A 130632-nucleotide genomic window follows, 5' to 3' on the forward strand; every position below is an offset into this window, starting at 1 on the left:
GGTGGAAACCTGACGTCATGCGTTTGTCAAAACCCAAGCACTGAACAGCACAAAGAGAGGGCCCTGATGTAAACTGTGAGCTTTCATTCATAACATTATTAATATTTGTCAGTCAATTGTAACAGATGTACCACACCCACACAAGATGTTAATAACAGGAGAAACTGCATGTGAAACAGAGGTGGTATATGGAACTCTCTGAAACATAAACTCCATTAATGTGAAAAAGAGAAGAGAAAAGAAACACTGTTCAAACCGGAAAGTGTTTGCCACCAGCAGACTTGTGCTACAAGAAAGACTGAAGAAGGTGCTTTGGATGGGAGGAAAGTGATACAAGATGGAAATCTGGATCTATACCAAAAAATCAAGAGCACCAGAAATGGTGACTACCTGGGAAAACCTAGGATGCTTTTCTTACTTAAATCTTTAAAGAGAGCTAACTATACTTGAAAATGGGGCATATAACACACAGAAGTAAGATGCCTGGCCCAGGTCTGGCAGAGAAAGGAAGGCTGTGCTCCGTGGTCACATGGGGTCTCGTCACCTGAAGGCGGGTTGTAGTGACAGGAAGACACATACTGGAAACCCTAGAGCAACCCCTAAAACAATAAAACAAAGAGTTACAGCTAATGAGCCAACAAAGGAGACATATTGAAGCCATGAAAATATTCAATTGATCTAGAAGAAAGAAGAAAAAGAGATAAAATGGAACAGGGGGAATTTAGCAAACAATTAGAAAGATGATAAACTTAAACCTACCCATATCAATAATCATATCGAATGTAAATGGTATGAAAGCCCCAATTAAAAGGGATTGGCAGCCAGATTGGATAAAGGAGCAAGGCCCCTCCCTCAGCTCTAGGTCCTACAAGAGCCACTCTTGGAGCAGATGTGGCTCAAGCAGTTGAGCTCCCACCTCCCACATGGGAGGTCCTGGGTTTGGTTCCTGGTGTCTCCTAAAGAAAACAGACAACGAGCAGACAACTGGCAAAACAAAACACAAGCAGACAACAAGCAAAAACAACGAGCAAACAATGAGCAAACAATGACCAAACAGTCGAGGGAGCCAACTGGGGTGAGGAGGGAAGCTACTCTTTAAATATAAAGACACAAATAGATTAAAAGTAAAAAGATGAAAAGATATATCATGCCAACACTAGCCAAAAGAAAATTGAAGTCTCTATAAATACTGGATGAAGTTGATGTGAAGAGTGAAGAGTATTACAGAAATAGAGAATATTATTTCATATTGACAAAGGAGTTGATTTATCAAGAGGACATAGCAACTACACATGTTTAAACACTGAAAAAGAGATTAAAATGCATAAAGGAAAAACTGGTAGAACCATAGGATCAACAGACAAATTCACAGCTGCATTTGAAGATTTCAGTAAGCCTCTCTCAGTAAGTGATAGAACCAGCAGGCAGAAATCCAGTGAGCACGGCCATGACAGTTTGAGATTATTTTATGAATCCCAAAAAGATAAAGATTCTGTCTGTGAACTGCTCTATTGCTCTGGGTGTGACACCCTCTGATAGCATTAAATTCAGCTGAGGGTGCTTTAGTCAAATGATCTGTTAAGATCAGGGCTTTTTACATTGAGCCACATCGGTAGGTGGGACTCAGGTTGAGCCGCCTCCCCTTGGTGGGTCTGGTATAAACAGACACACAGACAGACAGACACAATCAGACACAGGGAAGAGAGAGCGAGCCCTGTCATTGGCCCCTGGGCTGGGGAGAGACCAGCCACTTGGCTGGTGGTTCACACCTGACCTTGGGAAGCGGCAGAAGAGCTGACACTGATGGAGAGGGCCGGGAGGGAGGACTGGAGGACTGGAGGCAGAGGAGGGGCCAGGTGGAGACCGGGGACAGCTGGCATCAGCAGGTGGCCACTGCCTGGTGGGAAAGCAACATTGAGGTGGGCTTTCCACAGCCTCGGGACTGTAAGCTTCTACCCCAGATAAATACCTGTTATAAAAGCCAACCGATTTCTGGCCCTTTGCATCGGCAGCCCTTTAGCGGCTGATACAATGGCCTCAGCCTTGGCCTTGGGGACATGCACCGCCCACTCCACCCAACACTGAAAGAGCACACATTCTTCTCAAGGGCACACAGGACACCCACCAAGAGAGAACATCGTGGGCCTAAAACAAGTCTCAAAAAATTTAAAAGGATTCAAGTCATACAAACTATGTTCTCTTACTACAATGGAAGTAAATTAAAAATCAGTTCAGAAACATCCCTGGAAAATTTTCAAATATTTGGAAACTAAGTAACGCTTCAAAATAACCCCTGGGTCAAAGACCAAAAGGGAAATTAGACAGTATTTTGAACTGAATGAATGTGAAAACACAACATATCAGAGTTCACAGGATGCTGCTAAATCTGTACTCAGGGGCAAATTTATACACTAAAAATGCTACATTAGAAAAGGAGAAAGATTTATGACTCAGCTTCCACTCTAAGAAACCAGAAGAAAAGAACAGCAAATAAAGCACAAAGTAAGTAGAAAGAGAAAACAATAAATATCAGAGAACTCGATGAAATGAAAAATGGGAAAACAATAAAGTCAATGAAGCTGGAAGCTGACTGCTTGAGATCGATAGTATTGATGCACTGCTGTACTGCCCACACGGTGAGTGGGGGTCTTGCCACATTCTCTCCTGGTCGCCGATCACTCTCGTGGGCAACCCCTACTGCTCTGCAGGGACCTGTGGTCCATGACCCCGAAGCACGGGGACCCTTCTAGGGTCTTAGGGCTGAGGAGAGCCGAATCTGGCATGGCAGGTGGACCCTCAGTGGAAGAGAAGGGGGCGGGGACGAGCAGGGCAGAAGGGGAGGGGCGGGGAGGGGAAAGAAGAAAGGGGGGGGGGGTAGAGAAGGAAGAGAAGAGGCAGAGGGAGGGAGAAATAAAGAGGGCAGAAGAAAAAGAGGGAGGGAGGGAGGGGAGGAGGCACAGCAGGGCATGGGGCTGTGCAGAACCAGAAGCGAGCCCAGGCTCTTGGCACTCACCCCGTCCCTGCCCCCACCTCCATCCCCCGAAGCCCGCTCTCCTGGCCCCATCCTCAGGGGACCAAGCCCTGCCCACTCCAGCCTCCTGCCACCCACAGCGACCTCCTCAGGCTCGGGCATTCGGGCTCGAGGCGTCTGCAGGGGGCGAGTCCTCCCGTGCTGAGGACACTGGCTGAGGACCTGGCCAGCCTGCCAAAGCCAGGACAGGCCCTGTCACGACCCCGACCCCCGGTGAGGAGCAGCCTTAATTGCCCTTTGCTACTGTAACCTAACACCTCTGCGTCCGCCAAGGCCACGCCTGGGGGTCCTCAGGACTGGGGGGAGTGGCGTGCTCCTGTCGTTCCGCCAGGGGAGCTGCTCCCAGGCACCGTCCCCCTGACTTCCTACTTGTCAGCCCTGGGGGTAGAGGAAGGGGCCGAGACGGGAGGCAAGAAGGCGAGAAGTAGCCAGGAGGGGCCCTGAAGGCTCGGGGGCTGCAGCAAAGCTCCCTGCGCCTCCCACCAGGCCCTGCACCCTCAGGTGGACCCCGAAGTCCGGCCTCCCCTCCCATCTCATAGCCTCCTCTGGGCATGGGCAGGGCATGGAGCCCTGGGCAGGGCTCCTTTGTGTCGGGGCACGTTTCCAGCCCGTTGAGGAGGAGACGTCAAAGGTTCGACAAACACCTCCAGGGTGGACGGGGTTCTGGCCAGTGGGTGGTCTGGGCCGGGCCCTCAGCAGTGGTGGAAGAAGACGGGGCAGAGATGGAGGGTTTCTGCCCTTCTTCGGAGAGGACACTGGCTGGCATCTGACAAGAGCGGCGGCAGCTCCACGGTGAGCAACCTGCTGACGACCACCGGCGGCCACAGTCTGATGGACTCTTCCCCATCAAGGGCTGGACAGGAGGCACCAATATTCTAAAGGGGACATGCCACCTGCGTCGCTAAAGGGGGTCACCCGTCAACCCCACAGTGCTGTCCAAAGCGGACGCTGGTTTCTGAAAGGTGAAGATTCATTCCTTCTCTACAAAGCGGCTCCAAAAGGAGCTACGGAAACAGCAGGGGGAGGACACTGGGCCTTTGCTCAACTTGGCTCCTCTTGCAGCTCCAGGGGCTCCCTGGCCGGCAGGCGGGAAGTTCCCGGAGGCCCCGGGCCTTGAGGGGGAACGTTGCCCCTCAGACGGAGAGTCTCTGCTGATGTGTGGGCTGAGCGTGTCAGTCTCGGGGAATTCGCATCATTTGGGGGCACAGCTAGGACTCAGGGGAGGGCCACCGGTAGGAAAGGAACACTCCTTTGCTCGCCTGCAGAAGACCTGCTGAGGCCACGCCGGCCTCCCTGTCCAGGGGGGTCCAAAACGCCCGCCTGGCCGGCCTGTGGTGAGCTGACCGGCTCCCTCGGCCTGGGAACCAAGAAGCTTCTGTCCCCAGAGTCCCCACCCCTCTCCATGCCAGCAGGCTCCTGCCGGGGGCCCTCTGCCAGGCCCAGGGGGCGCTGGGAGACGCTGCGCCGGACGTCTGTTTGCCGCGTCCTGCCGGGCCTTCCTCTCCCCTCCCGCTCCATGCCTGCGTTAGGGCATCACCTCTTCTCCTGGCTCCTGGCTGCTGGGGAGGGGCAGCTCCGGCTGAACAGGGCAAGGCCCTGGGCGTGGGACCCGGCGGGGAGGGGCGCAGCTGCGGACACCGCGGGAAGGCAAGGACTGGCAAGATTGGCAGAGGCCCCTGGCCCTGTGCCGGCGCCAGCGAGGCCACCTCCACCGGGGCCGCCCCGTCTCACCTCCCTTGTGTCCTCTTTATTAAAGTTCTTCTTAAAACACTCCAAGAAACCCAGAAGAGAAGCCTTCCAAGAAGGAATTTCACGGACAACCCCATCCATTCAGTACACCTGTGCTCCCCCTTATTAGAAAAGGGAGGGGAAGCCGACTGGGCTCAAGGGGAAGTGGACTTGGCTCAATGGATAGGGCGTCCACCTACCACATGGGAGGTCCAGGGTTCAAACCCCGGGCCTCCTGACCCATGTGATGAGCTGGCCCACACGCAGTGCTGATGTGCACAAGCAGTGCTGTGCCACACAGGGGTGTCCCCTGCGTAGGGGAGGCCCACATGCAAGGAGTGCGCCCCGTAAGGAGAACTGCCCCACGTGAAAAAAGTGCAGCCTGCCCAGGAGTGGCACCACACACGGAGAGCTGACGCAGCAAGAAGACGCAGCAAAGAGAGATACAGGTTCCTGGTGCTGCTGACAAGAATAGAAGCAGACACAGAAGAGCACACAGCGAATGGATGCAGAGAGCAGACAACTGGGGATGGGGGGGAGAAATAAGTAAAAATAAATCTTTAAAAAAAAGAAAAAGAAAAGGAAAAGGGAGATTTGTCTCAGGACATGCAAAGAACCGCTGGGCAGGGGGCGGAGCCTGGGAGCCGCTTAGGGCCCCTTGCAGTGAAATCTAAATTTACATGGAGAAAAAACGCATCCGGCCTGGCCACGGGTAAACTGTCCCGAAAGCTGGATTTTAGTGAGGAGGCATTTGCTTACCAAAACCGAGTTCGATTTAGACGGCTGTTCTGTGCTCTAAGATACTAATCAGACGTGAAGTCCCTACCCAAAACCAACCTTACTTTTATTCCTAAAACCCAGCCGCATTCTTTCCTTTCTGGAGAAACCGCTGAGAGGTAGAAACCCAAGCCCCGCCGCAGGCCCAGCGCTGAACCTCGGGAGAAGGCTTTTCAACCAGAATTGCGGGGCAGTCCTCTCCAGCGCCAGCCTCTGTCGGCTCGGGTCCTCCTTGTCCGAGGCCGCGGAAGGAGACCCGCCTGCGCCCGGGTTCGGCAGCGGCCCGGGTCCGTCCTCTCCGCGGGGTCTTGCCGGAGTACGCAGCGCGAGAGGCTGAAGGCGACCCCGACACCCCGCAACAGGAGCGCCCCGCGGGCTGCGAGCTCCCGGCCAGGAGCGGCCCGCCGCCTGTCCTGCTGCTGCGGGCCCGGACCCCGCCCGAGGGGCGCTCAGCTGCGCGAGGAGCCCGCCAAGCCCCCCAGGACGCAGGATGCCGCGGCCCGGCTGCAAGGGATGGAGGCGCGGTCGCCAGCCGGGGCGCGTGGGCCCGGTGCGGGAAATCCTCAGGTGCGCGGACAGCGCCCGGCGAGGCAGGCTCGCGCCCGGGGCTTGAGGCCCGGGGCTGGGGCGCAGCGGGAAGCTGAGCCGCAGGCGACAGTGCGGAGCCACTGCGGGAGGGGCCGGCGCCGTTCGCCCCGGAACGCGCCTTGGGTGGCGCCGAGCTCTTCTGGCGCGGGATCCGCGCGGTCCAGGGCCGTTGCCAGCCGTCGGAGCCTGAGGTCCTCGGGCGGGCAGGCGGGAGCCGGCTCCGCGCGCCTGGGCAGGGCGAGCGCGGCACCCAGGCCCGGGCCGAACCCGCAGTCTCCGGGAAGGGACGGCGGTCGCGCCGCGAGCCGGCAGGGGCGCGGCCAGGAGGATGGTCCCTCGGGGTCACCCGGCGGCCCGCCCACCCCTCGGCCCACAGCCTACACAGGCCGGGGCTCGCGTGTCACCAGCCGCGGCGACTGGGCAGCGGCGCGTAAAAGCGGCTCCGCCTTTCTCCAGGGCGCGGAGGGCGGGGCGGTCGCCTAGACCTGCGGGGTCGCTGCGCGCCGCCTCCGTGCCCGCCAGTCCGGCCAGCCCCACGCGTGGCCCCAGCGTCGCGGGGCACGAACCTCGCTGGGCTCAGGGCGCGCGGCGGCCACGGAGTGGGGTCCGGCCCGCTGCCCCTCAGTGTCGAGTCGCTGCTGTAGGCGGAGCGCGGGCGAGCGTGGATCCCACGGAGCCTGCGGAGGAGGAGAGGCCGTGGCCGCTGCGGAGCCGGGGCCTGGCTCCCGCCGGCCGCCCGCGCGCCCCCTGCACGGTCCCTGCCCGGGCTCGGGGACCAGGCGGGAAGGGCGCTATCGCTGGAAACTCCGGAAAGTCACTAAGTGGCCATTAACGCGCCCGGATCGTGCGGAGATGCCACCCAGCTGAACGCCCACCTGTGCTGTCCAGGCCCAGCCAGGCTCTCCAGCCCGGCCTGCGAGGTGGCAGCTCACGGGGAGGCCTCTCCGGCCCAGAACCCCCTGCCCACCTGGCCTCTAGGGGGTTCATCTCCGCTCCACCCAGCGCTCACCCCCTTCCCATCTCCAGGGCTGGGGCTGCTAAGGTCCTTGCAGCGGTCCCAGTGCAGCCCCGGCCCCAGCTTCTCGCTTCTCCCAAGCTGGTGGTGTTAGAAAGAAATCTTCTGGAGGAAAATAAGGCTTACTCGATTGTGGAGAAGAAAAAAATTTATTCTCAATCTTGCAAGAAGGGGCGCACAACCAGAAAACGTGGCTGGTGCCCCGAACAAAGAAAAATGACACAATTTATACCCCTGAGCCTAGCACGCAAGCCCTTGCTCTGTTTCTCCATAGACTGGAGACTTCAGAAGTTACAGCCTATCCCAGAAGGTCTAACTTCCCGCGCAAAAGTTTGTGATGAACCGCTTCCCCCATCACATTCCAATCACATTAGCTTTTACCTGCTCCCCTTCACCAAATAAGGAATGGAATTTAGTGCTGAATTGGTATTGGCTTAGCTCTTTCTTGGGCATCTTTTTATTGCCTATAGGACTGGCTTAAGCTGGTTTCCTTTGTTCCTGCTTAAGCCGGGAGTGGGAGACTGAGGTGGAAGACTGACAGGTTACATTAATCAATATTTTCTTCTTTTATGTGAAAACTAAACTGATCTTCGTTTCTTACAGCGGGATCCCCTGCTCCTCCCTGAGGATGTGGGGCCCCCGCTTCGGGGGACAGAATCCCCACGGCGGCCCGCACCCAGCCGTCTCCCACCGGGTGCTTTACTTCTCTTACCCCACCCGGTGGCTTTGGGGGCTTCCTTGTCTCAGGGAGCCACAGTAGCAGAGCGAGGACCTGCAGTTAGACTGGCATGGTGGAGCTCCGGGGTCGGGGGCAGGCACGCACACTGCCGGCGTCTGGGCGCCCACTTTCTGTCTTTCCTTCCTCCCAGGCGCCCCTAGCCTCCAGCCTGCACCCTCCGAAAACACAGGAAAACTGCAAGCCGCGGACGCCTTTCCCTGCTGCGCAGCCACTGGCGCTGGAGAGCAAGTCCCACAGGCAGCTGTACCTGTCGGCCGAGCGTGCCGGGGTCTTGGGCAGCCCGAGCCTCGCGGAGACGCGGGTTCCAGAACCGAGCTGGAAGGGCTGAAGCTGGCGGCCAAGCTGCGGCTGCCCTCCTGCTCCCTGCCCGTCCCGCTGGCCGCCCCGCTGCGGGCTCCCCGGCCGTGCTGGACCGCGTGACGGGCGCTGTGCCGCGGGTGCCTGGGGCCTTGGCAGCGCCGCTCGCCGCCCACCGCACGTACTACTTGTCCTAGGCCCAGTGCCCGTTGAGGCAGGCCCGCGGGCGCAGGGTCCCCCGCCGTGGAGGTGCTGGCCTCTGCCCCGAGGCCGTGCAGGCTCTTGGCGCACCCTAATTGCCCGGAACCGCTGCTCCTGGTGCCCTCCAGGCGTTTAGATGATTTGTTTTTATTTTTGCTGTTGTTAATACGATGGTTTAACAGATGCTCGAGGCCTATCTGTAGGTGTCTCACAGGTATTTAAACGTGTTTTTAAAAATCACTTTTTTACCAAAGTGTTTACCGAAAGGCAGTTGCATAGTTTCGTACAGTGTCCTTGGAATGGGCCAAAATAAAGCTTCCTTTTTTGTACAAAGCAGCCGATGAAGTATTTTTAAGGTTTACCCTGGGGCTTCTGGCTGCAAAGCCTGAGTTTCTCATTCGGAACCACGTTGAAGTGAAAGAATTTACTAGACTGTTTTGGACTGCAGCAAGTGACTAATTTCAAACAAAGAAATTTAAATAGTTCAAAATCTCAGTTATGTTCACTTTAAGTTTGTTACCATCATGACCGAATGGAAACTTTAGCACTTATTTTAGGGAATTTTCCCCTTACTACTATTATTGTTATTTTCAGTAGAGAACTTTCAGGGAGCCAGAGGTGGAAATCCTGTCCTGCTGTGAGTGTAGAGGATCCGACGTGTCGCCAGGTCCCGAGGGACCTGGCCGTGCAGCACAGGTGAGCTCGGTGATGCGGACCGCGTGGAGCACGTGGTGACGGCCCGTTTGGGGCGCCTGCTTGGGGCTGTCGGGCTCGGGGCGTCCAGGGGCCACACCAAGCCCACGCCCTTGCCGGGGAGCTGCGGGCCGGCGAAGGGGAGGAACTGGCCAGGCCCCTGCTCTGCGCCTCGGACGACACCCGACAGTCAGGGTCGATAACCTCCGCTCTGGAGCTTCAGTTCTGTCCAGGGTGGCAGGGACCCGTCCGCCACCATCAGTTTCCTCTTGTCAATTTCTCGTCTTTCTGAGGACGAGAGCAGGGTGGCTGTCCTTTCCCAGCACTGAGGGAAGTGAGGGGTCCCACCGTCTACCAGGGCCCGCCCTGCGTGGCCTGAGTCTGGACCAGCCACCCACGGGGGTCCCTGGCAGCCGGGGGGGGGGGGGAGGGTGGGGGGGGAGCCCACGGCCGTTTCCTGCGGCAGCTACACTGGAAGTGTAAGCCTGTGCGTGCTGTGAGCACGCAGAACCGTCCCCTGGGAGGTGCCCGGTGAGCCTGACAGCCCCCGACTCCCCCCGCAGGTGGAGAGGGCCAGTGGCTGCAGGCAGCACGCGCACTACACCTCCGAACCTAACTGGAGAGGCGTGCGTGGCTTTTGAAATAGTAATCCAAAGCTCCCGTTTCCCCGAGGGCGGATGTGAGGTCCACGCGTGAGGAAAATGACCGTGGGTGCCGCTGCCCAGCAGGCCCCGTGCTCCCCGGCCTGTGCTCTCCCCGTGCAGCCGGCTGCGTGGCCCTCAGCGCGCGCCCCGACTGGATCCCATGGCGCGGCAGGGGGCCCAGGGCAGCCAGGGGCCCCCACCCGCTGCCCGAATGTGAGTGAGGGGTGAGCGAGCCTCCGTTTTCCTGGTTCGCCTCCTGACGCACCTTCCCAGGGCGGGCTCTGCCAGGGGTCCCACTGGGCTGGTCTGCAGAGGTCTGCCCGGGGCAGAGTGCTGGCTCAGCCTCCTCACGCCAGCTGGGTGCCCCTGAGCTGCAGTGGGCTTGCCAGGGCGCAGGCGTCTGCTGTTCCCAGGCGGGGGCTCCTGCCTGGGCAGCGTCTCCCTGGGGCCCCTGCCCGGGACCATGCATTCAGGCAGCCGGTGGGGGTCCATGGGCTGCACCAGGCCCGGGGCTGGGGTGGACTTGCTGGTCACCTCCTGTGGCCTCTCCAGAGCCAGAAAATGGTGAGCGGCGGTGAAATCCCACCCCCTGCGCAGATGCCCCGGGTTGCGGATGGACACACACTGCCGCCTGCCCACTGTTTGCGGGGGTCCTGGGCCCAGCACTGCCCTTGGTTTACCAGCCAGCCCCAAGAGCCCTGTCGTGGCGGTGGCCAGCAGCTAAAGCCAGCCTGTCCCGGAGGGAGGACGGTCAGCCTGGCCAGATCACAAGGCGTGGACCGAGGGGTGGAATGCAGAGGGCAGGGAGGAGGTCAGACGGCTTCTGTGGAGGGGTCCTGCCAGCAGACTGCTGTATCTTTTTTTTTTTTTTAAGATTTATTTATTTAATTCCCCCCCACCCACCGGTTGTCTGTTCTCTGTGTCTTTATTCGCTTTGTAGGCTGCACGGGAAGTATGGGCGGCGCCATTCCTGGGCAGGCTGCACTTTCTTTCGCGCTGGGTGGCACTCCTTATGGGGTGCACTCCTTGCATGTGGGGCTCCCCTACGCAGGGGACAACCCTGCGTGGCAGGGCACTCCTTGTGCGCATCAGCACTGCGGCAGGGCACTCCTTGTGCGCATCAGCACTGCGCATGGGCCAGCTCCACCCCGGTCAAGGAGCCCCGGGGTTTGAACCGCGGACCTCCCATGTGGTAGACGGACACCCTATCCACTGGGCCAAAGTCCGTTTCCCAGACTGTTGTATCTTAATGATTGTAAGAGGTAGTGGTCTGCAGGGGAGAAGGCCTGCCTAGGGGAGCTAAACAATGCTCTCTTGTGTTTCTTAATGGGGGTGGGATTAGGGTGTTCACTTGCAAATTCTACACACGCTCTCGTCTCTCGTCTCTCGTCGCTGCTCTCGTCTCTTGGCGCTCTCGTCTGAGAGGTATTTCAGGAGAACACCGGCGCGGCCAGGGCTGCCGTCCCATCTGCAGAAGAGTGCGCATTCTGCCGGGACTGAAATGCAGGGCTCCGCGCTTGGACCCAGGGCACAAAGCCCGCAGCCCGGGCAGGGCGGCTCTCGGCCCTCGGGCTGCCCACCCCAGCCCTGACCTCGGGGCCCCAGGAAGTGTTTCTGAATAAATGCGTAGGAAGGCCTAAGGCTCCGTACTTGGTTTTGGCTTTTTCACTTTTGTCTCATTTCCCTACCTAGCACAGGTTGTGCTATTTCTTTTTTTGAGTTTAAATGCATTTTTATTTTTAGACAACCTACATGACATGTTTTTCTTAAAAACAATGCCTCTGCTCCAAATAAATCAGGATCAAAATAAAGAATGAGTTCAAGATGGCATCAGTCCCTCTAAGTCCTGTTGTGGTGTGGATGAAAAGCAGCAGCCAGTTATGAAGACGGGTGATAGGTCCAAAGCAATTACCGAATTTGTTAACATTTCTCCATTTCTACACCATCCTTAAAGAAAATCATATATGGGGTCACACCATCCTCACGGCAGTCCAGGAGAGCAACCATACCATCTAGATTCAGTGTTTTCACCAGTAAAGAACTGACAGTTGTTGAAATTAGCAAGGATGTGCTTGATTTTTTCTGCAGCCCCTGTCATAAAAGATTTTACTCTTTCTGGTCTCTGCTCTTCAAGTTTGCCTTTGATTGATTTCATGTAATCTTTGATGTACTTGTAAGCTTTTGTGGAGCTGGTTTCCTGCAAGTGATGGTTCATGACGATATCTACACCAGCGATGACTGCTTTCGGTACCTTCGCCCTGGGGCCTTCAGCGGAGGCATTTCCACCAGTGAGTGAGTCATCAATGCTCCCCTCTGTCCCACTGACCATCTTCCCTTCCACCTCCAGGCACAGCCCGTCCGCGATCTCCCGAATCTTGTAAATGTCACAGATCATCTCATCATGGCTGATGAGGTCCCGGTAGAGGGTCATGATGGTGGATGGAGGGAGGTGGAGGTGGTGGCGGCGTGGCAGGAGCCTGGAGCGTGGAGCGAGCGCAGAGCAGCTGGAGCGGCGCTGGGGGGAGGGGGAGCGGGTGGAAAAGCTTGCTATTTCTGATGCGCTGTATTATACACTGTGTTTCTTCCAACCCTAAGATCCAGGGATTGTATGGTTCAGGAAGAAAACATGTTGCAAAGTAACCTGACTTGGTCAATTAAGATGCTAAATTCCAATGATGTGAACTGGGGGGAAAACTGAGCTGGCATGCGTGGGCCTGGTACAACTCCTAGCTCCTGTGTGCAGCTACGTTGTTCCTTTAGGCACTCAGGAGGCGTTATTTCCCAGGTTGTACTTTGGAAATTGGTCAGCATGAGAAAGGACGGCAGACCGTGGGCGCAGACCTCCACCCCCCCCCCACCCCCGCGGAGCCCTGGTTTTTACGGTGTGGCCGCGAAGCCTGCCCTAGAGGCGCAGAAATCCCCTGTGGACCCCGAGAGGCGCCCCGACCCCGTGACCAAGCAAGCGCTTGGGCTGTTTAATGGTCTTTGCTCCCTTTCCCTTTTAGGGCGCGGCTACTAGTACCGGGAGCTGGCCTCTATCTTACTTTTCATTTTATTTTTTTTAACAGGGCAAAATTCACAAAACACAAAATTAACCATTTTAGCGTGCACAGGTCAGTGGCACTTCAGTACGTCCACAGTGAGGTGCAGCCACCCTGTCTAGTTTCAAAACTTTCCATCACCCTGAAGGAAGCCCTGGGCCCACTAAGCAGTGGCTCCTCGTCGCGCCTGCCGCCTGCCACTGCTTTCTGTCTCTACAGATCTACCCATTCGGAGTATCTCGGGTGAGTGAAATCCTGTCATCTGTGGCCTTCGGTGTTTGGCTTCTTTGACTTAGCATCATGTTTTCGTGGCAATTATCTGGCCTTCATTCCTTCCTATGGATGAGTAACATTTCCTTGTATGGATAGACCACGTTTTCTTATCCTTTCATCCGCTGACGGATGGACTTTTGGGTGCCTTCTAGCTTTGGGACATTATGAACAATGCTTCAGTAACATTGGTGTCCAAGTTTTTGTCTGAGTACCTCTTTCAATTCTTTAGGGCATATACCTGGGAATACAGCTTGAGGGGTCATATGTAATGCTACATGTAACATTTTAGGAGCTACCAAACTTTTCCACAGTGGCTGCACTGTTTCCTGTTCCCACTAGCATGTGTGAAAATCCCTATGTCTTCACATCCTTGCCAACACCGATTTTCCTTTTTAAAAAAAGAACTGTATGCCCGCCTCAGCAGGTGCAGGGCGGCAGCTCGCTGAGGTTTTTGTGGTTTTTAGACTTATTTATCCCCTGCCCACCCCCTTATTTGCCCTCGCTGTCTGCTCTCTGTGTGCTCATCGTTTGCTCTGTCAGCTTGTCTTTTTAGGAGGCACCGGAACTGAACCCAGGACATCCCATGTGGGACAAAGGCGCCTGATCACTTGAGCCACCTCTACTTCCTGCTTGAGTCATCCTGTTGCATCACCTCGCAAAGCCAGTTCACTGTTCTGCTCATCTTCCTTAGGAGGCACCAGGAGCCAAACATGGGACCTCCCGTGTGGTAGGCAGGTGCCCAACTGCTTGAGCCACATCTGCTTCTCTCAATAAGGTTTTTCTTTCTTTTTTAAAATATTTATTTCTCCCCACCCCCTTGTTTTTCACTTGCTGTGTCTAGTCATCCTCCTTGTTTCTTTAGGAGGCACCAGAAGCCGAACCCAGGACCTCTGATGTGTAAGGAAGGTGCCTAATCACTTGAGCTACCTCCGCTCCCTGCGTTGTTGTGTCTCTCATTATGTTTTTTCCTCCCATGTCTCTTGTTGTGTCAGCTTGCCACACCTGCCTGTTGCATCAGCTCACAGTCTTCTTTAGGAGGCACTGGGAACATTTGCTCCTGGCTTTTTTCTCATTATTTTTTTTCTTCTTGTGTCTCTTGTTGTGTCAGCTTGCTACACCTGCCCATCACACCAGCTCACTGTCTTCTTTGGGAGGCACCAGGATCCAAACCAGGACCTCCCATGTGGGAGGCAGGAGCCCAGTTGCCTGAGCTACATCTGCTTCCCTCTCAATGATGCTTTGGTTTGCATTGCCCTAGTGGCTAATCATATTGAACATCTTTTCATGTGCTTATTGGGCATTTGTGTATCTTCTTTGGAGAAATGTATATTCGAGTCTTTTGCCATTTTTAAATTGAGTCATTTGTCTTTTTGTTGTTGAGTTATAGGATTTGATATATTCTGGATATTAAACCCTTATCAGACCTGTGTGGTTTCTCCATTTTGTTGGTTGTCTTGATAATGTACTTTGACACAAAGTTTTCAATTTTGATGAACTCTCACTAATCTATTTTAAAAATCTCATTTATCTATTTTATTTTTGTTGCTCATGCTTTCAATGAAAAGTCTAAGAATCCATTGCCTTATACAAGGTCCAGAAGGTATTTCCCTTTAAGAATTTTATAGTTTTAGTGCCTATGTTTAGATCTTTCATCTATTTCAAGTCAATTTTTGTATACGGTGTGAGGTAGGGGCCCACTTTCCTTTGTTTGCATGTGAATATCATTTTCCTAGGACTGTGTATTGAAGAGACTCTTTCTCCACTGAGTGGAACTGGCACCTTTGTTAAAAATCAACCGGCCTTATCCCCATTGGCCCCTTGAAAGCTAACAGGTGGGGCAACCAATCAGAACAGCAAACAGCTGGGGCCCCTCCCCAACCTGAGGAGAGGGGAGGAGAGAAGGTCTTAGAAAGCCTAGCCTGGGGCCCCACGTGTGCATCTCACCCTGCAGCTCACCCGCAACCATGTCTGGAGTTGTGTACTGTTTGTCTTTTCTTCCTTGTTAATAAACTCTTTACTCCTGTGCCTAAAAATAAAAAATGATTTTAAATAAAAAAATCAACTGCTCTTAGATGCAAGTCTACTTCTGAACCTCAATTCTATTCCACTGGTCTATATGCCCATCCTTGTGCCAGTACCACACTGTTCTGATGCCTGTAGCTCTGTAACAACTTTAAAAATCCAGCTTTGTTCTTCTTCGGGGTCTTCTGGGGCCCCTTGTTTTTCGGTCAACTGAATGGTTGCTCTCCCCTCCTGGGAGGAAGGCTGTTGGGATTTTGATAGGGACTGCATCGACTGTACATCACTGTAGATAGTTTTGGTATGTTGGGTTTTCATTTTTGTTCAAGGTATTTCCTATTTTCCCTTGTGATTTCTCCTTTGTCCCTTTGGGTGAAAGAATTTGCAGATTTTCCAGCTTTCCTTTTGTTATTGATTTCTAACTTTATTCCACGTGTTCCAAAGAGATACTTTTTATGATTAATACCTTCACACTTATTAAGATTCCATGTGTGACCTAACAGGGTCCATCCTGAAACATGTCCCCGTGCACTGGAAAGGGTGTGTCCTGCTGCTGTTGGGTGGAGGGGTCTATGCACGTCAACCAGGTCCAGGTGGTCAACCGTGCTCCTCAAGTCCTCTCCTTCCTGACTGACCTGTTCAGATGTTCCCGTAATTATTGGAAGTGGTGTATTGAAGTCTCCAAATTAATTTAGAACAGTCTCTCCCTCAATTCTGCCAATTTTTGCTTCATTATTTTTGGGTTCTGTTGTGAGATCTTTATATGTTTATGTTATTTTTGCTGGGTTGCATCCTTTATAAATATATAATATCCTTCTTAGTCTCTTGTAATCTTTTTTGACTTAAAGTCTATTTTGTCTGATTATAATGTTCCTACTCTAGCTCTCTATTGCTTTGTTTGCATGGAATATTTTTTTCCACTCTTTTCCATTCAACCTCTTTCTGTCTTTGTACCTCAAGAGAGTCTCTTGTAGACAGAATATGGATGGATCAAGCTTTTTCATCCAATCTGCTAATCTCTCTTTTGATAGGGGCATTTAACTCATTGACATTTCAGGGAACAGTTGAGAAAGATTAGGTTCTGTCATTTAGCTCCTTGTTTCCTTGTATTGTGGTTTTTGTTCCTCAATTACTCCATTACTGCTTTTTAAAATTTAGTTGTTTTTCTGTAGTGAATCATTTTGATTCCTTCTTTCCTTTTCTCTATATTTTTAAGTTATTTTCTTAGTGGCTATCTTTGTAATTACAGTGAACATCTTAACCTAATAACAACCTACTTTGACTAGTTTCAGCTTAGTTTCAGTAGTATCAGCCTCAGTTAAATTTATTCCTAGATTTATATATTTTTTAGTTGCTATTGAGAATGGAATTTAGGGCTTGGTTTCTTTTTCATATTGCTCATTGCTAATGAATAGAAACACCGCTGATTTTTTAAAGTTGTTCTTATACCTTGCAACTTTGTTGAATTCACTTAATAGCTGTAGTAGCTTTGTTGTGGATTATACAGGATTTTCTATATATATGATCATGTCATCTGCAAATATAGTTTTACTTCTTCCTTTCCAATTTGGATGCCTTTTATTCCTCTTGCCAAATACCTCTGGCTAGAACTTCCAGTGCAATGCTGAATAATAGTGAGGACAGGCGGCACCCTCGTCTCGTTCCTGATCTTAGGAGAATGCTTTCTTTCACCAATGTGTAGGTTGTAAGCTGTGGGTTTATTTTCATAAATGCTCTTTATCGATTCCTAGTTTCTGAGTGTTTTTCTCAAAAAAGTGTGTTGGATTTTGCCAAATGCTTTTATGTGTGTTAACTGAAATGACCTTGAGGTTTTTTTCCTTTGTTCTATTACTGTGGTATATTGCATTCATTTTCATGTTGAACCATCCTTGCATACCTGGGATAAATCCCACTTGGTCATGGTTTATAATCTTCTTTATATCCTGTTAGATTTGGTTGCCAATATTTTGTTGAAAATGTTTCCACCTGTATGCACATGGGATATTGATTTGTACTTTTTCTTTTTTTAGATACCGGGAGCAGGGGATTGAACCCAGGACCTCATGTGTGGGAAGCCAGTGCTCAACCACTGAGCCACATTGGCTCCCATTTTATTCTGTCTTTATCTGGCTTTGATATCAGGGTAATGCTAGGCCGATAGAATGAGTTAGGAAGGGATTCCTCTGCTTCTATTTTTTTAAGAGATTGAAGCTTGGTGTTTATTATTTCTTTAAGTGTTTGGTTGAATTCACCAGTGAAATCATTTGATCCTGAACTTTTCTTTGTTGAGAGGTTTTTGTTTTTTGTTTTATCACATTTTAAAAAATTAAAGTTAATAGATCACACAAAACGTTACATTTAAAAAACATAAGAGGTTCCCATATAACCCCCACCCCCCACCCCCATCATTTTTGTAAATTGCATTTTTTCGAAGATACATACATCACAAAAAATGTTACTTTAAAAAAATATAAGAGGTTCTCGTATACCGCCCACCCCCTCACCTCACTGCTCCCACACCAACAACCTCCCCCATCACTGTGGCACACTTATCGCACTCAGTAAACACATTTTGGGGCACTGTTCACCACTTGGATAATAGTTTACCCTGTAGTTCACACTCCCACCCAGTACATTCAGTGAGTTATGGCAGGATATATAAAGTCCAGCATCTGACCCTGCAGTATCATTTAGGACAACTCCAACTCCCCAAAATGCCCCACATCACATCTCTTCTTCCCTTTCCCTGCCTTCAGCAACTACTGTGGCCACTTTCTCCACATTAATGCTACGATTTCTTCCATTATTAGTCACAATGGTTTGATGGGAGAATATCTGTAAGTCCACTCTAATCCATATTTTATTTCTCCATTCTGTGGACCTTGGAATGGTGATGTCCACTCCACCTCTAGATCAAGAGGGGGCTTAGATTCCACATGGATGATGGATGCAATTCTTCTGCTTGCAGTTGTAGGCACTCTTGGTTCCCTAGTGTGGTGACTGACCATCTTTACCTCCCTGTTAGCTGACCTGGGTAAGTCCAACGAACCAGAGAGAAGTTGCAATTCTGCTGAGGCTCAGAGCCCAGCTGGCACATGGGCAGTCCAGAGATTCAAGTCTCCTGAGTATACACCAACCCTAGTGCCAATCACAGGTTCAGTAAAAGTGACAGAAGAGGCATGTGTAGAAAGGTCGCATCTGAGTCCAGCTCCATCACTCTCAGGAGCACAAATTACAAAGTGGGGCCCACTGACATGGCACAGAACTCCAAATCCATCTGCCATGACCATATACCTTGTGGGTCTCTGTAGGAGAACCAATACCTAGAGTTGTATCTACTTTGGCTGTCTCTGGGGTCCTGCTGAGGATTGCGTAAGCATGACCCCTCTGATGACCTCCTGACTCTTTTTTGAAGACTCTTAGCCATATAAACTCATTTGTCTTTGCCATTTCCCCTTTTATTCAAGGTCAAAAAGTCATTTTTCAATACATGATCATACACATAGACCGAGATATTCTGCTGGTCTGAGTTGATCCTTTTATTCAAGGTCTGTTGAAAGGTTTTTGATAACTGATTTACCTCTCTACTTTGTTATAGGTTTGTTCAGGTTTTCTATTTCTACTTGAGTCAGTTTTGGTATTTTGTGTTTCAAGCAATTTTCTTAATTTAATCTAGGTTACCTGTACAGTTGTTCATAATATTCTTGATTTTTAAAGGAAAGGTTTTTAACATTTCATCATTAAACTGATACTCAGTGGGTTTTCCAAGGTTACTAAGGTTTCCTTCTAAGATTAGCTGCTAAATTTCATCATGAATGAATATTTATCGAATGCTTTTTCTGATTATACTGAGATGATCAGATGATTTCTCTCTTTAACCTGTTAATGTGGTGAAGCACAGGCATAGATTCTCCAGTGCTAAGCCAACCTTGAATTCCTAGAATAAACCCAGCTTGGGGTGGGAGTAGGCGTGGTTTCTAAACACAGGAAAGCAAAGAAACAGAAAAGGAAATGGGTACTGGATTTCACTAGCCCACTGTTCAAAACTTAGGTACAATGAAGCACTAACGAGCTTAGGTGTTTGGTGTCCACGGCTTCTGCTGACCCACCCCATGCCCTGTGACCTCTCCTACCCCCCATCCTCTCCTGCCGTGTGACCTCTCCTACCCGACCCCCGCCCCCACCCCACCCCGACTCCTGCTGCTGGAGCCTCTGCTCACAGGATGCCTGCAGCATCTTCTTGCAGCCACCCCCTGCAGCTCCTGTGCCAGGAGGGCCGTGCTCACACCTGGATGTGCGGGGGACTCCCAGGGCCCCGGGGGTCTCAAGCAGGCACCTGAGACACACCTGAGGGGCTCCCCATGGGGCCCCTGGTGGATTGGGCCTCAAGGGCCCACAGGCGCCACCGCAGGAAGGCCCTGGGCAGACAGTCCCTCTCCCCAGCTAGGCGGTGCGCTCGGCCCCCAGGTCGCGGCAGGGCCGCTTTGCGGGCTGGGGGCCGAGCCTGAGCAAGAGCAACCCAGCATGCAGGGCGCGCTCTTCTGGCGTGGGCAGCCGCTGACCCCAGTCTGGTTATCCTGACGACAGTTCTTGCAGGAAGGCAGGATTCCTTCTTGATTTTTCCTCCATATACCAGTTTTCAAAATGATGAGTTGGTTCCTGGTATCCTCCCAAAAGGCGACTGGTGGGGTGTTTATTTTAAAAGACTAACGCGAGCAGGTGTGTGGAGACCAGCTTGACGTGTTTTGCCAACTACAGTCACTGTTCCGGTGGGTGCTGACGTCCCTCGCGGCGGCGGGGCCTGCCTACGCTGGCTCCGAGCCCAGCCCTAGCATGCTTCAAGCTTCTGTGTTTTCTGAAAGAAAGAGAAAATCCAGGCTTCCCGGTAGACAGGGCTGTCGGTTTAACAAATAAGCAATGCACAGAAAAAGTTTGTAGTGAGTTATTCAGGATACTTCATTTATCCTAATGCTGTAACTTCTTTCTCTCATGTCAAAACTTTCATTCTTAACACTACTTGGGTCATTTGGGTCTTGGTACATTTATGTTTTTAGTCTTTTGCTATTGAAATTTATACAGCAGAAGAGCAGATGCAGCTCAAGTGGCTGAGCACCTGCTTCCCATGAACAAGGCCCCAGGTTTGATACACAGTACCTCCAAAAACAAAACAAAGAAATGATAAAACCAACTCTCATTAGGGAGTGGTTGTAACTCAGTACTGAGCACCTACTTTCCATGTACGAGGTCCTGGGGTCAATCTCAGGTACCTCCCACCCCCCCCACCCCCCAAAAAAAAGGAACCAGAGAGAAAACAAATCTCCTTCTAAAGAACAACAAGCCTGACAACTGAGTTCTCAACAGCAGCCACAAAAGCCAGCAGGAGGGGAAAAATGCCAACCGAGAATGATTCCCAGCAAAAATAGCTTTTAAGAAAAAGAACACCGACTTTCCAGAAGAACAAAAAGTGAGGATTCCAAAAAATTCCAAAAATTCCAAAAATGCTCTTCGGGCAGGGAAGTGTCCCAGGAGGGTCCTGAGGCCAAGAGCAGGGCTGAGCCAAGGCGGGGCCATGGCTGAGTCACAGCTCTGAGCCCCGCAGCGGAGGCCAGCGCTAAACTGCAAGGGAAGGAGGATGCGGAGACGGCAGACTCTAAGTGCCTGGGCCCCTGATCGTTCAGAGGAGAGAGGTGAGTTCATCTTAGCCCTGAGCGGTGAAGTGTTTAGGTTAAAATGTTTAGGCTGCCTCATGCTCAGCGGCCGAGGGCACCGGGCACGTCACGCCCCACCAGGCAGCCAGGTCAGCGGACGCTGACCGCGTCACGTAAACGGGAGTAGGATGACCCTGTTTTCTCACCATGACCTGAGGGATGCAAACCTGGCAACCCCTGAATGGCGCTTTGTGCTCGTGCACCAGCTCTCAAGGCAGTCCCTCCTTTCCTGGGAAGTGCATCCCACTCCACATGCTGCTGCTGCAGCAGAACACGAGCACCTGCCCAGAGGCCCGTGACGCCCGTGTCAAGTGAGTTACGAGGCCGGTCTTGGCTGGTCATTTATTTTGGCACCAGCAGCTTCTCCACACAGAAGTCTCACATTCCACCTTTTTGCAGAAGTGAAAACAAACTCAGAATAAAGTCTCTAGGCGGGAAGGAAGCTCGGCTTGGAACCCGGTGTGGCGGCTCACACCGTAGACGGGCGAACGCGCTGGGCTCCTGGTAGAGGGAGGACGCGCAGGCTTGGGGAGGACGGGGCTGCAGGCGAGGCCACTGGGCGCGGGGGGCATAGAACAGTCCTCCCGCAGGCCGGCACTTCCCCGCTGGGTTTTCTCAGAGCCAGAGAAAGACAGGACCCGGCAGGCCTGCCGGGACGGCCGCGGAGGAGCCAGGACGCCTTCCGCCACGGACGCGCGCGCCCAGCCTCCTCTCACAGGACCTGGACTTCAGGTTCTAGTTCATGGCGCGCACTCGATGCCGAATGCTCTCTGCGTCCAGGTGGCCGTGCCCCGCTGCCTGCCGTCCCCGGACCCAGGGCTCTGAGCCTGGCATCTGGAGCCAAGAGACAACCTGCTGCTTCTGGCCAAACCCTGGGCTGAGAGTGAGCGAGAGCGAGGTGGGGCGGGGAGAGCGATCAGGCGCTAAGAAGGTGGGATGGGGAGGAGGCCGCAGACCTCCGGGGCGTGCTGCTTGGTGGGGATAGGGTGTCCGGGGTGGGGGACACTGCAGGGGGTCACCATGCTGCCCGGTCTGGCCCTGGGAGCCCTGGCTTGACCAGAGCTGAGCTGATGGCGGTGTCTCCCGAGACACTGCCTCAGCGTCTTCAGGATCCGGGGGAGGGCGGGCAGGTCCTGCCGGCCGCAGCTCCCCCCCCACCCCCCGCTGCCTTTTCCTGCTGCGGGCCCTGCACCCCTCTGTGAGCCCCACACCCCTCTGCACGCATGTTTTTTCTGGAGCCATCGCTGAGGCACCTACGCCCGCCTGCGCTCTGGGCTCGGGCAGGCCGACCCTGACCCTAACCCGCCCGCCCCTCCTGCCTGCAGGCTCAGCCCAGGCACCCCTTCCTCAGGCAGCCCCCCATCACCATCCCCTCCCCACACCGCCGCCACCTGCCAGCACGCCTGTGTCTGCCTGACGTCGGCTTTGCTCACGGTTGCACCCCCAGTGCCAAGGCCCTGGCAAACGGCCTCTGCGGAGCAGGTGGGGCGCAAACAACACCTTCAAAGCAAAGCCGGGCACTCATGACGGACGCGCGCCCTGCGCAGCCCCCACCTCCGGGAGGCTCTGACGCTTGGTGATTCTTTCTGAGAACAGAACACTAATGGCAGTGACTGCTCGCATCTCTGTCTAGTTCAGAAACACAGAAAAGGCAACAGACCGCTAACAAAAAACATCCACTTTACACGTCTGTACACCGAGCGCCCATGCAGGCCCGGGGGGGCAGCACAGGGCCCGCGGGGCGTCCGGCTGGCCTCCAGCCCGGGTTCTGGGAACTGCTGCTGACGCCCTCGCCGAGCGATGGCCAGGCCCGGCACTCCAGGGCTGCGTGCAGCGCATTTCGGCAGGCGGGAGAGAGCCCTCTCGTGGAACCGTGCCCGAACACAGCCAGTCTGCTAGGAGGCCTCTGGCGCTCACCTGCCTCCAAATCCTTAGGGGTGCTGGTTCCTTTTCCTGGTGCTTTTAAATCCCCGTGACGCGCCTTGACCAAAACATATGGTGGAAGGTATCCTGGAAGGGAAAGAAGTTCACATGAAGCGACCGTGTCTCCATGGCCGACAAACAGCCCCGTAGCGGGGCCTGGAGCTCGTTTCCTTCCTGTTCCAGAACTGCTCCCATGCTCACTGCCTCTGCTAAGTGCTCACCCCTCAGGCCGCGAACAGCGGACAGCTGCCCCCCTGCCTCCAGCTGCCACCCAGGCCCTGGGGCAGCGCCTTCCCAGGCTGTCTGCCGACCCCCTTCCTGGGGAGACCCCCAGACTCCCAGGCACGCTCGCTCTGGAGAACTCAGCCGGGATGGCAGGCTCTGGGCCGAGCACCCAGGGCTCGCATCGTTACCCAGAACGCGATAGGCGCACACTGCCCTCGGCGCCAGATTCCAGGCGACTGCAGCAAGGCAGCCGACGGACACCTAAGTTCCACTTCCATTTCCATCAGTTTGGATTATTTGGTGATTTTTTTCCATTTATTCAGCATTTCCCCCCCCCAATTGAATTTAAATCAATTTTAGCCCAATAAAAGCGCAGTTCAAACTAGCCAGGCAGCCTCATAGGCTATAAATCAAGCCGTAAGATCCAGTTTCTTTATACTTGAGCCTGGGCAGTGATGAAAGGTGGAGGCTTTGCATCTTCAGGGCTTCCAAAAATGGAGAACGCAAGAGAAATTGACCTATTCAAGAGGAACTGGACTCTGGAGCTCTCACCCCAGGAGAGCATCCCACTGGCCCCGGGCACTGGCGTCTTTTGGTAAGAGCTCTGGCTCACAGCCAGACCCAGGATCCTGCCAGGAAGCCAGAAGCCTCACATGCAGGGCATGTCACACAACAGGGAGCCCACTGACCTGTGGCTGTACGCCCGCCTCTCTGTGGGTGCCGGCACGGCCTGGCTCTCACTCAGGGCGCCTGGAGGGGTGGCCCCGAGCTCCTCAGCACAGACTTCCATGGCGTCCCCTTCTGACTGCTCGCCATCGCCCCCCAGGGCTTCAGCCGACACAAGCGCGCGGGGCCCCGGATCCGCTAGGCTGAAGCGGAGACAGCTGTGAGGGCGGCTTCACGCGGGCGTCTGCCCCTCAGCCCCCAGCCTCCCAGAAGTGAACTCGTGAGGAAGAGACTATTTCCAAAAGTATTTTCTTACTATGTTGACACAGTCTAGTTTTATAGTGTTAAGTTTCAGGTTAGCAGGAAAGAAGAACAATTAGAACAAGGTCATAAGTAAATGTTTACACAGTAAACATGATGTTTCATGGACACAGATATAAAGAATAATAATGTCTTAAAAAGTTGCATTTTCAGGTACCATGTGGTAAATACCTACCAAGCCAAGTATCTTTTCATGACAATTGTAAGAAACTTACTAAAAACAACAGCAGGCTATAAAGTATTTGGAGTACACCCCTTCCACACTGTCCAGAAATGCCTCCCGTGGCAGTGTAGAATTTTTTCCCTTGAATTACACCCAGAGAGGAGTTACGTTACGCACAAGTCTTACAAAGTCCCGTAGTTACTTTATCGAGAATAGCAAGGTACTCTTTAGGGAAAACGTGTTACTCTGAAGAAACTCAAATCAACGTAATTTTTAGGTGATTATTAAGGTTCACCTTAAGATCAGTTAATAAAAAAAGGAGGCACAAAAATGTAACAGTTACTAACTATTCCTGCAAGAATTGCCCCACATCATGTGCCAGATGTCTTGTGCACAAGCCTTCAACACTGCACTCTGCAAGACCACGTGGCGAGTAAATGCTTCCCTGTGAACTTGCACTGACAGGAAAATGAAAGACCAGAGGGCCCCAGGGGAGGGGAAGGGGCTCAGAGGCTGGGGACCACTCAGGCCCAGCTCCAGAGGCTGATCTCCAGTGTCAGTGACCGTATGGTGTGGGTGGGAAAAGCAGCGACGCACCGAGGTCCTGGGCCAGCGTCAGACACAGAAGGAAATCACGCCCAGCACCCCCTCCTCTCCTGCCTCACAAGGTGGAGCCTGAGCAGCCAGGGGCCCACCTGCCTGCCCTCCCGTCAGCCGCGGGGCCTCATGCCTGTCCAACCCCTTTGGGCTAACAGCCCCCGTTCAATGGCATGCCGCTATAGCCAAGGCCTCTACGTCCTCAAAGTCGCTGTACTGAAGGCGGTAAAAGGCTTTTCTTGGAACGAGTGACCATGCCCTGAAGGGCAGTCGTGCAGCACACGCGCCTGGCACTGCACGCACCCTCTGCTCTTTTTCGGCTTGTCGAACCGGAAGTCTGCGGGGTACAGGTGGAGCCGCACCATGTGGTCCTTCCGGGCAGCGCTGCTCTTGAACTTCTCTGTGCAACCTTCCACCAGGCACTGGTACTGAAACAGAAAGGGCACCCCACCACCGCGGCGCTGCCAGCTCCTTCATGCACCCAGTGTGCCTGGCTCTGCAGGGATATGTGGCCCAGGTACCCAGGTGGAAAGGGTCCCCTCTTGCCTTGTCCCCAATGGCCTGTGGGCTGGGGAGGACGCTGACCTCCACGGGTCTCAGACCCACCGGCTACACCAAGCAGCACGGGTGCCAGCGCTTAGCACGGCCGGAGCTGACCTCTCAGCGGGCACAGGGAGCCACTCACCATGTCCTGCCTCTCGGACAGGATTTGGAAGAGCGCGTCGTGCCACTCCAGGATGTGGCTGTCCAGCAGGTGAGCAGAGGGGAATGCGCGTTTGCAGAAGGAGCAGGCGTGTCTGTGCCGCGTGTGGTAGTGGTGCTCATAACCCTCCAAGGTATCAAACACCTGGCAGCAGCCGGCGACCTGGCAGGTAAACTCAGGCACCCTAGGTGAGGGAAACAGGCCTCACAGGGACGTCACTCCGCCCCTGGCAAAGAGTCTGAACTAGCCTCTCTGGCAGCGAGTCACTAAGTAGTCCAATGAAGCTTTGCTTGTTCCTTTTGCAATCTCAAGCCTTAGCTTTTTAGGAATAAAGTCGGCTTGGGCTGGACAGTGGAGAAGCCGGCCGGATCGAAGCTGGAGGGGGGTGGTCGGGGCAGCTGCACGGCAGGTGCCAGGAGGGTTAGGAAGCTCGGGGGGGCGCGGCCCGGCTGGGTCAGGGTCATGCGGGGGGCTCTGGACAGGGACTGCTCTGCTGGGGGCGGCGGGGGCTCAGGGCTGCCGCGCGGGGCCAGGAGAGGGCCCTGGCGGCAGGGGGGAGGCCGCGGGGGCGGGGCGCTCACCTGGGCCTCTCGGGCGCCTCGGCCACCTGCGTGAGCACGTCCTGGAGGTAGAGGTGCCGCTGCACGTCCCCGTCCTGCCCGAGACACGCGCCGTGGGCGGGGTCCGCGCCTCGCCGCGCCCGCCGACCCGCGGACACACGCACACCCGCACCCACACGCACTCGTGCCGCGCACCTCGAAGAACTCGTGCTCCCGCGGGAAGCGCACCCGGCGCGCCGCGAAGCGGAAGGGCGGCGTCCCTGCCGCGGGGTCCCTCACGACGGGCAGCGGCTCGGCCGCCCCGGGGGCCCCGGCCAGGCGGGCGCGCAGCCCCGGCGGCAGCTGCATCGCTCTGGGCTCCCGCCGCCCACCTGCCGGCCACCGTAGGGAGCCGGGCGGGGCGGGCCCGGCCTTGCGCGCATCACTTCCGGTGTCGGCGCGCCTGCGCGCTGGGGCTGCGGCGGGCGCGGGCGGGCGCGGCGCGGGCCCTGTGGTGAGTCAGCGGGCGTAGACCCCCGCCCCGGGCCCGGGCCTGCACGAACCCCTGGCGCGGGCGCGGCGAGGCCCTTCCTGCGCGGTCCTGCGTCGCGCGGCGGCTCCTCCGCCGCCCCCGGCTCTGGGCCGGCGCCCCTCGCCCCGGGGCCCCCGCGCCCCGCCGGGCGGACGGAAGCCGTGCTGCGGAGCCCGAGCCGACCTCCGAGTGGCCCCGCGACGTCGGCCGCCGGCTCAGGTGCCGAAGCCCGGCTCCGGGACCCCGGCTTCCCCCTCCCACGCCCGGGCCCGGGCGGCGCCCGTGGCGCTGGGTCTCCGCGGAAGGCCTCCCCCGGGGTCCGCGGCGGCCCCTGGAACGTTTTTGTTCTCTCCAGACCACCGACCGTGCTGAGCCAGACGGCTTTGGGAGGTTCGCGTTTATCGCAGCTCTTTGCTTAAAGGCCGTAAGAGATTTCCCGTTATCGTGGCCGTTGGACCCTGCATCTCAGCCTGCCTCTCCGGGCTCCCCCGTCCGCTCCGTCCCCGGCACGGGCTGGTTGCCGTGCCAGTTGCTCAAGGTACCTGGTGAAAAAGTCAGACGTGGTCTCCACCTCCCTGGAGCTTACAGCCTAGCGGGAGAGAGATTTTTAACTGACTGAACAGTTATCTGATTAAAATGGTGATACCTGATGTCTAAAAGAAGCACAGGGTGCCAAGACCGACACAGTGACTTGAATTCCCTACCCCCAAAATGTTTCATCCTTGAGCAGGACTTATACATGCAATAATAAGGAAAGGAAGTGCTGTTTCTTTAAGAGATTTTTCAAGAAATTAATACAAAAATGTAATTGGCTAGTAAAAATGGCATAACTTAGTTAAAATACAATTAAAACCTTATTTGTCACTTCAATCTGAAATTCAGGGTTTGTTCCAAATCCCCAACAGGTCATTTTTGGGCCTAAGGAAAGCTTCTGTTACAGACCCAGGCTTGGCCTCTCATCCCCTGGTCTCTCTCACGCTGAGGACCCTTTTATTCTGTTTGTAGAAGCATTAGAGCTCTTGAAATTTTTCACAAGTTGTAAAATAACGCTTTTCAAGCCTGTTGGTGCAGTTAGTGTTGCATTCGCAACAAAGACTCTTTCGTGTCCCAGTGCTGTAGTGGAATGTTCTCTAGGAGTGTGTGCCCAGCTCCACGGCGAAATGTGAAATTGCATTCTCCACACTCGCATTTTTCACACTCAGTGTTTGGAGGAGATGAGTAATGCTAAGTCATGAAAGTCTGTATTTCTTCATTTGTTGTGAGTAATAAAGCTAAGAATTCAAGAGCATGAAAAGGTCAAGTAGACTGTTATAATTAGTCTTTAAAGTAGTGTTTTTCACTGGAGAAGCTAATGGTATTTTTGATGAGAAAGTTGTGATTTTTAGCTGGTCTCTTGGCCACTAATTACCAAGAGCACCCTTTCACTGCTGACCAAAAGTAAAGGCTGCCCCTTGGCACTCCCAGGGTGGTGCTGGCTGTATTTGAGAACCGCCTTCTGTTGGAAATCCTTCTGGTGAAAATCTGTTCCCCAAATCCAGGTAGCACAGCAGGCTCCTTGTAGTGTTACTGTTTGTAACGTAGGATGTCTGTGTTTGTATTCCTACCACAAAGGCAAAGTTTCCTGAAGGTAACTTTTTAGTGAACAGTCACTTGGAAGATCTTTTTCAGAAGTAACACTCTTTGCCTGCTTACTTTGTTTCAGTGGCAAGCAGCTGTACTTGCCATCTTGCATTATAACCTGGAGTCCTTGAGAAGCCTTGAAGAATGTGGATAAAATTGGTGGCCCTGAGTCTAAAGATGGTGTCAATAGAAAGGTTTTCTGTCTTGCATGTAGTGTGCAGTGCCTTGTGCAGAACTCTTGTGATCAGTAATAAGGGAATTAGGATGTTGTCAGTAAGTCATTCAGATCGAGTTTTCCTTTTTTGAAACCAGTTGTTTTCTCAATAACGGAATGAACATTCCCAGGTGGTCGGCTCTATGTAGAAGCAGCAGCAGCATTTTTTCCTACTTTGCTGACAGTGATAGCTCCAGAACTTACTGTGCGGACGCTTGGTGCTTCATAAGAATTATCTTATTTAATCTTCACAACTCTGGGTAGGCTCTGTCACTCCCCCCTTTCACACGAGGCCCTGAGGTTGAGAGGCTGAGAAAGGACACGCGCCTCGTCCAGGGTCCATCCGACAGCTGGGAAGTGGCCTCGTCAGTGTTCAGCCTCTTGCGTACCATGCTTTCCTTTTAAAAAGAAAGCGCTCCCTGATTCACCGTGCGCTGGGAACTTACCAGCTCTTGTTTATTTTTCCACTTTGATTTTTGGAGATGCTCTGCCCCAACCAGTATTGGGTATTTATGTCCTGAGGAAGCGCTTTCCATCAGACAAAGGAGAGTCTCAAGGTAGAGTTCTAAGTTAGTAGTCGTTTGTAAATTTGCACATCACTGGAGCGTGTACTGTTTTCTGCTCCGGATGTGTTGTTAACAGTGGCTTGTCTTTCCTGGCGTGTCAGCACTTGTGGTTCTCAGCCTTTTTGGGTCCCAGGACCTTGGAGAATCTGTTAAGAGGCCCTCAAAATTCAGGCAGATGATGCTGCATTTGATTTCTGAGGGTGATTGTGTTAGTGATTCCAAGTTAAGAACCCTTGTATTGGTAAATTGGAATGTGAAACTTGTGCATTTTGCCTATGTTTATGCTTGGGGTCTAAGGCTAGTTGCCTGTGTTTGTCCTAATACCCTTTTCTCAGCACTCGTGACAGGAACAGCTAATTAGCCTAGCCATCGAGGGAGAGTGGAAGTGCTGAAGCAGTTGCTACTCTCCACTTGGTAGGGTAGTATTTAGGCTTTTGACCCCAGAAGACTCTATTTCTAATGGTCAGACCCAGTCAACAGAGCAGACTGAGCTGAGGTGGGCCCCTCCCAGCTCCAGGGCTTAGGAAATGTAGGAAAAGCTAATTCAGTGCCTCCGTGCACAGTCAAGCTCGAAAGCAAGCAAAGGGGACATCCCGGGTATCAGAGTGGACGGCTCATGTGTGGGTGGAGCTGCAGAGACCAGCTGGGGTTCAGAGCCAGGAGTTTGCGCAGAGGCTGGGTGGGGACAGGAGCAGTGGCTTAGGCTTATACAGTCATCCAGGGGCCCCTTAGGGCCAGCCCTTGGGTCCCCACAGCAGGGACTAGGAAGCTCAGTCTGCTGGCCCAGGGGCACACCAGAGCTGCCCACCGCTGGCCCAGGCCACGGGCAGTGGAGTCACCAGAAGAACGAGACCCCAGGCTGGAGCCAGGGAGGCTTGTCTGGATTCCCAGAAAGCACCCCACTGAGGATAAACTCACAGTCAAAAACTCAAACCACATGCGATGAGTGAGGGAGGGGCGGCGGGTGGAACAGTTCCACCTGGGAACGAGGCCCACTGGGTGGAGTGGTCAGAAGGTAGCTGCTCTGTCGGCGTCTGCATAGGGCAGGCGTGTGCAGGGCTGGGCCAGGCCAGGTGACGATTTGGGCAAAAGCCTGACCTTGGCCTAATCAGATCCGTTTTCAGCCTACTCACGGGTTTTCACTTTGCGAATGGCTTACCTTTAGGAGAACAGGCGGTGATGCTGGAGTCTCGGAGCTGAAACCATGAGTGAGTTCCGGATCCACCACGATGTCAACGAGCTGCTCAGCCTGTTGCGTGTGCACGGCGGGGATGGGGCCGAGGTCTACATCGACCTGCTGCAGAAGAACAAGACCCCCTACGTGACGACCACCGTCTCTGCGCACAGCGCCAAGGTGAGCACCGACTGGGGCCGCCCTGCTTTTAGAACGCGCCTTCTGGCCAGGCGGCCCTGACAGAGCCGGGGATGAGGCAGGCAGCACCCACCGAGCGCTGTGACAGGCCATGTACCTCTCTAAGCTGCCGAGTCCTCGCAGGAATCAGCAGGTCATTGGGTCTTAGCAGCTCCCATCACTCACCCCATTTTACAGATGGGTAATTGTAGGCTCAGAGAGAGCTGGGCGTTGTGCCTGCTCCGTGTGACATCAGAACCCTCACTCTTAGCCCCCACCTTCCCCAGGTCCCAAGAGGAGGGAGACTTTGGGGCATATTCACTCCCATGGGTAAAAGGAGCTCTTGGCATGAACCATGTCGGAATTCCATTAATGTATCAGTTATTTATCCAAAGAGCATATAATCGTAAATTACAGATCTTTAGAAAAAATCTGACTTTCAATTTGAAATCCATCTTCAGTCATTTTAAATGGCTTATACTGGCATGAAGGCAATTAGATTGAACAGAATGGGGAGTTTGGGGACCCCCTGGTGTACATCTATTTTATACAAGGGGAGCTTGAGAAACGAGTGAGTAGAACTGGACTCCTGAGGCTGAGCATCACAGGAGACCCCAGGGGGACAGAGTCCAGGGTTTGAAGTGAGGGCACCGACCACTGGGAAGGTAGGAGAGGCGCTGTGAAGGGGTGAGGGGCTGAGTGAGGGGTGGAATTAGTCTTTGAGCGCCTGTTAAGTGCTAAATTAGCGTCCTTAACTCCCTCGTGTTTGTGCCTTTGAGGTTAAAATAGCAGAATTTTCTCGTACTCCGGAAGATTTTCTGAAGAAGTACGATGAGCTGAAGTCTAAAAACACCAGGAGCCTGGACCCGCTGGTGTACCTGCTGGCAAAGCTCACAGAGGACAAGGAGGTATGTCTTGGCGCTGGCCTTGGCAGCCACCTGCTGCTTGTAGAGAACAGTGCTGATAAAGAACTTTGTCTTGGAAAGTGTTCCTAATAGAGCTTATGTTGTTGAGGTTTATTCTAATTATTTTTTTTTCCATTTTAAAAAAAGTTTGATTGGAATGTATCATTCATACACGAACATACGTAAACAATAAGTGTATGGTAAAAGTTGTGAACTTATACAGTAGACATGCCCACTGTCATTCAGGGCTCCCATGTGTCACTTCCACAATACCCTGCATTGTTGGGAACGTTTGTAACAAACTGTGTAAGTGTAGCCTAAGTATTACTACTGACTATAGTCTGTATCTTTCATTTCGTGTATTGTTTCCCCAACCCGCCCTATGTTGTTGTTGTGGTTGTTCATAAATCATACAGTTTATCTAAAGTGTACAATCAGTGGCATTGGATATAAAAAGAAAGCCGTGCGTTCATCATGTCCGTATTAGAGCATTTTTATTACTCCAACAACAACAACACCACTAGCAGAGCAGGTGTTAGCTCAGTGGTTGAGCACACATTTCACATGTACAAGGTCCTGGGTTCAGTCTCCCGTACCTCCTTAAAAAATGCAAACCAACCAGCCACTAGCGTGTCCATATGTTAGTGCTACTAAGTATAAATTCATTGATGTGCCTTCACCATTTCTATTCACTTACAAACATTTAAAAACAAATTTTACCACTTTTGCACAGATTAAACCTCAGCTTTCCATTCTCTAACCACATTCTGTTCTCTGGTGACATATTCTAGCTTAACTCCATGAATTTACTAAGTTTATTTAGTTCATAATTGTGAGATCATACAATATTTGTTCTTATGTGCCTGGCTTACTTCACTTAGCAGAATGTCCTCCAGGTTCATCCGTGTTGTCATATGCTTCACGACTTCATTTCTTCTTAGAGCTGCGTTTTACTCCATTGTATGTATAGACTCCAGGTTGTTTGTTCATTCATCAGTTGATGAACACCTGAGTTGTTTCCATCTTTTGGCAATTGTGAATAATGCCACTGTGAACATCAGTGTGCAGATGTCTGTCTGTCTCTCCGCTCTCAGATCTTCTGAGTGTAGTAGGGGTGTTGCCGGGTCACAAGGTAGATCTTTATCTGTCTTCCCTGAGAATCACCAAACAGACCTCCACAGCAGCGATCCAGTCTACATTCCCACCAGCAGTGAGTGAGCATTCCTCTCTCTCCACGTCTCTTCCAATACTTGAAGTTTTCTGACTTTTTAATAGTGGCCATTCTTATAGGTGTGAAATGATACTTTGGTTTGCATTTCCCTAATAGTCAGTAATATTGAACATTTTATCATGTTTTTTTGCCATTTGTATTTCTTCATTAGAAAAATGTGTATTCAAGTTTTTTAATTGGGTCATTTGTCTTTATTGTTGAGTTGTAGCATCTTTTTATATATCATGGATTTTAGATCCTTATTGGATGTGTGCTTTCCAAATATTTTCTTCCATTAGGTAGACTACCTTTTTACCCTCTTCACAAAGTCCTTTGAGGTGCAGAAGTGTTTAATTTCGATGACTTCTCATTTACCTATTTTTTCTTTTGTTGCTCATGCTTTGGGTATAAGGTTTAAGAGACCTCACCTACTACAAAGCTTGTAGATGTTTCCCTACATTATCTTCTAGAAGTTTGATAGTCCTGGCTTTTATGTTTAGTCTTTTTTTTTTTAAGAATTATTATTTTTCCTTTCTTTCCCCTCCTCCCCGTTGTCTGCTCTCTGTGTCCATTCGCTGTGTGTTCTTCTGTGTCTGCTTGCCCCTTGGCAGCACTGGGAAACTGCATCTCTTTTTTGTTGCCTCATCTTGCTGCGTCAGCTTTCCATGTATGCGGTGCAACTCCTGGGCAGGCTGCGCTTTTTTCATGCAGGGTGGCACTCCTTGCAGGGCATACTCCTTTGGGACACCTCCACGCGGGGGCAGCCCTGCATGGCACGGCACTCCTTGCGCGCGGCAGCTCTGTGTGTGGGCCAGCTCACCACACGGGTCAGGAGGCTCTGGGGATTGAACCCTGGGCCCTCCATATGGTAGACGGATGCACTATCAGTTGAGCCATGTCTGCTCCCTACGTTTAGGTCTTTGATCCATTTTGAGTTGATTCTTGTATAGGGAGTGAGATAGGGGTCCTCGTTCATTCTTTTAGTTATAGACATCCAATTCTCTGAGCACCATTTATTGAAGAGACTGTTCTGTCCCAGAAAAGTAGATTTAGTAGGCTTATCAAAAATCAGTTGGTCCTTGAGGGGAGGGTCTATTTCTGAACTCTCAGTTCAGTTCCATTAATCAATGTGTTTGTTTATTTTTTTAAGGAGGTACCAAGTATTGAACCCAAGGATCTTGTAAATGAGAAGCAGGCACTCAACCATTTGAGCTATATCCGCTTCCCCAGTATGTCTGTCTGTATGCCAACACCATGCTGTTCTGACCACTGTGGCTTTATAATACACTTCATGGTCAGGGACCACATGAGTCCTCCGACTTCACTCTTTTTTTTTTGATGATGTTTTTGGCTATTTGGGACCCCTTTCCCTTGCAAATAAATTTGGTAACGGACTTCTTTTTCTGTAAGTAGGCTTTTGGAATTTTGGATGGTATTGCATTGAATCAATAAATTTTTGTCTTCACCATGTTTAGCCTTTCAATCCATGAACACAAAATGTCATTCCATTTGTTTAGATCTTCTTTCATTTCTTTTAGCAGTTTTCTGAATGCAGATCCTTTACATTCCTGGTTAATTTAACTCCTAGATATTTGACTCTTTTTGTTACTATTGTAAATGACACTATTTTCCTTGATTTCCCTCTCAGCTTGATCATTACTGGTGTATGTAGAATTACTACTGATTTTTGCATGGTGATCTAGTATCCTGCCACTTTGCTGAACTCATTTATTAGCTGTAATGGCTTCCTTGATCTATCAAACTTTTCTAAATATGGGATCATATCCTCTGTGACTAGTGAGAGTTTTACTTGCTCTTTTCCAATTTGGATGCCTTTTATTTCTTTTTTCTTGCCTAATTGCTCTGACTAGAGCTTCTAACGCAATATTGCGTAATAGTGGTGACAGTAGGCATCCTTGCCTTGTTCCTGATCTTAGAGGGAAACTCTTTCAACCTCTCCCTGTTGCTGACTGTGGGATTATCATATATGCCCTTTTTAAGTTGAGGAACTTTCCTCCTGCACCTGTCTTTTGAATTGTTCTTATCAAGAAAGGATGCTGAATTCTGTTAGATGCATTTGCTGTGTCAATTGAGATGATCTTTTTGAGATGTATTTTTTCCCTTCCATTTGTTAATGTGGTGTATTAATTGATTTTCTTATCTTGAACCACCTTGCACACCAGGAATAAAACCCACTTGATTGTGGTATGTTGTTCTTTAATATGCTCTTGGATTTGATTTGCAAGTATTTCGTTAAGAATTTTTTACATCTGTTTATTAGAGAGACTGGTTTGTAGTTTTCTTTTCTTGCAGTTTCTTTATCTGGCTTTGGTATTAGGGTGATGTTGGCTTTGTAAAATGTGTTGGGTAATTTTCCCTCCTTTTCCTTTTTTTTGGAAAAGTTCAAACAGGATTGGTATTATTATTCTTGAAATGTTTAGTAGATTTCAGTTGTGAAGTCATCTGGTTTTTACTTTGTTGGAAGATTTTTTGTTGAAGATTTCATTTATTCCCCCCCACCGCCGGCCCCGTACCCCTGGTTGTCTGCTGTCTGTGTCCATTCACTCTGTGTTCTTCTGTGTCTCCTTGTATTCATACAATTTCTCATAATGCCCTCTTATGATCCTTTTTATTTCTGTGCTGTCAGTTGTAATGCCTCCCTCTTCATTCCTGAGTTTGCACATTTGCATCTTCTTCTTTGTTAGTCTAGCTAAGGGTTTGTTCATTTTATTGATTGTCTCAAAGAATCAGCTTTTGACATTTATGGCTATAAATTTCCCTCTCGGCATTGCCTTCACCGTATGTCATAAGTTTTGATAAGTTGTGTTCCCGTTTTCATTTGACTCAAGATATCTGCCAATTCCTCTTTTGTTTTTTGACCCACTGATTGTTGAGGAGTATGTTTAGCCTCCACACATTTGTGAATTTTCCTTTGTCCTACCTCTTAATTATTTCTAGCTTTGTTCCATTATGATCAGAGAAGGTGCTTTATATAATTTCAGTCTTCTTAAATTTATTGAGAGCTGCATTGTGCCCTCACATGGTCTGTCCTGGAGAAGGATCCATGGCCACTTGAGAAGAATGTAGAACCTGTTGAGTTTGGTTGCAATGTTCTGTATATGTCTGTTAGGTCTGTCTCGTTTATGATATTGTTCAAGTTCTCTGTTTCCTTGTTGATCTTCTGTCTAGTTGTTCTATCAAATGATGTGAGTGGGGTATTTTGTGTTTCCTCCAGAGCTGGATTCTTGTTTGCAAACTCTTGTAACTCATCATATTTGAAGGACAGTTTTCTTGCATAAAGAATTTTTGGCTGGCAGTTTTTCTCTTTCAGTACCTTAATTATATCCTCCATTGCCTTCCTGCCTCCATGATTTCAGAACAGAAATCTGCACACACTAAGTCTTATTGGATATTCCTTGTATGTGATGTTTCACTTTCCATAAGTTACTTCTCTCACCAAAGTCTATTTTCATGTGTTGGAGCAAGGTGGCTACTGACGTCTGTGAGGGTTCGGGCTTCCTGGGTTCCTCCCTTACAGGGTCTTGCTTCTCTCTGTGTTCAGGGTTCCTCTCTTCCTGGGGCTCCAGCTTAAGGCTTCAACATCAAACTCCAACATCAAAATCCCTTAACTCTGGCCTTTGCCATGCCTTTTATCTTTGGGGACTCAACACCCTACTGGCACAAGAGGGTTACATAATTACTTAGTCAAATAAACCTATGAATCCAATATAATCTAATATGCCCAGAGGAAAAAAAGATCAGTTTACAAACATAATCCGTTATTTCTTTTGGAATTCATCAGTAATACCAAACTGCAACAGTGTCTTTTATGAGAGTTGGGAAGCCTTTGGCCATTACTTTCTAAGTCCTCTTTCTGCCCCCTTTCCCTTCTCTTCTCCTTCTGGGACTCTCGTGACAAGTGTGTCGCTGCGCTTCATGTTGTCCTTCAACTCCCTGAGCCCTGCTCTACTTTTTCCATTCTTTTCTCTCTTCAGTTTCAGCTGTTCTGTCCTCTGTGTTACTGATTCTTTTGTGATTTCAAACCTGCCATGTCTCTATTGTATTTTTTTTAAGACTTATTTTCTTTATGTCTCCCCACCCCCTCCTTGTTTTGCATTTGCTGTGTCTGTTGTGTTTTCGTCTTTTTTTTTTTTTTAAAGATTTATTTATTTATTTAACCAACACCCCCCCTGTCTGTTCTCTGTGTCTATTTGCTGCGTCTTGTTTCTTTGTCCGCTTCTGTTGTCCTCAGCGCACGGGAAGTGTGGGCGGCGCCATTCCTGGGCAGGCTGCACTTTCTTTCACACTGGGCAGCTCTCCTTACGCGTGGGGCTCCCCTACGTGGGGACACCCCTGCGTGGCAGGGTTCTCCTTGCGCGCATCAGCACTGCACATGGGCCAGCTCCACACGGGTCAAGGAGGCCCGGGGTTTGAACCGCAGACCTCCCATGTGGTAGATGGACGCTCTAACCACTGGGCCAAGTCCGTTTCCCTTTTCGTCTTCTTTTGAGGAGGCACCTCTGCCTCCTCAGCAACCAGCTGGGGCAGTAGGAAGGTTGGAGGAGGCAAGTTATCCTTCCCTCCCTGCAGGTCCTTGGGGCAAACAGTGTCACAGCCCTGCCTGGCCTCGAAGTGTGTGAGCCCTCCAAGCAGCAGGCCAAGGACACTGGCCAAAATCTGGATTTGTTCTAGGCTGTGTCCTGTCCTCTCCCTTTCTGGCGCCCCCTGTGAGGGCCAGAAGACCCAGTGCTGCTTGCTCCGAAGGTGGGGGGTAGGTGCCATCAGCAGCTGCTGCAGCTCTGTCCTCAGGACTTTTCCAGCCAGCAGAGACTCCTCTCCTCACTCCTCTCTCCTCTGGGTGGTGTCTGTCTGTTCCTTGGGGTCCGAAGTTTTCCAGATAGTCTCCCCCTATCCTCTAGCTTTTTTTTCTGGGAGAGAAGTGAGTTCTCTACCTCTCTAATCCTTCATCTTCCCAGATGTCTTCTAATTAGGTTCTCCCTCAGGTGACTTCCCATCTGTCTGCTCGTTGTCTGTTCTGTCTGCTCTGTGTCTGTTCATCGTCTGCTTGTTGTCTCTGTGGCACCAGGAACTGAACCCGGGACCTCCCATGTGGGAGATTGGGCACTCAACTGCTTGAGCCACATCTGCCCCCCTAATTAGGTTTTTAAGTATGTTACACTTGCTCAACTATGTCAATACCTGTACCTCAAGAGTATGTCCCTGCTGATGGTAACATTTCCCAGCTGTTTCATCCTGTGGCACTTCACTCAATTCTTTCTCTGAGACATACCAGTAAAACTTAGAGGTAATACAGGAATATATCCATGGCAATTCAGGATAAAAAGTTAATGAAGATGGGAGTAAGCCTCAGAAAGAGTAACAGTAGCTGCCTCCAGGGCATGGGAAGGAGGAAGACTTTTATTTCTTTAGTTCAGACTTTTATTTTAAATTGAAAAAAAAAAAAAAGAAAAAGGCAGCTCAACAAGTCATGGAATCATTACTCCTAAAAAGTTCTGTCCAGGCACTTTTATCTCCTCAAATTCCAACAACCAACTCGGCTGTTCCTGTGGTGTGCTTAGAAAGGCTCACGATGGACAGCAGGACTTGAGGCCCGTTCTTCATTGTAGTCATGATGTGGGTTTTGACCTGTAGTGGACATTATGTTACTTCACATTAAGGACAAAATGCATCCAGGCAGAAAGCACTCTGCACTTGAGAGAGTCCAGTGATGCAGGAGGCAGTGGCTGCCAGGGGCCGCTTGGAGCCCCCCTGGCAGCATGGTGGCCCCAGTGGAGGGTGGCAGGAGAAGAGGTGCCCTCGCAGCTGGAGGAAGGGGCCCGACCGGGAGGCGGCTGCGCTGGGGCAGCCGAGGGGGAGCGTCGGGGCCGCGGGAGCGCTTCCAGGGGTCCGAGGCCACCACGGGGTGCTCGAGAAGCCCTTCGCCTCGCTTCCCACTGGTGACTTTTGAGTTAGGGAAGCAGTGAAAGGGGGTTGCTTTGGCCTGCAGATGACGCGAGCGTGCCGGCCCAGTGTCACGAGTGGTTTTGCTTGTTTAGACCCTTCAGTACTTACAGCAGAATGCAAAGGACAGAGCTGAGCTCGCCACCAGCGCTGCCACCAGCTCCGCCGCCCACTTCAGCATCCCGGCTACGGCCTCCAAGCTCTCCATGCAGGAGCTCGAGGAGCTGAGGAAGCAGCTTGGCAGCGTGGCCACAGGCTCTGCTCTGCAGCAGGTACCATGTCCCCCGGGGCGCGCCTTCCTGTGGGCACACCTGTCCCCGGCCCTGCTCCTCCCTGCCCTTCAACTCGGGGTCAGGGCCTGCCTTTAAAGCAAGAACTGAGGGCCGTAAGAGTGCATCAGCAGTGGTGGTGGAGTTTCCTCACCTGCCAGGGTCATAAGAATCTCCTGGTGCAGAGTTGTGGGCGTCGCAGATCAGAGCATGAGCCCTAATTTCCCCATCAATTAAAAAAGGTTGTAGCAGTTGTAGGTTTATAGAAAGGTCACGCAGAAAGTAGAGCTCCCATTTACCCCCACATCTAGTTTTCCCCATTTGTTAACATTTGTGTTAGTGTGGTACCTTGTTACAAATGATGAGCGTTTTTATTATACTGCCCTCCATGTCCAGAGTTTGCATTTGGGGGTCACTTCGTGTTGTAGAGCTTTTTTTGGCAACATATATATATATCCTGAAATTAACCATTTTAGCCACATTCAAGTTTTTAAACAACTTATTTTTCCAGAGTATACTGTCTAGGTAATTTTCCCAGATTATTTCTTTTCTCCATAGTTACTACTTTTTCTTGCTTTGATTTCATGCACTACCCTGATCCCTGGAGGTAACTCAGCTCCAGGTCTCTGTTTTCATGGCTGCCAGGCAACTGTCTTTATGTGCTTCAAAGCTCACACACTATGGATTTTACTCTTTGGCCCATGGACCTGCAGAGAGCCGTAGCCACGACTCATAGCGGTGGCTCTGTAGACTGTCACAGCCGCACTTGCCGACGGTTCCCGCCTACCAGGTGTGTGCTGAGTGCCTGACACGCAGCACCTCTTGTCATCCTCACCTGGACAGTGGGGCCCCTACGACCTCTGGCCTCATTTGATAAGTGGGGAAACTGAGGCTCCTTGCTAGACACTAGACAGGTCAGAGGCAGCGCCCTGCGCCCTTACCCTGACTCCCTGGGTCGGTGCCGCTGAAGCTGGCCCCGCCCGAGTGGGTCGGGCAGCCGGTCCCGCACTAGAACACGGGCTTCTGTGTAGCTGTCCTTGGTGTTGCCTTCTGGATGGTTCCGCAGCCCCTGGAGGGCCTGGCTGGCAGCGGGAGGGTGCACACCTGTGGCCAGGCCTGGCCTTGGCGGGGGTGGCCGACGTGCCTGGACTTGATTGCTGCCTGTGAAAAGTGATGGGGATTTTTCATAGCACGTTTCTGACCTTGTGGTGTGCGTGGCTTCTTCACCTGCAGCGCTGGCCCTGCCTCTGCCCCAGGCCGGCTGGTCGTCCGGTTTCCCATGGCCCAGAGCCCCCTTGCCTGGTGACCAGCACTGTGACACTCGACTCAGTGTCTGTGTGTTTTTGTGAAACCCTCTTCTGTGCTGCATGATCGACTCTATGCCATAGGGGTGCATGTTGTTAGTGTTTGTGCTAAAAGCATACCTTCTTGTTTTTGTCTTGGAAATCGTCCTCACTAGTCTCTGGAACTTACAAGAAAGATGCTTCGAGACAAGCAGAACAGGAACCACCTGGGCCAGCCCCTCCCCGTCTTCCCGGCGTGGGTGTACGAGAGGCCTACCCTGATCGGGGACTTCCTGGCCTGCCCCAGCTCAGGCTCGGACACGGCCCTGCCCATAGGTGGGTGCGCACTTGCGCCTGACTGCTGCGCGTTGGTACCTCGGCAGGAGGGAGGTGCTCTGCCCACTTTCTCAGACAAGGGTTGAGCCCAGAGACGTGGAGTGATGTGGGTGGGTCGCGAGCCCGTGCCTGTAGCTCTGCGATGCCCGGCACTGTCTGGCCTGAGGCCCGTTACTGGCCAGCAGTGACTCACCCCGACCTTGAGGCAGTTCTCTGGCTGCTTGTGCCTGAGACTTCCGCAAGAGCAGCTCGCACAGCAGAGTCCTGGGGACGCTTCTTCAGTAGCGGCTCGCCCTGTGCATGTCACTCAGCCGTGGGAACCACACCTCGTGAACTGGCTGCGGGCGAGGCCTCCAGGGCGAGAGCTGGTGGGGGGTTTGGGAGCTTGGGCCTCTTGATCCCAGACTTCACGCTCCGTTAATGCTTTCTTAGATTGAAAGTTACGATAATTCTACATAAGCAGCAGATAGTTTGCTGTATCTTCCCCTCATCTGCAATAGTACCGATCTAGAAGGAAACATAGCAATGAGGTTTAATGTAAAGAGAGCTGACTTCGTTTGATGTAAGGTGCAAATAGGCCAATCCTTGCCTTTACCAGAATCCTTGGACAATGTACTTCTACCCTGAAGTGAAGTGGGACAGATGTTTTCTTTCCCTAAGCAAGCAAAACCCTGTGGCAAGTTAATGAAAGGGGATAAGGAAAAAAAAACGTTGCATAGGATTTTTTATTTTTTTCTTTTGAGATACAGAGATGGGCGTTGAACCCAGGACTTCATCTGTGGGAAGCTGGCACTGGTCCCTGAGCCACGTCAGCTCCCGAGTTGTTTTTTAGGAGGCACCTGGGGCCAAACCCAGGACCTCCCGTGTGAGAAGCAGGCACTCAACTGCTTGAGCCACATCTGTTTCTCCGTAGTATTTTTTTTCTTAAAGATTTATTTATTTCTCCCCCCACTCCCCGTTGTTTGCACTCACTTTCTGCTCTCTGTGTCTGCTCATTGTGTGCTCTCTGTATATCCTTGTCTTTTTAGGAAGCACTGGCAACCAAACACAGGACCTCCCATGTGGGAGGCACCCAATCGCTTGTGCTACATCCATTCCCTGCTTGTTGTATCTCTCATTTTGTCTTCTTGTTGCATCTCCTCGTTGTGTCCTTTTGTGTCAGCACACCACACCAGCCTGTCATATCAGCTCACTGTCTTGCTCGTCTTCTTTAGGAGGCACCGGGAACCAAACTGGGACCTCCCGTTGGTAGGCAGGAGCTCAACTGCTTGAGCCCCATCTGCCACACATAGCATATCTTTAAAGTCCCTGTGGAAGTGAAAACCACGTTTAACCCACGTGCAGCTGCTGCTGCATGGAAGGACTGAGAAGAGACGCGGGGGAGGGCCCTGGGAGTCGTGGTGCCTTGTCCTGGGTGTGAGTGCCTCTTTGGGGCCTCCTGGCGGTGTAGCAGGTGCAGCAGGGGAGTGAGATACTGCGCGTTTGGCAGCACCTGGAGGGCTGCTGGAGCTCCGCTCCTGCCACGTGGGAGCAGCCTGTGGTGGTGCCATGGCCAGAGACTTGCGTTAAGTGGGGCAGGCAATGAGGAAGTGGGCTCTGGGCCCAGCCCTGCCAGCTCCACCCCCGGGAGCCGGGGCAGGCCTCGGGGTCACTCCCTGGCGAGCTGCCGAGACGCACACGTGGGCTGTAGCCTAGCCTCGCGCTGGGGCCCGGGGCCACTGCTCTGCTGAGGGAGAGTTCATGAAGGAAACTTCAGTTTTTCCTCATTTAGGGACGGGCTTGTAGGGAGAGACGCGTTACCAAGTTCACGCAGCGACCCCAGCGGAGCAGCTACTGACCCTCAGCCCGGGCCGCGCCCCAGCAGGCCCCTCCGTTCCTTCCCGTGCTGGCTGTGCGTCAGGGTCTCGCGCATCATGGCGCTTCCTGCCTTTTGGGATCCCTGACAGCCCGCACCTGCGTGGCTCCCGCCCGAGCGCCTGCAGAGCCGCTGTGGGCACGCATTCTGCTGCTTGCCTGGGGACCTGCTCTGCGCAGCCTCCTGTGGCCTGTGCCCGCTGTGTGGAGCACCAGACTCAGGCTTTACTTCCTTTCTGGTCGTTTCTTTCCACCGCGTTCTCCCCTCCTCCCTCTGTGGCGCCTTCAGCAGTGGGCCCTCAGGGTTTGGCCCGCGCCTCCTTGCCCTGCGTCCTCCCCAAGTCACACCTGTTTGGAAGGCCAGAGGCCCTCCCGGGTCACGTCTGGCTCATCTGTCGCCAACCCGTTCCCCTGGGACGCCTGTTCCCTGCGGGCCTGCCCGCCTCCCTCAAGGGGGGCAGCGTCACCCTCTGGACCCTTGAGGAAGACTGGGCCTTCGCCCACTTCCTCCCTGCAGCGCCTCTCTGGTCTGCCCCCTGGCCCCGGCCCTTGCCCAGTCCAGATGCCCTCAGCCTCCCCAGCCCTGCAAAGGCCTCCCGCAAAGCTTTCTGCCGGGAAGAGAAGGTTCTGGATGACACCTTCCAGTGTGGTGCCACCAGTCCACCTGGCTGGTGTGCGAGGGCCTGGCGGTTTAGTTTTGGTTCACCTGATGGCAGCGCGTGGCACTGTGCCGGGCACGGAGCTGTCGGGGTCTCCTGCCCCAGGCCCACCTGGCGCTCTTCCTTCTTGCAGCCCGAGCCCTGGGGCCTGCGTGCACCTCTCCACTGACAACCCCGCCCTCCCTCAAGGCCGGGTGAGTGGGCAGGGAGGTGCTCCATCAGGCCTGCTGCCCCTTGCCCATCACGGGAGACCAGTGGCTTCAGGTTCTCCAGACAAGCCATCCCTTCCCCTGGGCACTGGACGCGTGCTCCCTCTTCCTGGAACATTCCATAACTCGCGAGCTCCGTCAGAGCCCAGCATGAGGCAGGCCCATGCTTTTTCCCCTGGCACTTTCTGGTGTGTAACTGCTCTTCTCTGTCTCTGCTTCACTGGGCTGGGAGCGGCCGGAAGCAGGGACCACATCTGCCTCACGCGCACTTGGCCCCAACCCCGAGGGAGCGTGTGGCGGCGGTGCTGCTGTGTGGGGTGAGGATGTGAGGCCGGGAAGGTGGAGGGACCGCCCGAGGTCCCCATGTGGGCAGGACAGTGGACAGGGCCAGGCTGACCCTGCACTCCTGCCAACACTTGATGCTTCTCCCAGAACACGAGCAGCCAGCAGCTCCACTGGCACAGGCAGCACAGGTGATGTCACAAACCGAACACCGTCGGCGTCGAGGCAGGCGCAGCGTCTGCAGAGGTGGCCCCAGCGTTAATGCTTGTCGTTCCCAGGAGCCTGCAGAGTGGGGGAGAAAATGGAAGCAGAGGTTCACAGGCGGGATCTAAATTGGGATCCGAGCATTTACCAAATGTCCATGCCCTGGCACCAGTCACAGCCGCGTGAGCCACACTCCCGGGCAGCGCTGACACCAGCCACGCGCCTTTGGACCTACCCGTGTCTGTGGCTCTGTTCCCCAGCTGCCCGGAACAGCCCCTCGGGGCCAGGCAGTGGGCAGTGTCGCAGCTGCCACCTCTTGGTGAGGAGTTGTGCAGAGCTCTGTGGTGGTGCCCCACGGAGGAAAGGGACTGCCCCAGGGATGGAGGGCAGCTGGGCGTCCCCGGGGGCGCCGTCCTGGAGTTTGCTCTGGTGTACAGGAGGCCACAGCCGGTGCCTGCTGCAGGGTGGGTGGAGACGGCTGAGCCTCAGGCTCTGAAGTGAGAGCTGTTCAGAGGGAACTCCCTTTTCCCCCCAGAGTCGACCAAACTGGTCAAGTTGCGATTTTAAGTGGTGTAAGGGCATTTATAAATGCACCAGTGGTACGTCTTAAATTCGTGGTTTTATCCTCTGAAGCACCCAGTGTTTGTGTTTCACTGGGAAGCCCATGTGGCGTGACCCAGTCAGGCGAGCCTCAGCGCCCTGATGGGCCTGTGTTCCAACTGGACTGCTTGCCGTCGCGCGGCGGTGGCTCTGCGCCCAGTACGCCCTCCCAGGGCGGGCGTGGCGTGAGCTCTGGGCGCAGGGGCCGTGTGGCCCGTCAGAGCCTGTGGTACCCGCTTCAGTCCCTAAGGTCAGCATTGACGGCACGTCAGGAGGAGCGGGGAAGGCGCGTGGGCTCAGGCGCTCACAGCCGTGCCCTCCCCCCAGGCTCGCTGCCCCTGGCCTCGCAGGAGGCGGCCGTCGTGGAGGACCTGCTGTATGTGCTGGTGGGCGTGGACGGCAGGTACATCACCGCCCAGCCCCTCGCCGGGCGGCAGAGCCGGACCTTCCTCGTCGACCCCAACCTGGACCTGTCCGTCAGGGAGCTGGTGACCAGGATCCTCCCGGTGGCCGCCAGCTACTCCACCGTGACCAGGTAGACCCCCCCACGCCAAGCCAGGCCCTCCTAGATGTGCGCAGCTGCTGCTGAGGCCTGCGCTGGTGAGGGGGGGCTGCCCTCACTTCCCTTCTCAAGAAAGCCCCCGGCTGCGGTTACGCTCGGCTTGGATCCGGGCGCGGTGCTGGAGGGCTGTCCCGGCTCTGTGGGTGGTGGGCTCCCCCAGGAGAGGCGTGTGTCACAGGCTCCGTGTTCTGGAACAGAATTCGGAACGTTTCTGGTGTTTTACGTTAAAATGTGGCTGCCCCCTTTTCAAGGGAGGTGTGGCGTTTCCTCTGGTAGGTTCATCGAGGAAAAGGCTTCCTTTGAGTACGGGCAGGTCAACCACGCCCTGGCGGCCGCGATGCGGACCCTGGTGAAGGAGTACCTGATCCTCGTCACGCAGCTGGAGCAGCTGCAGCGGCAAGGCCTGCTGTCCCTGCAGAAGCTGTGGTTCTACGTCCAGCCCACCATGCGCACCTTGGACATCCTGGCCTCTGTCGGTAAGCCGGGCCATGGGCGGGGTGGCGGGGCTTTGGATGCACTGCTTGGGAGGACAGAGCCGGCGCATAGGGTTCCTGCCAGCTCCAGCCTCAGGGTGGAGCACGCTGGCCGGTGGCGCCTGCCGCACACCGTGTCCCAGCAGGAGGTCAGGCGTGCTCTTAGAGCTGGGGTGAGCGCGTCATCCTTCCTGCTTCCCTGCAGCCACGTCAGTGGATAAAGGAGAGTGCCTGGGGGGGTCGACCCTCAGCCTCCTCCACGACAGGAGCTTCAACTACACGGGAGACAGCCAGGCGCAGGAGCTGTGCTTGTACTTGACCCAGGCGGCCAGCGTGCCCTACTTCGAGATCCTGGAGCGGTGGATCTACCGAGGGCTGATCGACGACCCCTACAGGTGGGTGCCGGGAAGGCTGGCGCGGGAGTGGCCGCTGCGGCTTCTGGCAGCCGCGTTCTCCTGGGAAGGACGCTGAGAGCGCGTCCAGTTTGGGGCTCTTGAACCCCAGGACTATAAAATAAAGCCATCAGGTCGCCAGTTCTTCCTTTATCAAGGTGTGCTTGTCAAGAAAATCCTTGTGAAGGCAGATTTGCGATTCAGAGAACGTTTACTAGCGAGTCAAGTGACAGCCCAGGCTGGCGGCTCAGGGGCACGGCCTCTCACTCCTGTGACGGGGCGAGCCTTGGAGCGTTTTTAAGAACTGAAACGTGGAAACGCCTGCTTCCATTGCGGCAGGGTCGCTGGATCCGCTGAGCGTGGTTTGTTGCCTACACTCACTGGGGGATGGATGAAAGTAGAGATGAGGTGCTTCCTGTCCAGCCTCATGGTCCAGTGCTCCCTGAGACCCCAGGTTAATTCCATGCTCTGGAGTCGTCAACAGCTGGCAGTTGACCCCATCGCGGCTGGGCCCGGCTTTCGTGGCCTGGCGTGAGAACCCGCTTCCTCTGCTCTTAGTTCTGAGGCTTGGGCAGCGGGTCCCTCCTTGCTCCCACCCCTGCCCCTCCCAGCCCCGTCAGTCCCGGGAGGCGCGTCACCTGGCAGGAGGACTGACGCGCAACTCTGACCGTGCAGTGAGTTCATGGTGGAGGAGCACGAGCTGCGGAAGGAGAAGATCCAGGAGGACTACAACGACAAGTACTGGGACCAGCGGTACACGGTCGTGCAGCAGCACATCCCGGCCTTCCTGCAGAAGATGGCGGGCAAGATCCTCAGCACAGGTAGCACGCTGCAGCTCAGCGGTCAGGCCGCCACTCCCGCGTACCTTGGGGTCGGCCTCAGGCAGAAAGAGGTTCTCTGATTCTGTAGCCCCGGGGGCTCTTTTATTTTGACCATCGGGATATCTAGGAGACAAAAGTCCAGGAGGGTCGAGGGGATGGGCTGGCACCTGGCGCTAGTGCGAGCAAGGGTGCCGGCGTGGTGCGTCGATGGCGGCCACAGGGCCAGCAACCTTGTCACCTGGCCGAGGACGGTCTTGTCCTCTGGCCACTTTGGCTCCCTGGCCCGCCTTACCAGCATGTGAGCCCTTCCTCTCCCTGCCTTGTGGCCGCCTTGCCTGGCACGTGTCGCCTCGCAGAGGGCCTTGGGGCCGGAAAGTGTCGGACTGGGCCTTAGCAGCCACAGGTGCAGCCACAGCCTGAGTCCTCGCTCGTGAAGGTGCCTTCCGTGGGGCTCCTTGGGTGCCTGGGAGCTCCAGCTAACCTTGACTTGTTCCTGACTCTGGGAGCTGGTCATGCTGGCGCCTGCCCATCTCCCCTCCTCTTCCTCTTCCCTCCCTCCCTCCCTCCCCTCCTAAAAGTCTGTTACCACTAAAGGGAAAAATGTCAAGGACACGTGCCTTCCTGGACTGACAGTGCTTTTGTTTGTCATCACATGGGTGAGGAACCTGATTTAGAGCCACACACAGGCCTGGTGCGTCCCCAGGTCTCTGTCGACAGGGACGTGCACTTGGGCCTGGGGAGCTGCTCTGTCTTGGGAAGGGCTGGGCGATGGTTTGGCAGTCTGGTTCTGTCAGGATGTTTTGAAATGATGTCTGTGCTCTCGATAGAGTGCCGGAAGTGAAGTAGTACGATAGTCGTGGCGCTTGGTGCCTCACGGCCTTCACTCACTCCTGCAGCTGTTCTTGTCTCGTCTGCTCTGCTGCTCACAGAGCGTTGGCTAGTTGTGGACTAAGACACGTGGGGTTTCAGGTTTGTGGCTTATTTTACAAATAACACAATTTCCCACCTGCTTTTCCATCTCGCTTTAGGAAAGTACCTAAATGTGGTGCGGGAGTGTGGCCGCGACGTCACCTGTCCGGTGGCCAAGGAGGTCACCTACACCCTGAAGGAGAGGGCCTACGTGGAGCAGATCGAGCAGGCGTTCAGCTATGCCAGCAAGGTCCTGCTGGACTTCCTGATGGAGGAGAAGGAGCTGGTGGCTCACTTGAGGTGGGGTCTTCTTGAGGAGGTCGCGGTTCTGTTCTCCCACCTGGAAACGAGCTTCTCTCAATCTGGGAGTGTCTCAAGGTTGAAAGTGGCCTTGAGGAGCCCTGCTTTGTCTTTGACCACGGGGACGCTGCCAGACCGCGGCAAGGCCTGGACGCGCGGCCCCACTGCCCTCCGCTGGGCGGCATTACTGGATCTGCTGTGGAGTGCTGCCTGCTGGCCAGGGTGCCCCGGGTGCCCCCCAGCCCTGCCCCCTGCCCGAAGCCAAACCCTCTTTACCCCCTTCTGCAGTGCCCCTTCCCCTCTGCGTCTCCTCCCATCACAGACCCCCCTCCCCCAGAGAGCCATTTATTTGCAGCTCTTTTAAGGGAGCTGCTAGTCCTTCTTCCTGACTTTCTCTCCAAGTGTCCTGCTCTTCACCCCACCCCTCAGCACGCAGACAGCTTTGGCAGGAAGCCTGTGCGGGCGGCGGCACAGCGCCGGGCAGCGTGGGGCGGGCAGCGTGGGGCACCTTGCTCAGCTCGACCCCTCACCTGCCCGCCCGGCCAGGTCCATCAAGCGCTACTTCCTGATGGACCAGGGCGACTTCTTCGTGCACTTCATGGACCTCACCGACGGGGAGCTGCGGAAGCCGGTGGACGACATCACGCCCACCCGCCTCGAGGCCCTGCTGGAGCTGGCCCTGCGGATGAGCACTGCCAACACGGACCCCTTCAAGGACGACCTCAAGGTGGGCGTGGGTGCGGGCGCGCGGGAGGCTTGCACCCCAGCAAGAATGAGCCGGCGCGCCCGGCCGGAGCCAGCAGCTGTAGGCGCAGAGCGTGGGCTTCCAGGAGCAGCTGCCCTGAGGTTTCGTGGCAGCTGAGGCCACAGCTGTGGCCAGGGCCCTGGGGGTCTCGCACTCTGGACCCTTGGGTGCCTGAGCGGGGGGCATGTCTGCTCGAGTGCCTCTGTGGTGTGTACTCCTCGGGGGAGGCTGGCGGCCCGTGGCCATCTGTGCTGACCTGCTCAGCGGCAGCACCAGTCTCCACCCCAGCAGTGGAGGGGCGTTCCTGTTATCCTCGGCCTTGCAGGTGGTGCAAGGGTGCTCCGGGCACCCTTCTGCTCTTCTGTTCTGGTAACAATAGTTCCAGAGCAGGGGTTCTCAACAAGGGGTCCATGAGCTTGAATGTAAATCCAGAAAACCTTGCGGGGCTGTGTGGCTGTGGGCATGACACATGCGGTAGTGTGGGCTTAGTAAGGGGTCCATGGAACAAAAAAGGTGAAGAGCCCCTGTCCTAGAGTGTGTGAAATGGTAGCTCTCTGGCTTTGATTTGCATTTTCCTGGTGGCTGGTGATGTTGAGTGTCTTTTCATGGGATTTTGGTCATTTGTATGTCTTCGGGTAAATGTTTATTCAAGCCTTTTGCCCACTTTTTAATAGGGTTGTTAGTTTTTATGTTGTCGAGTTGTAGGATTTCTTTATATATTCTAGATGTTAAGCCCTTATCAGATATTTGGATTCCAAATATTTTCTCCCATTCTGTAGGTTGTCTTTTTACTGTCACAATGAAGTCCATTGATGCACAATAATTTTTAATTTTGATGAAGTCCCATTTATCTATTTTTTCCTTTTGTTCCTGGTACTTTTGATGAAATTTAAGAAACCTTCCCTAACACAAGGTCATGAAGATTCTTCTACATTTTCTTCTAGGAGTTTATTGTTTTGGTTCTTACGTTTATGTCTTTGATCCATTTTGTGACAGTTTTTACGTATGGTGTGAAGCAGGGTCCATCTTCACTCTTTTGCATGTTGGTCTTCAGTTTCCCCACCACTGTCTGTTGAGGAGACTGTTGTGTCCCCATTGAGTGGTGTGGCTGCCTTGTCAAAGATGAGTTGCTGTAGATAAGAGGCTGATTTCTGAACTCTGCTTTGGATTCCATTGGTCTATATGTCTGTCCTTGTGCCATTACCATGCTGTTTTGATTACTGTGGCTTTGCAGTAAATTTTAAGATTGGGTAATGTGAGTCCTCCAACTTCATTCTTTTTTTTTTCAAGATGACTTTGGCTCTTCTGGGTCTCTTACCCATCCACATAAATTTGGTGATTGACTTTTCCATTTCTGCAAAGAAGGTTGTTGGAATTTTCATTGGAATTCCAATAATTCTACCTTGTGTAGAATTGACATCTTAATATTTGATCTTCCAATCTGTGAATCTTGAATGTCTTCCATTTATTTAGGTCTTTGATTACTCTCAGCAATGTTTTGTAGTTTTTCATGTATAAGCCCTTTACATCCCTGATTAAATTTATTCTTAGATACTTGATTCTTGTAGTTGCTATTATAAATGAAACTTTTTCTTGATTATTTCCTTCAGAATTTTCATTACTAGAGTGTAAAAACACTACTGATTTTTTTTATTCCCCGCTCCCTTGTGGCTTACTTGCTGTCTGCTCTCTGTGCCCATTCGCTGTGTGCTCTTCTGTGTTTTCACTTATCTCCCTTTTTGTGGTGTCCCCTTGCTGAGTTGGCCCTCTGTGGTGCTTGCGGGCCAGGTGGCACTCCACAGCATGCGGGCAAGCCTGCCTTTATAAGGAGACCCTGGGATGCATACCCAGGGCCTCCCCTATGGTAGACGGGAGCCCAACTGATTGAGCCACAGCCGCTTCCCAACACTACTGATTTTTGTGTGGTGCTCTTGTACCTGCCACTTTACTGAATTTGTTAATTAGCTCTAGTAGCTTTTTTGTAGATTTTTGGGGCTTTTCCAAATATAAGATCATATCATCTTCAAACAGGGAAAATTTTACTTCTTTTCCATTTTGGATGTATTTTATTTAACTTGCCTATTTGCTCTGGCTAAAACTTCTAGTGCAAAGTTGAATAACATTGGTGACAGTGGGCATCCTTGTCTTGTTCCTGGTCTTAGACAGAAAGCTTTCAGCCTCTCCCCATTGAGTATGATGTTGGCTGTGGGATTTTCATTTATACCCTTTTTTATTTTGAGGAACTTGCCTTCTATATCTATCTTTCAAAGTGTTCTTTATTAAGAAACGATGCTGGATTTTTTCAGATGCCTTTTCTGCGTCAACTGAGATGATTCTGTGGTCTTTTGCCTTTCATTCTTTTAATGTGGTATATAACAATTGGTTTTCTTCTCTTTTTTTTTTTTTTAAGATTTATTTATTTAATCCCCCCTCTCCCCCCCGGTTGTCTGTTCTCTGTGTCTATTTGCTGCGTCTTGTTTCTTTGTCGGCTCTGTTGTTGTCAGCGGCACGGGAAGTGTGGGCGGCGCCACTCCTGGGCAGGCTGCACCCTCTTTCGCACTGGGCGGCTCTCCTTACGGGGCGCACTCCTTGCGCGTGGGGCTCCCCTACACGGGGGACACCCCTGCATGGCAGGGCACTCCTTGCACGCATCAGCACTGCGCATGGACCAGCTCCACACGGGTCAAGGAGGCCCAGGGCTCGAACCGCGGACCTCCCATTTGGCAGACGGACGCCCTAACCACTGGGCCAAGTCCGTTTCCCTAATTGGTTTTCTTATGTGGAACTACCCTTGCCTACCTGGTATCAGTCCCAGTTGATCATGGTGTATACTTTTTTAATGTGCTGTTGGATTCAGTTTTCTTATATTTTGTGGAGGATTTTCCCCTTTTTTGCATCTGTAATTTTCTTTTCCTGGTACCTTTATCTGGCTTTGGTATAAGGGTTGTGTTGGCCTCATCCTCCCTCCTTGTCAGTTTTCTGGAGTTGAGCAGGATTGATGTTAATACTTGTTGGAATGTTTGGTGGAATTCATCTGTGAAGCTATCTGGTATTGGGCTTTTCTTTGTTGGGAGGTTTTTGGTTTTTTTTTTAAGATTTATTTATTTATTTTTAATCCCCACCCACCCCCACCCCCACACCGGGTTGTCTGTTCTCTGTGTCTATTTGCTGCATCTTGTTTCTTTGTCTGCTTCTGTTGTCATCAGCGGCACGGGAAGTGTGGGCCGTGCCATTCCTGGGCAGGCTGCACTTTCCTTTGCGCTGGGAAGCTCTCCTTGCGCGCATCAGCACTGCGCATGGGCCAGCTCCACACGGGTCAAGGAGGCCCGGGGTTTGAACCACGGACCTCCCATGTGGTAGACGGACGCCCTAACCACTGGACCAAGTCCGTTTCCCATGTTGGGAGGTTTTTGATGACTGATTTAATCTCTTTACTGGTTATTGTTTTGTTGAGATTTTTATTTCTTCATGAGTCACTTTAGGTGGTTTGTGTGTTTCCACGAAGTTGTCAGTATCATCTATGTTATCTAATTGTTGGATATCCAATACAGTTTCATAATATCCTCTTATTGTCCTGTTTATTTCTGAGTCAGTAGTAATGCCCTCCCCTTTCATTTCTGATTTTAGTTATTTGCATCCTTTCTCTCTTGTTCCTTTATCAGTCTAGTTAAAAGTTTGTTGATTTTATTGTTTTCAAAGAACCAACTTTTGGATTTCTTGATTCTCTTTGTTGGATTTTTATTCCCTACTTCCTTTATCTCCGCACTAATCTTTATTATTTCTTTCCTTTTGCTTACTTTGGGTTTATTTTGCTTTTCTTTTTCTAGATTTTCCAATTGTGAGGTTAGGGCTCTGATGTCAGGTCTTCCTTTTCCCTTTTTTTTTTTTGAGGTAACAGGGCCAGGGATTGAACCCTGGACCTTGTATATGGGAAGCTGGCAGCCAAATCCTGAGCTACATCGGCTCCCCTGAGTTTATTTTTTCGTTTGTTTGCTTGTTCTTTGTGCGTTTTTTGTTTGTTTGTTTTTAAGAGGTACTGGGATGAATCCAGTTCCTCCCATGTGGAAACAGGCACTCAACACTTGAGCCACCTCTGCTCCCTCTTCTATTTTTAATGTAAGCTTTTAGAGCTGTAAATTCCTCTTTCAGCACTCTTTGCTGCATTCCATAAGTTCTGTTATTTTTTTTATATGTATTAATTTGCCTCAAGATATTTTCTGATTTCTCTTTTGATTTCTTTTTTAACCCATTGGTTGGTTAAGAGTATGTTGCTTAGTGGAGCAGATGTGGCTCAAGCAGTTGAGCGCCTGCTTCCCACAGGAGGTCCTGGAGTCAATTCCTGGTGCCTTCTTGAAAAAAATACAAAAAAACAAAAACTACAAGCAAACAAACAAAACCAACTCAGGGGAGCCAGTGTGGCTCAGTGGTTGTTGAGCATTGGCTTCCCACAAAAGAGGTCCCGGGTTCAATCCCCGGCCCCAGTACCTCAATAAAAAGAATATGTTGTTTAATTTCCACATTTTTGTGAATTTTCCAGTACTTCCTGTTAGTGATTTCCAGCTTCATTCCATGTGGTCAAGAGATGGTACATTGTATGATTTCGATATTTTTTAATTTATTGAGATGTGTTTTGTGACCTAATCTGTGGTCTCTCTGCGTGCACTCAGCTGCTTTTGGGTGAAGTGCTCTGTATATGTCTGTTCGTTCTAGTTAGTTGATAGTATCGTTCAGGTCTTCTGTTTATGTACTGAACTTCCATGTAGGTGCTCTATCCTTATTCAAAGTGTTATGTTGAAATCTACTGCCATTAATATAGAACTGTTTATTTCGCCCTTCACATTTGTCAATATTTGCTTCTTACATTTTGGAACTTATAATTGTTATGTCTTTTTGTTGAGTTGACCCCTTGATCAGTATATAATGATTTTCTTTGGCCCTTGAAACAGTTTTTTAAAGTCTGTTTTATCTGATGTTGGTATAGCTACCTCAGCTCTCTTTTGGCTACTCTTTGCATGGTATATTTTTTCCATCCTTTCACTTTTAACCTACTCGTGTCTTTCAATTTAAGGTGAATCTCTTGTAAGCAGTATGTAGTTGGGTTCTGATTTTTTATCCATTCTGGCAATCTTTGCCTTTTGACTGGAGAATTTAATCCATTTACATTTAAAGTAACTACTGAGAGAAGCAGATGTAGCTCAAGTGATAGGGCCTCAGCCTACCATATGGGAGGACCCAGGTTCGATCCCTGGGGCCTCCTGGTGAAAAAGAGAAAGTGTGCCTGCGCGGTGAGCCAGTTCCAGTGTGCCAAGTGCCCATGCAGTGAACCAGGTACCTGTGTGGTGAGCTGAGTGCCCACACGAGTGCCTTCATGGCGAGCCAGTGCCCGTGCAAGTGAGACACGCAGCAAGATGATGATGCAACAAAGAGAGACCAAGGGGAGGGTCAACATAAAGTGCAGCAGAGACCGGGAACCAAGGTGGTGCAATTGACAGGGAACCTCTCTCCCTACCAGAGGTCCCAAGGATCGAATCCCAGTGAATCCTAGAGGGGAAAGATGAGAAGAGAGGACAAAAAAGAGAAATAGACACAGAAGCTCACACAGTGAATGGACACAGACAGCAAAAACAGCAGGGTGGGGGATGGAGGAGAAAATAAAGTAACTACTGATAATGCAGGACTTTTTTCTGCCATTTTGTTCTTTAGTCTTTCTAAGTCTGTACCTTTTTTCTCCTCAATTTTTCCATTAATATCTCCTTTCATATTTATTAGAGTTTTTGTATTGTACCATTTCTGGCCCCTTCTCATTTCCTTCTGCATGTATTTTTCAGATATTTTCATTTTAGTTACCATGGGGCTTAAATTGAACCTCGTAAATCTATAAGAATCATGTTTGATTTCATACCAACTCAACTTCAATAGAATACATATACACTTGTTTCTATACTCCACTGTTCCCTAGACCTTTTGTAGCACTTCTTACAAATTGTAACTTTGTAAATTATATTCACAATCATATAGTTATCATTACTTTTCATGAATTTGCATTTTAGTACTGTAAGAAGGAGAGTTACATATCAAAAGACTACAATACAGTAGCACTGGCATTTATAATTTGTCCACATGACTACGTTTTCCACGGGTTTTTATTTCTTTATGCTACTTTTATCCACTGTCTCGTTTCTTTTCCTTTCACCCTGAAGAGCTCCCTTTAGTTTTGCTTGTAGGGTAGGTCTTATGGTGACAAATCCCTCAGCTTTTGTTTATCTGGGAATATCTTAACGTCTCCCTTATTTTTGAAGTCTCATCAGATATAAAATTCTTGGTCATCAGTTTTTTTTGGTTTTTTAAAATTTTTTTTTAATTTTTATTTTTTTATTTCTCCCCCCCACTCCCGCCCCAGTTGTCTGTTCTCTGTGTCTATTTGCCGTGTGTTCTTCTTTGTCCGTTTCTGTTGTTGTCAGTGGCACGGGAATCTGTGTTTCTTTTTGTTGCATCATCTTGCTATGTCAGCTCTCCCTGTGTGCAGCACCATTCTTGGGCAGGCTGCACTTTCTTTCGTGCTGGGCAGCTCTCCTTACGGGGTGCACTCCTTGTGCGTGGGGCTCCCCTACGCAGGGGACACCCCTGCGTGGCATGGCACTCCTTGCGCGCATCAGCACTGTGCGTGGGCCAGCTGCACACGGGTCATGGAGGCCCGGGGTTTGAACCATGGACCTCCCATGTGGTAGACGGATGCCCTAACCACTGGGCCAAGTCCACTTCCCTCGTAAGTTGTTTTGTTTCAGCATTTTAAATATTTCATCCCACTGCCTTCTTGCCTCCATGGTTTCTGATGATAAGTCAGCACTTACTCTGTATTGCACCACCCTTGTATATAACTCCTTGCTTTTCTCTTACAGCTTTCAGAATGTTCTCCTTGTCCTTGGCATTGGACAGTTTGATTACTGTGTGCCTGGGTGCGGTTTTCTTTGAATTTATCCTGTTTCAGTTCATTGGGATTCTTATTGTACATAGTCATATCTTTCATTAAATATGGGAACTTTTCTGCCATTCTTCCTTTGGCTGTTGCTTCTGCTCCTTTCCTTAGGTCTTCTCCTTCTGGTACTCCCGTGATGTGTATAGTGGTGCACCTGATGGTGTCCCACAGATGTCTCAGGCTCTGTGTGCTTTTTTTTTTAACAAATCAGTTTTACTGATAGATATTAATAAAATATACCGGCCATCCAAAGTGTACAATCAGTGGTATTTGGTATAATCACATAGTTGTGCATTCATCACTTCAAACATTATTAGAGCATTTCATTATTTCAGAAATAAAAAAAAATGAAAAATCATCAAACAAGAAAATTCTTCACCTCTCAATCTCTTTATGCTTCCCCTGCTGTACATAGTTGCTATTTCTGGCTATTCTTGCACATTTACTTATTTTATTTTTAAGCTACAGTTTAGTTTAGTTTTGTTTTATTTATTTTAGCAGGTACTGGTTTTTGTTTTTTTTTTAAGATTTATTTATTTATTTATTTATTTAATTCTCTCCCCTTTCCCCCCACCCCAGTTGTCTGTTTTTTGTGTCTATTTTCTGCATCCGTCTTCTTTGTCTGCTTCTGTTGTCAGCGGCTCGGGAATCTATATTTCTTTTGTTGCGTCATCTTGTTGTGTCAGCTCTCCGTGTGGACGGTGCCATTCTTAGGCAAGCTGCACTTTCTTTCCGGCACTGGGCTGTTCTCCTTAGGAGGACGTCAGCCAAACTAGCATGCACTGCTGAGCCTCTACCCCGCCCTGAGGCTCTGCTTTCCAACCCCTGCCTGAAGAGATTAATCCTGTCTCAGCTGATGAAAGTCAAAGGAATGCCCTGAGGTCAGTAGCTTGTAAGGCATTTCTAGTTCTTCTCCTTACCTACCCCTCTTCACTTGAGACCTATTACTAGACTAAAATCACAAAGCCCCCAAAGGTGAAGTCCAGAGTGTGGCCCATGAGGAAGCAGGCTATACACTGAAAGAGCTGCATGAGTTTTCCAACTTACATAGACAGAAATCAGGGCACTAGGTGTGGGAACGGATGTTAAGAGAATGAGATAATGGTGGAAGGACTATAAAGTTGGATCAGGCTAAATTTATTTATTTTTATTTTTTAAAATGATTATTTATTTATTACCCCCCCCACCCCGGTTGTCGTTCTCTGTGTCTATTTGCTGCGTCGTTTTTATCCGCTTCTGTTGTCAGCGGCACGGGAATCTCTGTTTCTTTTTGTTGCGTCATCTTGTTGTGTAAGCTCTCCATGTGCGCGGTGCCATTCCTGGGCAGGCTGAACTTTCTTTAGCACTGGGCGGCTCTCCTTACAGCGCGTGGGGCTCCCCTACACAGGGGACACTCCTGCGTGGCAGGGCACTCCTTGTGCGCATCAGCACTGTGCATGGGCCAGCTGCACACGGGTCAAGGAGGCCCGGGGTTTGAACCACGGACCTCCCATGTGGTAGGTGGATGCCCTAACCACTGGGCCAAGTCTGCTTCCAGGCTGAATTTATTGATATAGGCCCACTAAGCAGAAATTCTGGACTCAAGGCTGTAGCTCCAGGGGTTAGAAAGGGCTCTAACAGTTTGTTTGGGTAGCTGACTGAAACATGGGCCAAAAGAGGGCCTAGCATGTCTGAGGTTGAGATGCCCGATTTGCCCTGGTACACAGTAGAAGAGGGAATTCAAAGGCTTAGGGAGGTTGGAATGCTAGAATGGATTTACCATTTAGAGCTGGCCACCCACCCCAGGAATGTCCTGAGGACACACCTTTAACCAGGACTGTGAGGAATAAATTTGTGAGACTAACTCCATCTTCCTGAAGAGCTCTGTTTGTTGCTCTTCTCTGTGGGTCATATATTACTGTAGGAGCTGCTGTAATGGAACTAGAATCCTTAAAATATTTGGGGGACGATTGGGTCTTGGGCCACTAAAAGTCAAATATCAGCAGTTAATCACCAAAGACAAGGTGGATGTGGCTACTGCAATGAAAGGCAGATTCAGAGCAGCAATCAAGAGTCTGAGTGGCCTAGATTTATGGCATTGGTTAATACATTGAGGGGTACCTAGAATGAAATAGATGGGCAGTCTACTGAATTCCTACTTGAGCAATACAAACAGAGTTGTAGTTGGAGTGACTAAACCCTAACTTAAATGACAGATGCAGAATATCTTGGCCCCTTATCAATTCCCAGCCCTGAGGCAGTTTACAGACCCAGAGCCCCTTGAATGAGGAGGAGGCCAGGTCCCTTTGGGGAAGGATCCTGTTACACTACCAATTTATACTGCTAATCTTCCAGCCTTTCCCAAGGGGATATATATGTCTTTTACCAGAGTGTGCATTGGGGAAAAGGATGTAATTAGACATTTCCAGGATTATTAGACACTGACTCAGAAGTGACGTTGACTCCAGGACACCCAAAATGTCACCATGGTCCACCAGAGTAGGGGCTTATGGAGGTAGGTGGTTGATGAAGGTTTAATTCAGGTCCATCTCACAGTTGGTCCAGTGGGTCCCGGGACCCTTTCTGTGGTTATTTCCCCAGTTCCGGAATGCATGATTGGAATAGGCAGACTCAGTAACTGGCAGAATCCCCACACTGGATCCCAGACTTGTGGAGTGATCCTTGACTTATGGTAGGAAAGGCCAAGTGGAAGCCACTAGAACTGCCCCTACCCAGCAAAATAGTCAATCAGAAGCAATGCTGGATTCTTGGAGGTATTGCAGAGATTAGTGCCACCATCAAGGATTTGAAGGATACAGATTGGTGATTCCCACCACATCCCCATTCAAATCTCCTATTTGGCCTGTGCAGAAAAAGATGGCTTTTGGAGGATGACAGGAGATTATCGTAAATGTAATGAGGTCGTGACTCCAATTGCAGCTGTTGTCCCAGATGTGGTATCATTGCTTGAGCAAATCACCATGTCCCCTAGTACCTGGTATGACGCTCTTGATTTGGCAAGTATTTTTTCTCAATTGCTATTGGTAAGGACCACCAGAAACAGTTTGCTTTGAGCTGGCAAGGCCAGCAGTATACCTTCACTGTCCTGCCTCAGGGGTGTATCAACTCTCCAACCCTATATCATAATACTGTCCACAGGGACCTTGATCATCTCTCTGCCCCACAAGACATCACACTGGTCCATTATATTGATGATATGTTGATAGGACCTAGTGAGCCAAAAGTAGCAACTACTTAGATTTTTTTTTTTTTTAAGATTTAATCATTTCTCCCCCCGATCCCCCCATTGTCTGCTCTCTCTGTCCATTCACCGTGTGTTTTTCTGTGTCTGTCTGTATTCTTGTTAGGCGGCTCCAGGAACTAACTGATCCTGGGACCTTCCGGAGTGGGAGAGAGGCGATTACTCTCTTGAGCCACCTCAACTCCCTATTCTGCTATGTCTTCTTATTTTCTCTCCTCTGTGACTCTTTTTGTATCATCTTGCTGTGCCAGCTCTCTGCATCGGCTGGCACTCCTGCACAGGGCAGCCTTCCACGCTGGATGGCATACCTATGCTGCGCGGCACTCCTGTGTGGGCCGGCACTCTGCCTCAGCCAGCTCACCACATGGGCCAGCTTGCTCTCACCAGGAGGCCCTGGGCATCGAACTCTGGACCTCCTATGTGGTAAACAGGAACCCAATTGGTTGGGCTACATCTGCTTCTCTACTTAGATTTATTAGTAAGGCATTTGTATAAGAGAGGATGGGAGAGAAATCCAACTAAAATATAAGGTCCTTCTACCTCAGTGAAATTTCTAGGTGTCCAGTGGTGTAGGGCATGTCAAGATATCCCTTCTGAAGTGAAAGATAAGGTGTTGCATCTGGCCACTTATACAACCAAAAAATAGGCACAACAGGGAAGCGGACTTGGCCCAGTGGTTAGGGCGTCCGTCTACCACATGGGAGGTCCGCGGTTCAAACCCTGGACCTCCTTGTCCTGTGCAGAACTGGCCCACACACAGTGCTGATGCGTGCAAGGAGTGCGCCCCGTAAGGAGAGCCGCCTAGTGCAACAGAAAGTGCAGCCTGCCCAGGAATGGCACCACACACACGGAGAACTGACACAACAAGATGATACAACAAAAAGAAACACAGATTCCCGTGCCACTGACAACAACAGAAGCAGATAAAGAAGAACATGCAACAAATAGACACGGAGAACAGACAGCGGGGGGGGGGGGGGGGGGGGGCGGAGGCGGGGCGGGGGGTGAAAGGGGTGAGAAATAAAAAAAATAAAAATAAAAAATCTAAAAAAAATAGGCACAACACTTACTTGGGATTTTGGAGACAACACATTCCTCTTTGGGGTATGATACTCCAGCCCATTTACCAAGTGACCCGAAAAGCTGCTAGTTTTGATTGGGTACTGGAACAAGAAGAGTCTTCTGCATTAGGTCCAAGCTGCTGTACAAACTGCACTGCCACTTGGGCCATAAAATCCAACAAATCCAATGGTGCTCAAAGTTTCAGTGGCAAACAGAGATGCTGTGTGGAGCCTTTGGCCGTGCCCTATAGGAGACTCACAACACAGACCCTTAGGATTTTGGAGCAAAGCCCTGCCATCCTCTGCAGATAACTACTCCCCTTTTGAGAAACAGCTTTTGGCCTGCTACCGGGCCTTAGTAGAGACTGAACGCTTAACCATGGGCCATCAAGTTACCATGAGACCTGAGTTGCCTGTCATGAGCTGGGTACTGTCTGACCCACTAAACCATAAGGTTGGGTGTGCACAGCAGCACTTCATAATAAAGTGGAAGTGGTGTATACGAGATAGGGCTCGAGTGGGTCCTGAAGGCACAAGTAAGTTACATGGGGAAACGGCCCAAATGCTCATGGCCACCACCCCTGCCATGTTACCTTCTCTGTCCCAGTGCACAGCTTTGGCCTCTTGGGGAGACCCTTAAAATCAGTTGACTGAGGAAGAGAAAACTTAGGTGTGGTTTACAGATGGTTCTGCACAATACGCAGATATGTGAAAGTGGAGAGCTGCAGCACTGCAGCCCCTTTCTGGGACATCCCTGAAGAACGGTGGTGAGGGCAAGTCCTCCGGTAGGTGGAACTTGGTGCAGTGCATCTGGCTGTTCATTTTGCTTAGAAGAAAAATTGCTGGAGGTGCATTTGTACACTGATTCAGGAAGGAACATGATTGAAAACTTGGTGACAAAGAGGTCTAAGGAAGATGTGTGTGGATATTTCTTTCTGAGTGGGCAAAAAGCATGAAAATATTTGTGTCCCATGTGAATGCTCGCCAGAGGGTGACTTCAGCAGAGGAAGATTTTAATAATCAAGTGGATGAGATGACCTGCTCTGTGTCTAATGCTCAGCCTCTTGTCCCAGCCACTCCTGTCATTGCCCAGTGGGCTCATGAACAAAGTGGCCATGGAGGCAGGGATGGAGGTTATGCCTGGGCTCAGCAACACGGACTCCCCCTCACTAAGGCTGACTTGGCTATAGCCACTGCTGAGTGCCCAATCTGCCAGCAGCAGAGACCCACCCACACTTGGCCCTCGATATTGCACCATTCCCTGAGGTGACCAGCCTGCTGCCTGGTGGCAGGTTGATTACAATGGACCACTTCCTTCATGGAAGGGCAGCAATTTGTTTTAACTTGAATAGATACATACTCTGGATAAGGGTTTGCCTTCCCTGCACACAATGCTTCTTCCAAAACTACCATCCGTGGACTTACCAAATGTCTTATTGACCGCCATGGCATTCCACACAGCATTGCTTCTGATCAAGGAACCCACTTCACAGCAAAGAAGTGTGGGAGTGGGCACTTGCCCATGGAATTCACTGGTCCTACCATGTTTCCCATCACCCTGAAGCAGCTGGATTGATAGACAGTGGAATGGCCTTGTTTTTTAAGGTACCAGAGGCCAGGGATTGAACCCGGGACCTGTATGTGGGAAGCCAGCATGCAACCACTGAGCCACACCAGCTTCCCTGAGGTGTTTTTTTTTTTTTTTTTTTTCATTTGTTTTGCTTGTTTTTTTTCCCCAGGAGGCTCTGGGAACAGAACCCTGAACCTCCTGTGTGGGAGGCGGGCGCTCAACTGCTTGAACCACATCCTCTCCCTGGAATGGCCTTTTTTTTTTTTTTTAAGATTTATTTCTCTCCCCTCCCCCCCCCATTGTCTGCTCTCTGTGTCCATTCACTGTGTGTTCTATGACCACTTCTGTTCTTAGCGGCACCAGGAATCTGTGTTTCTTTCTGTTGCGTCATCTTGCCACGTCAGCTCTACGTCTGTGTGGCGCCATTCCTGGGCGGGCTGAACTTTCTTTCACGCTGGGCGGCTCTCCTAACGGGGCGCACTCCTTGAGCATGGGGCTCCCCTACGCAGGGGACACCCCTGCGTGACAGGGCACTCCTTGCGTGCATCAGCACTGCGCATGGGCCAGCTCCACACGGGTCAAGGAGGCCCGGGGTTTGAACCGCGAACCTCCAGTGTGGTAGGCGGATGCCCTAACCACTGGGCCAAGTCCACTTCCCTGGAATGGCCTTTTGAAGACTCAGTTATGGCATCAACTAGGTGGCAATACCTTGAGGGCTGGACAGTGTTCTCCAGGAGGCTGTGTATGCTCTAAATCAGCATCCGCTGTGGTGCTGTTTCTCCCACAGCCAGGATTCATGGATCCAGGAATCAAGGGGTGGAAATGGGAGTGGCACCACTCACTAATACCCCTAGTGACCCACTAGGAAAATTTTTGCTTCCTGTCCCTGCTGCCTTGAGCTCTGCTGGTCTCTAGGTCTTAGTTCCAAAAGGAGTGCTGCCACCAGGGAACACAGCAATGATTCCATTGACCTGGGATTTAAACCTGCCACCTGGCCACTTTGGGCTCCTCTTACCTCTGAATCAACAGGCAAAGAAGGGAATTACTGTACTGGGTGATTGATCCTGACTATCAAGGGGAAATAGGACTGCATCTACTTAATGGGGGTAAGAAAGAGTTTGCCTGGAATACAGGAGATCCTCTAGGGCATCTCTTAGTACTACCATGCCCTGTGATTAAAGTCAATGGAAAATTGCAACAACCCAGTCCAAACAGGACTAACAATGGCCCAGAATCTTCAGGAATGGAAGTTTGGGTCACCCCACCAGGCAAAGAACCCTGGCAAGCTGAAGTGCTTGCTCAGATAATGGAAACATGAAATGGGTAGTGATGAATATGAACTTTGACCTCATGAGCAGTTACGGAAATGAAGACTGTAATGGTCATGAATATTTCTTTTTTGTTTTGTCCTAAGTATAATTGTATATGTGCATAGAATGAGTATCTTAGTTTTCTTCCCTAACTTTTTCCCTTTTCACATGACATAATTTGTATCGGTTCATGTCACAGTATTTGAGGATGTCAAATTTAAGAGTAAATATAGGGAAGCGAACTTGGCCCAGTGGTTAGGGTGACTGTCTACCACATGGGAGGTACGCAGTTCAAACCCCAGGACCCGTGTGGAGCTGGCCCATGCACAGTGCTGATGTGCGCAAGGAGTGCCCTGCCACGCAGGGGTGTCCCCCGCGTAGGGGAGCCCCATGCGCAAGGAGTGCACCCCGTAAGGAGAGCCACCCAACGTGAAAGAAAGTTCAGCCTGCCCAGGAATGGTGCCGCACACGGAGAGCTGACGCGGCAAGATGACGCAACAAAAAGAGACACAGATTCCCATTCCGCTGACAACAACGGAAGTGGACAAAAGAAGAACACGCAGCAAATGGACACAGAGAACAGACAACTGGGGCGGGGGGGTGGGGGATGGGGAGAGAAATAAATAGAAAATAAATCTTAAAAAAAAAAAAAGTGAGTATAACCCAAGGACTTGCACCCTATTCTGTAGCGAATTAGTGCATTTCCAGTTGTACACAGGACAGTTGAATATTGCTAGGCGGAAATATATATGTGTTTGTCTATTATTGTTTCTGTTTAGAGACTAAGTATGGCTTAAGGCAATGTGTATGGCTGCCAGCTTGACAAGGTGTGGACTGTGATGGTTAGGCTGATGTGTCACCTCGGCCATGTAATTGTGCCCAGTTGTTCGGTCAGACAAGCACTGGGCTAGTTATAATACAAGGACATTTATGGACTTTAGTCATCAGTGAATTGATTGCATGCATGGATGGCTGATATATCTACAGTCAACGAAGGAGGTTGCAGTCAGCAATGAAAGACATTTTATCATATCATTTGAATGCATTAAAAAGGGGAAGTGATTTCAGCATTCAGAGAGAATTTTCCAGCTCAACTTCGACAGCCAAAGTCTCCTGGGAACTCATCAAGGACCTTTATCAGAGCCCCTGATCTGCAGCCTGCCTGTGAAATTTAGACTTATGCACCCCCACGGTCACAGGAGAGAATTTTATAAAATCTCATACTATTTACAGATATCTCCTGTCAATTCTGTTTCCCTAGAAAACCGTAATACAAATATGTTTCAATGTCAGGCAGTGAAATTCCTCCCAACGTCGTTGTTCTTTTTTAGAATGCTTTTGGCTACCCGGGGGCACTTTCCTGTCCAAACGAATGTGGTAATTGCTTTTTCTAGTTCTGTAAAGTAGGCTGTTGGAATTTTAATTGGTATTGCATTGAATCTATAAATTATTTTGGGTAGGATTGACATTTTCATGATATTTAGTCTTCCAGTCTGAACACGGTATGTCTATCCATTAGTTTAGGTTTTCATTGATTTCTTTTAGCATCATTTTGTAGTTTTCTGCATATGGGTCCTCTACTTTTTTGGTTAAATTGATTCCTATGCATTTGAATCTTTTTGTTGATATTGTAAATGTAATTTTTTCTCCTGATTTCCTCCTCAGATTGTTCAATACTAGTGTACAGGAACATTACTGATTTTTGCCTTTTGATCTTGTATTCTGCACATTGCTGAACTCGTTTATTAATTCAAGTAGCTTTCTTGTAGACATTTCAAAATCTTCTAAATATAGGATCATGTCATCTGCAAATAGTTAAGAGTTTTACTTCATCTTTTCCTCTTTAGATGCCTTTAATTTTTTTTCCCCCTTAATCTAATTACCTTAGTTAGAATTTCTACTACAATGTTTGAATAGCAGTGGTGACAGTAGGCACCCTTGTCTCTTCCCAGTCTTAGTGGGAAAGCTTCAGCCCTTCCCCATTGAGTACACTGTTGGATGTGGGGTTTTCAGCTATGCCTTTATCATATCGAGGAACTTTCTTTCTATTCCTATCTTTCAAGGTGTTTTTAATCTAGAAAGGATACTGGATTTTGCCGAATGCCTTTCTGCATTGATCGAGATGATCATGTGTTGTTTTTTTTTCTTTCAATTTGTTAGTGTGGTGCTCTTTTTTATTGTTTTGTTTGTTTGTTTCGTAAGGAAGTACCAGAAATTGAACCCGGGGCCTCATACATGGGAAACGGGTGCTCAAACACTGAGCTACACCCACTCTTTTCTATGTTTGTTTTTTTTTTTTTTTAAGATTTATTTATTTATTTATATCCCCCCCTTCCTCTCCTCCCACCCTGCTGTTTTTCCTGTCTGTGTGTCTTCTCTTCTCATTTCCTCTCCTATAGGATTTACTGGGATTTGATCCTGGAGACCTCTGATGGGGAGAGAAGTTCCCTGTCAATTGCGCGGTACCTCAGTTCCTGGTTTCTGCTGCGCTTCAACATGACTCTCCTCTTGTCTCTCTTTTTTTTTTTTTAAGATTTATTTATTTCTCTCCCCTTCCCCTACCCCCACTCTGGTTGTCTGTTCTCTGTGTCTATTTGCTGTGTCTTCTTTGTCCGCTTCTGTTGTCGTCAGCAGCACAGGAATCTGTGTTTCTTTTTGTTGCGTCATCTTGTGCATCAGTTCTCCATGTGGACGGCACCATTCCTGGGCAGGCTGCACTTTCTTTCATGCTGGGCGGCTCTCCTTACAGGGCGCACTCCTTGCGCGTGGGGCTCCCCTATGTGGGGGACACCCCTGCATGACATGGCACTCCTTGTGCACATCAGCACTGCACATGGGCCAGCTCCAAACGGGTCAAGGAGGCCCGGGGTTTGAACCGTGGACCTCCCATGTGGTAGATGGACGCCCTAACCACTGGGCCAAGTCTGCCGCCCCCTTGTCTCTCTTTTGATGCATCATCATCTTACTGCGTGACTCACTTGCGTGGGGCACTGGCTCACCACGCAGACACCCACATGGGTACTCATGTGGGCGCTGGCTCACCATGCGGCACAGGCTTGCCGCGCGGGCACAGTTTCTCTTTTTCACCAGGAGACCCCAGGGATGGAACCCAAGTCCTTCCATATGGTAGGCGGAAGCTCTTGTCAGGTGATCCACATCCGCTTCCCTCTGTTTGCTTTTTAAAATTCTTTTTCCTTTGTGTTCCTAAGCTTGAATCATTTCAGTTGTCTTGTATTTGAGTTTACAGATTCTTTATTCTGTCAGCTCCAATCTGCTATTTTAACCCTCTAGGAAGGCTTTCATGTCTGTCTCTTTATTCAGATTCCCACATTGTTCATTCATTGTTTTCCTCCTCTCCTTTAGCTGTTTCTCTGAGTTTTCCTTTATCTATTTGAGCATTTTGAGCATTGTTTTTATGGTTGTCTTCCTTAATGGCATCTGGATTTTTATCTTGTTCCTTTGGATGGGTCGTCATTTCCTGTTTCTTTATCTTGCAGTCTTTTTTTTTTTTTAAGATTTATTTTATTTATTTATCACCCCCTACCACCACCATTGTTTGTGTTGTTGTCTGCTCTCTGTGTCTGCCAGTCTCCTCTTTAGGAGGCACCAGCTACCGAACCTGGGACCACCTCCCATGTGGAAGAGAGGCACCAGTCACCTGAGCCACCTCACCTTCCTGGTTTGTCGTGTCTCCATTGTCTTTCCTCTTTGCATCTCTTCAGATGCATCATCTTGTTGCGTCAGCTTGCCACGCCTGCCCACCATACCTGCTCGCCTTCTGCAGGAGGCATTGGGAACTGAACCCAGGACCTTCCATGTGGTAGGCGGAAGCCCAGTCACTTGAGGCACATCCACTTCCCATCTTACAGTCTTTTGTTGCACACTACATTTTAATATTTCAAAGTGTTAACTGTGGGATTTAGTCTCTAAACTGCCTTTTCCTTAAGTTTCTGTCCCACTAGTGATATGACAGATATTTCCTGTTTGCCAGGAGCTAACAAAAATGAACAAACCATGGGGAAAAAAAATTTTTATGGTCTTTGGAAATTAGCTGTTGTTTCTTCTTCAGAGATATGCAGTCATACTGAGAAGATCTGCCTAAGGCAAATGCTAAGTGCAGGGTCCTCTCTGCTTTTTCTGAGCCGGTGTCTTGTCCTGGGTTTGTACTTGATCATGGCCTGTTTCAGAAGTTCGAATGCCCTCTCTACTCCTTATAAAGTAGGCCTTTACCCCTCCTGGGTGCCCTGTTCTTTGAATTAATGCAGTGCTCCTTAGTCCAGGCCACTTTGGCTTAACTCTGGTACGCCGCTGCTTCTGCAAGCTGCTTGTGCCTGCAGGGCAAGTTCTGGGAGGCAGGTGGAGTTTCCTGGTCAGGCCTTCAGGCTGCTCAGTAGATTGGCACCGACCTGCAGGCGCCCCTGTGCTCATGGGTTACTCTGGTCCCTCGACAGGCCAAGCACCCTCGACAGGAGTGCCGGCTGGCTCCAGACCACGTCGCAGGGGGCTGGCGAGGCACCGGCCAGGGTGCCACAGACCCCTGCTGCCATTTTACAGTGCGCTGTTCTTGATCCGGTACCTGCTCAGTTCCCACAACACTAACTTGGCATTTTTGCTTGCTGTTCAAAGGTGAAGGGGGCGGCACCCTGAAGGTCTCAGGCTGCCGTCCTGTTTGACTGAAAGCCGAGGCACTGCAGGAGACTTTTTCTTTGTGGTTTCCGGTTTATGTTGCTCTTTAAAATGACTTTACAACAGCAAGATTTTTAAAGAATTCATCCCTATTTTTCTTTCTCTCCTCGAATGCAAAGTGGCTTAATTATTGTTGGGGTTTGTCAGTAAATGGGTGGTTCTTTAAGCCAGACTCCAATATTCAGAATTCAGTGTTTAGAGGCACTTAGGTCAGACTGTCCCTTTTTCCACCTGATGAACCCAGGTTGGGGGTGGGGTGGAGTCCTGGCTTTTTGACCTTTTCCCTTCAAAACTGGCTGCTTTATTTCATCCCACCCAGATTGACCTAATGCCCCACGACCTGATCACGCAGCTGCTGCGCGTCCTGGCCATCGAGACCAAGCAGGAGAAGGCCATGGTCCATGCGGACCCTACGGAGCTCACACTCAGCGGCCTGGAGGCCTTCTCTTTCGACTACGTGGTCAAGTGGCCCCTGTCGCTCATCATCAACAGGTGCGGGGCCGCACAGTGGCTCTGGGAGTGTTTCTGTGGGTCTGCCGGTGCGGAAGGTGCCGTCTGTGCCTCATTATGCAGGGTTTGAGGATGCTCTGTCTCTCCAGACCACTGGGTAGAGAGCGGAGCGCTGGTGACCACTGCACAGCAGGGCTTGCCGCTGACGGCACATGCTCAGGCCTGCCAGAGCCCGAGGTCACCCTTGCGCTCGCTCCTCTCCAGGAAAGCCCTGACGCGCTACCAGATGCTCTTCAGACACATGTTCTACTGTAAGCACGTGGAGCGGCAGCTGTGCAGCGTCTGGGTTAGCAACAAAACGGCCAAGCAGTACTCGCTGCACTCCGCCAAGTGGTACGTGGGAGGGTCTCTTCTGCACCCGCCGGGGGTGGTCTGCTGAGGGGCGTTGGCCCTGACCCTTCAGCTCCTCAGTCCAGGCCTGGCCTGAGCGCAGTGGCTGCAGCAGCTCCCGGCCAGCGCCCAGGGCGAGGCTCTGCCCTGTGCCCCTGGCAGCTCTGTGGGGAGAGGGCACATGCCCCAGTCTGCAGGGGCAAGCCCTGCCTGGTGTTCGGGAGGTGCCGGCTCTCCCTGTGGGAGCTGGGTGGGCATGGTGCTCGCGCCGTGATCGCGTGGAGCCTGCCCAGTGCGCCGCGGGACCCTCAAGAGTTCCTTGCATGTTGGTCGGTGGCGCCAAGTGTCGTTTGAAGACAACATCGACCCTGAAACTTTTCGCGTTCGTTGGAAGGCGGCGTCCTGGGTCCCCTGGTGCTGGCTCTCGGCGCCTGCCCCAGGATCATCCTTTGTGCTCCCCAAGGTTTGCCGGTGCGTTCACTCTGCGGCAGCGGATGCTGAATTTTGTCCAGAATATTCAGTACTACATGATGTTTGAGGTGATGGAACCAACCTGGCACATCCTTGAGAAAAACCTGAAATCCGTGAGTCATAGCTTCCTGTCTTTCAAAACGTAAAAGGCTCCGTACTGCCAGGCCACGGTTGACAGTGGGGGTCTCGAGAGAGCCGAGTGCAGTTAGGTGTGGGGGATTCAAGCGTGGGAATACCACCCTGAGGCTCTGCTCTGCCCTCCTGTTGGAGAAAAGCAGAGACCACCAGGCCGGAACCAGAGACGTGTGCAGAGGGGGCTTCTTCTCTCCAGAGCCTGCAGAGCCCAGTATATGTGTGTGCAAGAGAAAGCATGGTCCCACCGTGTGTGTGTGTGAGAGAAAGTGAGATCCCAGCGTGTGTGTGCAAGAGAAAGTGAGCAAGTGAGACTTCTCCCACATCATGTCAGCCACAGTCTCCTCTGCGTGGCAGCCTTCAGGGTGTCCTCCCTGTAGTGGGCCCGGAACCCTGGGCTGCTGACACCCCCCCTCACGCCCCTGCAGCGCGGTCTCGGTCCATCTGGCCCCGTCCGCCCCGTCTCTGTCACCACATCCTGGAGGACGTGCTCCTGCTCCTTCTCAGTAAGAACCACACGCTCAGTGCTTGTGCGGAGTCTGCAGTGTTCCTTAGTGGTGTTTTGAAGTTTCCCCCACAAAGACCACAGGAGTCTTTAGACATCGCAGCCAGACAGAAGTGTGGAAGGCAGAGCTGGAGGCACAGGCAGGCCGCCCTCAGCGCCTTGCTGACCCCTGCCCGTGCACCCTGCAGGCCTCCACCATCGACGACGTCCTGGCCCACCACACGAGCTTCCTGGACAGCTGCCTCAAGGACTGCATGCTCACCAACCCCGAGCTGCTGCGCGTCTTCTCCAAGCTCATGTCCGTGTGCGTCATGTTCACCAACTGCATGCAGGTGCGGGCGCGGGGGGCTTCGACAGGGGCTCCTTCCCTCCTTGGCCACCCGCCCAGCAGCCACCCCACAGGGATTCGGTGGTGGCGCTGGTCTATTGTCGGGGTACAGTCCATTTTCTGAGTGTCCTGGTTCCCATTTCATGAGGACTTGAATTAATCAGTTCAGTAAAGGACGTGGTATCTGTCATAAGCAGTTGCCCGAAAACGGTGGAACAGAAAAGTCACATCACGGATGGCCAGAAAGAGGGGCGCTTGGGGTCAGCTGGGGTTTGTGGAGCGGCATTGGGAGTAGGGGCGCCTGGAAGCCGGAGGCGGGAGTGGGAGTGACGGGTGGGGGTACAGAGGCGGGGGGAGTGGAGCAGGTTCCAGGTATTTGGCGCTGGATTAGGTTCCCTGAGGCCGTGGAGGACATGCGCTCAGAAGCCTCCAGCCATGGAGGCTGGGCTGAGATGCCGCTCGGCCCGGCCCCTGGCCCCAACAGCCCCTCACGCACCCCTGCACCCCCGTGTGTACCCTTGTGCCAGTCACCAAGGCAGTGCCACGTGGGCCCTGGGACGCGCCTCATCTCTGGGGCCAGAGTGCCGTGGCCCGTGGACAGTGCCTTTATGTCCCCACACGCACCCAGAGGTTTACCCAGAGCATGAAATTGGACAGCGAGCTGGGCCGCCTGACGCTGGAGCACGGGACGATGCTGGGGCCGCCCACGGAGGCCGAGCGGGCCGAGGAGAGCACCAAGAAGAGGCTTGCCCAGAAGGTGGGTGCGGGCTTGCGTCTGCCCTCCATGTCCTTGCCTGAGCCCTGAGCAGGGACGTCCTTAAAGTCGGCTCCAACACGAACCGTGGAGAGTGCCCCGTCCTGACCCAGCTCCACCCCTCCTGGGCGGCTGCGGCCACCTGGCGGCCACAGGCCTGTCACATCGCGCCGGCCTTGGGCTAGGATGGCCGGTGGCTCTCCAGCCCTGACCAGCCGAGGGCCGGCTCACCTGAGGACAGGCTCTGGGGTCCCTGGAGCCGGCCAAGGGGCAGCGAGAGCTTGGAGGCGAGGGGCGGGCTGCAGGCGCATCCTGGCTTGTGCAGAGGAGCCCGGGAAGCACGCTGTGAAGTGACGGGACCGAGGCGCGGCCACCGCCGGCTTCTGGCCCTTTTTCCTAAAGTGGGACCTGGAGAAACCTCCGTCACCGTGTGTGGACAAGAGGGTCCCCGTTTGTAAAGTGTCTGAGTCTCAGGCATTTTTTAATGATACTCTAATTTTTTACTTTTTATCATGTGAAAACTTCCAGGGATCCATTTTTCAAATCAGAATTTTTAAAAAAGATGAGAAAGGGGACAAACTTGCACAGAACAGTGTGCAGAGGCTGGGCCAGGGGCTCGGCCGGGCGGGGTCTGCAGGGCTGGCGGCTTTCCTTGCAGTGCCTGGCCGAGCACGTGGACACCCCGCAGCTGACCGCAGGCTTCGAGGCCACCATCGGCAAGTTCGACAAGAACTTCTCGGCCCACCTGCTTGACCTCCTGGCCCGACTGAGCGTGTACAGCACGAGCGACTGCGAGCACGCCGTGGCCAGCGTCATCTCCAGGTAGCCGGCTTCTGCCCCGAGCCCCTGGTAGCCCCTGGGTCCGGCCTGCCCCTGTGGCTTGGCCCTCGACGCATCCCCGCCTCCCTCCCGGGCTGCGCTCCCCCCTCTCCTCCCTCCTGCATCCCACCAGCTCTTGGGAAGCCCTTTGGGAGTTGTCCCTACCTCGGGGTGGGATGGTCCTGGGAGGGCCCCGATAACAGGCCCAGCTGGTCCCCAGTGAGCACAGGCGGGGGCCATCCAGGGCGTGGGGTGTGAGGGGAAGGGCAGGGCCGGCGGGGAGGACGCAGCGAGGGCGGAGCGTGGCGGTGCCCCTCGGGGCGGAAGGGCTTCCTGTGTGCTCCACACTGTGGAAGGGCCCTGCCCATCCGAGAGCAGTGGGGGCAGGAAGGGGGTGCCTGCACGGTGGGCCCCAGCCCCGACTGGGGCTTCAGGGGTTGGGGGTAGTCAGGGTAGGGGTTTGGACATGCAGAGGGGGTTGGGAACCACGTGGGGCCGCCACAGCCGAGAGGCTGGGCCAAGGCGCATCCACACCTGCAGCTGTGCCTGGGGACCCCGGCTCACGGCTCGGTGGGAGAGCAGGCAGGGCCGGAGGTGGTGGCCCTGCCCGAATGGGAGCATCCACTTCCCACGGGCAGTGCCTTGGCGAGTTGGGGGTCCCAGGGCTGTCTGCTGGCGTGGCATCGGTGCTGATCAGCGGGCCCCCTGCAGCCCCCACCCCCGGCTCAGCTCAGGAGGCTGCGGTGCCGACCCGAACACCGCAGGCTCTGGGACGCGTCTGTGTAACAGATGGTTTTGCGTCTGTTCCCACTGATGTTTCAACCTCAGAGTTGCTCAAGAGCAGCCGCTGAGCGCTCCCGAGACGGGAGCCCATGTGGAGAGGACGCTCCACCTCAGCTGCCTCGGCTGCCACTGCCTGGCGCCCCTCAGGGTGGGAGAGGGCTGCCTCCGGCCCCCGCCGCTCTGCTCCCACGGCCGCAGGCTGGTGCGAAGGGCCACGGCGGCTCTTCTGCGCCTCCAGGAAGCTCAACCCGTGCCTCTGCTTGCTCCCAGGCTGGACTTCAACGGCTTTTACACAGAGCGCCTGGAGCGCCTGTCAGCAGAGAGGAGCCAGAGGGCCAGCCCTGGCCCCGGCCCGCGTGGGCCTCCGGCACCAGCGCCCAGAGTCGCCGTCCCTGCACAGTGAGCCGGCAGCCGAGACGGGGCTCCCCAGGGGCCAGCAGCCTCCAGGACAGACGCGCTCAGGCGCTCTCACCAGCTCAGAAGCGGCCGCTCTCATTAAACAGAGTCCCAGCTGCCGACCCTGCCCATCTCTCTTTTCCCTGACCTGCGGGTTTTGGCCGGTGGTGTCTCCGTGCACTCACCCGGGTGCTTTTAAGAACTGGCTTAGTTTGGCATTTCGTGCTCAAGCCAAGAAAACGTGCAAACACGTGACAATTGGGAAACCCGCAAGAGAACAAGAAGGGCCCTGCTTGGGGCCAGGGGCCTGGACTCATCTTGGTCCCTGCCCTGGGAAGCTGGGGCTGAGCTCTGGAAGGGGCCGTCGGCTGATCCGGAAAATGATCTGCGCCCGACAGCCTGGGGCAGCAGCGTTCCTCCTGGAGGGCTCGCCAAGGCCAGGTTCCTCATTGCAGTGCAGAGGCAGAGGTCAGTGGCCTGGGGCAGGAGTCCCTCCCCTCCCTTCCGTGAACAGGGCCCTCCGCTGCAGGGAGACTGGCTGGACGCTGCCCCTTGGCATCCTGGGGTCCCCAGCGGCACCCATCACACGGCGCTCACGCGGCAGAGGGTGGCTGGTGGCGGCTGTGCTGTTTCCTGCACATGCCAGTCTGTGGACTCTGCCCCCTCGTGTGCTCCTGGTACCAAGCTGTGTTAGTCAGGGTTCTGTAGGGAAACAGGATCAACAAGAGATACCTATCAGTAGTATGCAATTCTATGAGTCTCTCACCTGACTGTGGGGACGCACAAGTCTGCAGGCTGCAACGGGCTCCAGTGAAAGTCCAGTGAAGGTCCTTGACGAGCTCTGGGAGATGTTGGCTATTAAAGACAACTGGGAAATTCTCACTCAAAGCTGGAATTATTTCCCCTTTTAAGGGATTCAGCTGATTGACCTAAGGGTCACTCGTTGCTGATGGCAGTCTCCCTGATTGATGTAATGATAACCACCTGTCTGATTTACCACTGCAGTCAAGTCAGTGGTGCCTGAAGTCTTTAAGAGCCCTCGTATTACATTAGCCCAGTGCTTCCTTGACCAAACAACTGGGCACAACCACCTGGCCGCGGTGACACAAGAGCCTGACCATCACAGTCCACCCCTTGTCAACTCAGCAGCCATACACAGTACCTCAAACCTTACTTAGTCTCTAAGTAAAAACAATAATAGACACGCATATATGTATAGATTTCCACCTAACAATGTTCAACTCTGTGGCGTACAACCAGAAATGCATTCATTCCATACAGAATAGGGTGAAAGTTCTTGGGTATTATTCCTCTCAGACTTGACATCCTCAAATATTATGACATGAAACAGATATAACTTGTGTGATAAGGGGAAAGTTTGGGGAAAAAAACATTCGTTTTGTGTACATATACAATCATAATGAAAGGAGATTCTTGAGCATTACAGTCCTCGTCTCTGTAGCTGTTCATGTGGTCAGAGTTCACATTTGTCACTACATTCTTCCACTGCCCATTCCATGGTTCCGTAACCTCAGCAAGCACTTCGGCTGGCCGTGGTTCTTTGCCTGGTGGGGTGACCCAAACTTCCATTCCTGAAGATTCTGGGCCATGGTTAGTCCTGCTTGGACTGGGTTGTTGCAGTTTCCCGTGGACTCCAGTCAGGACGTGGCAGCACTAGGAGATGCCCGAGGGGCCCTCTGCTCCAGGCACTCTTCACCCCGTCCTGTGGGTTCAGTCCTACCTCCCGCTGCCCAGGCCGCTGCCACCTAACTGCTCGCGCAGCTCAACGTGAGTGAACACAGCAAGCCCCTGTGCCTGGAGGAGGGCACCTGCCGGCCAGCCCCCGGCTCGGGGTCCTCAGCTCTGCTTGGAGGCCCTGCACAGTGGGGAGCCTCTGCGCAGCCGAGGGAGTGGAGTCAGGTGCTCGGCGTGGGGCTGCCAGCTCCCTCTGGGCTTCCCTCAGCGCTGTGTGCGCAGGGCCTGTGTGCTCCACTTAAGTAACGTGGGCTCGACCAAGAAAGGAACAGTTACCAGGAGGGCTTTTGGTTTGCATGGCGTCAATTTCGAACGCAGCCACACTCCTAAAGTCACGGGCAGCCTGCCGCTGCCCCATCCCAGCTCCTACGCTGCTCACAGCCGGCAGGGGGTGCTCCTCGGGGGCTGTGGCAGAGGGGGTTCTCGGAGAGGACTCCCCAGTGCCCTGCAGCCTTTCGTCTGCCTCCTTGAAGGCCACGTGGGGGTGCCCCTCACCCCAGCTCAACCGCTGCGGCACCTCCTCCCAGCCTTTCGCTTGAGTTTTGACCTTTGGCCTGGGGACCACCGGCAGCCCCGATGCCCCGCCCTCCACCTCCCTGCCAGGAGCCGTCCTCCGTGGAGGCAGCTGCTCTGGACTTGGGTCCAGGTCCTCTCTCTCTGCACCAGGAGGTGCACCAGGGTGGACCACTGCCCCCCTGCGCCTGGTGTAGGCTGGGGAGGTGCGGGTCAGCCGCTCCACCGCACTGGTTGAGCAGCAAACCGCACAGGGGCCACCGCCTGGAAGCTCTAGGGGGGCGCTGCTGCCTGCAGCCACGGAAGATGTCCTGGCGGGGAGCCTGGGTGGGGCGCCATCCCCTCCGTGGGAAGGGACAACAGGCAGTCCACCAGCGCGGGAGGTGCAGGCCTGGCCACGGGGCAGGCGGCCTCCCCAGCCCTTGGGCAGCACCGCCCGGGGGTCACTTGGCCCGTGAGCAGCTCTGCCCCCACCTCCAGAACCTGCCGGATGGAGTCTTACCAGGTACTTTCCCGGGCCGCGTCTTCCCCTTCTCAGGGGTCCCCTCCGTCACCTGCCAGGCCCCTCACTTCCTGCCAGCCCATGCCGGGTTCCTGCGCCCCTGCCCCGACTGTGCACGGAGACGGGGTGCCGCCTGCCTGCGGCTGGCCCCACCCACCTCCCCTCACCAACCTTAGTCCAAAACCCCCAGCCCTGCGTGGGCCACACCAGACCCCGGCCTTGCCCACCAGTGGCTTTCTGCCCGCGGCCCGGGCGGCCCTGAGTTTGGACGCGGGGAAGGCTCTGACCTCTGACCTGGCTCAACGTGCCCCCCGGCCCAGGGCAGGCCCCTCCACTGCCTGGACCTGGAGTGAGAAGGGGTGCCCAGGAGGGCGATGAGGGAAGTAGGCTTGGCCCAGTGGATAGGGCTTCCATCTACCACATGGGAGGTCTGCGGTTCAAACCCCGGGCCTCCTTGACCCGTGTGGAGCTGGCCCATGCGCAGTGCTGATGCGTGCAAGGAGTGCCGTGCCACACAGGGGTGTCCCCCGCATAGGGGAGCCCCAAGTGCAATAAGTGCGCCCCATAAGGAGAGCCACCCGGTGCAAAAGAAAGTGCAGCCTGCCCAGGAATGGCGCTGCCCACACGGAGAGCTGATGCAGTAAGATGACGCAACAAAAAGAAACAGATTCCTGTGCTGCTGACAACAGAATCGGACAAAAGACGATGCAGCAAATAGACACAGAACAGACAACTGGGGGGGGGGGGGGGGGAAGAAATATATAAATAAATCTTTTAAAAAAGTAAAAAACAGGAGGGCAATGAGGGCTGTGCTCGGCCAGTGCCGGAGGAAAGGCGAGGCCCCGGGGGTGGGCAGGGGTCCAGGGGCAGCCCCTTAGCTCAGGGCCGGTGGGGAGGACACTACCCGGCACCAATGGAGTAAAGGCCTTCATCAGCTCGGCCTGCGCTGATGCTGCTCCAGTCACCAACCGGGACTGACTCCGCAGGGGCTGCAGCCCCGCGGGCGACCCGCCTTCCCGCAAGAGCCCCTTCCCCAGGAAGCACTTCGGGGAGGGGCTGCGGGCGGAGGCCCGCTGGAGAGCAGGTCAGCTCTCGGGGAAGCCCCCGCAGCCGCGGGCGAAGGAGGGGCGGGGAGGGGCGAGGAGGGGTGCCGCCCCGCCGCCGCTCGTGGGGCCGATTGGCTGCGGGGCGGGCGCGGGGCGGGCGCGGGGCGGGCGCGGCTTTGCTGCCGGGCGGGCGGCGCAGGGCCAGACGGCGTCCCGCTTCCAGCCGCGGCCCCGCAAGCCTCGTTCCCGGCGCGCGGCCCCGCCCGGCCGTCCGCGGCTCCGCGGGCCATGCGGGCCCTCGCGCTCTGGCTGCCCGGCGCGCTCTGGCTGCAAGGTGAGTGCCCGGCTCCGCGAGCCGCCGTCCTGGGGCGCGCGGGGCAGGGCTGGGCTCGCCGGGGCCGCGCCCCGGTCCCGGCCCGGGCGCTAATTCCGCGGAGGCCGGGGCTGGGACCCCCGGGAGGGAGCCAGGAGGGAAGTTTTGCTCCCGGTCTTGGCCGGCCAGGGCGGCTCCACGCGCTCTCCCTCCTGGGGTCCGTCCGTGCTCTTGGGGGGTTGCCCACTCTCGGGGACCTTCTGGGCGGGCTGGCAAGTGGGGACGAGGAGCTGGGGGTGCCTAGGTGCGCCCCCCTCACCCTTCTGGGGACGCCCCGGCCCTCCCTGCCGCCTCTCCTCCTCTGGTTTCCTGAGGCTTGAAACATCTCGGGGGTGCAAAAACGTCATTCACCTTTTAAAAGAGGAAGAGAAAGCACTTCCCTGGGCCTGGGGCCCCCCCAGTCGGCAGGCTCAAAAGCATCGAAACTGGAAACTCGAGATTCAAACTCAAAAACTCGAGACTCGGGTGTGACTGGTCCCCTGAGGCAGCGCTCCCTCAGCAGTCGCCCGCGGGAGGCCGTTAGCCCCCACCCAAGCCACTAGATGCAGTTATGTCACCCCGTTAGGTCAGGGCACCTCTGGGTGCCGGGCGTGCCGACCCGCAGGGCCCATGGGACTCAGTTCCAGACCCCAGGGGAGGGACCCAGGAAGAGCGGGGCCGAGGGACCTGTGGTCTTCACTACGGGACCCCCACTTGGGCTGGGGTCCAGCTCTGTCTCGTGTCATCAGAGCCATGGCAGGGGGCTTTGGGACAGGTGTGGGCGGGTGGGCGCTCTGTCCTAGCTGGGTCGTGGGGGCGGGGAGTGCCGGGTAGACGGGCAGGCCCGCCCCCCTGGCTGACCCCTCCCACAGTGATGGCCTCTGCGCCCCCCCTCGCCCACGTGGAGCGGTACACCGTGGTTCAGCCCCAGCGCCTGCGAGGACCCCGGGAGCGCAGGGCGCTGCCCCTGGGCTCGGTAAGTCCGGCCTCTCTGGGTGCTGCTGGCCCTGTGTCCCGGCCGATGTCCGGGGCTGGCTTTTGGGTCTGAGGTGGGCTGTCCATGGTTGTGGGAGAGGCTGCATTCAACAGATCCCTGGGGGGCTTTGCCCCGGGTGCGCCCGCCTCTGTCCTGGGTGGGGCTCCGGGTGCTGCCAGTTGCCTCACCTGCTTCCTTCCTCCTGCCCTGCCCTGTGGACAGACACTGGGCACCAGGGAGGTGGGGGCCGCGAGGGAGGGCCTGGAACCAGGCGGCCTGTCCGGACCCCTGCCAGCCCAGGCTGGGGCCAAGGGGGAGGGGAGCAGTGCAGGCCCCGCCGCTCCCCACTTCCTCTTGGCCTGAGGTTCCTCTTTGTCACCGGCTGGCTCACTGCGTGTGGCATGCCGGCATGTGTCCACGGACGTGACACACCTCCCTCGGGGCACCTGGGCGGGGCCGGGATTCCCCGGGAACTGAGAGGGACCTGGTGGGCTGCCCCACAGAGGCTCGTGCTGGGCGTGGCCTCAGGCAGGACCCTGACCTGGGCCCCGACCCCATCACTTGCCCAGGCCCTGTACCCGGAAAGCTTGCGCTACCTGCTCCAGGTGGAGGGGTCCAACTTCACTCTGCACCTGCGGAAGAACAGGTGAGCCGGGGCCTGGGGTCCCACCTGCCCGAGCCCCCAGCACAAGCCCACCTCCACCCGCACCAGAGCAGCACCCCTGCAGCCTGCCCAGCCTCCCCTCCCTGCCGAGGGACCGGACAGCAAGCATGCTTTCTTCTAGGGACCTGCTGGGCCCACGGTATGCGGAGACCTACACAGCGGACAACGGCTCCGAGGTCACGGAGCAGCCACAGGAGCAGGTATGGGTGCGCTGGGTGCAGGGAGAGGCGCAGGAAGGGCCTGCGCAGCCCCTCACCCCCCTCTCCCGCAGGACCACTGCCTCTACCAGGGCCACGTGGAGGGCCACCAGCACTCGGCCGCCAGCGTCAGCACCTGCGATGGCCTCAGGTGGGTGTGCACTCCCGGGACCTGCCTGGGAGTGCAGGGCCTCCAGCACTCTCCCTCGCCCTGCGGAGAAGCAGCCAGGCAGATGGGGCGGGCGCGTGGGGGTCCTGCAGGGCTGGGCAGGCCCTCCCAGCTGGGAGGCAGGCCCCTCCGTCTGTGCCCACGGGGCGCTGGGGGTCTCCAGCCTACAGTGCAGAGTGGGCTTCTGCCCGGCAGGGGGAGTGCCCTGAAAGCCACTGTGCACCTGGCCCCCCTTTGGCAGGGGCTTTTTCCAGGTTGGCTCTGCCGTCCACCTGCTCGAGCCCTTGGGTGGGGGTGGCGAGGAGGGGCCACACGCCCTCTACCAGGAGAAGGACCTGCAGCCGAAAGCCAGGACCTGCGGGGTCAGCGACGAGAGCCTGGAGGACACCCTGGGGCCTCGCACCTTGGCAACCTTCAAGTCCCGGGTGAGGGGCCGTCCCCATGTCCAGCCTGTCCCCTGCTGTCCCCGTGCCTTGGGGGCTCGCCCAGGAGCTGCAGGAAAGGCTCCTTAGCCCGTGCAGGAGGCTGGGTGCTCAGCAGGGGCCCCTCGGTGGCCTGGGCCTTCCCGACCTCCCTGGATGGTCAGTGGGTGGTGGCCGGGCCCGAGGCCAATCAGCCTGGGGCTCACAGCCGCTCATTGCCTGCTCCGAGCCAGCCGCCGTCCCGAGAGACCCGCTATGTGGAGATCTACGTGGTCACGGATAGTGCAGAGGTGAGGGGTCAGGGTGGGGGCTGGGGGGCAGGGGCAGCCCCGGGCTCCAGGCCTGAGGGTCCGCCTCCTGCAGTTCCAGAAGGCAGGCAGCCGAGACGCCGTGCGCCGCCGCGTGATGGAGGTGGTGAACCACGTGGACAAGGTGAGGGGCTGCGTCCTGCCGCGCCGGAGGCCCGCTGGAGGGAGGGGCGGCTGGCGCCCACTCGGGCCAGGCACCGTCCGGCCGGGTAGAAACCCTGGGAGCAGCTGCAGCCACCTGGGGAGAAGGGAGAGGCCCACCAGGTGGGGGCTTCCCGAGCCCGCCCGAGCCCGCCCGAGCCCGCGGTCTGGCCAAGTCAGCTGCGCGCCCGCCCCGGCCTCGCCCCCCGCAGGGCGCAGTGCCTGGAGAGGGTCCTGTGCTCCGCAGCTCTACCAGGGCCTGAACTTCCGCGTGGTGCTGGTGGGCTTGGAGATCTGGAGCGGCAGGGACAAGTTCACAGTCAGCAGCCGGAGCGAGGACACGCTCAGCGCCTTCCTGGACTGGCGGGCCAGGGAGCTGGCCCTGCACCAGCACGACAACGTGCAGCTCATCACGTGAGGGCGGGCTCCGCCCTCCCCAGCCCCGGGGGCGGACGCCAGGGACAGCAGGGAGAGGGGCCAGCGCCAGGGAGGCCCCCTGTGCCCCCAGGGTCTCCACCACGGGCTGCTTCTCCAGGGGCATCGATTTTGTCGGCACCACTGTGGGACTGGCCAAAGTGTCCTCCATGTGCACCCTCAACTCCGGGGCTGTGAACCAGGTGCGGGGAGCCCCGGGGGGTCTGCGGGCGGGCGGGGCGAGGGGTGCCTGGATGCGCTGGCGTTTCGGGAAACAGCCTGGCTGGGGGCGGGGAGGGTGGCAGCCGCGCTTGAGCCCTGTCCCTCGGCAGGACCACAGCGACAACCCCGTGGGCGTGGCGTCCACCATGGCCCACGAGCTGGGCCACAACCTGGGCATGGACCACGACGAGAACATCCCAGGCTGCTACTGCGCCGTGCCCGGGCGCCAGGGCGGCTGCATCATGGCCAGCAGCCTCAGGTGAGGCGGTGGGCGCCTTGGCCCTGCGCGACTCCCGCCCCCGCCTGCCTGGGGGTCACCCACAGGACCCCTCCCCCAGGCTAGGCCGAGTGTCCAGTCCTGACCTGGCAGCCGGGGGGAGGGCAGGTGACAGCTCATGGCCACAGACCCCGAGGGGCCCGCGCGCCTTGCGGCTGGAGCTCTGGGTCGCTGCAGAGCTGGGGGCGGCGCCCGGCACACCCTCCCCCAGATGCCCCCGCGGTGCGCACCCTCCCGGGACCCGCCTGCTGACGGGGCGCCCCGCGGGCAGCTCCGTGTTTCCCAGGACGTTCAGCCACTGCAGCGTGGGGGATCTGGAGGCGTTCGCGGGAAAGCCGCAGGCGGGCTGCCTGGAGAACCCCCCGGACCCTGAGCGGCTGGTCGGCGGCCCTGTGTGCGGGAACGGGTTTCTGGAGCGCGGGGAGCAGTGTGACTGCGGCCGGCCCGAGGTGCGCCCCATGGCAGCGCAGAGGAGCGGGGTGCAGCAAGGGGCGGGGCCCTCCACGCCCAGGCCGCGCTCCTGCGCCTGCGCGCTGCGGGCTTCCCCCTTGCACCAGCCTTTCTCGGCCCAGTGTGGGCGGGGTGGCAGGGTACACTACCGCACGTGTGCTGCCCCCAGCCCAGCGGCCTGGGGGCTAGAGGCCCTTGGGGGGCTGCGGCGCAGCCATGAAGAAGTCGGGCCTCAGTTTACCTGCTGCCCCCTCCTAGAGCTGCTGGGGGATCCTTGCCGCCCCTACCCAGCAGGGGGCCCTCACTAGAGCTGGGCAGGCCACTGAGGTGGGGTCCTGGCAGTGTGGCCCCCGCGGACCTGACCACCCCACCCGCAGGCATGCGACAACCCCTGCTGCAACGCCACCTCCTGCCGCTTGGCCGAGGGGGCCGAGTGCGCCCACGGCGCCTGCTGCCAAGGGTGCAAGGTGAGCCAGGGCTTAGCTGGACCCCAAGACCAGGGCTGGGGGACCCCGAGGCGAGGAGCGGCCCTGGATGTGCCGAGGCCGCTGTTCCTGCTGAGCCCACTTGTTCCCGGGGGCAGGTGAAGCCGGCTGGTGAGTTGTGCCGGCCCCCCAAGGACGCCTGCGACCTCGAGGAGTTCTGCGACGGCCAGCGGCCGGGGTGCCCGGAGGACGCCTTCCAGGAGAACGGCTCGCCCTGCCCCGGGGGCTACTGCTACGACGGGCGCTGCCCCACGCTGGAGCAGCAGTGCCAGAAGCTGTGGGGGCCCGGTAAGGCAGCCGGGGGTTCACCCTCTGGGCCGGCCGGCCCCTCTGGCCGCAGCCTCGTTGGCACGCTCACCTGCGCCCCATCCCCACCCCAGGTGCATGGAGAGCCCCGGAGACCTGCTTCGCCTACCACCTCCCGCTGGCCTGCAGTAGCCGTATCCTCACCAGAGGCCCGTGAGCACCCCGGCCGCAGGCGTCCCCACAATCCTCGTGGGAGGGGTGGGAGGCTGCCCGCATGGCCGGGGCCCCTGCAGCCCTGGTCGGCGTCCCCCCAGAGCCAGCTCCACGGCTGCCCTCTATCCACAGGATCAACAAATGTGGCATCCTGTTCTGCATGGGGGGCCAGAAGCCACCGGAGCGGGGGTCTTGCCACGTTGATCACTGCAACGCACTCCTCACGGAAAGCCAGACCGCCTACGAGGCGGTGCCAGATGGCACCCGGTGCGGGGAGCGCAAGGTGAGTGCCCGCCCACCTGCGTGTCGCTGGCGTGGCAGCACCGGCTGTGCAGGCGTGCCTGCCCCAGGTGAGGGGGTCCGGGGCAGGGCCAGGCTGCCGGGGCACACTTCGGAGAGCACGGTGCCGAGGCCGCCTCCCAGCAGTGGGTACCTGAGGACCCCCCGCCCCCCAGGTCTGCTGGAGAGGACGCTGCGAGGACCTCCAGGTGTACCGAGCCCAAAATTGCTCCGCCAAGTGCAGCAGCCATGGGGTACGTTGGGCCCCCGGACGGCGCCCCCGCCCGCCTGGTGTGGGATTCTCAGGACACGCGGGGCAGGCAGGGCGCCAGGGGTCTGGGGTCTGCTCGGTGGGCCAGCGGCTGGAGCCGGCAGGGACCTTGGCTCCATGTGGGAGCCGTCAGTCGGGACCCCTGGCACTGCCCGCCGCAGCACCCGCTCCCCAGCTGCTTGCGCTTGTTAGAGGCTTGCACAGATACACACACCCCTCACACGTGCACGCACACACCCAGCTTCATACGCGTGCCCTTGCACACACACACGCAATCCCTCATACACGCGTGCTCTCACGGACACGCACACGCCCCACGTCCCCCACGGGTGCAGGAGGCCCCGAGCAGCCCTGTTTGGAACGTGCCCAGCATTGTGATTCTATAGGCGAGTCTGCTCCAGCCTCGTGCAGAGGCCGAGGCTGTATCGCAGGAGGGGCCTGACCGCAGCCCCCGGGCAGCCCGCCATGGAGGTGCCTCGCCGGCCGCTGGCCTCAGGTCCTCGGCAGTGGCGTTGGCTGCCCGGACGCTGCGCCGGCCCTGCGTGCCCCCCCCGCCCAGCGGCCGACCGTGGCCCCCTCTGCCTGGGTCCCTGCCCACAGTCCAACGTTGGCCGCCCCTGCTGCGGACGGCATGTCGAGGGCAGCCCTGACGCTCACCTGTCTGGGGGCGTCACAGTGACGGGCCCAGGTGCAGCGAGCAGGTGCGGCCTGCCGTGCCCTGCCCTGATGGCTGTCCCCGCAGGTGTGCAACCACAAGACCCAGTGCCACTGCCACCAGGGCTGGGCCCCACCCTACTGTGCAGTGCTGCTGGCCGACGTGCAGGCAGGTAGGAGCCCCTGCGCAGGCGCCCTGTGGGGTCTCAGCCGCCTGGGGGGTCCTGCATCTTTGTGGGGTCTGGGCAAGTGCCTGTGCTCCCCACTCTGTGAAAACGATGGTTTGGGGGAGCTGAAGCTCCCAGGGTCCCCCGCTTCAGCCCGGGGGAGGAGGTTGAGGCTCCCGGGGTCCCCTGCTCCAGCCCAGGGGTCCCTCACTCCAGCCCGGGGGAGGGTTCCGAGTCTCTGGGGTCCCCCGCTCCAGCCCCGTGTCTGCCCTGGCCCCCAGCCTCCGCTGAGGGCTGCGCCGTGTGTCCCCACAGCGTCCGGGAGCCTGCCGGTGGGCGTGCTGGTGGCCCTGGCGCTCCTGATAGGTGCCGTGCTGCTCGGCATCGGCATCGTCGTGGTCCGTCGCAGGGCCCAGGGCGGCGTCCAGAAGCGGTGAGATGCGCCTGAGGGCACAGCAAAGAGCCCCCAGCCAGGGCTCCCGCACCGCGTGCACCGTGGGGCACGAGGACGCAGGAATTGCCCTGGGTTTGGGGGACCGCGCCTCTGGTCTACCCCCCCCGCTCTCGCCCGGCTGTGATCCTGCACCGTGCAGCTGGCCGCAGGGGTGCAGGAGCTGGGAGGGGCCCTGCCCCAGCTGGGGGGGCATGCGGGAGGACCCCGTGTCCAGAGCCGCCAAGCCTCGACCTGAAGACAGCTCGCCGCACCTGTGGCTTTCTCCCCCAGGAACATGGCTCCCAAGGCCCACCTGGGGCTCTCCAACCCCCTGTTCCACCAGGGGGGTGGCAGCGTGCCAGCGCCCACCACAGGCCCCCCGCAGCCGGCCAGCGCCACCTCCCGCAGCCGGCCCCCTGGGCCCCCGGCCTCCACAAGGACCCCTGCGCGGCCCCCCCCTGCGGTGAGCACCACCGGCACTGCGGCCCTGGGGTCGCCGTCCGCTTGAGGAGGGCCTACCGGTCCAGGGGTCCCGCCACCCGGGCTGGGGGCCCCGCCGGCCTGTGGGCTGGAGCAGGAACCCCCCACCCACCCCCCTGACCCCACACCAGGGCTGCTTTGCCTTCCTTGGTGGAAGGTGCAGAGGCCTCAGATCCTAGACTTGGGGGGCGCTGGGAGGTGGGGGCAGCCTCGAGGTCAGGCCTTCCCTGGAGGCAGCCTGCCCATGGGGCGCAGGCTCACCCGCGCTCTCCTGCAGCCCCCGGCCAGCATGTCCACCCCTCCCCCCCTGGTGCCCATCTACTCCCAGCAGCAGCCGAAGCAGGTGAGGGAGCTGGGAGCCCGGGGTTGGATGGCTGGTTGGGTGGGCCCAAGTTGGGGACATCGCTCCCAGGACCCCGGGTGACGGGGTCCCAGGAGTTGGGGGTCAGCCCCAAGGAGGGCTCGCGGGGTGGGGGAGGGGCCGGCCAGGGCTGGGGAAGGGGCAAGCCGGGTCCTATCGGCCTCTCCCTCCCTCCATCAGTTTGGATCTGTGACGTCCACTAAGCCTCCCGTGGAGCTGAAGCCCAAGCAGGTGGGTGGGAGCCCCCAGCCCCCATGAGTCAGAGCTGCAGGGCGGTGGGTCAAAGGCCTGGGCCCTCCCTGTGAGCCTGAGACTGGGGACTTTGGAAGGAGCTTTGGAAATGAGAGTGCGGGCCCAACTGCCTGCCCTCCGCGCCCAGCGCGCCCCCAGGGCCTGAGCCCCCCGCCCTTCCCCTTCCCCTGCAGCCCTGGGGTCCTGAGCCCCTCCCCCTCCCCTGCAGCCCTGGGTCCTGAGCCCCTCCCTCTCCCCTGCAGCCCTGGGTCCTGAGCCCCAGCTCTGCCTGGTCTGCTTTTCCTCCTTTCTTACAGATCCCAGCCTTCTTTGTAGGGAAAAATTGAAATGCAAAGAAGTGCACGTTTTAGTAGTTAAGTCTTGGTGTTAGAGCTTCCAATGACCCATATTCTGGCATTTAAGAGCTTTCTTGGGTGATGTGGGAGGGGGTTAGGGGCAGTGAGGGAAAGCGAGCAGGGACAGGGTGGGGAGGGGTCCAAGAGTGGTGGCTCTGCCAAGTGTGGGCTTTATTCTGAGGGAGAAGGGGGCAGCCACAGAGGGTTTTTCAGTAGCAGAGAGCTTAGCAAGGGCAGGAGCTGGGGCAGGCACCTTGGGGGGATCCACCGGAAGGCTCTAGAAGGCAGCTGCAGGAAGGACGAAGAGGTGGGCTGAGGGTCCCAGGGCAGGCTGGGTGGCTCCGTCCTCAGCTGTGCCTGCCCCTCCAGGTCGTCAAGCCCACCTTTGCGCCGCCCATGCCTCCCGTGAAGCCTGGCACTGGAGGGTCTGCACCTGTCCCACCCCAGGTGAGCCCTGGCCCCGGTTCACCCCACTGTCCCCCCACAGGCCCGAGCCACCTGCCCAGGCCAGCTCTGCGAGCCGGCCTCCCCCAGCTGGCTCCCCGCAGCTGCCAGCCGAGGGCCGGGAGTTTTTCTTCTTCAGATAGTTGATTGATAAGCTTTGATCGTTATTTGGAAAAGGTGGAAACTCATTAGCTATAAGATTATTTTAACTTCCACTTTGAAATCTGTCAGTCTCCTGACTATCAACATTGCTGTCTCCTGACTATCAACTACTGGTATAAGTGAGAAAGCCCCTTATTTATATAAAGTGTAAGTGTTAATATTGTGACTCTCTTTGTCATCGTCGTGGACAGGGCCATTGTATTATTGTTGGATGAACTTAGAATCTAAATTTTAAGAAATGCAAAAAGAAACGAGTAGCGTCTGCCCTTTGTAGCAGATGGTTTGTAGACTCGGTTTCTTTTCCTCTTCCACGGCGGTTGGCCCAAAGGTTGCCCTGAAGCCCCCTGTCCTGCGGAGGTGACTGGAGCACCCCCGGCGCGGGTGCGGGGGCTCTGCGTCTGTCTGCAAGCTGCCTGTGTTCACGTGGAAAGAACCAGCACTGGGACACCAGCCTGATGCCCGCTCGGCCCACGGCCAGCGTGGACTCCGCAGCGTTCCCTCCCTGTGAGGCCAAGGCCCGTTTTGAGGGCTGAGAAGTCCCCACCCAGGAGCCACATTCCTTAGGACCCAGGCCCAACTAAGAGGCCCTCATCCCAGGGCGCAGGGCTGGCCTTCCCCTGCAGCTCCGCACCTCAGGAACGTGTTCCCAGGATCCCCGCGGCCAGCCCTCCTCAGCAACGTTGCCACGTCCTGCCCAGCACCTGTGGTCTCCAGGGGTGACCGTCGTGTTTGGGCTGTGTGCACAGATGACCAGGGGACTGCCTCTGCTCTGCTCTTGCCTCCTGGCTGCGCCACATCCCTTCTGCTTCCAGGCATGTGTTTACATTGCACGTCATAAATGGCCTCGCTGGCTGGGGCTCCCCCCGCCTCACCATCCAGTTTGCCCTTGGTGTTTTCCTTTCCTAAGAGGATATCAGTGAATGGACTGTATCTACATCCTGACTCCAAGTGCCTCAGTTTTCAGACCCTATTTTCTCTTGAGATTGATTATTTAATAATGAAATAACTGTATTTTATGGTTAAATTGACCAAGTTCTAAATGATGGCAGTCTTTTTTTAAATCAATGGAAAGGATGCATAATAAATGATGTGTAGTTCAGTTACTTTTATAAGATTAAAGACCCAGCATATATTAAAAAGAAACGTATACTGTGAATTTGTAACATAAAACTACTCCTTTCTCCTTGGGTTTTCATCACAAGCTCTCCTCCTTAGCCACGGAGGTGAAGGGGGCTTAGTAAGATCCGAAGAGCCACGACGGGTGCATATAAAATGCTCGAAAGGCCTGCGCCCTGGAGGGGGCTGGCTGGAGCGAGGTCAGCAGCTGAGCCTGCGGGGAGGGGCTACCACCCCTCTTTGCCTTTGGGCCCCGCGGGAAAACTGGGCAGGGGGCCTGAGACTCAGTCAAGGATCCAGTCAGAACCCTCTAGACTACTCTGCCCGTAAGGCCTGTGCCCCGGGCCCTGCAGCGGGCTGGGAGGAGCTGGGGCACCTGCGGAACCGAGGCCTCCCGGCCCAGAGCCCAGGCGAAGCGCCGCCCTCCAGCCATCCCCGTCTCCCGGCAACAGCACGCCAAGCAGCCTGGGCCCCGCCCCTTCCGGCTCTGTCTCCCGGCAACGACTCAACAAGCAGCCTTGGGGTCCCGCCCCTTCCGCTCCCGTTGCCCGGCAACGACCCACCCACCAGCCGGGCGCACCGCCCCTTCCGGTCGCGTTGCCCAGCCGGGAGCCCACCCCGCCATGCTGGGCGCCGCGGGGCCGAGCGCCCCGGGCCTCCCGCCGCCCTCGCCGGGCGCGCTGCGCGGCCTCTACGCCTGGCTGGACGCGCTCCCGCTCAGCCGCCCCAAGCGCCACCTGGCTCGGGACTTCAGCGACGGCGGTGAGGCGTGGGGGCGGGCGAACGGACGGGGTCTCGAGGGACCCCGCGTGGGGACGTCGAGGCCGGCCGGGCCGCTCGACAGCCCGGCCCCCTCCGCTCGAGGGGAAGCCGCGGGCGGGCCCGGCGGCGAGCGCCCCGAGGCCCGGGCGGCCGGACGCTGGCCAGTAGGGGCGGGTGTCAGGACAGGGCTGCCCGGCCCCGCAGGGCGCTGGCGACCCCAGCGCAGGAGCACGGGGTGCGCGCGGGAGGGGCGCCCCGGGCGGTGTCGCGGGGTCACGCGCGGGGAGCAGTCGGCTCCTCAGGTCCCCGCGAGCGTGGGAAGAGGTGTGGGGGACAGTCCACCTGAGGGCTGGTGGGAAGCAGCCCAGGGCCCCGGCCCGTCCCGCAGCAGCTCCTCGCGCCTGAGGCCACGTGTTAGCACTTGCAGTGACCTCATTTTCCAGGCCTTTCCTCCTGATGAATAAGACAGCAGGGCGGCGAGGTGGCTGGAGAATTCTCCAGCCTCATTCCAGCGCTGCGGGAAGAGCCCTGCAGGTGCCCCTCAGCATCCTCCCCTAGCGGGCCTGGGGCTCCGGGCTCGGACTCGCGGCCCCCTCCAGCAGCTCCCGGGGCCTCCAAGGGTGGGTGCCCTTCATGGCCTGGGGACATGGCTGGCCCCTTTCCTAACTGGGCCACGGGCCGTCCCTCAGCCTGCCCCCAAGCTCACCCTGCCCTGTCCCCTGTGCTGCGGCCACAGTGATGCTGGCCGAGGTCGTGAAGCACTTCCAGCCCCGGCTCGTGGACCTGCACAACTACGTCCCCTCGAGCAACACCGACCAGAAGCTGAGCAACTGGAGCACCCTCAACAGGCAGGCGCGCTGCCCTGCGCCGGCCGGAGGTGGCTCCCGCCCGGGGCTCCAGATAGCAATGGGGTGCCAGGCTCTGCTCCAGGCAGACGTGGCGTGAGCAGGTCCCGGCTTCCAAGCTGAGTCCAGCGGGGAAACCGGAGTAACGACAAGTCGAGTGAGAACCCGGGGGTGCGCATGCCCTGATGAGCACCCAGGCAGAGCTGGGGCAGGCCCCTGAGGTGGGGGCGGTCGGCAGAGCCCAAAAGAGGTGGGGACCCCACTGAACTCTGAGAGCTGGGGGGGGGGGCAGCAGGTGGGGCCACCCAGGGTGCAAGGGTCCCAGGGAAGGAGCCAATCCAGAAGGGGGGCCAGCCTGGCGCGAGGAGGCCATGCAGGACCTGCTGTGTCCTTGTAGGGCTAGAAGCACTGCAGGGCTGCGGCCTGGGTGGGCTCGCACGGGATTTGCACCTTAGAGGGCTGCGGGGGGGAGGGGACCCTGGGGCAGAGGAGGCAGGGGTGGGGGAGAACACCTGCCCCAGCCACGGCCCAGGAGGCTGCAGGAAGGGCTGGGAGTCCAGGAATCTGAGGTGCGCTAGCCGAGCGCAGGGAGAAGGGGAGCCAGGCGAGGGCACGCCTTCCACAGCTCGGAGGTACCCTGCCCGCCAGGCTGCCGGGTCTCCATGGGGGCAGGGGCAGCACCGCTCCAGTGGCCTGGGGCAGGAAGGGCCCCGTCCAGCCTCCCAGGAAAGCCGGGCACCATCCTGGGAGTCGGGGCATCCGAGGGGAGTCCTCCCGGGCCCTTCTGGTGGCCCCGGATGGCGGCCCCTGCCTAACCAACCCCTGCCCCCCGCTGGCTCCCCACCTGCCCCACCCGCCAGCCCCTTGGGGCATAGAGGCTCCTGCCCTGAGGGTCACCCCGTCCTTTGTAGGAAAGTCCTTCACAAGCTGCGACTCTGTGTCTCCGAGGCAGAAATCCGCCGGGTGGTTTCCGGTGCGCCCGGGGCCGTGGAGCCCATCCTGTGGGCGCTGAGGGAGAAGGTGCAGGAGGGCGCCCTGGGCAGGAGCCCGCCCCCCACGGCCACACGGGTGGGTGCCAATAGGGCCCCCTACAGGCGGTGGTGCCCCGACGTGCACGAGGTGTCGGCCACCCTGCGAGGCGAGTCCTCTTCCCAGCCCGGCCCCAGGCAGCGGTGCGGCGGCCCCTCCCCTGGCCTGCGTCTGGGTGACAGCCTCTCAACCTGCAGGACCCAGGACCCTCCCGAGCCGGTGCTGGCAGGCCAGGGGCGGCCTGCGCCCACCATGCTGTAGTGCCCCAGCCCAGAGGTGGGAGCCCCGCCCACGCAGGTGTCCCTGTGGAGGTGTGGGCGGGGCCACGACGCCTCACCTGGGAGCAGGTGCCCTCCACACCTGGGTGGGTGGTGGGGCGAGGAGGGCCGGGGTGGCAGCTTCCAGGTGGGGCTCCTTGGCCCCACACCCTTGCCGCTGCGGTGCAAGCCCCCTCCCCGTGCTGATGCCGAGCAGGGCCTCTCCCAAGCTGGCTTTATTTGCTTTCCCTGCAGGCCTGCCAAGCCCCCCAGCACCCTGCGGCAGGAGGACTCTTCCGAGTCAGGGGGCCCCCGAGGAGACAGGCAGCTGTGCTGGCGGAGGGTGGGTCTGCTCGCAAGCCCGCCCCGCGTGCCCCTCGCCGGTGGGCAACTGGGGTGAAGGCAGCGTGTCTGCTGTCTGCCTTCCAGCCGGGACCCCGCGGAGCGCCTGGAGCCCGTGGCCCAGCGGCTGCTGCAGGAGCAGGAGCAGGAGCAGGTGCTAGCCGTGCTGCAGGAGACAGTGCGGGTATGGCCGGCCGGGCCCCTTCTCGCCCGGGTACGGGCCGCCGGACTTCGCCCGTATGGCTCAGGCCCGAGGAGCGGCCCTCACTCTCATTGACGCGTCTCCTGGCATCGCCAGTGCCTGCTGGGATCGCCAGCCAGGGTGGGGTGTGGCCATGGGCAGGCAGGTGGGGTCCCTGCCAGGGGTTCCCACATTCAGTATGGTTATTTTAAAAATAATTTAATTACGGAATCTTCCAAGCACCCCCAGAAACAGAAAAGCATGAGGGACCCGCACGCCCCCCAGCGCCCCCCAAGCAGGGCCACGGGCAGGGGGGCTGCTGCTCACCAAGGGAAGTGCAGGGAGCTTTTGGGCTGTGGGGCTCCGGTAGGGGGGCCCGCTGGTCCCCACAGGCACAGGGCCTGGTGCTCCCCGTGAGCCCCCTGGCTCTCTGGGCACTCCGGGGCCTGGCCTCACGCCACCACCCCCCTGGGCCTCAGCCTGTGCCCTCCTGCCGGGGGTTTCCAGGGCACTAGGGCAGCGCAGGCTGTGGCCCCCAGACCCCATGACAGTGGGCAGGGTGGCAGGGGTGCGTGTGGGGGGGGCAGACGTGTGCCAGGGGTCGAGGACCGTGCAGGAATTGGGGTGACCTGGGGACAGCAGAGGAAGCCCGAAGGAGCGGGCTGACGAGTCACACCAGAGGGAGCCCCTGGCCGCTTCAGGTGGCGGCGTGGTGGTCTGTGTGCCCGTGGGAGCTGTCGGTGCCCAGGGAGGGCGGGGGCCGCTGCACCGGCTCGGCGTGTACCCTGAGGGGCCGGGCGGGGGGCGGGTCACTCCGTCGCTTTGGGTCGTGCCCAGCGAGCTGGTGTGGCTCTCACCCTGCGGAACACGCCACTTGGGGCCGGTCGGTGTCCTGGAGGCCCGGCTGCCCGCCCTGCTGGTCAGCGGCAGCGTGGCTGGGTCCACTGTGAAGGGAGAGCCGCCCCCGCGGTGTCCCTTCCAGGGCCAGGGCCGCTGACTGGCCCCGTGCGGCTTCCCGCGGCTGAGCGTCTCGGGCTGCTGACGTGTTCTCTGAAGATTTTGCAGATGAAGGTGGTCAGGCTGGAGCGCCTGGTGAAGCTGAAAGACAGGAGGATCGCGGAGCTGACGAGACGAGGGGCCGCGCCCCAGTGACAGTGTGCAGCCGTGGCGAGGGTCCCTCCCGGGTGACCAGGCCCTGCGCGCTGGCCAGCGCCCGAAGCCCCCAATGGGCTCGTCCCGTGTGGCATCCCTGGGCTCCGGCCGCCGTCCCTCAAGCTTGCGTCCCCGCAGAGACCCATCTGGACCTGAAGGCCCGGCGCCGGCCTCCAGCCCTGCGGCTTCCACCCTCCTGAGCTGGGAACCAATAAAGTCCTGGGCCATCGGGTGCCGGGTCGGCGTCGTGCTGCCCGTGTGGGGCGCGCCTGGGCCCTCACAGAGCTGGGACGCAGGGCGGGTCGGCAGGGACACGCACAAGCCGCAGCTCTGCGGAAGAGGCCGTGGGACTCGCCGGTGGGGATGGGCCTGCCGAGGGACGCAGAGCCAGAGAGCTGGAGAGGCGCAGCTGCGGCCCCGTGCCGGTCACTCCACCCCAGCTGGGCGAGCTTTGGGGCCCACACCAGGCCTGGGGGGCATAGCAGCTCAGCCCCTCTCCCCCACCCCACCCTGCTCCGGGGAGTGGAGGACGGGGCGCAGGCCAGACGCGGCTTCCCTGGGCCTCCCCTGCCCCATGGGGGCCTCGGGGAGCAACGTTGGCGACCACAGGCGGGGCAGCCGCCCAGAGTTGCTCAGCGTAACTTCCCCGTGAGTCAGGGAGCATTTCGGCCCCGGGCCTGGGGCACAGGCAACCCCGCCCCACAGCCCAGGACACTCCTCTGCAGGGACATGGCGGGGGCACCCCAGTACAGCGCCACAGGCCTCCGCAGCCCCTCGCCCAGCTGGGAGCAGCCCTGGTGGAAGGCACGGGGACACTGGCACTGGCGGACGGGCCTTTCGGTGGCGGGGCTGCCGGGCCCTGGGCCCACCGGCGCCTCAGGAAGGGGGGTCTTGAGCCTCCTGGGCTCACTGGTGCCCGCCAGGCCTTGGCGTGTGTTGTGCGCAGCCCTCGCACGCCAGCGCCGGAGCCACCTTCTGGTGGCGCGTTTCTGGCCACAAATGGGCGGTGACCCCTGCCCTGGTGGCCGGGCCTGCGTCTGGGCCCCTCCAGGAAGTGGAGATGGGGTTACTTCCGCAGCCACCCCTAGGCTTGCTCAAGGAGATATCCTGTTTGAGCAACAGTTCTAAGAAACCGCTCCGCCGGAGCCTGAGTCACGACCGCCTGAGCGTGGAAGTGGCGGCTGTGGTTTAGGAGCCAGCCCACAGTGTTTTGGGGTTTGTGTCCACGGAGATGCTGGCGCCCCAGCCCCAGCAGGGATTTCCTGCCTCGAGGACAGCGACCACTGCGCGGGGGTCTGTGGGGCTGGTGGACTGAAGGGGGCAGCGGGGGCACCCACAGCCGAGGGCAGTGAGGGGTCTCGGCTCTGTGCCCTCCTCGGCTGGCCGGGGGCTCCCCGAGGGTGAGGACACGGGGCCCTGTGAGCACATCTGGGTTTGGCTGGAGCCCGGCTTTCCTGGCATCAGCCCCACGGGGGCCTGGGCCGCCCCCCCCACCCCCCCAGCCAACCCGGAGGCCACGATTCGCGGTGTTTGCTGGCTTCACCGTCCTGCTCTTGGGAACTCACCCCACTTAGCCCCGGGGCTGCCCCTGAGCCAGGCCCCCAGGCGCGGCGCCCGGAACAGTTGGTAAAACCAAGCCCCAGGGGTCACTGAGGAAGACGGAAGGCCAGCACCCTACCCCCAGCAAGGCGGGGGCACCACCGCCCCCCAGCCGCCAGGCCCCCGCTCGTGGCTGCAGTGTGGCGTGGGCCCCTGCGCAGGAGCTCGGCGTCACAGGGATGCTCGGCCCGGGGGTCCACTCAGGGCTCACGGTTTTGCGCTTCCCATGGGAATTATTCCAGTGACATACAACCTAAGATTTGTAAATTTTTATTGAAGCAGAAAAGGGTCCTGCCCCAGAGTTCAGGCCCCACGTCTTGATTAGACGATGACGTGGTCAATGCTGCCGTCCCTGACCAAGCGTCCCCTGCGCAGGCGCCTCTGCCCATGCCGAAGGCCAAGCCAGAAACCCTCCGGCTCTTTGACTAAGTTGTTTTCCTACATGATCAAGGACTCTCCCTTCCCCCAGAACAACAAAACCCAGATGTCCTGGCCGGTCCCGGGGCGCTGTCTTCCTCCTGGGGGGGCACCGACCCAGGCTGCTCCCCGCTGCTGGGGCAGCCCCTAACGTCAGGTGCTGAGGCGCTCCCAGCTCTCCTGAGCAGAAAGCTGAGGAAGAGCAGGAAGGAGAGGACGCGCCTGCCTTCCCCCATGCAGACCGGGGGTACCCCCTGCCCGCGCAGACCCGGGCTGAGCCCGCCCCCAACCCCGTGCCCAGTGGCCTGGGGGAGCGGTGACCCCGCCAGCCCCTCGGCGCCGGCAGTCGTGAGGAGGGCATGACCTGTGCCCGTGTTGCGGCACCCACTGCGTGTCTGAGGGCGAGGCCACCCTGGAGCGGGGCGCACGGCAACCCTGACGGCTCCCTCCCGCGCTAGCCGGGGCCCATGACTTCCACGAGGCCGCTCGGAGGCCGGCAGCGCCACGCCTCGAGCCTCCGCCGTCGGGGCCGCCGTTCCCTCCGCTCTGCTCTGGTCAACCGTTCCTGCGTGTCCCCAGCACCCTGCAGGCAAATGCCGGCGCTGCGGTGCTGCGCCCTCCAGTGGACGAGAGCCTGAAGGACAAGCTGCACAGGCCCAGGGCTGCGAAGTGGGGCGCCAGGAAAGCCCGCTGCGAGGGGTCTCCAGCGGAGGCCTGATGGAAGTGGGCTGGCACTTCAGTTCACGGAGCAGCAGGGGCAAAGGCCCTGGGGCAAGAGAAGCAGTCACAGGGGAGTGGACTCCTCCCTCGAGCGGTGGGAGCTGAAGGGGGGGGTACTGAGCACAAGGCGGGGGACACTGTGTCTCAAGGGCATCCCCAGCCACTGGGAGAGGGGACCCCACCGTGGGGCCCTGGTGCATCGGGGGAGCAGCGGTCGGTTCTGGGCACACGTGGAGGGAGAGCCGCTGGCACTGGCCACGAAAGACGTGCTCACGAAGCGTCAGACATGGTAGAATCACCGTTCAGAATTCCAGAAAAGAGGAAAAACGTGAACGGTTTTGTCAAAGGGTTATAAAGCCACCGCTGGGCGGAACGAAACCTGACAAGGTGGCGTGGCCCCGTGGGGAGGGAGGACACAGCCAGCGGCGCCCAGGGCTGCAGGCCTCCGGCCAGCGTGCTGGGTGGTGTTTCTAGCTGGGAACAGGGCGCCAGGGCGCTTGCTCTGTGGCCGGCGTCTTTTAGCATGTGTTAAATAATGTAGTGTTTAAAAAAAGACATTTTCAGGGAGGACCCTGGGATGGACAAAAGAGGTAAAGAAGGTCAACTGGAGATAGTTAGAAACTCACTGCTGAACAGCGTGCTTTCATGTAAGTTACTTTAAAACTTCACCTTAAAAAAGTTGCTTCAAGTCAGAACGTTTTCAATAACTTCAAGCAGCAAGTTAGCAGAGCAGGTAGAAGGAACTGACATCAGAGATTGAAGCGTAAATGCCTAAGTAGGGAAGGAGCCCCCAGGAGGGGCTGGGGGACTTGAGAGGAGCCCCAGGCTCGGGCTGCAGGTCCGCCGGGGGTCCTCGCAGTGCCTCAGGACATCTCCAGGCCAGGGCCTGCCCCGGAGCTCGGGCGAGGCTGAGCCCCTGCTCGTCCGGAGGCCTTGGGGACACCACCGACCCGTCCTCCATCAGGACCACACACTTCATGGAGCCACGAGTGCGTTTGTGCCTCCACGCTGCAGACTCTGAGCGGTGCCCCCTGAGCAGGGAGGGGCCCAAGGTGACCAGGTGACTGCCTGCACGCCCTGGGCGGAGCGTGGCCCGAGGTGACCAGCTGACCGCCTGCACCTCCTGGCCGGAGCGTGGCCCCGAGGTGACACCTGCACTTGCTGTGCAGAACACAACACCTGGCTCTTTGAGGGGTCAGCTGAGAAGAGCCATGGATGCCTCCTGGGGCGTCGGGCGGCCTCTCGGCCCCAGTGTGGACTGCACTGGGGGACACAGACCCTCCAGGCCATGCTCAGAAGGCGCAGGGGGGTGCCCCCCGGGGGCGGGGGGTGGGCGGCTGCACTCTCACTTGCTGCGCAGCCGGCCTGGGCAGGCAGCCTCTTGGGGGACCTCGGGGTCAGGCCTGCTCTCCCCCAGGGCCTATGTTCAAACACGGGCCTTGGGAAGCCGGCGACTCCTCTTGGCCGAGGGTCCTGAGCTGGCCAAGCTGCCCTGGGGGCCGTGGCGCCCCGCAGTGGAAGGGGCTGACGACTATTTCAAGACTGCAAATAGCAAACCCGCTAGGCCAGTGGCGCCCCCAGTCTGTGGGTGCTCTTGGGAACGTACCCCATATATCAGGGGGTGGGGTGTGCCCCAGAAAAGTAAGGGGAGGCAGGACACACAAGTACAGGAGCAGGCAGGCGGCTGGTTTCCTTTCTCTCCCGCAGTTTTCTGTAGTAACAATGTTTCATACCTGGGAAAAATGAACATAATCGTTTACAATTTACCTGTTGGCTGTGTGCAGAGTCCTGTTGCTTTTTCGCCTGTTTCTGGAACCCACTTTCGGTGTGACCCTGAATTCGGCACTGAGGACACGCTGGCGAACCACAGGGCCAAGCCGACAGAAGCTGGCCCCCGGCCCCCCAGGCCTGCCTCACACCCTGTCTAACCGAGGCCCTCTCCAGGGAAAATGGGGGGTTGGCCTCGGGGTGTGCCTTGAGGCCAGTGCCCGGCATCCCGTCCCCCGTCCTCTCCCGACCTTGTCCCAGCCACCTCTCTGGAACTCTACCTGGGCAGGTGTGGGAAGCCTGTGGGCCCCGCCCCCTCCCCTGGTCTCGCCCCCTCCTGGTGTCACTGGCCACTCGGTGGGACCCACCAGCTGTCTCCTGGGGCCGCCACGCAGAGGGCAGGTCTGAAGGCAAGGACGGTGGTCTGGGGACTGTGTGAGGGGGACACCACAGGTCCAGGGTGGGCGGGGGTGGGAGGAGCTGCAGGCCGGGGGTTGTGCAGGGGGAGGACTGCGCACCCTGCATGCTCCGAGGGGCCATCTGGCCTGCACCCAGACCCGCCTGCACCCCATGTCCTGCCCCGTGCCGGTCGGGATGAGAGCTGGTCCTGCTGTAACACCCCATGCCTCCCCCCTGGGGATGTGCCACCCTCTGTCTTATCTCCCTGGCCACCCCCACTCACCAGACATACCCTGAGCCTTTGTCCTCACTGCTGCCCCCGCCCAGTGCCCTTCGCTGGTCCACCCCATCCACCTTCAGGGCCCACCCCAAAGCCCACCGCCTCCATGGGAGCTCTTGTGATGCCCCCCCACCCGCACACCCACCCGCGGGGAGCACAGCCGCCACGTGTGTGCACACCCACGTACGCTCCCAGCCACCTCCACGGCGCCACACAGGGCTGCGCCTTCTTCCCGTGGAGACCCTCCGACCTCCCGGGCCTGGCCCTGCCTGGGAAGCGGGGCGGGGCTCCCAGGGCCTCGCCCCCCGTGCAGCCCCCCGTGCCTCCCTGGTGCCGCTTCAGAACCTCCAGACTCGGCAGAGGTGGCGGCAGCAGGAACGAGGCCGGCCACAGGCCCCTGCAGCTGCGGCCAGCACCCCAGGGCGCGGCCCCCTTGGGCGTCCCAGTGGCACAGAGGCGGGAGCGGTCAGTCAGCAGGAGGTGCTCAGGGTGGGGGTCTCGGCAGGCCCTCGCAGGCCCCTGCCCCCCCTCCCGCATGGGCCCCAGCTGCTCCCAGCTGACCCCTCCAGCCCCCGTGGCCCCTGGGGGTGCTCAGCCCGGCCAGGGGAGGACCCACCCCGACAGGCTGGGGGCCCTGCGGCCGACTCTGGCCACTCCAGTCCCTCTGACCTTGGCTCGCCCCGTCCTGCCTCGGTTTCCTCCTCAGACAGGCTGGGCCGGGCCTGGGGACTGTGCAGGACGCAGGCAAGGCCGGCCCCGTAAACCCTATGTGGCCCCCCACCGCTGAGCGGCCCGGGCACCTGTGGGACCCCGGGAGAGGCCTAGAGGCCAGGACCCCTGCGGGCGGCCGCAGACACCCTGTCCTGAGGGCCCCTCGCCGGCCTGGACGGGAGCAGGGGCAGCGGGCGCCGAGCGGGGCCTGAAGGGGAGGCCCCCTGCAGCCTGGCTGGGCAGGACCCCCGGCCCTCGCTCGTGGATGGTGGTGACCATGCCGGGGCCATAGCGGGGCCCAAGCCCTACGTCCAGACCACAGGGAGTGGCGGGAGGGGCAGGCCGAGTGCGTGTGCATGTGCTCACGCGTGTGCGTGTGTGCGGGGGGCCGAGTCTCGTGAGAGCTGTTTGGGGGTCCCCTCGGGCAGCGGGCAGGGCTGGCGGCCGGGACATGCCAAGGGTGCCCTGGGAAGCGCGTCGCCCGCGGCCTTGGCGAAAGGTTCCCATGGGGCGGGTGGAGGAGGCGGCTGAGGAGAGGGTTATCTCGCAGGGAGCCGGTCCGTAGCCAGCGGCCTTGAGGCTTGACGCAGAGCACGCCAGGCTCGGCTTAACCCTTCTCCTCCCTCCTCTGCCCCGGCCGAGCCTGCCACAGGCCCCCCAGGCTCCGCCCCCCGCAGGCCCCCAGGCTCCTCCCCCTGCAGGCCCCCAGGCTGTGCCCCCCGCAAGCCCCCCAGCCTCCTCCCCCCGCAGGCCCCCAGGCTGCACCCCCCACAGGCCCCCCAGGCCCCCAGGCTGTGCCCCCCGCAAGCCCCCCAGGCTCGGCCCCCACAGGCCTCCCCAGGCTGCACCCCCCCAGGCTCTTCCCCCCACAGGCCTCCCCAGGCTGCACCCCCCCCAGGCCCCCCCAGGCTCTTCCCCCCAGGCTGCGCCCCCCACAGGCCCCCCAGGCTCCTCCCCCTGCAGGTCCCCCAGGCTCCTGCCCCCACAGGCCTCCCCAGGCTGCACCCCCCCCAGGCCCCCAGGCTCCGCCCGCCGCAGGCCCAGGTGCGATCTGGAGCCTTGTGTCACCGGCCCGGGCCGGCCAGTACCGGCTCAGCCTGGCCTGACCCTCAGGGCTTCTGGAAGGGCAGCCGGGGCCAGGGGAGCTGCTGGCCGTGGTGCCCCACAGACCCCAGCTCACGGCAGGGCCATGGGTCCCACGCCCGGCGTCCAGCATCCCGCTCCCTCCCCCCGTAGCAGGCCCAAGGTCCAGTGCGCGAGGCCGCGGGCTCCAGTAGACGTGAAGCTCAGGAAAGCAATACTTTTCCAGAGCAAGTGCATCCCCAACATTTGATGGGACACACTCTCATTCCACGATTCAGATCCGACTGTTGTAGCTTCACCCCTGAATGCATGCCCTGGCCTCGCATTACTTTTGACCGAGTAAAATTTGCAGTCTGCAACGGACCGGCCTTGGGTGTGCAGTTCGCATTTGCCAGGCCCCCGAGGCGAGTGGCTCCCCAGTTTCTTGGGGGCGCAAGGAGAGTTTGCTCTTGACCGTCAGCTAGGCTGACTGTGAGCGCCTGGCCCCTCCGCCCAGCAGTGTCTGCAGGACCCAGCTGTGCGGTGCACTGTGAGGGTCCCGTGGGGTCCGCTCCGCGGTGCCGCCGTTTACGACCGTCTCGTGCAGCCTCCGGGGCTCGTGTGAGGGTCTCGCGGGTTGGGAGAGGAACTGCGGGGCCGGGGCAGGTGCATGTTCAGACTTAGAGGAAACACGGGGCCCACCAGCCTGCCCCTCGGGAGCCCGGGGCTGCTGAGTGCTGGGGACGCTGGCCCAGCGGGTGCTCCGGCCGGGCCTCCCCTCCCCGAGCACCGAGTGTGGGGGGCCCCGTGTCCCACTGGACCTGAGCTGGGGAGGCCTCCTGACCCCCAGAATGGAGGAGCAACCCCCCGCCCCCGAAGGAAGAGGAAGAAGCAGCCAGGGAGTGGAGTCATCCAGTGCCCGAAGGCCACCCCTTATCTCCCTGCGCTTCGGGTCGAGCACGTCCTCCAGCCCACAAGGTCACTTTCTGTCTTGTGGGCAGGGCCCTCAGTCAGCCAGCAGTACCCAGGGCTCAGCCTGTGCCAGCCTCGAGCCCCTGCCCCAAGGGCCTTTCTGAGCTCCTGCTGGGGTGGCCCGACGGTCTTCACCAGCGCTGGCCCAGAGTGCAGGGCCACTGCCCCCAGGGGCTGGGCAGGCCGGGGGCTTCCTGTGCAGGGATACTGGCTGAGGACCCCACCTGGCCCCCGTGTGAACAGGTGTCCCCACCCCGTGCGGCAAGCCCGGCCACGGGGGCCTCGGTGATAGGGAGGGTGGACAGGGGTCCCGGACAGACGGGAGCTGGGTTGAGTGCGGGGGGGGGGGGCCCAGGGACCCTGCCAGGGGTGTCGGGGAGCCCCGGGAGCCCACGCAATGGCCTGTGTCCTGCCATGTCGCCCCTCTCCCCCGGCTCTCACGGGCCAGGCCTGACCTGTCCTTAGCCCTTCCCTCGGGACTCCACGGGAGAGTAGAGACCTCCCAGGGGTCAAGGAATTCTCCGGGGAGCCCAGCTGGACCTGACCATCTGGGATTGAGCCTTCCTCTGATCTCCTCTCTCCCACCAGCCCGGACAGGCCCTGTGGCCCCCCGTGGCCCTGGGGGAAGCCGGCCCCCCACGCCAGCTCTCCAGGCTCCAGCTGGGGGGGCTGCCGGCGGCTGGTGGGGGCCCGTGGTTTAGGAGCGTCGAGGGGGGCCGTTCCCTTGGAGAGCTGCGGGGGGCCGGGGCAGAGGAGCCGAGGCCACGCGTGTCGCTCCGCGGGCCTCAAGAAAAGCCCCAGCAGCCGACGGGGAGTGACGGGGAGCGGGGGGGTTGGGGCGCTGGGGGAGGCCAGGCGCCTGCGGAAGGAGCCTCTGCAGCCGTCCCCCCAGGGCTGGCTTTCACCCCGTCTTCAGAGCGCCGGCAGGTTTCTAAAATGCCGCTCGGTGAGTGGGCGTCAGTGTATAAGCAGAAAGTCTAAATAAACAAGGCCAAGAGCACAGGAGACCCTGTCTGTTGGTCTGTCTATCTCTCGCTCAGTATCCCCTCCCGGCCCCGCCCCTCCAGACAGAGACAGAGGGCAGGTGGAGGGAAGTGTGTGGGGGGGCCAAGGCCACCTGGAGAGGACCGAGGAGCCCCGGGGGGGCTGCGGGGGGGGGGGAGGGGCCAGGTCAGGTGGGGACCCCGGGTGAGCTGAAGGCCGGGGTTGGTGAGCGGGACCCCGAGGGGGTGGCCCCGGAGGATGGCACCCAGACACATGTGCACGGGGGCAGCCCAATGGCGGGGGCCAGGGGAGCCCAGGGCTTCGCCTGCCAGCAGGAGACTGCAGGAGGCTCCCGTCCCGTCCCTGGGCCTCAGTTTCCCCACTGGACTGTGGGCCTGTCGGGGGTGTCATCGCCCCCACCCCACTGTTGCCCACCGCCCTGCCATGGTGCCCACAGCCGAAGGCTGCCCTGGCCATTCCCACCCACAGCAGCCCCTCTGGTCCAGGCTCTGGGTTCTGATCCTGGGGTGCTTGCTCTTTAGGTTTTGGGGGTTGGAAAAGTGGGGCTCTACCTCCACACAGCCCAGGGTGCCGCTGCAGACTGTCCCAGAGCCCACATCCAAGGGTCTCGGACCGTGGGGGACTGGACCAGGCCCCTCCTCTCCCAAGAGGCTGAGGGTCTGAGTCACACCTCCCCACCCCAGAGGAGGGCCCCTCCCAGGCACACCCCCTGCAGAGTGCCAGGGGCCCTGGAATCCACCGCTGGTGTGCTCATCCCGGCACCGGCCCGGTAACTGCATAGCTGCAGATGGCCGCGGGGCCTGTGTGGGTGCGGCAGGCAGGGTCATCGTCCCCGGGCTCCCCCGGGCTCCCGCCGGCTCCCCCGGGTGCCCCCCCGGCTCCCCCGGGCTCCCTCTGGCCTGCAGAGCTTCTCACCCCAGGCGAACAGGAGCACCGTGTCCCCCCAAGGCCAGGTGGTCGCCTCCACCTGGTCTCCCTCCCCCAGATCCCCCTCCACCCACCCAGGTGCCCAGCTGCGAGCCCCTCAGCACCCCCATACACACAGGCGGGGTGAGGGACTCCCCAGGACTGCTGTGAAGGCACAGACCAACAGATGCTACCCCAGCCAGGTGCACGGGGTGTCTCGGGTGGGGCTCTTGGGGGCACAGGGATGCCGTGGGGAGGGGCAGAGCTAGGGAGGGGGTTAGCGGGGGCCAGGGGCTCAGGGCCTGGTGGGGGCACCAGCCAGACTGGAGCCGGTGGCCAGAGGGGGTGATCCTGGGGGACTGGGCTCCCAGCCCACCCCTGCTGGCCCCCGGGCCACGTCCTCCCCGACCCCCTCCCTGCAGGGAGAAGCAGCCCCTCCCCGGGACGCCACTGGGCAGGGGTCTCTGGGCTGTGTCCCCAGGCCCCGGGGAGCTCAGCGGCCCTCCCTGCGGCCCCCCCCCCTGCTGCCCCTCGGCCTGCACTGGCCATGGGGCTCTGTGGTCTCTGTGCGCCGGCCTGCGCCCCTCTGGAGTGGAGGGGGTTGGTCTTTGGCCCCTCCTGCCCCCCAACACCCCAGGGGTTCCGGGAGCAGAGCTGAGCACACACGGGCCCTGGGCCTCAGCGCACCCGCCTCGGCCCACCCAGTCCTCCAGGGCCAGGCAGGGCGCCCCCCGGGTGGGGTGTGGGGGTCCGGGGCTCCCGGGCCAGGGCCGGGGGGGCGGGAAGGGGGCCAGGGATGGATGGCCTCAGCACGAGAGCCTGTCGGCCCGGAGGCGGGGAGCGGCTGAGCGCTGGGCAGGGGGAGCGCCCGCCTGCTCCCGGCCCCCAGGCGCCCTCCCCGCCCCTGACGCAAGCAGAGGCCCCTCGGGAGATAAGCGCCGCGGGGCAGCCGGCCAGGGCCGGGGCTCCGGGCGGGCCGCGCAGGCGGCCCCCGCACCCGGCTCTGAGCAGCCTTTGTGCTCCCGCTCGCAGTGCGGGGGAGGGCCGGGCCTTGGCACCGGCAGAGTCGCGGCCGCCGGGCCCGCAGCTGCGCGGCGCGGCCCCGCCAAGGTCTCCGCCCGGCATAAAGGGGGCGCGCGGGGCCGCAGCAGGCAGAGCCCGGCCGCCCGCACCGAGGCCGCCTCCCGGCCGCTCGCCTCCACCCGGCGCCGCGACCAGCCCAGGCCCACCGGGTCAGCCGCCGCCGCCGCCAGCTCCGCCGCTCGCCCGCGCCCGCCGCCAGCCTCGCCGCCCGCCGGACCGCGGCTCGTCGTTCCCTCTTCCTATGCATATACTTCTTCGAGGGTCTGGCCTGAAGAGGTGTAGGGCATGGGAAAAGGGGGCGGCGAGGGCCCCTCCACGACGCGGGAGCCGTCGCCCTGCCTGCCGCCCTGCCCGGCAGGGGCGCCCTGCGCTGCCGACGGCCTTGGAGCCTGAGCCCTGCGGGTCTGGGGGCTGTGGCACCCAGCCCCACCCTTGACCTTTGCACCTTCGGGGTGGGGTCTGCTGACACCGGGAGGGGGGGTTCTGATTAATTTAACTGGGGGGTGGGGGCTGAGTTTGAGAAGGTGCGAGTTGAGGGACTGAGGCGTCCCAGTCTCAGGTGGGGATGGGGAGAGCCCCAGAGGGCGTCCCCTGTGTGGCCCCAAGGGGCAGGCGGTGGGTGGGGGGTGGGGATGGGTAAGGGGTAGGGGCTGGTGGGGGGTGGCAGCAGTGGGGATGGGTGGGAGCGTGGTGGGGTGGGTGGGGGTGCAGTGGAGTGGGGTGTGGGGGCGCGGTGGGGGTGTAGGTGGTGGGCGCGGTGGGGGGTGGGAGTGGGTAGGGGTGGTGGTGGTGGGGATGGGTGGGGGCGCGGTGGGTGGCCTCCGGCTTCTCTGGACGCTTGCTCTCAGGCCTGGGACCTGAAGGGGTGCTGGGTTTTTCGGAGGCGCTGTGGGTGGGGCCGGGCCCCGCGGCACAGGGGCAGCGGGGCGGGCGAGGCGGGTGCTGCGTCTGAACCTTCACTCCACTTGTGCGGTTACAGCCTGAGCTTGTGATCGGAATGCCAATAAAGCTTGATTGGTTTCAGCCTTTCCAATGTGGTAACAGTCGACGTAACCAGAGCTGACACGCAAGCCCCCGTCCCTCCCGGGGTCCTGCTGCCATTGAGCAGAGGGCCGTGGAGGGGCTTCTCAGGAAGGGGGTAGGCTGGCACCCACCCTGGGACCCAGAAGGCGAGCGGGAGGGGCCCAGGCACTGAGGGGCTCCAACGCTGCGGGTCTGGGGGCCATGGGGAAGGGCATGGGGGCCAGCCGTTCGCCCTGCACACCCAGGTATCCCCTCGGCCCCTGGCACGGCCTCCCGGACGCGGCCCCACCTCTGAGGGCTCAGCCCGGAAGCAGGAAAGTGGGCGGGGTGGGCCCAGCCCCTGGAGGGTTGCAGACCCCGCCCCAGGGCCCCCCTGCAGGGCAGCAGCCTTTGGGGTGGGATCAACGGCCGCTTATCAGGCTGACGCCCGCCTCTCCCAGCCCCACCCCTGCAGCCTTCAAGGCCCCTGGGCCTCCGGGGAGGAGGGCAGGGGGAGGGCTGGGACCCCTGGAAGCCGGAAGCCCGCCCAGGCTGCCTGGCTCGCGTGTGGTCCTGGCAGGCCGTCTCCCACCTGATGGAAAACCACAGACCACGGCCCCCGAGGCCCCTGCGTGGGGGATCGAGGGCAGCCCCGCCTCCTTTGTCATGGTAGCAACTTTTTGAGAGACCTAGCTCAGTGCTGTGTGGAGGCCTCGCTTTTGTGAACCCAAGTCTGGGCGTACAGGTGCAATTCAACCCAAAAACCCTACTGGGCAAGCGTGTTCCTGGGGGAGGCGTGCACACCCCACCTGCCCCGGCAGGAGAGCGGCAGCTTCAGGGCAAGTCTCAGCTGCAGGGAGGAAGGCGGGCACCCAGAGGCTCCCCGGGCAGCCCCGCCCTCACCAGGGTGGTGTCCCTGCTGGCCACAGCAGCTGCTTGGCTGACAGAGAGACAAGGCACCCAAAGCCAGAAGTGAGCTGAGGGGAGTGGATGCGGCTCAAGCAGGTGGCTGCCCACCTCCCACAGGGGAGGTCTGGGGTTCGGTTCCCAGTGCCTCCTAAAGACAGCGAGCAGACACACTAAGTTGACAGATGAGCAGATGCAATGAGCAGGAAGTGGGTATGGCTCAGGCAGTTGGGCACCTGCCTCCGACATGGGATGTCCTGGGTTCGGTTCCCAGTGCCTCCTAAAGAAGACACACAGACAACAGGCAGACAGATGAGAGCCATCTTGGGTGGGGGGAGTGACCTGAGTTGAAGACAAAGGAGGGCTACAAGCTGAGGGCAGGGTAGACACACCAGACACCCAACACACCCACCCAACATACACGACACATCAACACTCATCCAACACACCTCACACACGCAGCACACCCACCCAACACGCACACACGGCTGTGAGTCACCCGGCTTCAGCAACGGCTGGAAAACTGGGACGTAACAGGTGACTGGAGACCTGCTCAAGTACTGGAGGGCCAGAGGAAGAACCCGTCACATTTTTTAACTGAAACCTAAACGGTAAGCATTCAGCCGCGTCTGCCTCCCACAGGCCTGTCGTAACCATCGCGGCGCCCATCTTCTGTGAAGCAGCCCGCGGATGCAAGGGTAGCAAATCCCTTCAGGATTATGTAGCATTTGGCCCCAGATGGAAAGCCTCGCCTCTTCTTCAGCTGCCGTGCTGTCCCCGCCCCCCGGCCCTGCCTAACTGGGTTGTGCCCCCTCTGGCTCAGAGGCGGAGGGAGCTGGAGCCAGGGCGCCCGGTCTCTGGCCGCTCGGCCATCCCTGGCCTCTCAGTCCTGGCGCAAGGCCTGCGCGCTCCCGGGCCTGTGCTGCCGGCTGAGCTGGACAGGACCTCTCCCCACTGGGGGCTAAGGGCACAAGGTTTGGGGGCTTTCTGAGGCCAGGTCCGCCCACCCCAGGGGCCCAGCACAGTTTCCATCGTCAGTGCAGGCCCCCTCCCCACCCGGCGACCCCCGGCCTTCGCCAAATCTTCAAATCCAGTCCATAACCAGGTCCGGACAAGGCACCCAGTTCACCAGCTGTCTCAGAAGGACCCTTCGAGTTCCTGGGTTCCCGGTGACATACCAGCCTGATTAGGGCCCATTCCTGCTGACAGAGAGTTTTATTGTAGAAACACATGCTCGTTATAAACACTTCAAACAGTACAGAAGTGAACAAGGAGCAAGTGGAGGTCTCGGGGAGCCCAAGGCTGTTAGCAGCTTGAAACGTAAGAAGCTCCCTTTCCTTCTTACTGGGACCCACGCAGCCTTCCTGGGGACACGGAGGAGCCCACACACAAGCTCCCGCCGCCGCCCTGCGTGCGGCGTCCCCGCAGCCCGCCCGGTCCCTGCACGCTCACCCCTGCTCCGCAGCCCAGCTCACCCAGGGCCCAGGCAGCCTGCGCCCACCAGCCGTGGGCGAGAACAGGCCAGACGCTCCCGCATGGGCTTCGCCTCCCGGCGCCGTCTCATACGGGCACTGCTGGGTTTTCTGCAGGAGGCCCCTCTGGTTCTGCCCTTTGCCTTGGGTCACGCGGAGCCTGTGGCAAGACCTCTGGGGGTCCTGCGGGTGAGGAAACGCTCGCTCTCGGGGATCCGTCCTGGAGCCCCAGTGTCCCTGGGATGGGCCCCGGGGCAGCGAGAAGGCACCCAGTGCAGTTCCTGCGATGCACGGTAGCAGTAGCCTCCCCGGTTTTCCTTCCTGGTTTCCAGCTGTGGCTTCGAGACCACGAGATTGTAAGATCAAGGCCCGTTTCCTCCTAACGCGCTCCTTGTTTCCCTTCTTACAGACGAAGCTCTTTGGCACATGGTAAGAGAAAGGATCCACCTTTATTTCTCCCAACTGGAAGACCAGATTTTCCCCAAACAGAACAAGTCCATTTCTGGCTTTTGGTTCTGGTCACTGACCCAATTACTCCTTAAACCGATCCTTTCAGTAATTTTCTGGTGTGGCTGGAAAGCTTCTTCAGCTAAAAATTCTCTGGGCAGATCAGGGTCAGAGGTCAGGCCTAAGGGTCGTGACGAGTACCTGTGCTCACCAGGACACACGAACAGCAAGCGCCTCTGCAGCCAGGTGGAGGTATGGATCTGCGCGGCACGTCCACCCGCAGGCTTTCGGGCCGCCACGGTTCCTCAAGGGCACCCCTGGGCTCAGAGAGAGTGCCCAAGCTCCAGTGTGCCCCGCTCAAGGGCGGTCCCAGCCTGTGCAGCTGGCTCCCAGGGTCGGGAAGGCCCCAGAGACGCAGGCTGCAGGAAGCCCAGGTGGAGCCCAGGGAGACAGGTTCCAGGGGGTAGGGGCTGCAGAAGGAGCAGGCAGGCAGCATCAGAGCATGGGGCCCAGGCGGGGACGCCCCAGGGTACAGCAGGTGCAGGCCGCCGCCCAGGGCAGACGGTGGTGGGCAGAGCGCCAGGGCCGAGCAGAGGCGGCCAGAGAACGGGACATGCAGCTGCGAGTCCGGCATTTGGCGCTTGTGTTTCATTCTACGATTCTGAAACCAGGTTTTTATCTGCAGGAAGAGCAAGATCAAAGCAGGGGTGAGCGCAGCCCCCCGCCCAGCTCAGCCGCCCCGCAGGGCTGGCTTACCTGCACCTCGGAGAGCTGCATCTCGATCGCCAGCTTCTTCCGCTCCAGGGGGCCCAGGTACTGGCGGAGCTGGAAGGAGCTCTCCAAGGTGCTGACCTGCGCCGCCGTGAAGGCCCTGCGGATGCGGGGCGCCCGCGCGGGCCCTGGCTCCTTGCACAAGCCTGGAGGGAGGAGGGGGCGAGAGCATGGAACAGACAGCGCCTCCTACCCACTTGGGACATGCTCTGCGGCTGCAGGCAGGCGACACGGTGAGGAAACCGTGACCGGGGGCCTCGAGCGGGAAGAGCAGAGGCTGACAGCCGCCCACCAGGGGCGTGGAGCTGCACCGAATGACAGCCCCTGCTCCCTGCACGCCCCTCCCCTGCTCACGGACAGTCAGGGCGCTCCAGGTCGAGCACTGGAGAAAGGTGACTCTGGGAGGTGGCTGCGGTCGGGGCGGAGCCCTGGGATGCAGAGCCAGCACCCCCCCAGTTCACTCGGCCCCTTAGATGGCAGGGGGGCTTTCCCGGTGGAGCCCCTCCACTCTGTGTAGAGTCCTGGGGGACCCTTTAAGCTGAGGGGGGAGAAGCCCCCATAGGCTCATTTGCACAGGTACCTCGCCTGGGCAGAGCCCGTCACCCACCACCCAGGGCCGGCCAGAGCCCAGGCTGTCACCCCCGGCTGTGACTGGCAAGTCTGCTTTCTAATTCCTAAAAGCAGGAGGTGGGGGGGCGCAGGTCTAGCTCACTGGGAGACGGCCACGCGTGATCCGCGGCGAGCACTCTCCACGTGGCCAACTCTGATCAAAGCAATAGTTGTTTAAGGGGAAGCAGATTTCATGTATATTTTTTGAAAATAATTATTTTTCAATATAAAATACTTGGAAGCATAGTGTGATGTGAAGAATAGTTTTCATTGCCCCACAATTTCAGCACGTATGCAATTTTGAAATTAAACTGGAGGCTGCATGGTTTTATCTGTCACAGAGTTCCAAAGAGAGCGGAGCTCCCTGAGACTGTTCATTGCAACGATTCGCTGGAGCGTAAAGCCAATGAGAAGGGCAGATGCAGCAGGAGCCAGCCTTCGGGAAGGATTTTCTTTGGGGGTTACTAGTTGGGGAGACTACGTTTAAAATTTCACCTTATTTAAGTATGACATTATTTCAGATGGATTATAAGATTTTTTTTTTAGTGAAGTTAGAGATGACATAAATTCTCACTGTTGACCAAGTAAAACTTTAAATCTAAAAGCAATGGATTAAGCCACAAGTGACTAAAAGATAACCTGAGAACAAAAAAAGATACCAAAAAGTTTATGTATGTACTAAATTGTGTTACATTATTTAGAGTGATTCTTTCATGACGAATAAAATTCAAGAAAAAAAAAGACAGCCTGAGAAAAGTCTTGTCAGCAAACGACAAGGGGTCGGATAAACTTGAAGTCGCCATCTAGACCCCCAGGGACGAATGGGCAGGCGCAGGGACCGAACCGCACGGGCCGGCGTCCGCGCAGGCGTCCCAGGCCAGGGCCGCCTTGAGCCAAACCTGCAGAGCTCTTTGAAATTAGCAAGGCTCCAGGTGGGCTGAGTGGCGGAACCGCGGCGGCGCCGCCCTGCCCGGTCAGCGAGGGCCTCTCGGAACCCCGGCTTCAGGAGGTTTAAAACCCACCTTGCACCTGGGACTGGGAGACCCGGCCCCGCCCTCCTCAGACACGCCGGGTGGGGACTCAGGGTAGCAGGTGGACAGCCAGGGTCCGTGGGCAGACAGGTCAGGGCTGGAGACGGGGCGGGGGGGGAGGGGGGCGGAGGGTGTGACCGGACGTGAGAGGGCGGGAGACCAGCGCCGGCCAGGTGGTGAGGAACGGAGCCCACCAGGGGCTGGAGGGGACACGCACCCGGGGCGGCCAGATGGCGAGACCCGAGTCCCCGCGGGAACCGCCCGCTCAGGGCAGCTCCCCAGCCCGTCCTGAGTGGGTGGCGTGCACGTCCCGCCTCATCCGCTGACGCTGCCCACCTCCCGCCCGCTCGGAGGACCCCCTTCCCCGCCCGCCGGGACCTACCGGCCGCAGGCGCCCCGGGCACAGTCAGGCCTGGGGCCTTGGCCCCAGCCACGCTCCAAGTCTGCAGAGGCTCCCCGCTGCTGGGCACGCGGGCTGAGGCGCTGAGGCCCCCCCAGGAGACTCTGGTGGGCCTGGAAGTGTGGGCGGGCCCCTCGCAGCTGCTCTGTGACAGCCAGTCCACTGAGCAGAAGCTGGCGCGGGGCTGGCGGCTCCCGGGCAGGTCGCAGGAGGGCGGCATGGCGGGTGGCGTGGTGGGCGCAGGCTGGCAGGGAGGAGTGGGCCCAGGGCGGCTGGCGCTGGTGAGCACGAGCCGGGACAGGGCCGCCTCCTGGCGGCAGGGCTGCGGCACTTATAAGTGCTGGACAGGGTGGGCGCGCAGGCTTGTTTGGAGGGCAGCAAATCCCCCCAGATAAGTAGCACCTAATTGCCTCGATTCAGAGGCACAAAGGCAGCGGTTCACACCTCCCCAGGCTCCAAGATGTCTGGGGGAGGGTGGGGCAGGGTTAAGAGCCTAGGCTGTTTTGGGACTTGTTACATCCTTTCATACCCTGCCCCCCACCCAGGCTGCGGGGAGGTGGGGCTGCCCCCCCTTGCCCTGAGGGGCGCTGGGGGCCTGCCTCGGGGTCCGCGTCGAGCCGCTGGAGCGCGCTCTGGCTCAGGGTCGGCGACGCCCTGGTGCTCTGCAGGCTGTGCTCCAGCTGTCTTCGGGGAGGGTCCCTGCGCTCCGACTGTCCCTCTCTAGGCTGGACGGTCGCCCCAGCCCTGTCCTGGCCTCTCTCCTGGGGCTGACGGTGCCTAAGGGCTGCCACCGACTCCGGCGACACGCCTACACCCCACAGCGACTGTCTGCCCAGGGCGGGCGGCGGGCCCCCGGCCCCCGGCCCCCGGCCAGCTCCGGGGAGGAACTGGGAGGAGGGACGGCCGCAGAGCCCCACCCCCGGACGCAGCGCCTGTGACCTCTGGTCGGGCCACAAGGCGGCCTCTGGGGCTCGGGTCAGGCTTGCGCGCCCCCGACATGCCCCGAGTGGGCCGCGGGGGGAGCCGAGCCTCTTGGCTGGGCGTTCCACGCCTGGACTTTGCTGCGCCCATGTGCCGGGCCCCGCGCCGCAGATGCCCGCTCCGGCCCGGACACAGATTTGGGGTCCTTCCTGGCAGAGCCTGCCCCTCCCCGGCCTTTCCCCCATCCTTGCCAGGCTGGGGTTGTCGTTCCCCGAAACCGCCCAGGCTCCGGGAAGGACACGTGTTGCGTCCCGGCGCCACGCGCCCGCCTGAGAAGGGGGGGGTCCCCGAGCGGGCGCACGCGCCCTCCCCGCCCCTGCAGACGAGGTAGAGCCGACCAGCCCCTGCTCCCGGGGGCGCCGGCGCCAGCCTCGTGGGGGGGACGGAGTCCTCCGCGCCCTCCTCGCCCCTCCGAGATCAAAGGCGCAGCCGAGGCCCCCGGGGGTAGGGAGCGGGCGGAGGGGGTTGTTCCCACTGGCCTAATCCCTGTCGGCTGGGGAGGGGGAGGGGGAGGGCGCGCGCCAATCCTCGGCAGACCCAGTCTTCTCTCCGGGTCCGGAAAGGGGGCTGGGGACCACGGGCGACCCTCCCCCGTTTGAAGCCGTGAAAGCCTGGCTAAGAGCCCCTCCAGCGGCTCCGGAAGGGGGATTTGGGCCGCTGGGGCCGTGTCCAGAATTGCTCCAGCGAGAACACGGGAGGGGCCCTCGCCCTGGCGTGGCCCCAAGGAGGCCTGCGTGTTGGGGGGCCGCGGCCCTGTGGCCTGCGTGGCTTCAGGGGAGGGTGCAGCGGAGCCCCGTGGGACAAGCTGGCCCAGGTAGGTAAACAGATACCCGCCCCCACATCAGTGAATTTGCACAAAAAAGGCTAAATAGAAGAACACTGTTGCAAATCACTGAATTTTAGGTTTAAAACCGAATTTACGAAATGAAAACAATCAGCACGTGTTGTGCTTTCCAAGTCCAGCTACAGCCCCTCTCCCTCCCTCCTCTGGCTCCTTCACATCTGTGGGGGCCCGGCACCCACCTCCCTCAGCGCTTGCTCCCTGCAGCCTCCCACCCCAGCTCTGCCAGGTGATTCTGGCCCGGCCCCTCCTCTGATCCCTCTCCCAGCTCTCGGGCCCTATTCCCACCCGCTAGCTTCTAAGGGGACCCCGACCACCCCTGGAGGCTGCTTGAGCCAGGGGCAGCTGAGTCACCCCAAGCCCTCGGCCGCGGGCGCTGCACTCATGGCTCCCCGGGGCCTTTGCCGCCCCTCGCCCTGCCCCCGCAGTGCCCCTGGCCCTCACTTCTTGCGTGCTGCCCTCACAGCCGGGCACGGGCAGTGGATTTAGGGCTGGGGGTACCCAAGAGACTGCTCAGCTCACTTCCTGTGCTCCCCAATGGGACACACGCCTTCCTGGGAGGCGCCCAGTCGCGCCCAGCACCTGGACCCCCGCCCCTGCCTCAAGGTAGACACGCCTCCAAGGCTCCGCCCCTGCTTCCCCCATCCAATCACACACCGGCCAGCCCTGTGCCCCAGGCCCTGGGACTGCCGAGCCGCACTGTCCCTGCGGCAGATCCCTGCCTCTCCCTGATGACGGCCCCCTGCGCACCCCACGGCCGCAGACAAGTGGGTTGTGTCCAGCAAGTGGCCGCATCGTCCTCCCTACCTCGTCCTTGGCCCCCCCACAGCCTCCGCCCCAGGCCACGCCCCTGCCCCACCCTTTCCTGGTCCCTGGTCTCCTGGATTCTCCCCTGGTGCGATGAACGAGTCCTCTCTGGAGGGCTGGGCACTGGGGGCCAAGCTCAGGGAGCCCCCGGCCACGGGACCCCAGCAGCTGGCGAGCCCCAGGGGTCAGGCCGGGCTCCGCCCTCTGCGGCGACACCGTCCAGTGGGGTGAGTGGACCACAGGCTCTGCCTAGAGGCTGGCATGAGTGACCTGCAAGCAGGGTTGAGGAAACCCAACAGGCGCCTTTGAAAACGCTAGGAAGGACGACGGCTGGACCAGCCCTTGGCTGCTGGGCTGCCGGGAACTGCCCCCGGGGCCCAGCGCCTCCCATCCCCCGTCCCTCCTTGGCTCAAGGACATCTCACGCTCACCCCTAAGCAGGGAGGGCCCATGCGGAGACGGGCAGATGGACGGTGGACACTGCATAGCCAGGGCTTGGGGTGTGGTTGCACCCCTCGAGGGACCCCCTTCTCCAGCTTCCTGCCGGGAGTTTCCACTGAGTGACCATGGGAGGTCTGGGCGCTTTATGCTGGTCTGTGGCCCCCTGGCCTGTGACCTCACACCGGGGCCGCTTCCCTTCGGTGCGGCTCCCTCTGGACGCTGCGGGCCATTCCTTTGCCCACCTGTCTGTCCGACCACAGCCGCGCCCAGAGCTGGGGGCCTGGCAGCTCCTGGCCACACCCCGGGGACAGTGGGCATCGGGGTAGGTCAGGCGGCTTGCTGTCGGCACCCGCAGGAATGACGGGGTCCCGGCACTGCCGCCCCGCTGCCTTGGCGCGCTGGGGGGTGGCGGCTGGACAGGGCAGTCGGCACCTTGGCGTGTGGCCCAAAAGGATTTGTTTAAAGGCAGTTCAGTTTAAAGGGAGTTCTGAAGCTAAGAGCCTGAAACCAGCCGGAAAGCCTGAAATGAAGTAGATACGTAGGTGAAGACTGAAGACAGCAAACAACCGAAAGCCAGGCTCCTGCGGGAGAAGTAGCCGCACTCCGTTGGTTCCTGGAGAAACAAGCCAGCCGCACCCGACGGAAGCCGCTAGAAGAGGAGGCGGGCGTTGAGCAGTCTGGGCGTGTCGATTCATCCTTCTCAACAGGGGACACAACTGAGGGTGTTTTAGGAAGATGATAAATGTGCGTGGATAGGAGTTTTTAAAGTAATGCATCCACCATTTGTTAAGCTACCTTTTGTCTTTAACTTTATTTTTTGAAGTTGAAATAAAGTTTAACGATTTTAGAAAAAAAGGAACATGATGGCCAAAGGGAGGCTCTGGCTCTGTATGGTCCAGCCTAGGGGCAATTTTAATATAATAACATAGAGTCAAATGAAGTAAGATTTAAAAATTCTGTTCCTCAGTTGCAGCTACACTTCAAGGTGGGGCTCGTGGCTGCTGCATTGGACAGTGCTGATCCGGAACATTCCATCGCTATAGAAAGCTCTATTGGATGGTGTGGCTCTAGAAGAGAGGGATGCGCTGGGTGCCATGAGAAGCAGCAGCGCCCCTCTTCCCCATCGGTATGGGGAGGATGGTATCCCTGGGCGCCCATGGCAGTGGGGACCCTCCTCTGGGAGTGCGCAGTGACAAAGATGCAGAGGCGAGGCGTCCTGGACAGCCGGCCACAGTGACCGGAGACCCCGGTGATGGGCGAGAGACTGGTCCAGCCCAGGGCTGCTCCGTGGTGCCCCTGGAAACCGAGAGGGTTCGGGACACTTGCAAAGCCAGAGCCACGGACGGGAGGCCACTCCACGAGGTGACCAAGTGAGCCGAGGCGGGCGCCCAGAGCCAGGGCCCCCCAGTTTCCCAGGGGCCAGGAGGCCTGGAGCCAATCAGGAGCAGGGAAGGGAGAGCACGTTCTGCTGTCGTCCTTCACGTGGAAACAAGGCAGTCCACCCATCAGACAGACCCCGCCCGAGTGTGATTGCCCGCTGTCCCTGCCGAGCGTGACTGCCCACTGTGGGCACAAGCCCGCGTGGTGCCAGGCCGCCCTGCAGCCATGGAGGCGGGTGGACAGGCCTTACATCGGAGTCGTCGCTGCCTGTGGACGCCTGGCAGGCGCGGCTGAGCCAGCTAGGTTCAACTCCTGGGGTGGCCCCAGCGGAATTCTACACGAGATGGCACCCGAGAGAAAACCAAACTTAGGAGGCCAGGAGAGGGAGGCAAGCGGAGTCGGGGCCTTGCCCACGTGTGCCAGGAGGTGGGCACCCAAGGGCGCCATGAGGCCGCCCGGGCCCCTGGTGTAAGCCTAGCGTGAACGGCAGCTTTCGTGTCTTGGCTTAGCTCAGACGGGGTCTCACCTGTCCCCGGAAACACGGTTACCCCGCCTGAGCGAGAGGGTCTTTGCAAAAACGGAGGCCGAGGGAACAGGCCACTCTGCAGTCACCTGGCCCACATACTGCGTGGTCCAGGGGCGGCTCCGCGGGAGGACAGCCAGCCCACCCCCCGCACCCCAGCTTGCGGGTGTCAGCAGGGATTAGAGTGTGGGACATTCCGAGACACCTGCCGGTGGAGCCAGGAGCGAGCCAAAGACTTCAGACTCGGAGCCGGGCAGTGGCTCGGAGTTCGAGGAAGCTGGCTCCAGGTAAACGTTTAGGAATCTGGACAGAGGGGGCCCGGGCAGCAGAAGCACTGAGGAAAGAGGAGGAACGAGGCCCTAACCAGGGCCCAAAGCCCCCAGCCGACAGGGCCGTGGGACTGTCTGGGGAAAATACACCTACCACGGAGGCATCTGCTTGTGACCAATTTACCAGCTGCCAGCAAAAGCTGGGACTGCGCCGGCCCAGGCCACGGAGATCCCACGATGAGCAGCACAGCGTGACCCTGCGGCCACCGCGGAAGCGCCCTGGGACGTGAGGGGCAGGACGGCTCAGGCCGCTGGCCTCGGGCACTGGACAAGGCCCAGCAGGGGGGGCGACACACACCGGGCCTGGGACGCTGGACCATGAGGCCCGGTGGGGGGCAGCCAGGCCCTGTGTTTCTGATGCTGTGGGATGGGGGGCCCCCTGCCCACTGCTGGTGCCACGGCAGCTCTCCCCCGCCCCCCGAGCTGGCAGGGGCCCCTGCTCCCAGCACAAAGGCCCTGGGGAAACTTCCGGAGGAGAGGGAACAGGTGGGCAAGACAGACCTGCAGGAACCAGCTATGGAAGGTCCCTGCCGTGGGAACCCAGAGCACAGGGGTCGCTGTGGGGGCGCACCGCAGGGGAGAGCGCAGCCGGGCCCTGCGGCACCCCAAACCAAACGGGGAGGCACCGCCCATCAACCTGCAGCACCAGCAGTCACCTGACCACGCGGGGGCGGTACAGGGCAGCTGGGCACGCTCAGCACGCGGTCCAAAGGCATTTCTGCACCTCAGAGCCGTCGCCCGCCGTCGCCCGCCCTCCGGCCCGAGGAGCAGTGCGTGGAGGCCCCGGGGGCAAGGGGGTCGAGGGCTTGGGGACAGCGCTCTGACCACGACTTACTCACCCGGCACGCAGGGCATCCCCATCCCACAGACCCGCAGGCAGGGGCCTGTCCCGGGCTCCCCGCTGCAGGAGCGGCCCCTGCGCTTCCGGGCTGGCAGGTATCAGCGAAATTAAGTAACAGGAAGCGGCTTCCCTGGGCGAGTCCCTGGAGGGCCTGAGGCCGAGACGCGCTCCCACCAGCAGGCTACAAGGGGGTCCCCTCCAGACCACGGGGCTGGGGGCCCAGGCTCGTTACCCCAGGGAAGGGCCCACGAGGACGGCGCCGTGGCCCGTGGCCTCCCCGCGTGGCACGGACAGTGTGGTGTGCCCGCAAACACCTCCAACGCAACAGGAACTAACCTCCCCCGGGCCCGGAAGAGTCCTGTCCAGGGCAGAGGCGCGAGCAGCAGGCAGGTGAGGCCGCCCGGGGCTGCTGACCAGCCACCTGCCCGACCCAGCCCCCCGCTGCCACCCGGGAGGGGCCGCCACCACGGGCTCCCGGGCAGCTGGGGGTTCCCGAGGGCGCTGTCGTGGGGCAAGGGGTGGCACCAAATGAGGTGACCCCTCAGGTCAGTTTCCTTCTGCCCAGGCCCCCCAGTACCTGCTGAGACGCCCTGTCCTCTAGGAGCTGCCACACGGCTGGGGGCGTGTTCGGCTTGCCCTTCCCGGCTCCCGGGCTCCCAGGGGGGCCGTTTCTTCAGCAGGGGGCCCTGGGGAGGGGCTGACCCACCCCCTAGAGATCCCTCAGGGACTGGGCGTTTCCAGCACAGAACTGGGCGGCTCCGGCCTCGGCCCTGGCCTGGGGCTCCCGCGCTCTGAATGGGTCCCCCACTGCGCTAACCAAAGACGCCTGCGCGACCCCGGCGGTATTGTCATGGAGATTCCCTGGCGCTCCTCCTCCTCCACCTCGAGGCTGTTTCCAGAAATCTCCGCCCATTCCAATTCACATGCCGGGCGGAGCCCCCCACCTTTCAGAGCGCGCAGCGGGTGCCTGTGCTAAGACTGGGCCAGCCTCAGCCCAAAGGCTCGGAGACTAGTCCCGCCGGGTCCCAGCGTCTCCCTCAGGCCCACCCAGACCCCCCCCAAAGGGGCTTACCCCGAGGACCCAGGCGGGGCCCCACCAAGTGTGCTTCAGCGCTTCCCGCAGGCGCTCCCGGCCGAGGTCAGCCGAAGTGAAAGCGGCTTCTCCCCAGGTTTTGGGCCGTCCCCACGCAGCCCCCCAAGTTGCTCTGGGCCTCAGCCCCTAGGTGTGACCCGCCCAGGGCCCCCCCCCCCAAGCGAGCGCCCAGCAGGGGCCTGCCCCGCCCTCCCCAGGAGGCGGAAGCACCTCAGCCTGGCCCTGCAGCTGCCCCAGCCCGGGGAGAGCCCCATCTGGGCGGGGGCCTCTCACCAACACACAGGACACGTCAGGGTCGTGGGAAAAGCCAGCTGTTTATTGAGCCTCGTCCTGGGCGGGAAGGGGCTGCGGGGGGTCAGGGCCGGGCCTCAGGGTCGCGGGCCGCCAGGAGGCCTCGCTCGGAGACGGCGCTGCCCACCAGGAAGCCCAGGGCCAGGGTGACCGTCTGGTCGAAGGAGCCGCGCAGCTGCTCGATGTGCTGGTTCAGGGTCACCAGCTGCTCGCGCAGCGGGCCCAGGAGGGCCGTGAGGTCGCCGAGGTGGCCCAGGGCTTCCAGGAGCGAGTCGCTGAGCGCCGGGGGCGCGGCCTGCGGGGGCGCGCGAACCCCAGGGCGGCCGGACAGAGGGTCCGGGCCCCCGCGGGCGGGGCTGGGTGCGGGCGCGGGCGGGGAGTCAGGGGCGCGGGCGGGCGCGGGCTCCCGGGAGCGGCCGGGCAGCGGGTCTGCGTCGCCCCAGGCGGGGGCGAAGGCGGGGACGGCCGTCGAGGCGAGGGCTGGCGGCGGCGGGGAGCCAGGCACGCGGGAGCTGCCCGCAGACGGCGGGGACGGGCTGAACCGGAGCCTCCAGTTGGGGTCGGCGTCGGGGTCGCGGGCGGCGGGCAGCGGCGAGGCGTCTGGGGGCGCAGGCGGGGTGGTCGGCTCGGGGCGCGGCAGGCCGCCCTCCCCCCGGTCCTCCCCGCCCCGCCTACCTGGCTCGCCGGGGGCGGGGGCCGGGGCCGGGGCCGCGGCCGGGCGGCGGCCGCGCTGGGGGCGCCCGAGGCCGGGGGAGCGGCGGCGGCCCCGCCGGCGCCCGTGGTCGCCCAGCAGCCGCATGAGCTCCCGGATCTGCGCGTCGAAGGGCCCCGGGGGCTGGCCGTGCCCGTCGCGCAGCTTGTCCTTGAGGAACTTGTAGCGGCGGCGGCACTGTGCGGGCGTGCGCCGCACCTCCTGGCGGGCCAGCGCGGCCGACACGCGGCGGTAGGTGGGCAGCGCCTGGCGCCGGTCGAGCAGCAGCGAGCGCCACACGGCGGGCTGCAGCAGCGTGTCCAGCAGCAGCTCCGTCTCCCGGGCGCTCCAGGGCGCGCGCTGCGCGGAGCCGGGAGACACGGGCGCCACCAGCGCGCCCGGCGAGGCGGGCCCGCCGGGCGGGGTCCCCGGGTCGCTCCCGACCGGCCGCGGCTCCGGCTCCGGCTCGGGACTGGCCGGCGACGGCGGTGCTGGGGGCGCCAGTGGGAGCGGCCGTCGGGGCCGGAGCAGCATCCCGTGGCCGGGGCGGAGCGGGGGCGCTCGCCGACTCGCCGGGGAGCTCGGGGACTTGCGGGGGCGGGAGAGCAGGAGGCGGCGCCTCCCGTGCCGCCCACACGCGCTCTGACGACCCTGCGCTGCCGCCCGGCCCGCCCCGGAGCGCCGGGGTCTACGAGTCCCTCCTCCCGCAGGGTCCGCCCCCGCCCGCCCCACCCCCGCAGTGCGCCCTAGGCGGGGTTTGCGCTCGCGCCTTTGGGCCTCCAGGCTGCGCGCTCGGGCCTGGCGGGGAAAAACCCACAAAGCGACAGTGATTGTCTTAGAAAACTCTCGGGGGGCGGGGGGGGGGGGGGAGCGGCCCGCGCACGAGGCAGTGCTGTCCCTCCTTACGCGTTCGCTGCGCCCCCTGGACCACCGGCCAGATGTTGCTGCTGGACTCTACGTTCCCGGGGCGCGGAGGGCCGCCTGGGGAGGGGTCTGAGGTGCTCTGTCTTCCCTCAGCAACCTTGAGCGCACGGAGGGCCCGCCCCTGCCCCGGAGGTGAAGGCTTGGGCGCTCCCGCGCCCTCGAGCCTCCAGGCCATCCTCTCTCCGGCTGTTTCTGTCGTGTGAAGTAGGCGCGTCCCACTCCTGCTGCGGGGCCTCGGGTTGCTTCCAGTTTGGGGCGCTTTTGGGGGAAGCGTCTTGAACTCTAGTTCGCGCCGTGCTTGCGGCAAACATCGGCTCGCTTTTCTCACGGTGGTCCTCAGAGGCGGATGGCTGTGGTGCAGGAAGGGGCGGGTGGGCCTCAGGAGGCTGTTCCAGACTGCTTTCCAGATGGTCCTTCCCGCCAGCGTGTCCACCCCCACCAGCGCCAGCGAGTTCCGCGGTTGCCACGTCCCTGACAACACTTGGTGGTGTCAGTTTTAAACATCGGCTGCTCTCTGTGTGGTGGCATCCCACTGTGGTTTTGAGTGGCATTTTGTGACGACTAATGACAAAGGGTGCGTTTCCCAGTGCTTGATGACCTTTGGGATATCCTTTTTTGCAAAGTGCTTGGGTTGTTTGTTTGGTTTTTGTTTTTTCCAAAACTACAGGACAAGTACGAAAATAATACAGACTCCCCACAGAGACCCCCCAGTTCTCAGATCTACCAATTTCAACCTCACGCCACAGCATCCTATCAGTTGATTTTCTGGACACTTGCGTGTAGGTGGGATGCCTCACGCTTCTTGGAAACGGAATACTTCCATGCACATTCCCTAAGAGCAAGGATTTTTCCCTTAGGTACCCACCTAAAGTGCAGGCATCAAGTTCAAGCAATGTAATATTAATGTAAAGCTTACGGTCTTTTTCCAATTTTTTCCCCTATGTCCCGATAATGCCCGTTTGAGCCTTTTCTCACCTTACTAGAGCCCATCCAGGGTTATGTATGGCATTTAATTGCATTGTCTCTTTAGTTGATACTTTTCCTTAATTGTGGGAACACACAACATAAACTTTTCCATCTCAACCATTCCTAAACTTTCCTTGCGGTGGGATTAATCACGTTTAAATGTTGCAGTGCCGTCACCATTACTAAGCTTTTCCACCTCCCCAAACGAACCCTCCACCCGTTTTGTGTTAACTCCCCCTTCTCCCTGCCTCTGGCCGCCTGTGCTCTGATTTGTGTCTATGAACCTGCACATTTCCTGTATTTTCTTTGTAGTTCCCATGGGGGTTAAATTTAACATCCTACATCGGAAACAGTCTCACTCACTTTGATACCAACTGAGCTTCAATGCTATACACAAGCCGTGTTCCTCGACCCTTCCATCCCCCCCGCCTTGTCACAAATCACATTTGTACACTGCAAGTCCACAAACACTGATTTATCATTACAGTTTATGCACTGGCCTTTTACATCCTGTGGGAAGTAAAAAGTAGAGCTACAGACCAAAAATTCCATAGCACTGGCATTTCTGCTTATTCCTTTTGTTGCCCTCGCTGGAGATCTTCGTTTCTCCAGGCAGCTTTGAGTTCTTGTCTGTTGTCCTTTCCTTTCAGCCTACAGGACTCTCTTTAGCATCTCTTGTAGAGCTGGTTCAGTGGTGATGAACTCCCTTAGCTTTTGTATATCTGGGAATATCTTAATCTCTCCATTTTTTTTTGTAAAGATTTATTTTGTTTCTCTCCCCTTCCCCCCCCCACCCCAGTTGTCTGCTTTCTGTGTCTATTTGCTGCATGTTCTTCTTTGTCTGCTTCTGTTGTTTTCAGCGGCACGGAAATCTGTGTTTCTTTTTGTTATGTCATTTTTTTTCTTTATTTTTTTAATATTACGTTAAAAAAAATTAGGTCCCCATATACCACCCACCCCCTTCACCCCAGTCCTCCCCCCATACCAACAATCTCCTCCATCATCATGAGACATTCATTGGATTTGGTGAATACATCTCAGAGCACTACTGCACCTCATGGTCAATGGTCCACATCATAGCCCACACTCTCCCACAGTCCACCCAGTGGGCCATGGGAGGACATACAATGTCTGGTAACTGTCCCTGCAGCATCACCCAGGACAACTCCGAATCCCAAAAATGCCTCCACATCTCATCTCTTCCTCCCATTCCCCACACCCAGCAGCCACCATGGCCACTTTCTCCACACCAATGCCACATTTTCTTCGATTACTAACCACAATAGTTCATGAATAGAATATCAGTAAGTCCACTCTCATCCATATTCTATTCCTCCATCCTGTGTACCTTGGAATGGTTGTGTCCACTCCACATCTATATTAAGAGGGGGCTTAGATTCCATATGGATGCTGGATGTAATCCTCCTGCTTTCATTTGTAGGCACTTTTGGCTCCCTGGTGTGGTGGTTGACCTTCTTCACCTCCATGTTAGCTGAGTGGAGTAAGTCCAACAAACCAGAGTGTAGGAGCTGAAGTCTGTTGAGGCTCAGGGCCTGGCTGTCATATGGTCAGTCCAGAGATTCAGATCCCCTGGGTATATATTAAAACCCAGGACTAACTACATTTCTGGTAAAAGTAACAGGAGAGGCTTGTGAAAAAAGATCACATCTGAGTCCAGCTCCATCACACAGAAACACAACTCCAAAGAAGGGCCAACTGACAAGGCACTGAACTCCATCTGCCATGACCTTAGAACCTGTGGGTCTCTGTAGCCCTCAGAAGAACCAGTTCCCAGGGTTGTATCTACTTTATCTGTCTCTGGGACTCTGCTCAGGTGTGCATAAGAGCAACCCCTCTGATAACCTCCTGGCTCTTTTTGGAGACTCATAGCCATATAAACTCATTTGTCCTCACCATTTCCCCCTTTTATTGAAGGTCAAAATGCATTTTTTAACACCTGATATTACATGTAAGTTGAGATATTCTGCTGGTCCGAGTTGACCCTTTTATTCAAGGTCATTTTCTAGTTACATCATCAGCTGGTACTTTGTAGTAATCCCTCGGTGCCAGGGAGGCTCATCCCCAGGAGTCATGTCCTATGCTGGGGGGAAAGACAACACATTTACATGCTGGGTTTGGCTTCGAGACTGGCCACATTTGAGCAACATGGAGGCTCTCAGGAGGTAACTCTTAGGCACCCTGCAGCTCTAGGCCTTGTTCTTATTTCAGATGTACAGGCTCACAAGCATAGTCATTAGTGTCAAGGGCTGATTGTTGGACCTTCATTCTTCTTTGGTCATTGCCATTTGTTGTGTCATCTTGTGTGCCAGCTCTCCGTATGTGTGGCGCCATTCCTGGGCAGGCTGAACTTTCTTTCGTGCTGGGCGGCTCTCCTCATGGGGCGCATTCCTTGTGCGTGGGGCTCCCCTATGCGGGGACACCCCTGCATGGCAGGCACTACACTCCTTGTGCATATCAGCACGCACGTGGGCCAGCTCCATATGGGTCAAGGAGGCCCGGGGTTTGAACTGCAGACCTCCCATGTGGTAGATGGACACCCTATTCACTGGGCCAAGTCTGCTTCCTATCTCCTTCATTTTTTTTTTTTTTTTAAGATTTATTTATTTTATTTATTTCTCTCCCCTTCCCCCCCACCCCAGTTGTCTGTTCTCTGTGTCTATTTGCTGCCTCTTCTTCTTTGTTTGCTTCTGTTGTTGTCAGCGGCACGGGAATCTGTGTTTCTTTTTGTTGCGTCATCTTGTTGTGTCAGCTCTCCGTGTGGGCAGCGCCATTCCTGGGCAGGCTGCACTTTCTTTCACGCTGGGTGGCTCTTCTTATGGGGCGCACTCTTTGCGCATGGGGCTCCCCTACACAGAGGACACCCCTGAGAGGCATGGCATTCCTTGCACGCATCAGCGCTGCACATGGGCCAGCTCCACATGGGTCAAGAAGGCCCGGGGTTTGAACCACGGACCTCCCATGTGGTAGGCGGACGCCCAACCACTGGGCCAAGTCTGCTTCGTGAGTACCATTTTTAAAAAGACTTTCTCTGGTATGTCCTGGGCTGAACCTCTTCATTGATGTTCTCTCATGCTTTAATCATCACTTTGTGATTTTTTGTATGTTTTGTAACCTTTGTTGACACCTGGACATTTTGGTATTTTTATATGCTGTTGCTGAAATTTAGATTCTGCGGCATCTGTGCCTTAAGCTTATATCCAGCTAATGTTATGACAGAGCTTTCTTTGAATGTCAGGGGCTACTCCCCCACCAAAAAAAAAAAAGAAAAAAAAAAGAAAGCACCTTTCCCAGTCTGTCTGCAGGTGGCGCTGTGGGAGTACCTCCTTCAGAGCTTTTGCCTACAGTGAGTTTGGAGATTTGCTCCAGGCCAAAGCATAGAGTCCTTTTGCACAAGTATCTCGTCTAGGGCATGCATATGTGGCCTAGGAATTCCTATTTACATGTCACAGATTTCAAGATGTCCCCTCTTCCCTAGGTAGTGGTTTGCTTGTGGTCCTGGCACTTCATTGCTTGTCCCACAACCAGCTCTGCAAGAGATTCCGTGAGCTGCCGTTACACGCAGGGCAAGTTATGGGGTGGCAGTGCCTTAGGCCACCCCAGACAGATGGGGCCGGGCACATGCGCTCCCAGTGTGTGCTCGGGGGTTCCTCGGCTTGCCCTGGAACTGGAGCAGGGGTCAGCCCTGCGCACACAGCCGGCTCCTTGCCCAGCCAGGGACAGGTTGGGGAGGGGCCGGCCAGTGTGCCCAAGATCTACCACTTGTTTTAATATAATTTTTTTATTAGAGAAGTTGTAGGTTTACAGAAAAATCATGCAGAAAGGACCGAGCTCCTACATACTGCCCTTTTATCAACACTTGTGTTAGTAATCCTACTGCTTTTTAAGTAGTCTTTGTTTTTGTCTTTTTTCCTATCTGGTTGCATCATCGTGTTTTTTGGTGCGTCACGTTGCCGCGGGGGTCCTGGTGCCTCTCCGCTCGGGTCTGGGGCGGGTCTGGGGCGCCTTTGAAGACCAGCCTCGCGCGCTGGACTGCGGTGTTCGCACTGGGTCCTGGAGCTTGGAGAGCCAGGTCTGTGTCAGGTCCTGGCTGTTCAAAGCTTCTGTGGGGGGCTGAGCTCTGAGCACATGCCCCCTTGATCCACCTCCAGCCTGGGTTGTTTGGTTTGATCATTTGGGTCTGTTGGATTTTAAAAAAAATTTCTGTGTGGTAACATTTATACAACATAAAATTTTCCATTTTAACCACTTTCCAGTATACAGTTTGGTGGTATTTATTGCATTTACAATATAGTGCTATGATAACGTCCATCCATTATCTAAATTTTTCCATCACCCCAAACAGAAACTTTGTATCCATTAAGCATTCATCCCCCATTCCCCACCCGGTCCAGTACCCTGTAAACTACTTCCTGTCTCTGAATTTGCTTATTCTAGTTACTTCATAGAGCTGAGATCATACCATTGGAGTCCTCTTTTGCCTGCATTATGTCTCACAACATGATGTCTTTAAAGTTCATCTATGTTGTAGCCTGTATCAGGACTTCATTCCTTTTTCTGGCTGAACAGTAGTCCTTTGCACGTATTTACCACGTTTTGTTTGTCCACTGATGGGCACTTGGGTTGCGTTCCCCTTTTGGCTGTTGTGAATAATGCCGCTGTAAACACTGGTGTGCAGTCCTTGCTTTAAATTCTTTTGGATGTATTCCTTGAAGTGAGATTGTTGGTATACAAGACTTAATTTTCTGAGGAACCGCCACGTTTTCCACAGCAGCTGCACTATTTTACATTCCCATCAACAAAGTATTAGGTTTCCTGGTTTTCCGCCTCCTCACCAACACTCGTGATTTTTTTTTTTTTCAGTTATACCCAAACTAGAGGGTGTGAAGTGGTATCTCACTGTGGTTTTGATTTGAATTTCCCTAAAGACTCATGACGTTGAGCTGCTTTTCATGTGCTTATTATTCATAGCTATTTAAATATCTTCTTTGGAGAAACACGTATCCAAGTTCTTGGCCTGTTGTCTTTTTGTTGTAGGAGCTTTTTATATATTCTGGATATTAAATCCTTATCAGATAATTTTCTCTCATTCTTTGGGTTGTCTTTTTACTTTCTTAATAACGTTCTTTGATGCACAAAAGTTTCATATTTTGCTGAAATTCAAACTTTTTCTTTTGTTGCTCATGCATTTGGTATAAAGGCTAAGAATCCATTGCTTAATACAAGGTCCTAAAGAGATACCCTTATTTTTCTTCTATAAGTTTTAAAGTTCTAGTTCTTAAATTTAGGTTTTTGATCTATTTTGAGTTAATTTTCCTGTATCTTACAAGATCGGGTTTTGCAGGGCGTGGGACAGCCACTCTCCTTCTGTGCATGTGGATCTCCAGTTTTCCAGCACCATTTGCGGAAGAGCTATTCTTCCCTCACTGAGAGGACTTGTGCTCTCGTCAAAAATCAACAACTGGCAGTTCTATTCCATTTTGTCTGTTTGTCTGTCTTTGTACCAGTACCATACTGTTCTGATTATTGTAGCTTTGTAGTATGTTTTGAAATTAGAGTGTGTGAATCTTCCAACTTTGTTCTTTTCCAAGATGGATTTGGCTGTTGGGGGCTCCTTACCCTTCTGTCTGAGTTTGAGCATCACTTTTTCCAGTTCTGTGAAGAAGACTGTTGGAACTTTGATTGGGATTGCACTGAATCTGTCAGTCACTTTGGGTAGTATTGACATGTTAACAATATTTAGTCTTTGAATCCATGAACACAGGATATTCTTCCTTTTATTTAGGTCTTCCTTAATTTCTTTCGGCAATATCTTGTAGTTTTCTAAGTACACATCCTTTATACCCTTGGTTAAATCTATTACTAGATATTTTATTCTTTTAGTTGCTATTGTAAAATAAATTGTTTTCTGATTTCTGATTTCCTTTCAGATGGCTCACAGCTAGTGTATCAGAACACCACTTGTACCCTACACTTTGCTGAATTAATTTATTTGTTATTAGTTTCCTGTATCTTCTTCAGCATTTTCTTTTCTCATTTTTGTTTCTTTTAGGAGGTACCAGGGAATGAACCCAGGACTTGCACATGGAAAGCTGGCACTCACCACTGAGCCGCATAGCCTCCTGAGTTGGTTTTTCATTTGTTGGCTGTTTTTGCTTTTAGGGTGCACCAGGGGCAGAATCCAGGACCTCCCACGTGGGAAGCAGGCTCTTGATTGCTTGAGCCACATTCGTTCCTCTTTGATATTTTTTGAAGCTACTGAAATTTAAAAAAAAAAATTCATTTTCAAGAATAAAAGGAAAAAAATACTGAGAAAAAAATTCATTTTCAGATGGTCATTAGTACATAAAAATACAGCCACAAATTTACAAGCTTACCACAATGTAAACTGGCTCAGATGATCTCACCAATGAATTTTTACAGATGTTGAAGAAAGAACAATCCCAATCTTATGCAAACTCAAAATAAAGGAAAAGTGGAAATACAGAGGCCAGCATAATTATGAAAATAAAAGCAGATGAGCAATTACAAGGAAATAAACTATTGGACAATCTCTCTCTTTAGCATAGATAAAAAAAATCCCAAACAAAACGTTAACAAATTCAATCCACTGGCATTTAAAACATAATATGCCATGACCAAGTGTGGCTTAGCCTGGGAATACAACATTGATTTAGCATTCAGAAATCAAACTATGAATTCACCACATTAACAAAATAAAGATTTTGATGATGTGATTATTTTAATGGAAGCAGAAAAGCAAATTCAATAAAATTGTACTCCCGTTTCTGAACAAAACTTTGATAACTGGGTGTCGGTACCGGAAGGTGGCGCACGCTGCTTTCCTTCCCCTGGCTTGGTGCCGTTGTGCCAGCTAAGATGGCCCTTTCCAGTTACCTGTATTACAAACTTAATTCAGTATAACAAAAGCTAACTTAATGTAAAAATGGTGTTACTCATCCAAACTAAACTTTCTTATTGTCAAGGCTTAATTTCCATGTGCTAAAATGCGAGTCTCTGTAAGTGGAGCATGAATAAATGTGAGTATTTCTCTAATAAATGAGCAGCTCTGGGGGATGGTAAAGTTGGCTCACAGGCGACTCCAGGCTCTAGGCAGACAGCGCCGGCTAGTGCCCTGGGAGGCAATACGGCAACTTCAGTTCGTCTCCTGAACAGAAACTCTCCCCTCTCCTGGCTCGCTGCCCGCAAGGTCACGTGTGATTTTGCTGTGCCAGGCCAGTCTTTGGTAAGTAGTAAAACAGGTGCTGCCCCTCCAGAATGAAGCCATCACGGTGGAGCGTGTCGGATCCCAGAATGGACTGAGAGGACAGCCGTCATCCTTTTGTCTTCTTTCCAGGTTTTGGATAGCTTTAATACCGTTCTGCGTTTCCATTCCCCATTTCTGCACACTCCACCCAGCCACTTCTCTGGGGTGGGGGCGCAGGGCCGGGGCCCGCCTTGCCTGCAGGCCTCGGGTCCCCTATGCCCAGGCGTGGCCTCTTCTCTGGGGCTGCGTCATGGACTCAGCGAATGGAGGTCAGTGGGAGCAAGTGTCCCTGAGCTAAGAAGTCGGCCCCAAGGCGGTCAGGGCGGGTGGTGGCCTGCTGCCCTGCTCGCTGGCCGTGGTGGGAGTCTTGGCACACGAGCGGCCTGTGGGCGACCCTGGCCCCCCGCAGTGCTTTCCCAGGCTGCAGGCAGCTCTCGGGCTGGACGTGATGAGGAGCTCTGCCCAGGGGCACCACGACTCGCCCAGCAGACACGACAGAGGAACTTCTTTATTCTGATAAGGGATATCTACGAGAAATCTACAGCTAATGTTACAGTTCATGTCAACTTTGACCATTCTCCCCCAAGGTTGAGAGTAAGACCAGGATGCCTCTCATCACTTCTATTTAACATTTTTCTAGACGTTTTAGCTATGCAATGAGACGAAGAAGAAATGAGATGTACAAAGACTGGAAAAGGAAAAAGTGAAACAGTCATGTGTATATGTGAAGTACAAAATAATCTACGAGCACATCATTTGAATTAATAAACTTAATTTTGCAAGGTCATTGAATACAATGCATGAAAACCAATTGTATTTCTGTATATTCCTTACAGTAATCAAAAATGATCTCGTTTCATCTTAGCTTGCCCTGGGCGCTGCAGAGGCAGTACAGAGCGCCCCGTGTGCCCTGAGCTCGCGTGCGGCGTGCCCTTGGTCCGTCTGTCAGAACCGGGTCGTGGCCGTCGGCTGGTGCTGCCCCCGAGACCGCAGCCCTCGTCGGGGCTTTGCCCGCTTTCCCAGCTGTCCTCTCCCACCCGGATCCGACCCGGGGCCCCGTGCGGCCCTGCGCCGCCGCGTCTCCTCGTCTCTGGCCTGTGGCGGGTCAGTCCTGGTCTCCACTCAGGCCTCGGCCTGAGCGCTTCCGAAAGGGGAATGGGCCTCGCCCCGTCACTGGCTCGGGGGTCGTTTCCTTAGGTCGCTGGACTCGGGGGAGTTTTATTCTCTGGGCTGTTTGTCCTTGACAGGCTGTGCCCGCTCGGGCCGTTGGCGCCTTGAGGGCCCCGTGTCCGCTGGACGTGCTTCCCCCCTTTTTACATTTAACTTATTTTTAGTACTTCTTGCTGTCTGGTTCTGGTACTTACCTTTAGCCCCGTGGTCGGCTCTTCGGCCATTTCTCTGAGAAGCGGTCCTCTCGTTGGCCAGTGGCACCTGGGGACCGGGTCTGCTGCAGCGGGGCCTGCTTTGGGCGGTGGGGGGCGATTTTGCCCCCAGGGAACTTGCAATTTCTGGGTGTCTCAGCTTGGGCGCTGCTGCCCTCTAGCGGCGGAAGCCAGCTCTGCGAGGCTGGGGTGGGCGGGGGCGGGGGGTGGGTGGGCACCCTGGCAGCTGCCCTGCCCGCGTCTGCACTCACCTCCGCACCTGCCCCTCCCTCCACAGTTCAAGCCCAGGACACCGCCCTGGGCCTCCACGGGGTCACTCAGCCCCACCCCCTCAATTTTGTTTTTGTAAATGTAAGTTTTTTATTAGAGAAATTGTAGGTTTACAGGAAAATCACACAGAAAATAGAGTTCCCCATGCCTGCCCCTATTAGGAGCACCCAGCATGTGTCGTGTGTTTGCTACAATTGATGAAAGGATATTATTATAATTGTACTATTCACTACAGCCCATGGTTTACATTGGGGTTCACTGCGTTGTACAGCCCTTTCCTTTTCTTTATTTCTCTCCTCTTCTCTCCCGTTGTCTGCTCTCTGTGGCCATTCGCTGTGTGTTCTTCTGTGTCTGCTTGTATTCTTGTCAGTGGCACTGGGAATCTGTGTCTTTTTTTGTGTGAGTGTGTCATCTTGCTGCGTCATCTTGCTGTGTCAGCTCTCGGTGTGTGCAGTGCCATTCCTGGGCAGGCTGCACTTTTTTCGTGCTGGGCTGCTCTCCTTACGGAGCGCTCTCCTTGCACGTGGGACTCCCCTGCGTGGGGGTACTCCTGCGTGGCAGGGCACTCCTTGCACGCATCAGCACTGCGCGTGGGCCAGCTCATCACACGGGCCAGGAGGCCCGGGGTTTGAACCCTGGACCTCTCATGTGGTAGGCAGACGCCCTATCTGTTCAACCAAATCTGCTTCCCTGTGCAACCCTTTTTAAATTTTATTCTAGTAACACAGATACAATCTAAAATTGCCCCTTTCAGCCACATTCAAACACATTTCAGCACGTGAGTTCGCAGTGTTGTGCTACCACCACCACCATCCTTTACCAAGACTTTTCCAGCACCCCAGTTAGAACCTGGGACAATCCACGCGTCCCCCCCACCCCCCGCCGCGCCCTGGCCCCGGCTGGCCTGTGTTCTAGGTTCTGACTCTGTGAGCTTGCTTTCCCAATCATCTCGTGTCAGTGAGGTCATGCAGTGTGTGTCCTTTTGTGCATGGCTTGTTTCATTCCACGTCTTCTAGGTCACCCATGCTGTCGCCTGAATCGGGACTTGCTTTCCTGTCACTTATTTCCCCAGCAGTGGAGGCCTGGTTCTCGTCACACCTGGTGATTCAGGGTGCAGGTGCCGTGCTGTGGAATTGCTCACCTGTGCCCCTGAAGGAACAGACCCGCCAGGTTGCGCGGTCTTGGCGCCGTTCTCCCGCAGCGTCAGAGGCGCTGCATTGCGCGCTGCGCCCCCTGGGCGAGCACGGGCCTGCCTTGCGCACAATGCGCGCCTCGTCCCGGGGTCCCCGCGCCCCTTGTTTTTCAGTTTGCCTGCAGTGAAGGTTGCGCTTCGTGGTTACAGTTCTGCTTTGTTTATTCACTTTTAGCTGTTCTGTGCACACTGGGTGCACGTGCGGTGTCGGCCTGGCTCGGGAGACTCCCTTTTTCTGAAAGTGGCTCCCGTTTCAGGGGTGAGGCCCGGGTGAGCTTGCGCTGAGTGTCCCTCTGCCTGGCCTGGCTGACCCCTGGGCAGACATCTGGCCACGCTGTGCCAGTCACGGCACTTCCGAGAGTTTTCAAACTAGAACCAGAGGGTCCCAGCTCTGGGATTTTGACAGATGCAGAGAAAGGTACCCCCACCCCAGCCCCACAGAACGACCCCAGAAGAAAGGGCAGGAGAGCCACGCTGACCTTTGCTCAGGTGTGCAAACGGCCAGGGGGACGTGAGTGTGTACTCGCTGCTGTTGGTCATTAGAGAAATGCAGATTAAAACCACAAGGAGAGGAACCGATTGGCTCAGGGGTAAGTGCCGGCTTCCCCCATGAGGTCCCGGGTTCAATCCCTGGCCCTGGTACCTCCAAAAAAAAACCACAAGGGAGGGAGCGGATGTGGCTCCAGCAGTTGGGCGCCCACCTCCCACATGGAAGGTCCCAGGTTCAGTTTCCAGTGCTTCCTAAAGAGAAGACAAACAAGGAGCAGACAATGAGCAAAATCAATGAACAATGACCAAAAACAACGAGCAATGAGCAATAACAGCGACTAAGACAACAACCCAAACAAGGAACAGACAATGAGCAAAAACGAAACTAGCAGGGAGCCAATGTGACCCAGACAGTTGGGTGCCCGCCTCCCACGTGGGAGGTCTTGGGCTTGTTTTCTGATGCCTCTTAAAGAGAAAACACAGACAATAAGCAGTCAGGTGCAAACAATGTGCAAACAGATGAGGAAGCTGTCTGGGGTGGGGCGAGTAAATTGAAAAACAAAGCAAAAAAAATACCACAAGGAGATACCACTGCTTACATACTAGGGTTGCTAAAATCAAGCCTGGTGATACTAAGCGCTGACAAGCAGGCAGTGCAACAGGAACCCTTGTGGTGCTGGTGGGGATTCAACAGGGAGGAGCCGCCCTGGAAGACGGCACAGCGGGTTCTGGGGAGCTGCAGATGCAGCCACGGAGACGGCCCCTGAGTTGTGTTGACACAGAAGCCTGTACGCAAACATGCACAGCAGCTTTATTCATAATTGCCCCAAACTGGAGCAACCCAGAAGCTCTTTGAGCAGGTGACGGCAAGAAGCCGTAGCCGTGGGGTGGACCATTCCTCAGCAGTGAGGAGGGCCAAGCGAGGGACCAAGAAGCCAGACGCCAGAGCCTGCCGGCTAGATGCCATGTGCGCGGCGTTAGGGAAGAGGCTCCGGGCGGAGAGCTGGCTGGGGCTGCAGCGCTGGGGGAGGGGCCCCGCGGGCTGCATGAGGAGTTTTGGGGTCCAGGTGCAGCTTTCCCCCCAGTGTCTGCGAGTGGGCTTGGCTGGTGGACGCCCGCTTCTCTGGACACTGTGCCTCGTCGGAGCTGGGCACCCCCAGCTGTGCTCCCGGAAATGTTTGGAAGCCAAGAAAGAGGGAGGGGTCAGGGAGAGCCAAGCTGGGGGCTGGCAGGGGAGGCAGCTCAAGGCGCAAGGCCGAGCCCCCCCGGGGTCCTTGCAGGGGGCCTTAGGCGTGTGGGGAGGTCGGGGGCCGCCGGTTCCGTTCATTGGGCCATGCGCGTCTCAGAGGACAGGGTTGGGGGCTGGCCCGGGGGGTTTTAAGGCAGTGATGGCCCTGCTCACTGGCTTCACTAGGTGACACCCTGTCCCGACACCCTGCAAATAACGTCATCGC

General features: G+C 57.2%; 4 protein-coding genes and 1 pseudogene across 5 annotated transcripts; 2 read left to right on the forward strand and 3 right to left on the reverse strand.

Annotated features, from left to right (window-relative positions):
• Positions 1–11403: 11403 nt before the first annotated feature.
• Positions 11404–12289, reverse strand: LOC111761832 (translationally-controlled tumor protein-like; annotated as a pseudogene).
• A 10128-nt stretch (positions 12290–22417) lies between these two features.
• On the reverse strand, positions 22418–26282 carry ZNF511 (zinc finger protein 511). The gene is made up of 6 exons (XM_058298079.2): positions 26108–26282; positions 25934–26007; positions 25335–25536; positions 24953–25077; positions 23592–23771; positions 22418–22764 (listed from the first exon to the last, which is right to left on the reverse strand). The coding sequence occupies exons 1-6, from the start codon at positions 26258–26260 to the stop codon at positions 22686–22688; spliced, it is 813 nt and encodes a 270-aa protein (XP_058154062.1). The 5' UTR covers positions 26261–26282; the 3' UTR covers positions 22418–22685.
• A 44-nt stretch (positions 26283–26326) lies between these two features.
• TUBGCP2 (tubulin gamma complex component 2) lies at positions 26327–73466 on the forward strand. 2 transcript variants are annotated; one of them, XM_058298083.2, is made up of 19 exons: positions 26327–26405; positions 26779–26961; positions 29989–30177; positions 30954–31082; positions 38346–38522; positions 39979–40138; positions 44274–44481; positions 44785–44984; positions 45187–45376; positions 46049–46194; positions 47223–47403; positions 47950–48130; positions 67312–67484; positions 67707–67835; positions 68296–68416; positions 69129–69272; positions 69897–70025; positions 70681–70844; positions 71895–73466. In XM_058298083.2, the coding sequence occupies exons 3-19, from the start codon at positions 30028–30030 to the stop codon at positions 72025–72027; spliced, it is 2715 nt and encodes a 904-aa protein (XP_058154066.1). In that variant the 5' UTR covers positions 26327–26405; positions 26779–26961; positions 29989–30027; the 3' UTR covers positions 72028–73466. The 2 variants fall into 2 exon arrangements, with proteins under 2 accessions (XP_058154066.1, XP_058154067.1); XM_058298084.1 differs by having other exon boundaries at positions 26394–26642.
• A 2554-nt stretch (positions 73467–76020) lies between these two features.
• On the forward strand, positions 76021–86353 carry ADAM8 (ADAM metallopeptidase domain 8). The gene is made up of 24 exons (XM_058298085.2): positions 76021–76170; positions 77061–77164; positions 77734–77810; positions 77950–78028; positions 78100–78176; positions 78436–78619; positions 78850–78906; positions 78980–79048; positions 79313–79479; positions 79601–79682; positions 79812–79960; positions 80250–80427; positions 80806–80895; positions 81012–81201; positions 81294–81372; positions 81505–81655; positions 81828–81905; positions 82665–82749; positions 83059–83176; positions 83468–83639; positions 83934–83999; positions 84198–84248; positions 84974–85051; positions 85539–86353. The coding sequence occupies exons 1-24, from the start codon at positions 76125–76127 to the stop codon at positions 85569–85571; spliced, it is 2460 nt and encodes an 819-aa protein (XP_058154068.1). The 5' UTR covers positions 76021–76124; the 3' UTR covers positions 85572–86353.
• Positions 86354–116043: 29690 nt separating this feature from the next.
• UTF1 (undifferentiated embryonic cell transcription factor 1) lies at positions 116044–117204 on the reverse strand. Its single transcript, XM_058299468.1, has 2 exons — positions 116655–117204; positions 116044–116579 (listed from the first exon to the last, which is right to left on the reverse strand). The coding sequence occupies exons 1-2, from the start codon at positions 117202–117204 to the stop codon at positions 116044–116046; spliced, it is 1086 nt and encodes a 361-aa protein (XP_058155451.1).
• Between the last annotated feature and the right edge of the window lie 13428 nt (positions 117205–130632).

Source organism: Dasypus novemcinctus, chromosome 6, assembly GCF_030445035.2.
Source record: "Dasypus novemcinctus isolate mDasNov1 chromosome 6, mDasNov1.1.hap2, whole genome shotgun sequence".
In the NCBI taxonomy this organism is placed as follows: domain Eukaryota; kingdom Metazoa; phylum Chordata; class Mammalia; order Cingulata; family Dasypodidae; genus Dasypus; species Dasypus novemcinctus.

Excerpts from the sequence above, each read along its gene's own strand:
- UTF1 (XM_058299468.1), bottom strand. The coding sequence starts at position 117,204 with ATGCTGCTCCGGCCCCGACGGCCGCTCCCACTGGCGCCCCCAGCACCG. Across the intron at positions 116,580-116,654 it reads CCCCGCCCCCGGCGAGCCAG|ACGCCTCGCCGCTGCCCGCC; the intron begins GTAGGCGGGGCG and ends CTGCGCCCCCAG.
- ADAM8 (XM_058298085.2), top strand. The coding sequence starts at position 76,125 with ATGCGGGCCCTCGCGCTCTGGCTGCCCGGCGCGCTCTGGCTGCAAG. Across the intron at positions 79,961-80,249 it reads ATCATGGCCAGCAGCCTCAG|CTCCGTGTTTCCCAGGACGT; the intron begins GTGAGGCGGTGG and ends CCCCGCGGGCAG. Across the intron at positions 84,000-84,197 it reads CCCAGCAGCAGCCGAAGCAG|TTTGGATCTGTGACGTCCAC; the intron begins GTGAGGGAGCTG and ends TCCCTCCATCAG.
- TUBGCP2 (XM_058298083.2), top strand. The coding sequence starts at position 30,028 with ATGAGTGAGTTCCGGATCCACCACGATGTCAACGAGCTGCTCAGCCTG. Across the intron at positions 40,139-44,273 it reads GGACACGGCCCTGCCCATAG|GCTCGCTGCCCCTGGCCTCG; the intron begins GTGGGTGCGCAC and ends CCCTCCCCCCAG. Across the intron at positions 45,377-46,048 it reads CTGATCGACGACCCCTACAG|TGAGTTCATGGTGGAGGAGC; the intron begins GTGGGTGCCGGG and ends CTGACCGTGCAG.
- ZNF511 (XM_058298079.2), bottom strand. The coding sequence starts at position 26,260 with ATGCAGCTGCCGCCGGGGCTGCGCGCCCGCCTGGCCGGGGCCCCCGGG. Across the intron at positions 23,772-24,952 it reads AAGCCGAAAAAGAGCAGAGG|CCTAGCGGATCCGGGGCCCC; the intron begins GTGCGTGCAGTG and ends TCTCCGCTTCAG. Across the intron at positions 22,765-23,591 it reads AGGCGGGCGTACAGCCACAG|GATACCTTCCACCATATGTT; the intron begins GTCAGTGGGCTC and ends TTTCCCTTCCAG.